This window comes from Pelodiscus sinensis, chromosome 24 (genome assembly GCF_052426305.1).
Source record: "Pelodiscus sinensis isolate ZL-2025 chromosome 24, ASM5242630v1, whole genome shotgun sequence".
Classification (NCBI taxonomy): domain Eukaryota; kingdom Metazoa; phylum Chordata; order Testudines; family Trionychidae; genus Pelodiscus; species Pelodiscus sinensis.
This window is the reverse complement of record NC_143075.1, coordinates 14,438,519-14,545,104: the sequence shown is the minus strand read 5'-3', so window position 1 is coordinate 14,545,104 and position 106,586 is coordinate 14,438,519. Positions and strand designations below refer to the sequence as shown.

The 106,586-nt window shown below is 46.4% G+C and overlaps 2 long non-coding RNA genes across 3 annotated transcripts; one reads left to right on the top strand and one right to left on the bottom strand.

The window, feature by feature from the left end:
- The first annotated feature begins 11,653 nt into the window (after nucleotides 1-11,653).
- On the top strand, nucleotides 11,654-92,226 carry LOC142819441 (uncharacterized). Of its 2 annotated transcripts, none has more exons than XR_016347791.1 (4): nucleotides 11,654-12,432; nucleotides 13,247-13,370; nucleotides 66,570-66,622; nucleotides 92,114-92,226. It is a non-coding gene; the product is annotated as an uncharacterized LOC142819441 (long non-coding RNA). The 2 variants fall into 2 exon arrangements; XR_016347790.1 differs by lacking the exon at nucleotides 92,114-92,226 and adding an exon at nucleotides 68,705-69,519.
- Nucleotides 92,227-92,373: 147 nt separating this feature from the next.
- Nucleotides 92,374-102,719, bottom strand: LOC106732289 (uncharacterized). The gene is made up of 3 exons (XR_012897346.2): nucleotides 101,985-102,719; nucleotides 95,862-96,076; nucleotides 92,374-92,972 (listed from the first exon to the last, which is right to left on the bottom strand). It is a non-coding gene; the product is annotated as an uncharacterized LOC106732289 (long non-coding RNA).
- Nucleotides 102,720-106,586: the final 3,867 nt, after the last annotated feature.

Here is a 106,586-nt window from a genome sequence, read left to right as displayed (position 1 = left end):
CGTTGAACGGCTAAGGGAGCGTTGCGTGCCCGCTGCTTCAGTCGAAGCTCCTTGTGGAAGAGGCATTCATCATAACTGCCTAGTTCTTTCATGGGGCTGTTGATTCTACTGTATTTGCATAGTTGTTAGGTTCCTCCTGCGCTGACAGTATTTAAAATAATGAACACACGTCTCTTGGTTCTCTTACGGTGTTAAGTTTGTTACAGGTAAAACCCAATTCTGTGAAAATATAAAGGCAATTTGAAGTCCAACTACTAGGGATCTTCCATCATGCAGCGCTTTCCATTCAGGGCTCAACTAAATGATGTGCCACAGGTAGGGGCTGCTCCTGTCAGGCCAGGCACCAGTTAACTGGTTACTCTGGTAAGCATGCAGATAAGGCAATGCTTACCAGGTAACCGGTTAACTCTTTACATCCCTACTCGAGGTTCCTTTCAGTTCTAGGATTCTAGGCAGGCAGGATCTCAGAACATATGAAGGGGCAGGAAAGGTGAGTTAAATGCATCAAAGGAGACAAGGGTGAATGAAGCCTTTTGCTTGGATTGCAATGAAGAATCAAGTAAACAAGTTATGCAGCTTTCAAAACTCTTTTGCCGAGCGTTTTGTGGAGGGATTTTTTTTTTGGATGACTGAAATAACTGTAAAGCTATTAGACAAAGTGTTAATATATGTATGAGATAAGTGTGACAACAGTTTCCTGCTTAAAGATAGGTTGTACTTTGAGACAGGAGCTCAGAGCTCAGTTTGGTCTGAGTCTTTCTAGAGAGCCAAAGCTACTCACGTGGATACTGTCTAAATGCATATTGCATTTCATCTCATTCCAGCCCAGAAAAAGAAAGGTCCCACATGTTAGATTGACATCATAATTCTTACACAATGGTTGACAGATTTGAGTCTAGGGTTGATAAATGGCACTGCATAATCTGTATTTCTAAAATAAAAATTGGTTTACTTGTAGCTCATTTCATTCTCAAGGTGAATGCAATAGTTACTGGTATTGTGATGACTGCACAGGCAAACCTGCTAATCATTGTTTGCTCAGCAATGACTCTCAGACAGATATGCACATTCAATACTGTTTTATGAGAGGGGAAATGTAGGTAGGGCATGTCTCCTTTATTTAAATAATATGGTGTGGGATTTTCCATTATCACTTTAGTTTGATATCTTGTCCGAAAACTAGTACTTCTAATAGCCTTGTCATGCAGTCTGATCCCAGGCAAGAATCCCCATTGTTTTATGCTGAGCAAGATCTACTTCTCTTAACCCTTTGAGATACACCTAACATGCTGTATGCAGGCATTTATTTGAACAGCACCTTCTGTAATGTTATACAGTAATGTTAGTGGCACTAATTTTGAAACCTCAGGCACCTTGTTATTCATATGCCCTCCTTTTGTATCTTGTGAGGATTTTTCTCATTCTCTGTTTTTACTGTGGCCCTTCCCTCTTGATTTTAAAAAGAATTGGCTAAACTAGACCAAAATCTGGACAGGTTAATGTGCAGATGAGTTCTTCATGGAATCATCAGCTTGTGGTTCCCTGGAGCTTTGCATAGGTTGGGAGGTAAACTGTTCTATTTCTGAGTAAGAAGGAATCTCATTTGAGCGCTGAATTCCCATTCACCGATACGTCTTTCTCATTTCCTCACTGCTACGTTGTGGGGAAAGTGGTAAGGAGAGGCTAGAACTGTAGCTGCTAGTAGTGTAGAACTCTTCAGATGTTGTCGTTCTTTCTACAAGAGGTTGTGAGGTTCTGCTTCATGAATTTCTTTGTGGCAAAAGATGTTTGTATTGACTCTTATAGAGAAGACACAAGACTCACTAGCAATGCACATAGAAGGGATTCTGTATTGAGACTACTGGATGCCTATGATCAGATTATAGGACAGTCTGCACCTCTGTCCCTTTTCTGGTCTCTCTCACATGTTAGATCTTTTGCCTTTACCTTGCTGGGATGGAATTTAGAGAGGGTCCCTTTTGATTCTGACAGTTCTTTTGTTTGTCCTGTGTTTGTGGGTCTTATCCTGTCCTGGTAAGAACCATTTGGGTAGATTGGCTGGAGAGGAGGCAAAATCACCAAAGCTAATAATAGTTCTTGCATTGTCCCATAATAGGTCTTCAGTGTTTGCTGAGAGGTGGCTATCTCGACCTATTCTTTTCCTTCTGACATGTTTTCCCAGAGAGCCTCCTGTTGAGTTAAACTCTTAGACTGTCAACACAGCGACATTATTTTTGAATAACTAACGTTATTCCAAAATAACATGGTTCACGTTCTACACAGCAAGCAGTTATTTCTACATAATGTTGAAAGACCTATAATGTCAAGTTGTAGGACTTTTTACTCTGACTCCTGTAACCCTCATTTTACGAAGAATAAGGGAAGTCAGAGGAAGAATGCTTTAACTTGAACTTCCTGCTGTGTAGACAGCGCCAAAAGCTGAAATAAGCTATTTTGACTTGAGCTATGTAATTGATGTAGCTCCAGTTGCATAGCTTATTTTGGCTTTAGCCCTGCTGTGTAGATGTTCCCATACAGGTCAACAGAAAACACCCCACTGCTCAGGTCTTACGCATAGTGTTGATAAATCATGACAGAGAAACTACACATTTATCACATATATGGTACCTGTAGTTCTCCCTTGTTAACACAGCCTGTGCTGCCTATCCTAACTGTTCAGGATCACTCTAATTCTTGCAGTCATTTAAGGGACTGCTGACTGCATGACAACATTGAATGGTGTGTTGTTTTTTTTCCATCCCCATTATACAACTCTGGATTTCCAAGAAGCACACGAAGAGGGAGAAGCAATTATTGTTAAAAATGTTCCCATTCCCACCTGCTATGGCTCCATTAAGGACAGCAATCTTCTGTTTCCTATAGGGTAGCCCTCCAGACCCATTAAACACTCACATTTTATACTTTGCACTGATACTACAACACATTAATAGCTTTTACACATTTTAATCGCTTTTTATGTGCCTGGATAATTGCCCTTCCACATTTCTGTACATTATTATTAAAAGATCAGAATAAAATGATAAACTCAATAATTAGTCCATCAGTCTTATAAAACAGTTACCCTAGCTGCAAATCATATGCCAGACATCTGTAATGCAATCATTTTTCATTTCAAATGTATACGAACAGGAAGCCATATAATGCAGTCATTTGGGAGGTTTGTAAGAAGGACTCTAAATAGGTCTGGCTGTTGTCTTCTTTACAAGACAAGTGGAGAGAAAACTTTCAATGCATCTTCCCCATGCAACTCTCTGTGTAACTTAAAACGGATGGCTGTACCATCCTATTCTGGGGAGAAAGTACAGTTCCATTTCAATATTCAGTTGTGCTTTTGGTAAAATAGGGCTGGAAGGTGCATTGAGAAGTCATCATGTTCAGCCACCTGCACGCTGGTAGGACCAAGTAGACCATCCTTGGTCTATCCTCCAATGATGGGTATTCCACAATGTAATTACCTTTAGAGTAGCAAGTTTTTCCAAATATCTAAGCTGTAGATTAAGTTAATTGCTTCTTGTCCTATCTTCCGTGAACACAGAAAACAATTGATCACCGTCCTCTTTATAAGAGCCCTTGACATATTGAAACAATTATTAGATCCCTCTTTAGTCTTTTTTTTTCTCAAGATTGAACATGCCCAGTTTTCTCACTGGTCAGGTTTTCTAAACTTCTTATTTTCATTGCTCTCATTTGCATTCTCTTCAGTTTATCCACATCTTCCCTGAAGCATAGCAGCCAAAATTGGACACAGTACTACAACTGAGACCTCACCCATGCTGAGTAAAGGGAGACAGTTACCTCCATACAACACTCCTGTTAATATACCCCAGAATATTAGCCTTTTTCATTGCTGCATCAGGTTGACTCATTTGTGAAGCATTATAATCCCCAAATCTTTTCAGCAATACTACTATTACCTAGCCTAGCTAGTTATTCCCCATATTGTAGTTGTGCATTTTCCATCCTAAGTGAAGAGCTTTGAACTTATCTTTATTGAATTTTATCTTGTTGATTTCAGAGCAGTTCTCCAATTTGTCAAGGTAATTTTCAGTACCAGTCTTGGCCTCCAAAGTACTTGCAGCCCCTCACAGGTTGGTGCCATTTGCAAAGTTTATAAGCATACTCCCCACTCCCTTATCCAATTCATTAGTGAAAATACTGAATAGTGCCTGGTCCAGAACTGACACCTTAGGGATCCCACTAGATACACTCTCCTAGTTTGACAGTGAACAACTCATAAATGCTCTGTGAGTATGGTCTTTCAATCAGTTGTGTGTGTGTATCTTATAACAATCTAGACCAGCAGTGTGCAGCCTGTGGATGTCTCCTGTCTTCCTGGGGGGTCACAGCACTGGGCCGGCCGCCATTTTGTTTTCCCAGTTTGGCACCCGACGTATGCACAGCAGGGGCAGGAGGAGTGACGGGAGCGGACCGGTGCTTTAAATTAAAGGGGCCACAACAAACATTTTTTTTCCTCAACCAAAATTTTTCCAGCACTGGGGGGGGGTGTGTGTGTGTGTGTGTGTGTGTGTGTGTGTGTGTGTGTGTTGCGAATTAAAAAAGGTTGAGCACCACTGATCTAAACCAGGGGTTTCCCTTGGCTGAAGCAACTGCACAATCTATCCCAGGAGACCCGGAGGTAGGGGAGCCTGTTCATTACCATTCCCTAAGTCCCACCATCATCCCACCCTCTTGCCCCCAGGGCACCCTGTCTCCCAAGGATGTGGTTTCGGGGATCTCCGGGAGGGGGGTTTGGTGTGGGATGGCAGCAGCAGTCGGCAGCACCTGTACTCTCTGAGTGGAGCGCATTCACTCAACTTCCCTGAGGCTCCTGCCACCACAGGGAATGCAGAGGGGGGCCAGCTGCTGTTGTATGTGATGAGGTGCCATTGGTGGAAAGGGGAAAGGCTTGGGGGATGGTAATGGACAAGACTCGCACCCCCAGCCCACTGGGACTCCTGATCCGGATTGTGCAATTGCTCTGGCGGCGGATGGCCCACAGACCAGGAGTTTGAGACACCTGGTCTAGACCATATGTTTCCCGTTTGCTTATGAGAATGTCATGTGGGACTATGTCAAAAGCCTTGCAAAAAATGAAGGGTTCCCTACACTTGCACCCAAGCTAGCCTCACTTGAAGGCAGAGGGGATTCAGTTTCTAATGCCAATCAGACTGGAGCTAAACCAACACTGGATCTCAGCTCTGGAAGCATCACTTCCTTGAGGGAATAGTGGATTCTGTCTCTTGGCCTGATTTTTTAGAGGTTCTGAGCACTCTTGGTTCCCACTGAAATCAATAGGAACTATGGGTTCTCATCACCTCTGAAAACCAAGCCATCTATATTGATTTAACATTAGAGTCAGCCATTTCAAAGTTTATTAGCATATCCTGGCACTGAAGTGAAAGGACCGTGTTTTGTATAGTTAGCTTAAAGGACTGAATTTGCTTTCCAGGTAGCCATTATACCAAGAGTCCACATTTTCTATCCATGCTCAATGTGCATCCTAAATCCTGTTTTGACGTCGCCAAGCTGGCATTGAGTCAATCAGTGTTGTTTGTACATGCTGTAAGTACTGGGCTGTGATTGCAGGCTGTCAGCATTACCAGTCTGCACCATGTCAAGTGAAATGTATAGGTTAGCAGTCAGACTATTTCAAGAGGTTTCCATGGCATTTAGCCAAAGTGACCTCTTGCTAACAAAGCATCTGGTGATAACTTCACTAATGAGCAGAGTAAGCACCAACTGTGGGCTAGATTTCACACAGGTAAGCAGCTTGGAGAGAGTGGTGAGTGAACTATCTGATTCAGAGTCTTGAGCAGTAAAATAGTCAGAAAAAGGGCAGTTATTCCCCAAAGCTGGTTCCTTAGTTCTGGCAACATACAAGCTTAGAATTGACCATTTTCAAATTCATCTATGAATTTTTCAGTGACAATAGTGATTTTCATAGCACTTTCCTTGCTGTACTTTGAACTTATATTAAGTTTCAGGTAAGACAATTAGTAGTAGCATTTGCTAACTGCACCAGTGGGCATGCAGATATTTAATTCACTGGTTCCTCCACACCAGCAGTTCAGCGTTCCCATCAGTGTAGACAGACAAAGGCAATGCAGTGATAGTAGCCATCATGTGTGTTCAGTTAAGTGTGCCCACTGGCCCAGAACATAATCCAATACAATAACTGTTTGTTGCCCTGGGCTAAGTGTACCCAGGGGCATGCCCAAACTCAGTATAATGATTAGCCACTGGCCCTCTCAACGAGTGCCCACCAGTGCAAAGGAACATCTGTGGCATCTAAATATAACCTTGTGCTAAAGAACTTAGCTCTGGACACTTCAAAAACACAGACCATTGTAGCCTGTTTCTGATTACAGGCCAGTATAAAGCAGGAAGATTCAGTGGAATGACATTGGTGTAGTTGGTATCAGAAGTAAGACTGATGTCTGTAAATACTTCATGAACCACCCCGCACAAAGTACTGTAGCTTCTTTTATCCTGCTTTAGTCATCTTCTCACACTAAATAGCCAACTCATTTTGGCTCTATGAAGGGTAGCCATATTTTAGACTCTGCAGAACAGCCTGTAGGGGGCATCCTAGAAGCACTAAGCTGCGGCCCATTACAAATAATTGTAAGAGGAATAATAAGGCATTCATTAGTGTAGAGCCATTGGGACTGCATCAGGAAGCAGCCTACATCGCAAGTGAAATTGCCAAGTTTTTGCTCACTCTTATATGCATCAGCACAACCTTCCTTTGCCCCATGCCTTGAGTACAGCACATGCTGAGTGTTACTAGTTAAGGGGACAAGCAGCTGCCTGGAGGCAGTTCAGTTATTCCTTTCTGTTGTTTATGGAATCAAACTGTTATGTGGAGAGATTGGAGCCTTTGGAGCCATGGCTTTGAAAGGGAGGTGCTATTCCTTGGAGAGATGAGATCATCAGCGCTTCTTAGCTATTGGTTGAAGTTGAAAAATACATGTTCAAAAATATGGTCAATGTTTTTTTTGTTACCATTTTCTTACCTTCCCGTTAGAAGAGCTTCTTATAGCCAAAGAAAGGAGAAGAGATCAAGATTCCATGAAGCCCACTAGAGATTCGCTCCTGAGCTCCCTTGCACAGACACACAAGTCCAAATCCTGCAGCTATTTGTCTTCTCAGGCTGGTGGCCAAGGAATTAGCAGGCAGAAAGGGGCTGACTCTCCGTCACAATCCCAATTTTGGGTCAGTTCTGCTCTGTGATGACCCTTCTGTAGTCTGGGTAGCAAGGTGATATAATCCCACTGTAGGCTAATATAATTAACCAGGGAGACCCTCTGATACCACCAGGATGGGGGGTTAATATGAAACTCTAAAATAGATACAATTAAGGGTGTTATAAATTATTGCCTGAATTTTTTTATTTTACATTTTGGAGAGTTCAGTTTCTCATCAGCACCCAGGTACAGCACGGAAGTAAGTAGGATAACCTACGTTGTTCAGTGCAGTTTGGCTCTCGGTGCTTTATTCTGTAAATTAATGATAGAGCAGTAAAGCACACTTGGCTGCTTGGGAATAAATGATACAGGAAACTGAAATCTATTTGGTCAAACTCTATCCAGGCAATGTACCTGAGAAGCCAAAATTGTCTCTTTGCACCTATATTTACACCCTCTTAATTCCCTCTCTTGGGATAGCTTACAGTATTTTGTTATGGACAAAATTCAGTAGTCACTGAGGTCTTATCTTTGCTTAAAGCTGTTTCCCTGTAGCATTTCAGTGAAGACATGACCTATTGATAGGAGGGATTCACCTCCCTGAAAAGAAGTAGCTCTGACAATGGGAGAATGCAAGTGCTGTCTACCCTTGGTTAGATCAGTTTAACAGTGTCAGTCAGGGATATTGTTTTCCTTGTTGTCACGTTACTGGAATTTGAGGGAAGCAGCTGGATCATGGCTGCACCCATAGGTGGGGGTGCTGGCCCCAACAATGGTATAGAAGGGGGCCATGTGGGGTATTGAATGGGAGCTTGTTGTTTGCTGATGCTGTGTACGCTATTTATGTGAGTGTATAATGTCTGTGTGTGTAGGTAGGAATCTGTAATCTGTGTGGAAGCTGAATATTTCTCTGAATGTGGTTGAGCATTGCTATGGACAGGCTGATTAGTGAGGCCCTGTGGGACAATGGCACTCGATGGGCCAAGGACACACCTAAAGCATGAGGGCGGAGACCTAAGAGCTGCCAGCAGAGAGAGGCTGAGGGCCAGGTGACCGGCTGCATACAAGAAGAGGCCAGGAAGGAGGTATAAAGAGGCCATGTGGTCGATGCCATTTTGTCTTCAGCTCAGCACTTCATCCCAGAGGCAGCATTGCAGGGATTGAAGAGCCCGAAAGACCTGTGCACCCATCCTGATCTTAGGATGCGCAATAAGAATTTTTAAACCAGCAGCTGTAACATCTCTGCTAGAGCCTGCATCGAGAACTGGGAGATTCGGTGCATGTAACGTACTATACTTTAATAACCTTACTCTCATACTTTTCTTTCTTGTGTTAATAAACCTTTAGTTGTTAGATGCTAAAGGATTGGCCCAGCATGATTTGTGGGTAAGGTCCAAAGGGTAAATTGACCAGAGATCTGTGGCTGGTTTCCTGGAACCGGACAGAACTTGTTCGGGGTAGGTGGGATTGGGTGCTAGGACCCCCCACCTGTGTATGAGGTCTGGGGCCATCTGGGGCATGGATATTGCTGGGGTGTTGGAGGGGTTTTGCTCATGAGGCTTCAGGCAGGCTGCTGAAGCACTCTGTGGGACTGGTTTGTGGCCTGTTTGGAGAGGTCACCAGTCTGGGGGCTGTAAGGAGCCCCAGATTTGAGCAATTCGCCCTGAGCGGACGCCCTCAGCGGTGCCTGGACACGGCCCGGTCTGTCACAGTTGTGTAGACCAGGCCTGATTTTTTAGGCAAAACTAGGCTGGTCTATGCTAGAAACTTAAATAGGTATACCTATACATCTCGGGGGTGAGAAATTCACACCCCTAACAGATTGGACATATCCACACAGCAGGGCTACACTTGAAATAAGCTGTGCAACTTGAGCTACGCTAATTGTATAGCTTAAGTTGAAATAGCTGATTTTGAATTTGGGCACATCTACACAGCACTTATTTTGAAATAGAGCACTCTTCCTCTGACTTCCCTTACTCCTCATACAATGAGGTTTACAGAAGTTGGAGTAAGATGCCTGTTATTTCAAATTTATTTTGAAATAATGGGCTTGCTGTGTAGACACGCAATACATTATTTCAGAATAACGTCTGTTGTTCTGAAATATCGCAGCTCTGTAGACATGCCCCAAATGACTACATGCTTATTTTGGTATAACTATGTTGCTCGGGGTTTGAAAAATCCACATCCAAGAGCAAAATAGTTATATTAATCTTAACCATCTGTGCAGACAGTGTTATGTCAGTGAGAGAGCTTCTCCTGCTGATTTAGCTATCTCCTGTTGCAGAGATGAAGTAACTAAACCTATGGGAGAGCTCTCTCCCATCTTACAGCATCTTCATCAAAATGCTAGAGTGGCAGAGCTGCATCCAGGCAACTGTGCCAATGCAGTGTTAGTAATTTAGACCGGTCACTAACTATGCTGACCTAACCCCCCACGTAGATAGTGCTAGAATTCTTCCATCACCCTAGCTACAACTTGTCTGGGAGGTGGATTAGTTCTTGGGGAGAAGGCTAATTGGCCACTTCACCTTGCATGTTCCCTTGACATTTGTGTTAACTACTTAAACAACCTGTTCTACCTTGTATCTAGCTGTGAAACTCTGAGTACCTTTCCCAGACCTGAAGAAGAGCTCTGTGTAAGCTTGAAGGCTTATTTCTCCCACCAACAGAACCTATTCTGACAAAAGGTATTAGTTCACCCACCTTGTCGGTCTAGTATCAGAGAGAAACAAGGAAGAGAGACAGTGGATTATATAAGAGCAGGGCTGATGTGGCTACATTTCTTTGTATAAGTGAGTTCAGCCACCCATAGACCTGAAATGCTTACTACAGTCATCCATCTGACCATAACCCTGCCACAATCCACAGGGCTACTGGGCAGGAAGCTGTCAGGAATTAAAACAATATTGTGGCAATTGGAAAACTAATGTGAAATGCAGGGTCTCTTCTGATTCAGAAGCAATGTTCTGAGCTCCAGGAACTCCTGACCTCCACAGCTGCTGCTTGCAGTTGGACTTCACAACCTCCATCTTTGTTTGTGTGCTGTACATAAGCCTTGGGGAATGCAGGAGAGACCCATGACAGCAGAGTGAGAGACATTTCCTGGTGTCTCTCACACTGCAAGTCCCCAAATGCAAATGACTTTCTTATGTTAATGACCAGAGAGCAGCACTGAAGCAGTTCTGTTCTAGTTGCCTGCTGGGGTAACTGCTGGCTCTGGAACATGTAGGCAGAATTAACTATGCAATGGGACAGGGTTGCCAGGTGTCCAGTTTTGAACCGGACAGTCCAGTATTTGCACTTTTCTGTTCGGGAAACAAATTGAGAAAATATAAATGTCCGGTATTTTCTAAATAAGATGTAATGTAGATTGTGATGTAATGTCAAGTGTGTCCAGTATTTTTGTTGAAACCATCTGGCAACCGTATCTAGAGAAATATTTCCCTCCCAACTAGTGGCCTATGCTCTGGAAAAATGCCAATAAAAATGTGGGTGTGGTATTAACATTTAGCAGGACTCCTGGACATTATATAATATCTCCCACTTCCTGAGGCCTACAATCTTAGTAGCAGGAAGGTTGCACATTTGCAAGATTTAAACTAGTAAGTTTGTCTCTGTGTCTCTCTTCATCTATTAGCCTTGTTTATAGGAGGTGGCAACCAGGAGGCAAGCAATGGGCAATCTTGGCTAGTGAGTGGGCCTCATGAGTGGCCCTCCATCTCAGTGAGCCGTCAGATTGTTGTAACCAAGACGGACTCCCAGGATAGAGTAGTTTTGCTAACTGAACTTATGTAGTTAGAATTAGTGGGGGTGCCGATTGAACTGTACTAGTCAGGGCCGGTCTGCCCAGCTTGCCTGTAGGGTTATCAGATGGTTTCAAAAATTTGTCAAGCAAAAAAACCACCACAACAACAAAAACTGCCAGGGAAAATTTGTCGAGGAGAAAAAAAAAAAAAAAGGGTCGGGGAGTAACCAGGGGAGGATTTGGGAGGTGGCCCCTTGAAAATGGTGGCCCCGGGCGACTGTCCGGCTTGCCCACCCTTAAGACTGGCTCTGGTAATAGTGTTTTGGATTCAGAGGGAGTTCACGGCTCTCACAGTCAATGTTGTGTGCAATCAGCACACACCTCACTTCATGTGTCCCTTGCTTTACATGCATGTAGCTTTAGTAATACCTGTAGGGAAAAAAAACAACTATGCGGACAGAAACTAGTAGAATCTGACAACCTTGCAAGTGGGCAACGTCAAACAAAATGTCTCACGGGCTACACACAGAATCCTGATTGGCTGCATGTGGCTCTTGGGCTGCAGCTTGCCTACCACTGATGTAGGCTCTGAGATCTCTACTGCTTGTTTGAGAGAGAGCAAAGCAACTGTCAAATGCTGGTGTCTTGCACAAGGAAAGCACATGGATCACATTCATCCCATTTTGTTTTGCAGGGTCATCCTGAATTGCTCATAAGCCATCTCCTCAGAACTGCAGAGCCATCCAGAGCAGGGACTGGGAAGAACCATTGCTATGGTTGTGTTCATCTTGTCCATTCCCAGAGTTGAATTCTTGTTTGGAGGGTGACATGGAATTCCCGGTGGAACTTGCTGCCTCTCACAGTGCATTGGAGCAGGGGTCAGAGGCCTTCTTGTGAGATTATACCACAGCTCCCACCATGGAGTTGTGGACTAAATCCATGAACTGGGATCAGTAGCAGGAAGCTATCTTCAGACCCCTCAGTCTGCCCAGGCCACAATATGAGACACAGTGTGTGACAAAGATCCCACATGAGGGGGACACTCAAATTAATAATGCTGGAGACTTTAAAAGTTGTGGGTTCCTTTATCCTACTGAGAATAACCCCTTCTGTAGCCTCTGTTTCTCATGTGAATAATGTTCAACAATGAAAGCAAGATGCCATCATTTGCCATGGAATATAGGTTGCTTTAGAATGAGTAGCAAGCATGGAAAAATGAAACAATGGATCAGTCCCAGAGAGGGGGCACATAACATACACTGAATAGTATAAAATGCACCAATGAGTATTTAGATTGTGGATGATCTCATAGGAAACAGGATAAGCCAGCATCACAATGATGAAGTTTACACTACATCAAGACAGAAGTCAGGAGAAATGGATGACTCAGGGTATTGCTAATGGGCCTCCTCACCCTCAACATCTATGCCAATGCCCCTTGATTTTGAACTGCACTCTGCCAGTCCTGTTCAGGTAAAGTCCTTGATCCTGACCTCGGACCAGGTTAGACAATGTAGTGATAAAAATGCTTGAGCCTGCAACATGCCTTGTCTCCATTTCAGCCTCCAATGAAGCTGCACTGGTTGGAAAAGCCAACTGAGAAGACTGCTAATGCAGTGCAGAGTTAAGTGCGAAAGTGCAGAGGAAGAGAGTGGAGCTTTTAGTGGTTGGGGATTAAGGCCAAAGAAAGAAGAACAGGCACATCAATTACATCCTAAATAAAGAAAACTTAAGTGAAAGTCCTGATTCTAAATTGTTTCTGGCCTGGCAGCTCTGCCTGTCGTTCTCTTGGCAGATGTAGCCTGAAGAAGGCTAATGGGCTCCTTTAGTTTTCCCTTTACACAATGGCATTGAGAATTTTCGGATGGGGCAAAGGGGTATATGTTATTTCAGTTTCTTTCTTGCAGTCAGATTACAGAGTTCATGTAACATTTTAAGGGCTCTGAAAATTGCTCCTTGAGGATCTGCATTATTCTGAACATTGAGTGAGACACCTTCCCCCAGTGTTGGCTGCCAGGAGGAAATTGCATGTGAAGTGCAAGGCTGACACCTGGAGGGGAACTGCAGAGATGTAGCTAACTAGGTCTTAATGAGAAAGCCAGAAACTCCATGCAAGATGCAAACTCAGCTTGGGGAAATGTTGCAAGGAAAAGAAAAAGACCAGCTTCTTGGATTCCCCCCCCCCCTTTTTCTAATAAAGGTTTCAGTAGCACTAATTATTTCCCCTCTTTTCCATCATTAAGGAAACCAACCTTTTCACTCCAGTTTTCCCACCTCTGTTTCTCAGGAGTGGAGATGAGTCTGAGATGAGGCAAACTCTCCATCCAGTCTGGATCTGCGCTTCTTCACAGCCCAGGTGTGTTTGGATTCAGGACCCATCCCTACCTACCAGTTGTTTCATAACATCTAAGGTTAGTTTCTCTCTCTCTTTTGTAGTATGATGCTTTTGAATAGCTAGATCTCAGATTTCTCCCTATGTATCAGCTTCTTACAGCTGCTTGTTTATTACCTGGGTAATCTTGGCCTGTGACTTGCTGAGAAAAGGGTTTGCTGGAGGCTGCCTTTTGGAGAACTAACATTCAGCAAGGGCCGTATTAGGTAGAAATTCTCCTCCTCATTCCTGACTCTCCCAAGAGCCACTGGCAAGCTACTCCTGAAGTCGTTCATGATCAGGGACACAGGGCAGGTTCAGAGACATAGTCTGCATTATTTTGCATGTTCAACCCCTACCCTGGCAATATCCCACTTTATACCTTTCCACCAATCACTCAAGCTTTCAGGATCATTTTTACATCAACCAAGGAATTGTCCCTATGATTATGAATGTTATTTTTGTTTTATTTAAGTTGGGAGTGTGTTAATAACTAAGTGATTTACTGTGCTGGTGTTACAGTATACACTTTCTCAGGAACCCAAAGATTATATTAATATTATATGCCCTTTAATTCCATGCATTACATGCAACTTGATACTGCTACTGTGATTCATGTCTCTCTAACCTCTTCTTAGCTGTAATCTGTCATTTTTACAACACTGAGAAAATGTTAGAATTGGCTAAAGCAGGAGTATCGTATACTGTTCTACCAATGCACCTATTGTATCCCTTGCTATTCCTGTCTTTGACCTCCATATCGCTTTTCTGATTGATCTCAATCTTGACCCAAAGCACCCCCTGATTTTCTAGGCCTCTGAAATCCCTACCAATACACCTCTGTCCTTATCAGTAGTACCCCCCGTTCCATCTTTACTTCACCCCACCCTATAGTTCTGCTTATCCCACATTACCTTGACTTGCTGCAGTCCCTTGTTGCTGGTAGCCTTTCTTTATTATGGATTGCTTATTGTATTGAATTATGCCTGATCACATGGTCCTTTAGCGTTGTAGACAAATATCCACCAAGGACTAAGGTGTGACTCTGGCCACTAAACTGTCTTCACTTGTGACTCACTCCAGACTTGAAATCTGAATTTGTAGTGGTGCTTTAATCCAATTTGTCAGCCTCCTAATCTCCATTATTTCAGCCCTAGTAGATTATTTTCCTTGAAAATAGTGCTATAGATTGTTTCCATGTGAATCCTAAATTGATTCCAGGTGCCTTAGATTCTAGAGGGAGCTGTACACGTCAGACGCCTATACTGCCCAAGTAGCTTGTGTCCTGGATGCTTTTGGCATTTGCTCTGAATAAATAATTTCTAAGAGTCCAATCCTGCAAGGTACTGAGCAGTCTGGCCCTGATTCAGGAAAGAACTCAAGCAGGTACATAACTTTAAGCATGTGAGTAGTTCCCTGGAGATTCATGAAGCTATTCACATGCTTTTAGTTAAACATGAGCTTGCATGCTTTATTGGTTGGGACTCCATAAGAACATAAGAACGGCCATACTGAGTCAGACCAAAGGTCCATCTATCCCAGTATCCTGTCTGCTGATTATAGCCAATGTCAGATGCCCCAGAGGGAGTGAACTCAACTGGTAATCATCACATGATCCCTCTCCTGTCACCTATTTCCAGTCAAACAGAGGCTAAGGACGCCATTCTTAACTATCCTGGCTAATAGCCATTGATGGACCTAACCTCCATGAATTTATCTAGCTCTTTTTTGAAACCTGTTAAAGTCCTACTCTTCACCACATCCTCTGGCAAGGAGTCCCACAGGTTGACTGTGCGCTGGGTGAAGAAAAACTTCCTTTTGTTTTTTAAAATCTGCTACCTATTAATTTGGTGACCCCCTAGTCCTCATATTATGGGAACAAGTAAATAACTTTTCCTTATTCACTTTTTCCACACCAGTCATGATTTTTATAGACCTCTTTCATATCACCTTTAATCTCCTCTTTTCTAAACTGAAAAGTCCAAGTCTTTTTAATCTCTCATCATATGGGACCTGTTCCAAAACCCTAATCATTTTTGTTGCCCTTCTCTGAACCAGTACTGAAAATCTTGGAAGACTGAGTCCATAGAACTAAATTCTTGCTTCCAAATCTTTGCATTTATTCCCCAAAACAAAGCTCCCAAGTTGAGACCCAGCCTACTGCTTTCTGGCGTGTTCGTCATTTCCAGCTGCAGACTCAAGGAGAGAAATCCAGGAAGCATCAATAAATGCACTTTGACAGTGGATAAAGAGCTGTGAAAGAAGTAACATGTCAGGTTGATGTGGCTTTATTTCTCAGAGAAAGATCCATTTTATGGGGTAGAATAAAAATGCCAGCCAAGTCAAATGCCAGGAAGTATCGTACTCAATTGACTGCCAGTAGGAATTTAAAAAAAACAGAGCAGGGGGAGACGCATGACATTTAGGAAAAGCAAATACTAACATACACTGAAGCCCTGCACACCTGCTACCTGAATGTGACAAAGATATGTATTCTTCCATTAGCATTAATTTGCTTTACATGTCCCTGTTTGTTCAGACAAAGCCAGGATTACTTGTGAGTGGCTTTCAAGACCTGGTGGGATTCACACTTTGGACATGAGGGGGCAGTGTAATCTGCTGTTTGTTGGCAGTGAAACTCATTTAGCTGTGTAATATAGAGGATGGTTCATTACAGTCCACTTCTACCTCCCAAGTTGCAGTGACAAAATCTGGAGTGCTGCCCCTTTCCAACCAGTGGATGCAGGCTTTGCAAACCTCGTTGTTCAAATTGGGGACACTGGCTCTTTAAAAGATCACAGCCCTGTCTGCCCAAATGGGGAACAAAGCCCAGCCCAACAATTATTAAACCCTTTTTTTTTTTTTGAGCATGCAGCTTTTAGGGGCTGCTGCCGCACTCTGAGGTTAATAATTAGTTTTAATATTCACTTAGGGGGCTGTAAAAAAGAATGAAAATTTACTAATTTGAAAATGGACTTGATTGGCAGCTTTATTATCTCTGTAAGGTGCACAGCATTCCACACAATCAAGTCATTTTTAAAAATAATCTTGCTGCTTAAGTCGTATGCGCCACTAATTGCATTTTAATAAGTCTCTTTAAAATCTTTCCATATTTTTTAATATCCTAATATTAGATAAGTGATTGCTGGGGACACTGGAGGGCACTGAAGTTTATAGAAAGAGGAACACCGTAATGAAGCTTTATTGGGATGGCATCACCAAACAATTGCTGTGATAGCAACGCTCCCAAGCTTGAAGAAATGCCAGATACTCCCCCCCTGGAACTGACTCAGACTCTAGCCTTTGGGACTTAGGACTGACTTGGAAAATGGATGCTTCTGGCTCATAAAATGGCCTCTATCTGGGATGGAAATGATTCAGAAACTGCCCTCTTTTGGCTTTGGACGCTGGCATCTATGGGAATGTCTATGCTGCATTTTAAAACCCATGACTGTGTTTCTTAGTCTGGGGCTACAGGTTTGGGCTTGTACGATGATGCTAAAATCGGTGGCATAGAGATTTAGGCTCAGGGTCTGAAACTCCGTGAGAGAAGGATGGGCTTCAGCATATGAGCTCCAGCCAGCACCAGGTCTACACTGCTATTTTTAGCACTTTAGACCCAGACTCAGACTTGCTGCCATGGGTTTTAAAACACAGCCTAGACCTGGGCTACTCAACTTTGGAAGCCCCCGGGGGCCATAGTGATACTCGCAGCACATGCCGAGGGCCAAAACTAAGTGTGGTTGCATATACAGGCAGTCCCCGAGTTACGCAGATCCGACTTATGTCGGATCCGCAGTTACGAACGGGGTTTGCTGCCCATCTCCCTGGTCTGCTGAGACGGGGAGACCAGCAGACCAGGGAGACGGGGAGCAAAGCCGCGGAGGACCCGGGCGGCGCGACCGCGGTGTGTCTCGGTCCGCCGCCCGCGTCTCCCTGGTCTGCTGGGGGAGGGGGGGGGACGCAGCTAGTACGAAATGGATGATAGGGGAGGGATCACATGAGAATTACCTGTTATGTTCACTCCCTCTATGGCATCTGGTATTGTCCACTGTTGGCAGACAGGATACTGGCTGGATGGACCTTTGCTTTGACCCAGTATGGCTGTTCTTATGTTTTTATAGTATATGCATGTGGATGTGAGTATGTTTTAATAAATCTCTAGGAACAAAGAATGTAGGCTAGATTTGCATTAAGAAAGATGTTGATAAATTAGAGAGGGTTCAGAGAAGAGCCATAAGAATGATTAAAAGATTAGAAAACATGCCCTATGCTTGCCCAGCTCAATCTATCTTAACAAAGAGAAGGCTAAGGGATGACTTGATTATAATCTTTGAAGTATCTACAGATCACTGACAATCTTTAAATCAAGATGGGATATTTTTCTAAAGATCTGCTCTATGAATTATTTTGGGGAAGTTCTATTGCCTATGTTATACAGGAGGCCACACTAGAAGATCACAGCAGTATCTTCTGGCCTTATAATCTATGAATCTGCAGACTTCTGAATGTGTGGAGTTGATGTTATTGCTATTAAAAGGATTCTTTGAACTGGTTTGTTGGAAAGAGCTGCTTTCTGACTGCCTAAAGAAGAACAATTATGTAATCTATCTATCCTCATGTGCATTATCATAAAATCTTTGGACCTGCTCCTGCCTTTCATAATATCTCTGGGCCTAATCCTGGTCCCACTGAAATCAATGTGCCTCTAAGGACAGCAAGACCAGCTTTAGTGCATATAGGGACAGTTTATCCATTATTTGCCAAAGGTTACTCCTATCAGTGTAAATTCATCAGGCTTCTAAGAAGTTTGTGATTTGAAAGTTAAACCCTTAAAATTAGCCAAGAACTAAAAAAGAGTTAGCTTCTAAACTTTCTTTTTTCCTTCCTTTCTTTCTTGAAACAAAAGAGAAGTTCCTGAAGGTCTTACTTCTTACTGAAAGGCTGGAAGGCACATGTTCAGCGAACTTTTGAACAGGAAGTAAATATCCAGGTCATATTTAGCCCTTTTCATGTGGTTCTTTTAATCCCCCAGATTGGGTTTCAGAGAAGTTTTACAGTTTCAGTTTTACAAAGCAAACCTTCCTTTAATGTTGGCGTTTTAAAGAAAAAGCTTCAGTCAAAACATGTGTGTTTTACATCAGCCAGATGTGATGTGCGGGGGAATGGGCCACAATGTGGCAGCCAGCTCTTGCTGCGGGAGTTGGATGTATTGGTGCAGTTGGAATAATTGGACTGGAGGTGGAGGCTGGAGGTCTGATTGGAGGGATCCATACATGGACTCTCTCCTCATGAGGTTTTCTCTCCCATCTCCCTGAACTTATACCTGCGGTCCCAAGCGAGAGCTATTGTTTGCATTACAGTAGCAGCTAGAGGCCTCAGTTGAGATCATAGCCCTATTGTGCTATGTGTACATACAAACAGCAAGAGACAGTTCCTCCCTGAAAAGATGTAAGTGTAACTAGACAAGATATACAAAGGATGTGATGGGAAACAGTGGGGAAGTGAGTTTCCCAGGGTCACCCAGCAAACCAGTGGCAGAGTTAGGAATAAAAGTGAGGTCTCCTGACTCCCAGGCCAGTGCTCTATCCACTAGACTATACTGTCTCAATTCCTGCTTTACTGTTGGATCATCCTTGTCCCTGTAAAATATCTTATATATTAATAATACTTTGCCTCTCTACAACACTTTTTCTCCAGGCCTTTTGCAAATCTAATTGCATTCAGCTTCATAGCACCTTCCAAAGGCAGGTGAGGTTTGATCTTTAACTTTCTTCTCTGTCCATCAATTGGGCTGAATGACACTGACTTCATCAGGAATCTTTCCTGTGCAGGACAAAAACAATGAGGAAAGGGCTAATGCAGGTTTTTAACTGGTATAGATATTCCAAACCATATTTTTAAAGCTCCCCTCATTGGTGTGAATGACCTTTATTTCCATCCAACATCATGGCCTTTCCATTGCACATTCTCCTCACTAGCCTGCATGCAGCTGTCTGATTCAGGAGATTAACCCACATTCAAGTTGAGAGCTTCCTTGTAGGACTGCCTTTCAGAGGCATCCTTTGAAGAATCCTCTCCAAGTTCCTCACCAGGAATCTGGAACCACCAAAGAAGAGACTATTTCCAGAAACTCCCTCCCAGGTTTATGCTAAACCCAGTGCATGCTGGGACAGGACTTTGGGAGCTTGGTCAGTGGAATGAGTATAGTTATGCTATGTAGACATGCTCCACAAACTGGCTAGTGCTGCATCTCCTTATGGAGTCGGTGTGCCTTGATATCTGAATCACCTGGGGCAGAAAGGAGTAAGTGCCTATAATGGTTCTCTTCCCCTTTTCCTAATTATGTGTCCACATTTATGCTCTCTTACCTAGGTCAATAAGCTGTAGGATTGATCATGGAAACCACTGTAAAAATAACACGTTGAATTCAGAATTAGTTTTTCCTTTAACTTTTTATTGTATTTTTGTCACTCTGAGGCGGTGTCTAGACGGGAATGATTTTGCGGAAATACTTTTAACAGATAAGTTTTTCCGTTAAAAGTATTTCCGCAAAAGAGCGTCTAGATTGGCACGGATGCTTTTGCACAAAAAGTGCTTTTGCGCAAAAGCATCCATGCCCAGTATAGACGCACTTTTGCGCAAGAGAGCTCTGTTGGCCATTTTAGCCATCGGGATTTCTTGTGCAAAAAATGAAGGTGCCTGTCTACACTGGCCCTCTTGCGCAAGTATTCTTGTGCAAGAGGGCTTATCCCTGAGCGGGAGCATCAAAGTATTTGCGCAAGAAGCACTGAATTCTTACATTAGAACATCAGTGCTCTTGCGCAAATTCAAGCAGCCAGCGTAGACAGCTAGCAAGTTTTTGCACAAAAACAGTCGCTTTTGCGCAAAATCTTGCAAGTCTAAATGCACCCTGAGTGTTCTAACATTTGGCTCTGGGCTCCCCAGTGATCTTCTTGAAGTGACATGAATAAGACTGCACTGGATTGATGCTTTGCCCTGACTGACATTGCAAGTAGGTTTCCTCTCTGCTCAGACTGTACATTACGGCTTGATCACATGAGGTATTGTGGTGCTCTTATTGAGTGTCTGTGGGGTTGGGAGGAAATGAGTAGTCTCTTTGTAATACACTAGGCCAGGGATGGCCAACCCGTTACAGATGAAGAGCCACAATAGCAGTGGAGACAGTGTGAAGAGCTGGGGCAAAGTTGTTGAGCCTAAAAAAATAAAAAAATAAAGGCAGGGCTGCAAACATCCCAGCAGGGAGGGGGACTGCCACACTGGGGAAAAATAGGTGTGCTGGTACACCATTCCATGGCTGTTTTTTTTTTTTTTTTTTTTTTTTTTTCTCAACAACTTTGCCCGGCTCTTCATGCTGTCTCTCCTGCTATGGTGGCTCACAAAAAAAGCACTGGGAAGGGGTGACAGGTGCAAGCTCAGGGAGGGAATTTGGGTGCAAGAAGAAGTAGAGAAGAGGATGCTGGCTCAGGGAGGAGGTTGCAGGCTGGAGAGTGTTGGGGTGGAGGGTTGAGGTGCTGAGCAAGCCGTAGGCTTGGGGCTGTGAGGATGCAGGAGTTTGGGCTGGGGAGCATGAGGGACTCAAGGCAGGGAGGCTGGGAATATGATGGGTTCAGGACACAGATTTGCAGTGTGGGGATGGTGCAAGAGTGTTTTGGCAGAAGACTGGGGATGTAAGGGTGCAGGACTTTGGGGATGTGAGAGGCTCAGGACAGGGGGTTCCAGTGTATGATAGGCTCAGGTTTGAGATCTAGGGAGTGCAGGAGTGTTATGATGCTGCGGCCAGACGGGGGCTTGGCGCCAATTGGGGGTTGTTGGCCAGGCTTCATTTTTAAATAAAATATGTCAAACACAAAATGTTTCAGCATTGTCTTTATTTATGAGAGGGGCGGGGAATTTGTTTTGAGTCAGGGGTCACTGACCCACAGAAAAGTCAGCCGGGACCACACAAGTGAGATGCAAAAAAACAACCCCTCCAAAGTCCCCCAAGCCTCATTAATCTGGCCCCAACTGTGCTGGTGGGGGCAGCGGACAGGGTTCTGGTGGGTGCTGGGGCAGGGTACTCGTGGCGGGGGAGTCTGGCCAGAGTGAGGGGGCAGAGACAGCTGGGGCCAGTACCTGGGGATCCTGGGTCTCAGGAAGTGTGTGGGCTGCTCTTCCCCTCCCCTAAAGAGCTGGTGCACCTCCTGAAATGCCTGGTCTGTCGCTCCCCCAGGGACTTCCTTCCCCCCTGCTGCCTGCCTGTACAGGGTGTGTGTGCGTAGGAGTCACAGGACTGCATGCCAGCTCCAACTTCTCAGGAAATGCTCACTCTTCCTCTGCTCCCCACGACAGCTGTGTGCTTCCTGAAAAGTTGGAGGTAGCATGCAGTCTCAGGATTCCTAGTAGTCTAGACATGGTTCTTTCAAAAAGGGAAGACTTTTTCGAAAGATCCTGTAAACCTCATATTTTGAGATTTACAGGGTCTTTCAAAAAAGGCTTCTGTTTTCAAAAGAACCACGTCTAGACTGAGGTTTCAATTTCAAAATAGCGCTTTTTCAAAAGAGCTTCATGCCGCGGTGATGCAAATGAAGCATGGGAAATTCAAATCCCAGCTTCATTTGCAATTTCAAAGTGTCTAATTTATATCCTTTTGTCGAAAGAGGGAAGTAGTCTAGACCCTCCCTAGGAGATTATTTCGAATTTACTCAGTTTGTCTTTTGGGCACCCAATATACAAATTCAAAGTTCTGTGTCCTCACTATGGGGAAGAATCGAATGCAGTCCGAGGCAGGCTCTTAATGTGGATGTGCTACCTCAGCCACAGAGCCCCAAGAAGTACTCTGGGGAGCTGTGGGAGACCTTCCGGAGGTCAATTACTTTGAATTAGCAGCACCGGAGCGTCAACACTAATGTTATTTCAGACTTACAAGTTCGGGAATAGCATTTTTCCTCATGAAAAGCAGGACTATAGAGTTTGAATTCCATGGCCCCTTAATCTGGAATAATGGGCTTGGTACTGTGGACGTATCGCTTACAAAATTGACCTTGGGGAGCTAATTTCAGACGAAGATCCTAGTGTAGACCCAGGCCCAAGAGGATGGGATGGCTTATCTCTTTATAGAAGGCTGGTTTGGATGGGATGTAAGTAGAGGAGCAGGGATAGAACTGACTTTGGATTGGTTAGGATGGATTGCTAGTGGGGCTGGGTCAGCTGATGGTCTCTCTGCACTGGAGAGATAAAGGTAAGAGGCTGGAATGTGCTGCATGAATCAGAGAGAGGCTGGGAAAGTTGTCTCATTAGACTGTCTGCCGTAGGGCTGGATTAGATCATATTGGGCTGGGGTTGCCATTTTAGTGGGTATTTTCTTTGGTGCAACTGGATATTCTCAGGAGGAAATGGATTTGAATTTTCATCATGTGATCATTCCCTCTACCCCACTGGACCTTTCTCTCTGGCTGGTGAGCATCCTAGCAAATTGTTCAAAGGCAGAACTACCACAAAAGCAGTATTTATCTTAGTAGATGGGCATTGTGATCCTGAGCGTGACTCATCTATACAGAATTTTCCTTTCATCCTTACTCTCTGGTGACACAACTCATAATACCATTCTCAGCAAAAGGTTGTTGTCTTACTTGTGTTTTAATTGCAGTGGTAGAAGGTGAGCTGTGTTCCCTGTAAGCTGGGCACTTGTGTGGCTGCTCAGCAGAGTATCCACAGCTAGGTCTTCAGTTCATATAAAAATGATTCCACACATGGATGGAGAAAATCAACACCTGAATGGAAAAGATTAGAGGCAACATTGCTTAGGACTGTTTCTGCTTAAATGGGAGTGGGGGCTTCTTGAAGGATTATGGGACTCTCTCAAAGATGCTGAGCATCTGACGCTTCCATTGACATCAGCTGGTCAGTACTTCTGAAAATCAGTCCCAATGTAGGGAGCAGGGGATAAGTTAATTCCTGGTGTCACGTCAGTGAAGCCATATCAAGGATCATTGTGACTTATCCGCTGATCAGACTTCTGACTAAAAATTACTCTGTCGGGTCCACAGAGAAAACAGAGGCTTTGGCCCAGATTTTAACCAGATTTTGGATTCTCATAGATACCAAAAAGATGCTCCCTTTTGAGACCAACTCAAACAACGTTCTTCTGTCTGTATCAGGAGAAGAGGCATAATCTGAGGCTACGTCTAGACTGGCATGATTTTCCGGAAATGCTTTTAAAGGAAAAGTTTTCCGTTAAAAGCATTTTCGGAAAAGAGCACCTAGATTGGCACGGATGCTTTTCCGCAAAAGCACTTTTTGCGGAAAAGCGTCCGTGCCAGTCTAGATGCGCTTTTCCGCAAAAAAGCCCCAATCGCCATTTTCGCCATCGGGGCTTTTTTGCGGAAAACAAATCTGGGCTGTTTACACTGGCTCTTTTGCGCAAAAGGACTTTTGCCCGTACGGGAGCAGCACAGTATTTCCGCAAGAACACTGACAATCTTACATGAGATTGTCAGTGCTTTTGCGGAAATTCAAGCAGCCAATGTAGACAGCTGGCAAGTTTTTCCGGAAAAGTGGCTGATTTTCTGGAAAAACTGGCCAGTCTAGACACAGCCTGAGTGTTTGTATTAGAAAGATTGAGTGACGTACAGAAGGCAGGATGGCTCCCTGGAGCACTGCTTGTCTGCAAGCCCAGTTAGGGCACGTCTCCATAGCAGGGCTAAAGCCAAACTAAGCTACGCAACTTGAGCTATGTCAATTGCATAGCTTAAGTTGAAATAGCTTATTTCGGCTTTTGGTGCTGTCTGCACAGTAGGAAGTCTGAGAGCACTCCTCCTTCGACTTCCCTTACTCCTCGTAAAATGGGGGTTACATGAGTCGGAGTAAGAAGTGTTATATGAGTTCGGAATAACACTGCTGTGTAGACGTACCCTTAGGCTATGTCTGCACAACAAGGTTTTTGTGCAAAAACCGCTATAGCGTCCACACCTCAAGCACGTTTTTGTGCAAGAAAATCTACAGTCAATCGGCAAAACAGAGGGCTTTTTGTGGTGTAGGTATACCTCCTTCTACGAGGCACAGCTCCTTTTTGCGCAAGAATTCTTGCACAAAAAGGTGTGTGTGGATGCTCAGCAGGGGTTTTGTGTGCAAGAAGAGCCTATCACAAAAAGCACAGGTGCTCTGATGGCCATTCAGAGAATGGCCATCAGAACTTTCTTGCGCAAGAGCGTCCATGCAGTGTGGATGCTCTCCTGCGCAAAAGCACATCGCTTTTGCGATGTGCTTTTGAAGTGTGGATGTGCTTTTGCACAAGAAGTTTTTGCAGAAGATCTCTTCTGCAAAAAGCTTCTTGCGCAAAAATCCTGCAGTGTAGACAAAGCCTTAGTGAGGAAGGAGGGATAGTCTAGATAGGATATTAGACTGGAACTGAAGAGATACAGGAGTAGAAACTGGCTTTGCCACTGATTCCTCATGTGATCTTGGCCAAACCACTTAATCTACCTTCTGCTTTAGTGTCCTGTTATTCCTGCTATGCAATAGGGAAATCTGTAGTAATAATGAAATCTATTTGTTGCTGCAGTGATGAAGGCCCTATAAGTAACTAGAAAGCAGGTAGTCTTTTGATGACAACATTTTACAAGGCTATTGCACCATATGTCAAAGGCTCATGAAGCACTTCACCAACTTTGCTTATGCTTTCCTTTGCCCCTTGGAAGTAGTATTTTTACAAGCCCCATTTACAGATGTGCAAACTGACTTTGCCCCAAGTGCCAGGGTGGCAGATCTGGGGACAGAACTCTGGATTTGCAGGCCCCTGCTCTAACCATTAGATGCTTGCCTCACCATGACAGCTCTGTGCAATCCCAGGACTCATTTATTTTCCCTATTAAAACAGAAGTAAACAATTATTTTCTTTCCAAGGCCCATTGGGACTGGAGAAAAAAATGGAAGTTAAATTAAAAATAAAATGACATAAGTCCCTCTTGGCCTAGGGTTGTCCAGTCTCCTTTATATTCACACTTCTCTTTGTTATGTTTCCTTGAAGTTGAACCTCCCTGGAGAAGGGAACCTCAGAGTTTCTGGTGCTGTGGAAGAAATGCTTCAAGAAAAAGAAAAATAATCGCAGCTGCAATGTTAAAAATAAGAAGCTAATCAAAGGCAGCCCATGTGGGCGCCACTTTCATCTCTCATCTTCAAAGAGGTGCAAACAAACATTGTCGGCTTGCCAAACAGCAGCCTCAGCGGCTGACAATCCCATTACTCCTCCAGCGTCCACCCTCCCCTTCCATGCTGCCGAGCCTGTAGGCACAGGAGCTCAGGGTTGGTGCCAAGGTGGGAACCTATAGCCAGTAGGGGGAAGCCACATATGGGATTCCTCTGTGGATCCAAATAATTTCATAACAAACATACTTGTGCCCTGTAGGGGAGGGTCCACTTCTTGTTCTGTTGCCTTTAGACCCCGTCTAATAATAATAATAACACTACTCATTCCCTGCACTACTAAAAAGCCAGAAGGTTTTTCTCCCCCAAAGGGTTACTTATTTTTCTGCTAATATTCAGGTCCTGATGAAATCCATATGTAGCTAGTGCAGTTTGAGAGTGTGGACTAGTAGTCAGAGCACGGAACTTGGGAATTTGGACTCTTGGGTGCTTCTCCTACAGACCTGCTCTGGGCAAGTCAATGCAACCGACTTCTTTTGTGCCTCTGTTTACACACTGAGGTGTTGCTGATTGTTGTAAAATTGTTCTGAATGCCTCAAAGATACAGTTGAAGAGCAAAGTATTAATAGTGGGACTGAATCCTGATGTTTTTCTCTAGCTATAAGTTAGACAAGAGTGTGTCTCTATAGAACCCTGTAGGAACTAGTGCTGTAAATGCCACAAAATAATGGAACTAGCCATGGTCTTGGATTTAGATAGGAAGCGGTATGTGGGATAGTTTCCCCATATAGAGAATACAAATTGGGGAACAACCTAAGCAACTGCTGAGTAATGCCTCTTCTTTCTGCAGACATGAGGAAAAAGGAGATTTTTCTAGCTCTGTTCAGGGCTGGCCTTACCATGAGGCGAACTGAGGCGGCTGCCTCAGATGCCAGACTGTGGGGGAGCACCACTAGGAGCCAGAGTGTAGAAAATTGTGTCTTCTGCTGGTGCATATGTATTCTCTAGATGCACAGAGATGGTGGAGTGCTGTGCTGGAGGAAGGAGGGCACAAGAGACATAACATGCAGGGAGGAGAAAAGGGAGCACGGGGGCGCCATTTGAGCTCCCTGCCTCAGGTGCCAAAATGTTGAGGGCCGGCCCTGGCTCTGTTGCCAGGAAGGGGCAGATCTGAGTTTAGTCATTACATAATGTAGTCTGAAGTCTGGATGCTAGCACCTGGCTGTAAAGCACTGAGCTGTATGAAATGCAGCAGCCTCTGCCATGGGTGGAGTCTAAGACAAGTTGCTTTATATTTTTTCCACTAGAAACTCTCCTGACAGACTACATCTAAGTCTCTGGGATTTGGTGGAGGAGTATTATGCTTGGATGGATATTTCCTACCTTGCCTCTTGCTGGATGTATTGATAATTAACATTTCAACAGCAGTTTGTAAAGAAAACAACCCCCCGTCTCCCCTGAAGAGTCCTGGCAGAGTGAGCCCATGCATGAGACCTGGTGCTGAATCTGCCTAGAATTCTCAACATTGGCAACTGCACATATCCATCAATATAAATATTCAGACATCCGTGGTCCTTTGTAACTCCCTAGTGGAGCTGAGGTGAGATATCTGTGAGTGGACTGCAGCTCTGAGTGGCAGCTGTCAGCTGTGTTCCAGGCCTGACTCAGCTTCACCCCTGGAGCTCTGCCTTTAATTCCAATGAGAGTCCCATAGATCTCTCCTTATAAAGAAGAGGAAAGAAAACATGGCAACAACAATGCCCCTGCCGGAATGATCTGCCACACATGGTGGCTGCTAAGTGGCCAGTGTGAAGTTTCTGGATCTCAATTTCGCCCCACGTGTGACACTGTAGAGACCAATGGTTGAATAGACTCTGGAGAAATGACACCTTTCTGGTCTAGAGGGTGTCATAGCACCATGCTGGGCTGTAATAAAGGAGCTTGCACTGCTCATACTGTCCTGTGGAAGCTGGCATGCAGGACGATCAGTGCAGGGACTCATTGGATTGGGTTTGATTCCTGGCATTGCCAGTGGTCTACTGGGTGAGCTTGGGCAAGTCACTTCATCACTCTGCCTCAGTTTTATATCTGCATAAAAAGGGGTAAGGGCACTGTGACCTCCTTTCTGAAGTGTGGTAAGATCTGTAGAGTAAAGGTGTTGAGTACTGTAATTCAGAGTTTAATTGCATCTTGGTGCTTGCCAGAATTTTGACTGAGAACACTCTTCTGCTGCCCTGTACCTGTCTGGGGCCTCCCTGTTCCCAGAAGCTGTGGGAGCAGTTCACTGGTGAGGTCACCTACCCGCAGGAGCCTCTTGGGGCCTACACTGAGTTCATAAAGTGTGTGGGGGGGGGGGGGGAGAAGAGCAGAGGGCGGGAAGCAGGATTGGATCCATGTGCTAACTCCTCATTAATGAGGAAAACCTGTTCCAGCCAGGGAAGGATTTAATTAAGAGGCCAGAGGAACCCCAATGAAGGGGGGAAGGGCACTGGGATGTCTAAGGCTGCTGTTCCTGGCAGGAATAAAGGTGTATAGTGTAAACACAGACTACAGCCATAAAGGAAGAAACATTGACTCCCAAGTAGCCCATATTTCGCCTTCCCCCATATAGCATGCAACAAGGTACAGATTAGACCATTACACCCAGGGGAAGCCACAGAGCTGTGCTCTCTTTTTATGGACAGTAGCAGGAAATCAGCAGATTGGAACCAAATGGGAGGCACAACTTGAACCAGATGTGACCCTAGGGGAATGAGAAACTCGGATGCTTTCACTGTGACATACTCATTGGTGTTAGGGGGGGAAGGTGGCAGCAGCCTGTCAGACACTGCTGGATTATTTCATCCCAATGGTGGCAGAGTTGCTGGATGTCACAACTGGATTGCAGTGAAGCAACAGTAGGGTTTCCCATTGGAAATAATAGGCTGCCTTCCAACGTTTTAAGTGCATGTCATGGGTCATCAGCAGGGTTTGAACCTGAGACACTACCCCAGCACATATCTCTCTGGTTTGAGCTAAAAGAATGGCTCTACCAGCTAGTTGCAGTAGTAGACTGTTATATCTTGGCTGGACTTGCCTTTCTACTCATTGCTAGCCCACAATACCATCTACTTCTGTGGTATCCAACATACTAGCCACATGTGGCTATTTGGTTGGTTGAGTGTGGCTAGTTTGGACACTGGTTGGACACTATGGCTCTACTTCCATGCAGCCCGCCCCATAGAATAGCTTGGGACTCAGTCTGGAGAGAAGGTAGGAAGGAAATAACACAAAATACAAAAAGATAATACAGTAAACTTCCGATAATCCGGCACCTTAAGGACCCAGGGGGTACTGGATTATCAGATATGCCAGACTATTGGAAGGAGGGGCTATGAGGGATCTGGGGTGGGGGAGATGACACCCCAGACCCCTCATAGCCCCCCCTTCCGATAATCCGGCTCTGCCCCAGGCATCCCCGCTTCAGCTGCTGCTGGTCAGTTTCAGCAGCGGCTGAATTGGGGATGCCTGCGGCAGAGCAGCTAGGGTGCTGCCGGGTTGATCCGGTAGCGCCACCCCTCAGCGCTGCGAGACCAACTCAGCAGCACCCCAGATGCTCTTGGGGACACCTGGGACAGAGCAGCTGGGTTGCTTCCATGTTGGTCCTGCAGTGCCGTTGGGCGGCGCTACAGGACCAACCCGGCAGCACCCCAGCTGCTCTGCCCCAGGGGTCCCCAAGTCAGCCGCTGCTGAAACTGATCAATGGCTGACTCCAGGAAGAGCAGAGCTGCTCTTCGGGGCAGAGGAAGCCCCTCGGCACTGCAGGACCAACCCAGCAGCACCCCAACTGCTCTGCCCCCGGCTTCCCCAATTCAGCTGCTGGTCACTTTCAGCAGCGGCTGAATTGGGGAAGCCGGGCGCAGAGCAGCTCCAATTGTCCGGCTGCCCGGAGGACTTCCGGGTTCCCAATGGTGCTAGACCATCAGGAGTGCCGGAGCATTGGATGCTGGACCAATGGTGTTTTACTGTACAATGGCTCCTGTTGTGGACCTAATCCCCCTGCTCAAACCTTGGGCTCTGCGGAGCTAAGATTTTGGTTCGAGCCTACCCACCTTTTCCTACTAATAATCCAGTTTCACACACTGGGGAAAGGGCGAGGAAAAATGCAATTAAAATGTGGTGTAGCCCACTCATTATTTTTCTTAAAGCCACAGCTTGTGGAGTCAAGTGGTCATGTGACCCTAAAGGGTTAAGTATCAGAAGGTCACTATAAGAATTCAGTATTTATTCATGTTTGTGTCACGATTTGTAAGCCAACCTCAAGATTGTTTGGGGCTTGATTAATTAATTTTGTCCATTTAGGGTTGACCATACTGAAATGAAGTACAGGCAGTCCCCGGGTTACGTACAAGATAGGGACTGTAGGTTTGTTCTTAAGTTGAATCTGTATGTAAGTCGGAACTGGCATCCAGATTCAGCCGCTGCTGAAACTGACCAGCGGCTGACTACAGGAAGCCCGAGGCAGAGTTGCTCTGCCCCGGGCTTCCTGGAATCAGCCGCTGATCAGTTTCAACAGGCTGAATCTGGATACCAGTTCTTACATACAGATTCAACTTAAGAACCTCAGGCGTCCCCAAGTCAGCTGCTGCGGAAACTGATCAGCGGCTAATTCCAGGAAGCCCGGGGCAGAGCAACTCTGCCTTGGGCTTCCTGTAGTCAGCACTGGTCAGTTTCAGCAGCGGCTGACTTGGGGACGCCTGGGGCAGAGCAGCTAGGGTGCTGCTGGGTTGGTCCAGTAGCGCCCAGAGCGGCGCTACGGGACCAACCGGCAGCGCCATAGCTGCTCTACCACAGGTGTCCGGAGAAAAGCCTGGTCTTCGGGGGGGGGGGGGGGGGCGCACTAGCTGCGCCCCCCCCCCCCCCCGAGCAGACCAGGGAGAAGCGGAGCAAAGCCGTGGAGCACGCGGGCAGCGGGACAGCCCAGACATGCCGCGGCTGTCCCGCTGCCCGTGTGTTCCGCGGCTTTGCTCCCCGTCTCCCTGGTCTGCTGGAGACCAGGGAGACGGGGAGCAAAGCCGCGGAGCACGTGGGCAGCTGGACAGCCATGACGCGTCTGGGCAGTCCCGCTGCCTGCGTGCTCCGCGGCTTTACTCCGTGTCTCCCTGGTCTGCTGGAGGGGGCTACCCCTCCCCCCAGCAGACCAGGGAGACGGAGCAGCTTTTCTCGCCCTGGAGGACGCGGACAGTGGGACCGCGGCGCATCTGGGCGTCCCGCCGCTCCCATCCTCCGGGGCGAGAAAAACCCCGTTCATAACTGCGGATCCAACATAAGTCGGATCCATGTAACTCGGGGACTGCCTGTACCTAGAGGCCAACCCCTCCTCTTTTTCTCTCTCCCTTCACCCTTTCCTAATCTAACCAATGATTCCAGAACCATAACCAGTTAAACTTTTTAGAGCCCATTTAAGAACTCAGCACCCTCTATCTTCTATGTCCTTGGCCCTGAGCCAGGCCCAGACCCACCCAGCTTTTGACATCCTTGTTGCTGTCCCAGGACTGTTTGCTAATGAATTATTCCAAATGAGGAGCAGTGGGTGGGGTCCCTTTACCCACCTAGCAGAGAATCTAATAGCTGTGAGGACTTTCATGGCTGGAGTTGCTGCTTTTCCACTATTTGCAAGAGCTTGATCCTTAAGCCCACTGATGCTGATTGTCTTTCCATTGAGTGAGTTAGGCTTTGGATCAGACCAGTAACTCAGACGGTGGCAGGCTAGCAATTAACCCGTCAGCAGGGTATTGTCTAGCTTGGGAAGACATTCCCCACTTCCTGTACCTGCACAGTTACCTGAGTAGGCTGATAATTCAGAAACAGATGAAGGGAAGCAGCAGGAAGGAGATCTGATTCTTCCCTGCCTTGTGCCATTTACAATCTATGCACTGGCAAGCATGAAATCTGCACCATTCGGATCAAGAAGCATTTTCTGCTTTCTAGGATGGGTGCAAATGACACGTGAGGTGCAAAGCAGGGGAGAATCAGGCCCAGTGGTTAATAGTGATAATGTGAAGATGGGGAAGAAGGTGGGGTCTGGATTGAGAATGAAGCCAGTCGCCATAATGGAAGAGAACGGAATGTGATGAATATGGGCCTAATGATACAACTGGAGCCTGTTGCCTGAGACCCTGTCAGCACGCTAACATTTTACAACCCGTATCTGAACCTTCCCCGGGGGAGGGGAGGAGCGATTAGTCTCCAACATGGTTTTGATTAAATCCATTGAAATGTGGTGTTGACAGGGCTCTCCAAGGTTTGCTGTGCAGCTTTGTTAGCTGGCTCTCCCAGGTGGTCCCGCAGTGCGTGGGAGGTGTTTCCCAAATGGCTAGGGGGTAAGACAGGTCAGGACTGGGATTGGACTAGCCACTGCTACCAGAGCTGCGGCCTAGGGGGGTGCTTGGCTCTTATACTGTCCTGCAGTGCTGATACAGGTGTGGAAGGATGAGCTGGATTCTACCTGGCCTTGTGCATTGCTGTTCAGTGCTGTGAGAGCAGAATCTTTATTTTCTGGTGGTGATGCAAGGGGCAGAAAGAACCCAGTGAAGTGTTCAGATCCCAGGTGAGGTTTGTGATGATGACAGTCAGAGGAACCATCCCATGGATTTATAGAGCCACAGGATACCTGCCTTATTTTTTTGTGGATGCGGATCTAGATAGCCACAGCTCTTTTTTGTAGATACAAACTTTCTATCTGTGCAGGGCTCTATGGATTTGCAACTGGAATGATTATCCTGTTGAGTTAGTGAGAGAATAAACAGGGAATCCCACTGTGATTTCCTCTTATGCAGAGTCACCTAGACCACAAGTCCACAACCCCGCTGAGGGATGGGTTGGGAAGGCTCTCTGAAAACACATGGAAGCCTGTACATTGGCGCTGCATTCTAGCCTCCCACCAGGTTATTTCCAGATAAATTCCCTAAACTTAGCTGAGCTTCTCAGGGTTCAGTGAAACCTGAATCTGTCTTTCAGGTTGACATTAGTGGTGTGACAGACAGGAGGAGTCTGACTTCTGTGACCCATGCCTCCGACCCTTTTGCCTCTGTTACTAAGCTGCACAAGCAGCCTGCTAGTTGCTAAAGGGACCTGGGGCTACACAAGCAGTGTTGGACCTGTGACAGCTTCTGACAGATCCATCACATCTTCAGGGTGCAAGGCTAAAAGGACATTAGATTGGGGCTTTTAGCTATTCTGCAAAGGCCACATCAGAGAGCACATTAAATGGAGAGAAGCCACACTGCTTTCTTGGAGAAAATGCAAGTAGGCTTGTCAGCAAGGAACTTTCAAACCACCACACTAAGCTTCTTCATGGAAACTAAACAGAATTGATCAAGTTGTGATTTATGGCCATTTCCCTCTGTGTTTGTTTCAATCTGTTTGCACCATTGTCATGGCAGCAAAGGAACTATTTACTCATCCCGCTACCTTGCCACATCCTGGTCTTCTGTCTGAGACAAAGCCCAGCTCGATATGAAAAAGCAAGAGGAGCCACTTAGTGCTGGCAGCTTTCAGGTCACAGGTTACTATGTCTCTGGCTCACTTCCCTTCCAGAGATTGTCTGATTGGACTGAGGGGGAAAAGCCTCACTAAATAATCCTTCACACTTACATGGTTGCTTCATCTAAGTGCTTGGAGTGCTTTATATTCATCAAAAGGAGACAAAAGGAGCTACACCAGCACTTGATTTGGTCCTGTCCCTGGGAAATAACATTGTCACTTCCATTTTACAGGCAATGAAACTGAGGCACAGAGCAGTATAAGTGACTTGTTCAAAATGCCAATGACAAAACTAGGAATGGAACCCAGCTAGCCTGCCATCCAGACCCCTCGTCTAATCCCTGTTCCCAGGTATATGCTTTAGGGCCAGACTCACCATTGTCTTGCTACTCATGCAAATATTGACACTAACACAATGGTAGTGTTTCACCCCCATTTTGTATCTTTTGCACAAGGTGCACGGCAATAGTGAATTGAACTCTCAATGTTTAAACAGTCATGACTAGAATCCAGGTCTGCTGGCTCTGAATAGTCAGTGCTAGTGAGTAGGCCCCACTGCTGTGTTTCAATGCACAGTGGTGTGAAAACCTTTCTGTCTGCATGCCATCCAAGTAGGCAAAATGGATCCTTAGCCTCAACCACCAGAGACCAACTCTTCATAAGAATTCAGTGTGTTGAGTGCTGGGCACTGATGAAAATCTGGTTCCATAAAAGTTCTCCCTTCCTCATCCTCTCCCGGTGACCCCCTTACACAAGATTATATTTTTCTGGTTTGTCTGTTGGTTTGCCCCGTGAGGATTTGGAAAGGAGGCAGCGAAGGTGTTCGGGACCTCAAACCCATGCAATAAACTTACAGGAAGGTGTGGTAGGTGACCCAGCACATACTTATTCAGTTGTTGTCTTTTATGTACTTTGAAATCTTGACATAAAATGTTCAGTGTAAGTGTCAGTGTTACCATATGTGTGGCTTGTGAGATTGCTTTCACATTGGGCTATCCTGCCTTGTGATGTGCACTGAGTGAAGCAATGATTGTACAAAAACAAGTGTTATGGGTGCAAGAGAACCGTCATGGGTTGAATTTTCAGATGTGGGCAACTATATTTTACCCATGAAATGAATGAAATTTGCAGCTGCAAATAGGCTTTTGCTTGCACACTTGAGTGACTGTGCCCATTTGCTTGCACTATCACTTGTTTTGTATGTGTGCAAATGCAGGTTCTAAGGTAGTTAGGACAATGGAAGCTGGTTTGGATGTGCTTTGCACAGTGTTAGATTGCAGTGTTGTGTTATATTGCAATGCAGCAACTAACCTTGTTACAACTAATATTAGAGGCACCTGTGTCTAATAAGTACAAAGGCTTCTCTCTGTTTAATGCAAGCTAAGCATCTTGTTAAAGGGCTCCATGTGGGTGCTTTGTGATGCTTCAATACATAATAAAAACTGGCCCCGGAAGTCAGCAGAGATGTGAGTGAATCTAATGGAGCCCATGTTTACACACATTTGTAAGATAAGTACGTTTGTCAGTGAACCCAGCAGGAGTGGCACAAAATCTCTCTCAGTCCTTCTCCTCACTTCCCTCTAGTTCTGTTGCTAGAACTATAGGTGGGCTGTTGCAAGCTCCAGTACTGGATTATGTCCTGCATTATGTACTGGTTAAGGGAGCAGGAAGCAATAGCTGGATCTTCTCCCCAGGCCTCTGGTTAGCAGGACCCTTGGACCTGCCTTTCGGAGTGGGAGATTTTTCACCCACCTCTTGCTCAGAGCTGAACAGAGTCCCATCTTTTTCATATCTCGCCACAAAGCTGTGGTGAAAGTTCCTGGGGTTGCTTTGCCCTGTGTGGTCTCAGTGTGATGGATTTTCTGTTTACTCACAGCCAGTCACTGTTAAATGAGCAGTGCAAACCAAAGAGAGTGAAAGGGCTTGAGAAGGGGGAGCTAGTTTTCAAGGGGTGGGAGGGAGGATTTGTGTGAGGTGGAGCATGATAGCTCTCTAAAGACCCTGCTTTCTCTTTCTTCTGAGCTGGGATGTAGGGAAGACACTGGAGGTCAGGAAATGCTAATGTTTAATAGGTCTGATATACCAAAGTGATTTTGCTTTGCACAGGCAAAATGTGAGGTTAACATGGGATTTATATGTCAGAAAGGGTGTAGGCATAATTTGGGGATGCATCTATCTTTCAAAATGTATCCCTCTAAGATGTGAACTCACTTACGGTTTGGCTAGACTACAAATTTTTGTCGGGAAAAAGGTACTCAAAATACGCTCCGCATTTTGCGTACCTTTTTCCGATTCTTTTGTTGGAAGAGGCTTTTCCATCTAGACTGAGCCAAATGTCGGAAAAACCTCCTCTTTCATAAGCCCCCTTCTTCCTCGTAGAACGAGGAAAACAGGGGCTTCCAAAAGAGTGTATTTGCTCTTCCACAAAAGAAAGCGGAAGAGCAAACGCATTCCCTGGACACGGCAGAGTTTTTTCGGGATATCTTTGGTATCCCGAACCCCACCCCCCTCGCAGTCTAGACATACCCTTAATGGGGGGGGGGGGGAAAGGGGGTGTCTCACTCCCTGATCTTTTGGGGCTAGATTTTTACCTCGATGCAGTAGATTTACACATGTGGCAGGTGTCTGGTTATGGCAAATGACACTCCTGGTTGTGATTGTGAAAGCCCTGTAAATCAGATTAAGGCTGGCCTCACTGTCAGTGAAGTTGGAGGTAGTGAAGATAGATAGCAGGCCCTGAGTTGTTCTGGTGTGTTGCCACTGGGATTTTAGTGTCTCCATTCAGTGTGGCGGTGATCTGTGAAAACAGTCGCTTTGCTATAAGAGGATGCTGCTTGCTGTGACATGCGTGTTCCCTGTGGAGCTGATAGTCTCAGTCGCAGCTATTGGACATTTCTCATAGCTGACTAAGAACATAAGAATGGCTGTACTGGGTCAGACCAAAGGTCCATCTAGCCCAGTAGCCTGTCTGCCGATAGTTGCCAGCACCAGGTGCCCCAGAGAGGGTGGACTGAAGACAGTGATCAAGTGATTTGTCTCCTGCCATCCTTCTCCAGCCTCTGACAAACAGAGGCTAGGGACACCATTTCTATCCTCCGGCTAGTAGCCTTTTATGGACCTAACCTCCATGAAATTATCTAGCTTCTCTTTAAACTCTGTTATAGTCCTAGCCTTCACAGCCTCCTCTGGCAAGGAGTTCCACAGGTTGACTACACGCTGTGTGAAGAAGAACTTTCTTTTATTAGTTTTAAACTTGCTACCCATTAATTTCATTTGGTGTCCTCTAGTTCTTCTATTATGGAAACTAATAAATAACTTTTCTTTATCCGCCCTCTCCACACCACTCATAATTTTATATACCTCTATCATATCCCCCCCAGTCTCCTCTTTTCTAAACTGAAAAGTCCCAGTCGCTTTAACTTCTCTTCATATGGGACCCGTTCCAAACCCCTAATCATTTTAGTTGCCCTTTTCTGAACCCTTTCCAAGGCCAAAATATCTTTTTTGAGGTGAGGAGACCACATCTGTACACAGTATTCAAGATGTGGGCGAACCATAGTTTTATACAGGGGCAGTAAGATATTCTGTGTCTTATTTTCTATCCCTTTCTTAATAATTCCTAGCATCCTATTTGCCTTTTTGACCGCCACTGCACACTGTGTGGAAGTTTTCAGAGAACTATCCATGATAACTCCAAGATCTCTTTCCTGATTTGTCATAGCCAAATTAGCCCCCATCGTATAGTTGGGGTTATTTTTCCCGATGTGCATTACTTTACACTTATCCACATTAAATTTCATTTGCCATTTTGTTGCCCAATCAGTCAGTTTGGTGAGATCTTTTTGGAGTCCCTCACAGTCCACTTCTGTCTTGACTATCCTAAACAGTTTGGTATCATCCGCAAACTTTACCACCTCACTGCTTACCCCTTTCTCCAGATCATTTATTAATAAGTTGAAAAGGATTGGTCCCAGAACTGACCCTTGGGGGACACCACTAGTTACCCCTCTGCATTCTGAAAATGTACCATTTATTCCTACCCTTTGTTTCCTGTCTTTTAACCAGTTCTCAGTCCAAGAAAGGACCTTCCCTCTTATCCCATGGCAATGTAATTTACACAAGAGCCTTTGGTAAGGGACCTTGTGAAAGGCTTTCTGAAAATCTAAGTATACTATATCTACTGGATCCCCCTTGTCCGCATGTTTGTTAATCCCTTCAAAGAACTCTAATAGATTAGAAAACAGGATTTCTCTTTACAGAAACCATGCTGACTTTTGTCCAACAAATTATGTTCTTCTACATGCCTCACAATTGTATTCTTTACTATTATTTCGACTAATTTGCCCAGTACTGAAGTTAGACTTACTGGTCTGTAATTGCCAGGATCGCTTCTAGAGCCCTTTTTAAATATTGGTGTCACATTGGCTACCTTCCAGTCATTAGGTACGGAAGCTGATTTAAAGGTTAGGTTACAAACCACAGATAATAGTTCAGCAATTTCCCATTTGAGTTCTTTTAGAACTCTTGGGTGAATGCCATCCAGCCCTGGAGATTTGTTAACATTAAGTTTTTCTGTTTCTTCCAAAACCTCCTCTAATGACACTTCAATCCGGGACAGATCCTCAGATTCATCACCCACAAAGGACGGTGCAGATTTGGGAATCTCCCTAACGTCCTCAGCCGTGAAGACTGAAGCAAAGAAATCATTTAGTTTATCCACAATGGCTTTATCGTCCTTGATTGCTCCTTTTATATCTCGATCGTCTAGGGGACCCACAGGTTTTTTAGCAGGCTTCCTGCTTCTAATGTACTTAAAAAATATTTGGTTACTTCTTTTTGAGTTTTTGGCTAGCTGTTCCTCAAAATCTTTTTTTGCTTTTCTTATTACATTTTTTCACTTGATTTGACAGTGTTTATGTTTCTTTCTATTTATCTCATTAGGATTGGACTTCCACTTCTTAAAAGATGCCTTTTTGTCCCTCACTGCTTCTTTTACATGGTGGTTAATCCACGGTGACTCTTTTTTAGGTCTCTTGATATGTTTTTTAATTTGGGGTATACATTAAAGTTGGGCCTCTATTATTGTGTCTTTAAAAAGTTTTCGTGCAGCTTGCAGGGATTTGGCTCTAGTCATTGTGCCTTTTAATTTCCGTTTAACTAACCTCCTCATTTTTGTGTAATTCCCCTTTTTGAAATTAAATGCCAGGGTGCTGGACTGCTGAGGTGTTCTTCCCATCACAGGAATGTTAAATGTTATTATATTATGGTCACTATTTCCAAGCGGTCCTGTAATGGTTATCTCCTGAACCTGATCCTGCGCGACACTCAGGACTAAATTGAGAATTGCCTCTCCCCTTTTGGGGGATCCTGTACCAGCTGCTCCAAGGAGCAGTCATTTAAGCCATTGAGAAATTTTATCTCTGCTTCTCTTCCTGAGGTGACATGTATCCAGTCAATATGAGGATAATTAAAATCCCCCATTATTATAGAGTTCTTTATTTTGGTAGCCTCTCTAATCTCCCTCAGCATTTCAATGTCAGTATCGCTGTCCTGGTCAGGTGGTCGATAATATATCCCTACTGCTAATTTCTTATTATTGGAGCATGGAATTACTATCCATAGCGATTCTATTGAACATGTTGATTCATTTAATATTTTTATTTCATTTGATTCTACATTATCTTTCACGTACAGGGCCACTCGGCCACCCACCCGGCCAGCTCTATCCTTCCGATATATTTTATATCCCGGTATAATTGTGTCCCACAGATTTTCCTCATTCCACCAAGTTTCAGTGATGCCTATTATATCAATCTCCTCCTTTAATACGAGGTACTCTAATTCACCTATCTTATTAGTCAGACTCCTAGCATTTGTGTAGAAGCACTTTAAAAATTTGCCACTGCTTATTTGTCTGCCCTTCCCTGATGCATTGGATTCCTTTATATGTGGTTGTTTATCTGCTCTGGCCCATGGGTTGCCCTCTCCTCTCCTCTCTGTCTGACTACAGCTTAGAGAATCTCTACCAATGGATTCTCCTCTAAGAGAAGTCTCCATCTGATTTACGTGCATCTCCGCACCAATCGGCTTTCCCCCATCTCTTAGTTTAAAAACTGCTCTACGGCCTTTTTAATGTTTAGTGCCAGCAGGGACTAGGTGCACCATTTATTTAAGAAGTAGCAATAGGACTGGGACCAGTCATATAGGTGGTGAGAACTCTTTGCATTTCAATAATGCCTTCCCTTTGAAGTGCCAGACCAATAGTCATTGAATCTTTTTCAGTTTTCCAGATGAAGAATCTCAGGTACAGAGAGGTTAAGAAATGGGCCCAGGGTCATATAGTGTCTGTGTTTTGAACTCTGAATTGAATCCAGCTGTTTTGACCTCCAATCCTGCATTTTAACTTCCTGGCACCTCTACTGGTTGTGCACTATTTAGCAAATATTGGCTGCACTGTTGGCTGGCACTGGAAGCATTACAGAGGTCTCAGTGACTGGGAGAAGAAGGCCTTTAAATTGCTCATGAGCAGCACCTTTGGGCTGACCCATGAACTCCTTTGACAGGCTGCTAAGGAGGTAAGAGCCAGGATAATGCAGTGACAATACCATGACTAATGACACCCCTCCTCCACATATGCTTGGGGAACTTTACAAACCTTCTCACACATGTGGGGCAAAAGGCAGACATGTCTCAATGTGTCTGAGTTCTGCTCATTTCCTCCAGGATGTGATGGTTCCCAGGGATGTAATCCTTCAATCCTTAGCAGTCTAAGCAACACGTGCTCATTTCAGAATGGCCTGGGTTAACTCAGGGGGTTCTGTACTGTCCCGGTTAGGTCGCCCTCTGGGACAGTGCTGTCAGAAAACATGGAAGTCTAGAATGCTGTGTGAAACAGGCAGGCCCAGCACCTGTGGGGAAGAGCTGCTGGGGAAGGGGGGTTTGTATGTGAGTGGGGGAGGGGGGTCGTGGTGGTTGGGTCAGACAATTCACCTTCCATGTTACTTCATCTCTTTGGGCCAAATCCCAAGTCCATTAAAATGTTCATTGAATACACTTGGGCCAGAGGTAAAAATCCATTTATTCTAATACATAATTGTACTGCATGACTCATTGATGCAAATCCATTTGGCTCTCTCCAAAGAGGCTGTACAGGGAAGGTGTGTATGTGTGGGGTGTGGGGGTGTCTAGAGTCCAGGTTAGCAGCCAAGAATGAGATTCTGTTCTTAGTTATGCTCTCATGATCCTGTTGGACTTCAGAAGAGGACCCAGATATTGTCTCTAGTGCACCCTCGGCTCTTTGGCAGACCTGACCTGAGTTCTCACCAAGACAACGTAATTGGGACATAAGTGAATTCTAGTCAGTTCAGGAAACACATCCTTTCAGTTCCTGAAAACATGCTATTATTAATTAAAGAGCGCAAATACTAAGGGGGCCGCACGCCTTTCGTTGGCTGGTCTCAGACTTGTGCCTCTCCGTTCGTCTCTTCTTGCTAAATTTTTCAGTGTTTTTAACATCAGACTGATGTTACGTATAATTACCAACTTTGCACCAAAATTATATTTGACATGGCTTGTGTGGGAAATTAGAGCATTTCAGAGACTACAAATTCACCTGGGAAGATGAGCCAGGCAAGACAAGGCAGCGTGGAGTGGAAGTAATTTGAATATTACATGTGCCCTCCTGAAAATGCCAAAATCATTTAAATTGCTAGAAAGGATATTTTCCCTAATTAACTGTGTGTGCTGGAGGGTTCATAACTACTTTGGAGATGGAAGCCAGGCCAGAAGAGCAGAGGGCTGCTTTTGTACCACAGGGGGCAATAAAGAACTGACAGTGGGGAGGGAAAAGGACCCCCCCTTGTGAAATCATGGCATGTTAATTACTATCCCTGCAGCTGTTTGCTTTTAAAGAGAGATGCTTGCCACGTCCCACCCCTGTCCCTCCAGTGATACCCAAAGGGGAGGGTCGTGGACAGTGATAGTCCTTGCTCCCAATCCACACCCTGCACTAACTTCTTGTTCAGGAGTCTGGAACAGCATCCATTTGGAGCATCTTCAAGGTCATCTCTCCTTCAGTTCTTGGCCTTGCCATGCTTCCCCTGGGCACTTTCTAGGGTCTCACGCTCTCCTTCCAGCCCTCCTTCTAGCCCTCTTCCAGATCTCACTGGGCCCAGCTGGAGCACTTTTATTTCCCTTCATGTGTACGACAAGCAGCCAAGCCAAGTCTGTCTTTTTTTCTCTAAATTACTCTGATTGTTGTTGACATTTGCTCCTCATTGTATATGAGGGGGTAGAGAAAGATGGACACACATGTGCGCACACTCACAGAGAGGGAGGTGCGCGCATACACACACACACAGCGCTGCCGGCACGGACACACGTGGATTGTCTCTCTGCCTGCGCATCGATTGTTTAAGCACTAAGCCATCTGCTTACTCTTGTGACTCTAAACGACATGGTGGTTTTTCGAGGTTTTCCTCCCCACAGCTGTGGAAACCGCACTGGCTCAGTGGTCCCTCTAATGAGAGGGCTTCCTCCTGCGATTGGGGAGCGAGGACTGGCACACACTCCATCTCCTGCTTTACCATCACCACGCCTGTGGTTTCTGCTTCGTTACATATTCATTTTTATAATGCAATTATTATCTTGTGGGGAGAAAAGAAAAAAAAAGATGCCCTAATTAGCTGCTTAAAGTGCTTGAAAGGCTGTTGGTAACTGGTTTCAGCAAGACTGGTTGGACAAGCAGGATGGAGGCGATCTCTGTGCATCCATGTCTTCATAGGAAAGAGAGAGGACCAGGATAAGAGACTGAGCACTGCCTGCACTAGGGGCACTCTGCTTTCTCAGCACCGTAAAGTTTATGCCCTTATATCCCCTGTCAGAGACAGCCAAGAGCAGTGATTGTCAGCACAGCATTCGGGCCTGGTTCCCCATTGCCGCCTCGCCCCATGCAAAGGGTGTGAAGCACTCTCTCCAGTGTGAGTGCGCGGAGAGTTCAGACTTTTCAGCCCTGTATTGCACAGGGGTCAATGATGGTGCAAGTTGTGAGGCAGAGGAGAACCAGGCCCCCAGTCTCACCCATAGCAACCATAGCCCTGGAAAATGGCACCCCACTCTCTCATAGCACGTTCACACCTGCAGTCATCATCTTCATGGTACATCCCAGAGGGACATAGCCTTGCAGATCCAACACCAGTCTGAGCGATCCCTAGCTGTGTTCTCCCCACAGCAAGGCGGGTAAATGCCAGGCAAGGACAACAAGGCACACGTTTGCTCTTTGGAGAATTGCTATGGCATCTTCAATGTCCATAGCATGATCAGGGCCTGTTATAGTCTCCTACACAAGCCCCTCTGCTCCCCACAGCAAACATTGATCCACTCTTCAATTGAGTCCAACTGGGGAAAGCTCTGGCTCAGAAGGTCTATGTGTTCTAAACCTCTAGTCAATGACCAAAGCCCAACAACCTGTCCCAGGTGATGAATGTGTGGGAGCTGTTTATATCAGGGTTCAGCAATGTCATGGTTCTGTGTAACTTGTTGCAATTGTCCATCCCACATCCTGGCCTGAGGGAAGGACGTTGCACCTGAGCAGGAAGAGGTGGAACCTGAGGAAAATCTGAAAATCCAGAAGAGTTATTTACACGCTGCTTGCATCAGGTAGCTCAAGTAGCTGCTCACTCATCTCCGCTGACCAGGAGCGGAAGGGGGTGGATAAATAATGCGCCCTGCTATATAACTTTTCCCTTGTTTTGAGGTGATAATTACCCCTTCTGGCGTGCTTATGCCACCCCCCTTCTGCACAATACACCTCCTCACTATTCCCTCTGTTCTTCCCTGCCCCCTTAGTGCAGCACCTGTGCTGGGGAAACACGTGCATATTGCTGGACAGACCCAGTTCACCCTACTCCTTATCCGATCAATCATTTTATTTCCATGTCACCTGTGAATGCGGATCCGTGTATTTTGTATCCGTGCAAGGCTCTATGGATAAGGCAGTTGATCGATTTCCCACCCCCCTCCTTCCTACTGCTTGATGCCAAAAGGGTTGAAGAACATGCCTTATCTCAGTCTTCCTAATATTGCAGCATGAGACTGCCTTGTTCCCATTCCCCACTGTCACCTCCACCAGACTCCCTCTTGCCTAGCCTGCCAATCATGGAGTTCTCTTCAATCCCTTAGTCCTTTGTACACTGAGGCTCTGGTCAAATCCTGCCTCTTCTTCCTTTAGTATCCCTCACGCCCATCCTTTCTTTCTTCCTACTGGTTCCTCCTTTGGTTCTCTCACCCTGTAATGACTGTCCGTATCCTCCCTCCCCATTGATGTGCCCAAAACAATATGGCTAAAATACTCATCCTCTCCTGCTGTTCTTACCATGTTGCCCTACTTAGTCTGAGCAGTGACAGAAAGACCATGTCTCTTCCACACTCATTTCATCCCGCTCCCCCTCTCCTTCTCCCACCAGTAATGTTATCTTCTTTGTTTTCCCTTCATGCTGCCATTGTGGCGGAAAGAACCTTCTTTGATCTAGGGGTCAGACAAGCTCACTTGCCACTGAGGAACGTGGCAAACTTGCAGGCTGGCTGTATAAACCATGGAAGCAGTCAGTGGAGGAGACTCCTTGTGCTGGATGGAGCTGAGAACTGTGGAAGGAATCTGCAGCATAGGAAGTAGTATGCCCAGCCCCACTGGAGCTGACAGCACCACCAAAGAAAGCAGGCTTAGGTGCCATTATCTCTTCCCAATGGGATGCCCCCGACCCGTGAGACCATTACAGGGGAGTAGCCATCCTACGAGCACCATGGGAAAAGCCACCCATGCACTGCAGGGCCTCCCTGCTGTTCTGGAGGAGCTGCCAGTTCCACCTGCACAGAAGATTTGTTCTAATTTCTCACTCCCCTTTCTCCCACTGACAGCGACGCTGCAGTCTCCTCTCTTGGCACTAGATGGTGCCAAGAACCCTCGTGCAGTTGCAGTGAGCACTGGGCCCCTGCTCACTCAGTACCAGACTGAGACGATACCTCTGCCTTCACATAGAGGCTTTTCAGGAACTGTTCTTCCACAGGTCCACAAGGGGCTGTTTCCCAGATCTGCCTCGCAGGGACTGGACTCGCAGGTCTCTGTGTACCCAGCCATCAAGGCGGAGATTTATGAAGTGGAAAGATGTCACAGATACTATTTGGTGTGTGGGGTGGGAGGTTTATCTTCTGGTCTATGGCTTCAGGATAGATATTCGCAGGGTATTTGGCTCATCTCTCTGATTTTTGTTCTTTAGATCTGAGCTGAATGTGGCACAAATGAAAGTGAGGGGCTGCAAGGACTATCCAGAGCCAGCCAGGCACAGCATGGGCAGGGGCAAGAGCCCTGTACTCGACCCTGCCAGTGCTTCTCTCTCCTGGTCTGCAACAGCTCTTGCTCTTCCAGTACTGCTACTTACCTAGCTCTAGCAGTGCATCTCAGCCCTGACTTGCCATCCCTGATCCTCTCCTGAACAGAGGCTTCCAGTGCATAGGTGTTTCATGGCATAGACAAAGCACATGCAAAAGCAAGGGTGAGACCAGCAAACTCGTTCCACTTAGTTCATCACTTTCATTTGAACAGACTCCTGCAGAGCCCCAAGTAACAGTGCCCCCTAACACTTCCAGATCATATCTCCTTCAGAACTCCCACACTTACCATCTGCAGAGCCCTGCAGGTTGACACTGGGGCTGCCCTCTCCTCAATATCTAATACCAGTTTCTTGCATTTATATAGTACTTCCAATTCAAGGATTTTGTGGCTCTTTGTGAGCATTAGCTAAACATCACCCTACCTCTGTGTGAAATGTGATGGGTAAATTCAGGCCATGAGAAGTGAAATGACTTGCCTGAGGTCACACAGCCAATCAGTAGCAAAGCTGGGGGTGGAAGCCTATTTCCTGAGTCAACAGTCCTTCTTCCTCTCCATGCAGCAATACCCCCCGATTTGCAGAGCATCACACATCACTACAGGAATTGGTGACATGCCATCTGAACCTTGGGCGACACCCCAGCTATGGAGTAAGGATGTTAAATATCAGTTAATTGACTAGTCGAGTAGTTGATGGAATTTCCATCGACTACTCAACTAGTCAATAGGCACTTCCACATTCCTCCTTTGAAATGTACAAGAGCCCCCAGTGGAGGCTCTTGTACATTTCAAAGGAGGAATGCAGAACTCCATGTGCAGCCCAGGACCAGCGGGAAGTCCTGCTCACTCCAGGCTGAATGCGGGCATGCCTGCTTTGAAATGCAAAGGCATTTCAAAGCCATGGAGCCCGGGGTCATTGGGGGACTCAGAGTCCCCTGCTGACCTTGGGCTCCAAGCTGCACTGCATGCCATGCGGAGCCCAGGTTCAGCTGGGGACTCTCCAGCTGGTCCCGGGTTCTGCGGAAATGCTTCATGGAGCCCGGGATCAACTGGGGAGTCTCCAGCTGACACCGGGCTCCACGGAGTTGCCCCTTTGAAACACCGAGGTGGCGTTTCAAAGGGGCAGCTGATGCACAGCTGATCTCCAGCTCAACTGTGTGGTGCTGCTGCTTTGAAGTACCCCTTCCTATCTAATAGAGGCAGCAACGGGGGGGAGGAAGGGGAATCGACTAGTCCTTAACATCCTTACTATGGAGGAGAACAGATCTGACCTTCAGATCCCAAACTTTCAGTTTCCCAAATTGGTCCAGGTCAAGGCTCAGCAAGCCTAATTCAGTCCCTACTCTATGCCTTGTAACCCAAGATGCAGGGCAGCTGAGAATCAGCCCATTGTGTTCCCATCTCAGGGTTCTTGGCCCCTTATTATGTCTTGTTCCATTCCCAAAGCTGCTTAATTCTTGGTTTATTTTTCCCCACACCATTTCAGTGACCCCTGTTCCACCTTCTGGGCCTCCCTCCACTCGCAGTGAGTGCCTGTTCAGTGTACCAGCTGTCATAGCCTCTTGACAGTGCTCCTATCAGGTCACCGGTTATGCTGCATCACCATGCATGATACAACGTGACAAAGCTGGTGTGACCATAGAGGGAAATCGGGAGTGGGGGAAGGACCTTGGAGGCCAGCTGAGAGTCCACAGCATGAGTGGTGGGTGAAGCTGTTGCTTGGGGGGACAAGCTCCCAGCCTATGGCCCCACCCATACTCCACCCCTACTCTGGCCCCACCCCCTTCACACTGTCTCCCCCTTCTGTCTGTTTACCCATGCTAGCCAAATCCCTGAACCCAAATGTAGCAAATGACATTTTGGAAAAAAGCACTCTTCTAAAATTTCTTTCTAAAGAAAATGGAGCATGTTTTCCAGTGCATGCCAGATTGTAGAAGAATGGACGTGCATAAGGTACCTAATTAAAAGCACTAAATTTGGGAATAAAAAATGTCAATCACCATTTTTTTTATATACCCTGAAGTTGGTAATAGATTTATTTGCAAAAACTTTGTAGTATGGGCAAGTCAGTTGTCCTGCTGAATACATTAAATATTATAATAATAGAAATGTAGCCGTGTTAGTCTGGTCTAGCTGAAACAAAAATTTTTGTTTCATTAAATATTATGGAATACATTATGCAGCCCTTCTCTATTTTACATTTTCTTCATCAGTATTTCTAAACTGATTTTATATTTTAAATATACTCTTAAACCTTCATAAAGTAATCATTCCAGATTACCACATATTTAAACTCACTGAAACAAAGACATTATTTTAAATTAATCAGTCAAAGCAGTTTAGTCTGTTCATAACAAACTTCATTGCTTTTAGAAAAAGGGAATCCTATTTTTGTGTGTGTGATTTTTCATTACAAGAAATGTTTATGAAATTTCACTGTATATTTATGTTAAAAATATGTTTGCAAAGATTTTAGGCATAACAAAGGATTTTATATCTTATTAAGCTACTGATTTTGGTAGAGGGTTCTCTTAAAACTAGTTAATCAAACAGGCAGAAGAAGAAGGAAAACTCCTTTGTCCAGCTGTCTGGAAGAAAAGAAATGTCTCTTTGGACATGTCTAGGAAATTATTTTAAAATACTAAATTTGAAATAATAACTCCCAAAATAACAAAATTGAAATAGTGTGTCCCCACTACGGGGAACCTCGAAATTAATCTGTCAGGCTCTGTTAATGTGGATGCGTTACCTCAGCTTAGAGCCCCAGGAAGCACTGGGGAGTAATTACTTCAAATTACTCTGGGGGTAGCTATTTTGAAATAGCAGTAGTAGAGTGTCCACACGAATGCTATTTCAAAATAAATATTTTGGAATAAGCATTATTCCCCGAGGAAAGTAGGAATACAGATTTCAAAATAATCAGCCTCTTATTTTTAAGTAATGGGCTTGGTAGTGTGGACGCTTATTTTGAAATAAAGGCAGTCCCCGGGTTACGTGGATCCGACTTACATCGGATCCCTACTTACAAACGGGGTGAGGCAACCCCGCACTAGCTGCGCCCCCCCAGCAGACTAGGGAGACATGAAGCTAGCGCTCCCCCCCAGCAGACCAGGGAGACGTGGAGCGGCTTTTCTCAGCAGACATCTCTGCTTGAGAATAAAGGACTGAGGGAAGTGAGGTGTGGGAGAATAAAACTGAGCTCTGGAGAAATGTTTGGCTAGAGTTTCCCCTACAATATGTAACAGTTCTGACTTACATACAAATTCAACTTAAGAGCAAACCTACAGTCCCTATCTTGTACGTAACCCGGGGACTGTCTGTAAGGGAGGTTATTTCAAAATAACTCCCTGTGTAGACCAGAGCTTGAAGGGCTCTCTTCAACAGGGGGTGAAAGGAGAGTAGATGGATAGAAAGGATAGGAAGACTTTGGAAGCACGTTTTGTACAATAGTAATTAAAATGTGTATTTTAAATAAGGGTGGTCTTTTGATGAATTTATTTTAAAAGCTATGTGTGAAATTCCAAGCACTTAAGGCTAAAGCTGAATTCTTAGATTGTGCATCTACATATTTATGCAAGGATTTTTAGAGATGTGATTTTACAATTTTCAGCAACAAACTAATGAAATATTTAAAGCAAATTTTAAACGAAGGTCCCGTAGACATAGTAATGCACAACTGTTTTTGTCAGTAAATTCAGGGTTGGCACATGCCTGTTAAATGGTTCCATTACTACTTAATGGCTCTTTCATAGGTTCAATGTTATGCTGATAAGACTGGCAAACTGGAAAACTTTTCACTTTTAAGTTAACAAATCCACTTTGTGGGAAGAGTCATCAGTCTGTAAGCTGCAGCATCCTGCTGTGGGAGCCTTCGGGAATGGTCAGAATAGGGATAGGAAGAGGGGGAGAGGTTGAGCATTAAGATGTAGAGAAGGCATTGCCTCCCCTTGCCTCTTATCCCTGTAGCCCATGGTACACAAGGAATAAAATGGAAAAGGTGCTTCTTCTGGGTTGGGGTGCTCAGATGTATATGATCTGAGAGGAATTGGGTCCAGCTTTTCGATGGAATATTTAAAATCTACGTTCTCTATATACAAAAAGGAAATGTGCTGGCATGGCCAGGCTGCTATGTGGTGTCTCTTCTCCCTGTCATTACCTACATTACCTGTGTTACTGATTTTTCACTTGGCAAATCCCCAGTTTCTCGGCTTTGGAAAGTGGCTCTAGACCAGTGTTTCTTAAACTTTTAAGACCGTGGAACACCAAACAATATTTTTTTTTTAATGTGGAACATCAGGGAAAGTTGTTGAGGAAAAAAAAACAAAAAAAGTGTGTGTTGTCCCAACTGAGCTTCCGTCTCTGCCGGGGGGGGGGGGAAGAGGCCGCAGTACACCTCCAACTGTTTTGCGACACACTGTTGTGCCACGGCACACAGTTTAAGAAACACTGCTCTAGATCCATCTCAAGATATCCCCCAGAATCTCAGGGTATGTCTACACTACCCCGCTAGTTCGAACTAGCGGGGTAATGTAGGCATACCGCAATTGCAAATGAAGCCCGGGATTTGAATTTCCCGGGCTTCATTTGCATAAGCGGGGCGCCGCCATTTTTAAATCCCCGCTCGTTCGAACCCCGTGCCGCGCGGCTACACGTGGCACGAACTAGGTATTCCATGAGGAGTAACGGTAGTTCGAACTAGGAAGCCTAGTTCGAACTACCTAGTTCGTGCCGCGTGTAACCGCGCGGTACGGGGGTTCGAACGAGCGGGGATTTAAAAATGGCGGTGCCCCGCTTATGCAAATGAAGCCCGGGAAATTCAAATCCCGGGCTTCATTTGCAATTGCGTATGCCTACATTACCCCGCTAGTTCGAACTAGCGGGGTAGTGTAGACATACCCTCACTCTAGCATGAAGGAGGTGTGCTGGCAATTGACTGAGCTGGGTAAGTGAGTACATCCACAGATGGATTCATGAAGACCCAAAGATGCTAGACAGACGACTGTCTAGAGAGACTGCTGCATTTTTAGCCAGCATGCAGTGGTGAATCATCCATGTTTAGGGAATCTGGTTTCCATGCTGCCTGCTCACCTACCTAATCAACTGGGCCTGAAAGGTGCTCCCTTGGTTTAGCTAAGTCTGGTCTGGAAGCCAGATAATACGGGTTGTCTGAGGGAGAGAGGGCTCTACAGCCCATACTTGCACTTCAGGAGACACAAATTTTCTCTTTTTTCTTGGTGATGTTCTCTGAAAAGGAGTGGAACATGTCTTGTCCTGTTTCTCAGCACAAGCCCACGCATCCCTCCAGGGAGTCATTTTCTTTGGCTGCGCCTCTTCCCTTCCCTGTTTCTGTTGGAATTTTTTCAGGGTTCTGGCCTTAATTCTCTCCTTGTCTCCTCTGCACATGATACTTGATTGATTTTGTCCATGCACATGGGTTCAGGTGCCATCTCTGTGTTCATGACCCTCCAATCTGCCTTTCTACAGCTGATCGGTGTCCTTTTGCAAGGTGCCACGTCAGTCTCTCCTGTGTGGCTTGCTGGCAACTCCAGATCAACTGGACCAAAATTAAGATGCTTCTTGTCCCTCTAAAACATGTTCAGCCTCCTCTTTCCTCCACCACTGTTATCTTCTCTACCACTCAGGCCTAAAACATGTGTTCCCTTTGATCCTGGCTCTTTCCTTCCCTACAAAGCCAGCCTATTGCAACGTCTTGCTGCTCCTTCCTGCAGAGCATTGCAAAAATTGATTCTTCCTATCCATCCCAGGGTCTAAAACTGGTTGAGGGACTCGTCTACTTTGAGGACTGCAACCTCCTTCTCTCTGGGGGTGTCTGATGTGCTGTGCATCCCTCCCCTTCACTTCAGCCACACTGCTGCTGTGAAGATTATTTCCCTCTCCTGTTGCTTATGAGTTCCCCACTCCTCACCCGAGGCTGCCCTTTAGCTGCCATATCCATTTCAGACTTATCCAAGACATCAGATGCTGCCATCCAGGTCTAACTTCAGATCTTATTTCTTTTGTTTTCCACTTATTTTGCCCCAGACACATTCACTGCATTCTCCCCTTCCATTCAGGGTTCGCTTCTGCCCCGTTCATACATGCTAACCCATGCTGGTCGGGGGCCTTCTCTGCCCCCAGTATGAAACAAAAGGGGAAGCTGTCAGGAAAGGGGGCAGTTTGAAGGGAAACTGCAGCACCCTGAAGACATGCACATAACAAACCTGTACCCTCACGGGGCCATGGTGTGTGAATGTGGCAGGTGGTGTGGCTGGTAATGGGAGTCTGTCCCCAAAACTGATGCAATGTGTTGGGAGACAGGGGTGGAAAATGGAGTACGTTAACAGACGTCTCTGCAGAAAACTGTGTGGAGGTGATCAAATGTGTGAGAGATGTTGGTGTGGGATAGCAAGAGCTGCAATGGGTTTGACTGGCAGGGTAGGATCTGTGGACAATACAAGGATGGAGGTGGGGTCTGTGCGAGATGCTGAGGCAGGATGGTGGAGCAGGCTATACAAGTTCAGGGACATCTTAAGTGTGATGGAGGAGGATATGGACAGGAGGGTGGTCAGTGGTGGAATGGAAGGGGATGGATCTGTGTGTTGTGATGGGATTTAAGGGGGAGTAGGGTAGGTGGATTTTGAAGGGGCTGACAGTATCTGCATTAGAACTGAGAAGCTAAATGGGTGGGATGGCCCTTGCTGTGCAATTTAGTGTTGTGGCAAAAGGTGGGTGCTGACAGGGCTGAATGAAGGAGCTGAGGATGGAGAAGGGATAAGGCAATGGTTCATGGATCAGAGGTAGAACTTGGCTGATGGGAGGCTGGTGTGGAGGGAGAGTCCTCAATGGATGATGAAGATGCAAGGGAGGCTCTGGGAATCCTGTGAGGTCTGTGAAGGAAGTACTGGAATTGAGTGGCTGGATGGAAAACACAAGTCTTAGCAGGTGGATTTGGGGGGTGGGTAAGGTTTCCCCCATCCTTGCTCAGTTTTAGATCCTATAGCTCTGCCTTAAAAAAGAAAAAAAAAGACGGTGCATGCAGCATTTCAACTCCCCTGACTCTGCAGGTTCAGATGGCTACTCTAATTTATTTGTTTTATGGTAGTGCTGCAGTTAGGAAGTGGAGCCCATGGAGGTAGGTCTTGTACTGACAGGGTAAAAGCCAGTCCCCCAAAATACTGAGATTCTTGAAGAGGCAGAACTAGACAAAAAGCACTAGACTCTAGAGCTCATGGAAAAATGTTAATAACCTGTTTTTTCAGATGTTGACACTCCTCCCCCCAAAATGGGTCAAAATGGTCACCAAACCGTGGACTTGTTTTCTATTCTCATTGATTCACGTTGATGCCACATCTCCAAAGGACAATGCTCGTTAATTACACTTGCCCTGCAAAGCCCCTTTCTGCGGAGCTCTTAGCTCCCCTTTTCCCTCCTAGAAAATTCCCCCAGTGGTTCCTTTAAACCACCTCTCTCTCACCTCCCCATCTCGGTGATGCAGAGCAAAGAGAAGAGTAGCACTAAATTGCTGAGGAGTCCTTTGCAATCTCCCTTTCCATCATTTGCTCTAATACCTTTTTGATTATCTTGGTGGACACAGATATAAATGGTGCGCCTCACTCATGAGCCATCTCCATATTATTATTATTTTTTTTGCATTTTCTTTTTAAAATAAAAATGACTGCTGATGTTTATGCCCCTGTAATACATTATGTATTATTTTGTTTTAAGCGCTGCCTTTTGCATCCTGACAGTAACAATAAAATGTGAGTATGGGATTCCTAATACAGACAGACTAATGTTTCCACTGCTAGCCTTCCCTATCTCTTCTTTTTTTTCTTTCTGCTCTCTAAGCACTTTTGAAAAGGCTCCTTTTATATTCCTAATAAAATTAGAGCAAAATACATCGATTTACTGGAAAAGAGGGTTTGTTTGGTTTTTTTTCCACTTAATGATGGCCCCTTTTTTTTCCCCTGCCTCGACCTTAAAAACACTGGTGAATATTCCAGTTCAAAGTGCTCTAAATTTGTCCTGACCTTTGATCAATTCTACCCCTGTTCTACAGCAGTTGATTGGTGCCCCCAGTCTGGGGTCATTCTTTTATGGGCGTCTGGGGGCATAATTCCCTCTCCTCCCATTCAAGTGTTTATTTGAGGAACCCTGGTAATGGCCAGCTCTCCTGCAATGGCTGGGAGCTGAACTGGGAGAAGGGGGGGGGGGGGACTCAGCAATCCTGCTCCATCTCTAGATTCTCCAATCCAGATTCTGATCGCACTTATACTGGTTTTTGCCTTGCGATTTGCAATCCTCCATTGCCCTGATCCTTGTGTTGCCTCTTACCCCAGGCCCAGGGGACTGTAGAATGCTACCAAAACAGAGCAGCTGGGGATTGTCACTTGCTTTACGTTTCTGTCAATGCCCGTAGAAAGTGCAAGGCAAAGGGGAATTGGGCCCATTGAGTTTAGTGGTGTTACACTTGATTTGTATCACAAGGAGGTCAGAATCAAGCTCTCTGCCTCTGGGTGGATTCCTTTCTTGTGGAGGTCTTTTGGAGGCAGCCTGGTAGTAGTTGCTGGAAGAAGAGAGGTTTGGCACCTCTTGACTGGGACGCTTTTGGAATCTGTCATTGTGCTTTGGTGATTTTAAATTTGTAGAATATTCATTTAACAGAGGAACAGACTAAAATCTGCTATGCTGATTTAATGAGATTAGGGAGGAGACGCCTACCCCCCACTCCCAATTTTTCTTGTATCAGTTGTGTTTAAATATTGATACAGACATATAATGGAAAAACGTAACTAGTAGGTTTTTAAAATAATCCCCAGGCTAAGATATCCTTGCAAGCAGAGTTGCCAAGACAGGGCATCTTTGCTGAGCACCAATTCATCCATTCAGGAGAACCAGGCTATAGACAAGGTGGACTAGATTTTTGGAGATGCTGAGCACCTACAACTTCCACTGAAACTATCAGAAACTGCTGGTGATCAGCTCTTCTGCAAACAAGACCTCACGACAACTCTGATCTCTGCTGCAATATTGTTGTGTAACCATGGCCAAGTCACTCACCTTCTCTCTGCTTGAGTTCTGCATATATAAAATAGGAGTGTAATCTTTCTCCTGCCTCGTGCTTGCCTTGTCTATGTAAATTGTCAGCTCTTTGGAGCAGGGACTGTCTCTTACCATGTGTTTGTACTGTGCCTGGTACAATGAGGTCCCACTCACAGTGGGGCACCACAGTTCTGACATCCAGTGGCAATAGTTCCTTAGACTTTTTCTTGGAGTTCAGGTCTCAGAGGCTCTGGTATGATCCCACTGAGATGGCGCGTTGGGGTTTCCCCGTCTCCTGCACCTCCGTAATGGCACAGACAGACTCCACCAGCCAGTAGAATAGAGAGAGTTTATTGCTTCTTCAGGATACAGCACAGCACAGATGTAATCTGGTTACAGGGCAGGCCTAGGATGCCTCAGCCTCCCTTGAGATGGGGGAGCCTGGACCCCTAAATCCCAGCCCATTGCCTAGGCTGCTTCCTCCATGATACCAGCCAGAAAACCAACTCACTCACTTCCAGCCCTGCCCCCAGCCAGGGCTCCACTCCCCTTCTTCCCATTGTTCCGCTCCCTGGGAGATAACTGGTCAGACAGGTTCGAAGTCCCCTTGTATAATGACTCATCCCCTGCCCTGCTGGGCCGTGCTGCAGACAGCAGCCAGTGGAGGTCACTCAGAACCCAAGCCTAGCAACCAGCAAAGTACCCACACTACGTCACACCCACATTCTTCTCTCTGGGGTTAGATGATGGCTGGGATTCTCCATCTTTCCGGGGGCTTGGGCTTCAGCTGTGACTTCTGCCCATTGCAGCAAGGGGTTGCACACTTTCCAGTCCCTGTCCATTCTCCTTGTGCAGACAACAAATTAAGCCAAACTGGGTATGCTGGTAGCTGTCAATGCATATATCTGAGGGGACACAGCCCAGATGACTGAATCCAAGCACTCCTTTAAAGATGAAAATGAGAAAGGAATTAATTTTAATGAGTGATGTTTTTGCTTCTGCTTGCCCTGCCATGTGTTCCCTCTCTCCCCACTGCAACTGTGCTGCAGCGTTCCGTGATCCAACTCCTTCCATGAGGGGATACCTTACAAGGGTTTCTGTGTCAATTCCAGTCCCCAAAGAACTTCGTCAGTCCATTAAGAGCCCAGCAGACTGTACAGGGAAATGCCAGAATGAGAGGGGAGGAGAGATGCGAGCTAGAGAATAAGAAGGCGGGAAAGAAAGGAAAAAAGATTAGTTTGAGCAGAAATTCAGCATGAGAAAAATGGGCTTTTGGGGGGAGGGGTCTTCAGCATCCTCTTTGCTATTGAGGTGAAGAGAGCTGCAGAAAATTGCTCAGCTTGCTGCAAGACTCAGGCAAAGAGAACCTTTGGAGAGCAGAAGTTCTACCTATTTTAATGGTGCCTGGTTCGCTCTGCATCTCTGAATCTTGGCTCCTAGGGCACGTTTCTCAAGGAAACTCAGCACAGCGAGGATGCTGGGCTGTTTTGCAAATCAGGATCAATTCGGATGACAAAGAGGGAGCTGAGCCCTCTTGAAAATCTGGCCCTGACTGTAGGTACTGAGCACCTGAAAATGTGGCTCTCGGAGCATGATCCAGTGCCTAATGAAGTCAATGGGAGCCCTTCTGTTGACTTCAGTGAACATTGGATTGTGCCCCAATGAGGAAGGAAGACAAAAGAGACTCAGAACAAACATGGCATGCATGAGACACAGAGAAAGCCTCTCTCTCTCTCTCTCTCACACACACACACGCACGTGCGCGCGCGCAAACCAGACTTGTTTTGTTGCTGCATTAGCCTCTCCTGAAAGCAAGGAGCAGAGAAGGGTGGTTAAGCCATAGTGCCTATCATTGACCCTTATGGTGTTTACTCTCATAGGCAGGGATAGCATGTCTTTTTGAGAATGATGTCAGGATGGATCTGGTTCCAACACTGGCCAATGAGAGCAGGGTGAGTGATTGGCTGCCTTTGGCACACAGGCAAGAAGACAGAGTCTGGATGGCTGTGGGGTAGTCCATGTAGCAGACTCAGTCTAGCTTCCTGCAGGGTACTACCCCTTTCCCCAAAGCCTCTCTACACATGGCACTAATCTGACCCCTTTTTGGCTGCCTCAGCATGCAGGCCAAGGTGTGGCTGGGCACCAGAGGCTCAGTTAATCCCTCACATTTAAGTGTGGTCCCCACAAGTCAATGGGGACAAAGTTCAGGGAGTCTGCCCTATTCTGTGCCATAAGTGAGAATTCCAGGGTGAAGGAGGCCCAGCAACTCTCACTCCAGGCTGTGCAGATGAAAAAGTAGGCACGTGTCCTCAAAACAGTCTGTTGGGTCCAGTCTGAGCAGGACTTTAGTCGAGACCTCCCCCCTGCACCCAAACAGAAAAATTCAAGCTCTCACTAAGAATAGCCCTGATCACGTGTAATCGCAGTATGGTACGAACCCTGGCAAGGACCCACACGGGACTCACCAGCAGGAGCTCTACCAGAATGGCATTGTCTAGTGATCAGAGACAATGGGAGCAGACAGGCAAGCTGAGTTCTAAGCCTAACTCCTACTGGAGGACCTTGGGCAAGCCACCAAGGCACCAGATTTCAAAAGAAGCCTCTAATTTTGGGGGCCTCCATTGCTGGGTGCCCAACATGAAATGCCAAAGCTTGAAAATGAAGACATCCAAACTCAATGGAGGCGTTTGGAAAAAAATGAGATTTCAGAGATTTCACTACTTTCTGACTCAGTTTCCGCACTTATAAAAGTCCCCCACCTTTGCTTAGTGCTTGGAGAGCCATAGATAAAGGCTTCAAGCTATTATTATTTTTCACATATTCCAGAGCCTGTTATAAATCTGATCCTGTTCCCATGGCCTGTCCAATGTTACAAGTGATGCCTGAGCGGAGGGCATCCTGCTCACTCTGCCTCCACCATTCAGCACAAAATTCCCAATCTAACCCTCTTTATCTGTGAGATTTCCCACTGGTAGAATCTCCTCTCTAGGATACCAGCACAGTTGAACCCCAGCAAAAACAGGTGGAAAGGGTGGATGCTTGTCATGGATTTATATATCTTTGGTTCCCTTCCGACAGGGATCCTAGGCACACCCTGTGCCAGGCCACGCCGCTGACTGAGCTCCTTTCACCAGCACTCTGTGGTGCCCCCCAAAACCACATGCCCAGAGAACTCCATTCAGATTCAGCTGTCTCCAAATACTAGCTCCCCTGGTCCTCGGAGCAGATTTTGAGAGCAATCAAAGCTGCTGCACTGCCATTTCCGACCTGAGAATTTCCTTCCTATTTGTGTGTGCGTGCGTGTGTGTATTTACGTGTTTAAAAAAAAACATTTTGGTTTTGTGCACTAAGCACTTTTGAGGACGATATGGGGCCCCGTAATATGGAGGTTTATAACCTCCTCGGCTAATGCTCTCTGACACTCTGTTTTGATATCATTACTACATTATACTCACAATTTTTGAGTGAAAAAATACAGTACTTAGAAAGTCGAAATTCATAAATAAATTCATGTCAAACCGCACTTAATATTGATTTTGTTAGTGTTCAGATTCAATAATAAGGTACTGCGTGCATGAATATTTAAATATAATCATCATTTCTGCATCTCCTAATGGCCTCTGCTCTTCTACACTCAATTTAAACACAATTTAAAAACTATAATGTATTGAAAAATACTAGGATTTAGCAATAAATCACCATTGGGATACTCCAAGCCTTTTATAGGATGGCTCAATATCTGCTTCTCAAGGGACAGCACAATTAGATTCATGTTTTTAAACTTCTCAATTATCCATATACCATAATTTTATGTGAAAGTTTGTTTCCCTTCCTCCCCCCACCTCGGTTCTCCCCCCTCACCCCCCAGATCCTCTCCCAGTAGGAAGCGGAGAAATCGCTAAGTGTTCTCTTAGCTGGGTTAGTATAGTAAAAAGGAGTCAAAGGTTGCAGTCCTCAAACTGAATTAAATCCAGAGACTGCCAGGGAAAGCAGAATGCTGACTCACTTAATCACATTATTTGGGGAAAAATCTAAGGAGGGGGAGAGATAAAATGACTCAAAATGAACTCGCCAGGGAGGAAGCAGAGTTTTTATATTTATTTAAAAAGCAATATTCATCTTTATCAAATAGAGGCAGGGTGGTTCGATGAGGATGGAACTGGCTGGACTTCTGCGCAGTTGCAAGCAGAAGGGCACCTCTGGCGGTTAGTGTTATGCCTGGCAAGTTTGGCACAGGGATGAGAGAAGGGGGGAGATCACTGTGACTGCTGGTCCCATCTCTTTTTATCCATAGGCAGTTTCTGTGGTGCTCGTTGCTGTTAAATCTGAATGAAGCATGCTGTGAGGTCAATATTCTTATCTGCCTTTTGTGGATGGGGAAACTGAGGCACGGAGGGGCAAAGCGACTTGCCTGCAAGTGGTGGCAGAGCTGGGAGCAGAACTTATGCCCTTTAGCACCACCCTTTTTTTTCTTGGCATCCTGGCAACAAGAGGCTGGGAAGGGGCTCAAATGCAGCCAATGGTGCCAAGGTAGCAGCGGCTGATGGCACCCTGGTATTGTTGGCTATACTGGCATCGGATGCAGATGGTGTGTATGACGCAAGTGGCACACCAGTATGATTGGATAGGGACAGCAATCATATGTGACGCACATAGCACTTAGTATTGCTAGATGACACATGGGAAGCAATAGATGCAGAGGTTGCAGTGGCAGTGCTATATGCAGACAGGCGGCATCACAGGTTTCCAATCAGTCACTGGCATGGACAGAGAGTGACATGAATAAATGGTGTACACTGCGCTGGTAGAGAAAACCTGATGGGGTGGGGGGATGACACAGACATTGCATTGGCGTGAGCATGGGCTCTGTGTCTTTGCACGCGTGTGCTATTGCAAACGAATGGCGGTGAATCCATTAGACCACATCACATCCACCTGGCCTATGCATATGCCACGTATTTTGCTGAAAAACTAAATTAGGAATGTGTGTAATGTTGCAACCAGGACAATTTTTTTTCCTTCTGCAAAGCATGGCTGCCTTGGGCCATTTGTCCAATTACACAGACCTCTAGGGGAGGAGGAAATGATGATTAGTTTGGGGCAGCCAGGCTAACCATGATCTCAGGGAGCTAGTCTGCATACAGAGCCCTGTTGGTTGGAAGATCTGCTAGCTCAGCTGTCTATAAGGGCAAGAACCAGCTTCCTTATACCCTGGGATGGGGAAAGGATTCTCAGAAGTTCTCCCTTGAAGATGAGGCTCCCACTTTAAGTCTTCATACTTTGCAGAAAAACATGTGTCCAGTTCTGGGCGCCACATTTCAAGAAAGATGTGGAGAAATTGGAAAGGGTACAGAGAAGAGCGACAAGAATGATTAAAGGTTTAGAGAACATGACCTATGAAGCCAGGCTTCATGAACTGGGCTTGTTTAGTTTGGAAAAAAGAAGATTAAGGGGGGACATGATAGCGGTTTTCAAATATCTAAAAGGGTGTCACAAGGAGGAAGGAGAAAATTTGTTCCTCTTGGTTTCTGAGGACAGGACAAGGAGTAATGGGCTTAAAGTGCAGCAGGGGAGGTTTAGATTGGACATTAGGAAAAAATTCCTAACTGTCAGGGTGGTCAAATATTGGAATAAATTGCCAAGGGAGGTGGTGGAATCTCCCTCTCTGGAGATATTTAAGAACAGGTTAGATAGACATCTGTCAGGGATGGTGTAGACGGAGCTTGATCCTGCCTTGAGGGCGGGGGGCTGGACTCGATGACCTCTCGAGGTCCCTTCCAGTCCTATTATTCTATGATTCTATGATTCTATGTCAGAAACCCTGTGATTGATCCAGAAGATGGTTACTGCCCGTTTGCCATGTACCAATTGGCTGTTTGTGCCAACCCTCTGAGGCCCCCTTCTCTCCTCCGCCCTTACTGTCTTTTCACCTCACCTTCTCGCCACACTTGCCTGTCTTACTCTCATCTCCCATGCTCCGTCCTCCTGTCCCACTCCCCTCCCTTTTATTTCTCTCCTGACTAATCTCCCACTCACTCCCAATATTGCCAATTGCAAGTGGCAATAACGTGACATTTTCTGCTTTCCCCACTCTGGGTCCATTTGGTCTATTGAGATCAAAAGTTCTCTGGGGCAGAGACTGGCTACTCTTCTCTGTTTGTGCACAACAAGGGTGCACTCTGGGTCAGCCCTGAGGTGTTACCATAACTAGTCATGTGAATAGTTAACTAGTAAGCATTACTCTTTCTGGGTGATGGTTATATCGTTAACTGGTAGGGGCTGAAGCAGACACCTACTCGCCACGGGCAGGGGGCTGCTCCAACCTGGCTGCGATGGGTGAAGGGGTGCTCCTGCCCATTCACCCTCGTTTAAGTGGTTAACTAGTTAAACATAACATTTAACTGGTTAAATGGGATGTTACAACCCTAACCATAACACACATGATTAATGGTCAGATGCTTTGGCAGTGGGATGGGTTTGCAAGCTGCTCAGAGGCATGGAAAGGTAGAAGCAAACCTAGCTGAGAAGGATGAATGGGGAGAGTGCAGGTAAGGAAATCGAAGTGCATAACACTTTCTGTTTCCCAGCAATTTATTGCATGTGGCTCCACCCTCAGATGGGTGGAATCAATATGGAAAATGCGTGGACATTGATAGACTCTGACGGATTACTAGCATTGATAGGTGACATATTAGCACTGGTGGATGCAGATGATGCACTAGCAATGACAGAAACAGGTGTCACCTTGGCATTGATAGATACTAGAGTGGCAGCAAAAGATGCAGGTGGCAGACACCAATAGAAGTTTTCTGATATTTAGAGATGGAGATGGCAGATTGATAAATAGTTCCCTGGAATTGATAGATTCAGGTGAACTGGATACAAAACAGCAGTGTTATTTTCCTATGCTCCGCCCTCAAACCCAGTTTCACCCATGCAAGATACTGCAAAGAGATTACACTCTCAGTAGACTGGGCAACTCCTCATAATATGATTGTCTGTCTCTTTTGTGTGTGTGTTTTGGTCAGCAATGGAACAGTTAATAGTACTGACATGTAAATGAACTTCATTAGGTTTCAGAGTCAACCTTTTGTTGCGATGACATGGGGGAACAGTTCTAACCTCTACCAGTTAGACCAATTGTCCCAGGCAGTCTTCAGAATTAGTCACACATTACTACATCAGTTATACTCCATTCAGATTGTGAAGATTATCATCACAACTAGGAGGGATAGAAGTTTAATTTTTAAAAATGATGGTGTAGAATGAGTAATTCAAAAAGGGCAGACTAAAAAAATAAAAAATGGAATGGACTGACTGGCAGAGCCAATGCAAAGTGACCCAGTTCACACCCTGCAGATGGCACTGTTGGGTTGTGAAGACAGACCCCATCCAGAGGTTGAAAGGGCAGGACTTAAGCCTCTTCCTCGAAGCATCCCAACTTGCCTGTCCTAAGTGCAGGAGTTTGCAGTGCATTAAGCCTGTACCAGAGAATTAGCTAATTTTCCCACCCAAGACATTTTAATGGGTGAGGTGGTTTTGGGGAGGTGTGGGTGGCGCTCTGGCACTCAGGGTGCTCATCAGATATTGTTTATAATAGGCAGTGATGGTGAACCATCACTGACAGCTGCGGGTTGCAATGATAAATGTGACTAGCAAATAGGTATTGATAGATGCTGTCGGTGCTTTGGAGCTGCTGGATGATGCAGTTGACGTATTGCTATTGGTAAATAAATGCAGATGGCACCTTGGTACTGAGAGATGTGTGAGATATAGTGGCATTGATGGCTGAAGACGCACACTGTTGATAATTTGTTTTGCTGTCCCCCAGCTCTTTGAATACCTCCATTGGTTCCCTCTCTCCTGTGAATCACACTGAAGCACCTTTATCCTCTTTTGCGAGCCTCTACATAATCTTCCACCTCCTCAGCTTCCTACTCCCTCTGTTGGTCCCAGTCCTTTAGTCCTGTTTCTCTCTACTTCTCCACTCTCCACTGGGTCGTGTCTCACATTTTTGGGCTTTGTCTCATACTGCCTGGTCAGCCTGAAGTAGGAATCCTGTCCTTCATCAGGGATCCTCTTCTTCATCGCTCTCAGCACTTGCTCAGCATCTTCCCCTATTAGTAGGGGGTTTTGTCAAGACTAGGGAAGTCTTTTTTGCGGGCTGTTGAAGGAAGGGAGTACGGGTTGTGTTGGGACTGAGGACAAAAACATGGATCCCTTTGGCTGTTTATCTGACCGGAGCCTTAGTTCCAATCTCCGTGACATTCACTAATCACTACCCAGAAGACTGGATTTTTTTTAACTTTATCAGTTTGTTGCTTTAGCCTTTGGAAATAGGAGACCAGGACATCTGGCATCTGCATAGAATCATAGAACTGGAAGGGACCTCAAGAGGTCAGTCCAGTTCTCTGCCCTCATAGCAGGACCAATCCCCCTCTAGATCATCCCCGACAGGTGTTTGTCTAACCTGCTCTTAAATATCTCCAGTGATGAAGATTCTACAACCCCCCTAGACAACAATTTATTCCTGTGTTTAACACTCTGACAGGAAGTTTTTCCTAATGTGCAACCTAAACCTCCCTTGCTGCAATTTAAGCCCATTGCTTTTGGTCCTATCCTCAGAGGCCAAGAAGAACTTTTAGATACTTGAAAACCACGTTCATGTCCCCTCTGAGTCTTCTCTTTTCTAAACTAAACAAGCCCAGTTCTTTCAGTCTTTCCTCGTAGCTTATGTTTTCTAAACCTTTAATCATTTTTGCTGCTCTTCTCTGACCTTCTCAATTTTTTTGAAAATTTTTTTTTTGAAAAAGTGGTGCTCAGAATTGGACACAGTTCTCCAACTGAGGCCTGATCAGCTCAGAGTAGAGCAGAAGAATGACTTCTCGTATCTTGCTCACAACTGTCCTGTTGATGCATCCCAGAATCATGTTTGCTTTTTTTGCAACAGTGTCACACTGTTGACTCATGTTTAACTTGTCATCCACTGTGACCTCTAAATCCCTTTCAGCAGTACACCTTCCTAGACAATCACTGATTGTTCCTTCCTAAGTGGGGTACCTTTCTGGTGGGGCTATGAAATCTGAGCTGAGACAGACAAGCTGGCTGTTACATGCTCTTGCCCCTTCATTCTGGTGACCTGTAGTGAAATGAACCCTCAGTATGAGCTCTTCCTTGAAGGTGGAGGTTACATGGTCTTAGGGTTGCCAGATGGTTTAACCAAAAATACCGAAATCCTCCCCCCCCCCCAAAAAAAAAAATCACCAGGGGAAAAATTCTGTTGGGGGGAGGGAAGGGGAAACCAGATTTGTTGAGCAAAAAAATTTAAAAAAACAAGCATAGCCCCTTGAAGTAATGCTTTTGAGGCTTTTTGGCCCTAACAGGCTGCTGGCAGCCATCCGCCATCTGATCTTCCTGCTCTGGACCAGACAGCTCTCCTGTAGAACCAGGTAAGCACCCAGGATTTTCGCCTCCTGCCAGAAAAAATCAGAAAATCCTGGACATTTTAGGTGTCTGGTATTTTCTGAATTTTTTTACCGGACAGGAGGTGAAAATACTGAACTGTCTAGGTCAATACCAGACACCTGGCAACCCTACATGGTCTAGAACAGGGGTGGGCAAATGGGCCTCAGCCCGCGGAGGCCCCACCCCCAGGCCAATTAGGGCCTGGGGCAGGAGGAAGTGCATGAAGTTTCCTTCACCCTGGCAGGAGTGTGTGGCTCCTGGCAGGGTGGGAGGAGACTTTGCTCTCCCACCCCAAGACCTGTTTGCCCTGGAGGCAGAAGAGGAAGTGTGCAAAGTCTCCTTCCACCACCAGGGTCATTCAGCCCAGCAGTTGAATCTCAAGGTGATGTCACACATGGCGACTTTCCCAATTGAATCAAGGTGCATTGGAGGGTCCGGGGAAGCTTGGCCAAAGGAGTAACCTGGAGTGGACAGGTGAAGACCTTCAATCTCTCAGCTACTCCAGTTTCCTTCCCATGTAGATTTTGGGTTGAAATGGTCGGTGTCACCAAGAGCCCCTGGCAAAGTCCAATGCTTAGCCATGTTGCAAGAGGTCCTTTCCCTATAGTGATATGGGCAGATCGCTCCGGACCTAAGTTGTCTTGCTTGGGGACTGTTCCCCAACTTCCTGCAGCAGTACTGAATGGAGTTCAGTAGCACAAAGGGCGCTTCAGACTGCTCCTCCAGCAGCATTAGCCTCTTCGAAGAGAGCAGGGAGGGGCTGTGGCCCTGATGCTCCTTATCAGCCCTTGGTACTGGTCCAGCACAGAGAAAAGCAGGTGCTATAGCCTGTAGAAGACATATCTGGTGCTACTCTGGCCTGCGCTCTTCCCCTGTGCTTGGATCCTCCACCTGAACTGAGCTCTGCTGGAGAAATGAATTAAGGACGGAAGGGAATGAGCAGAGAGTGGAGAGGGGCTGGAAATTGTGTTTTTATCCCTGTTCTGTGAATTTCCCTTTCATTTGGTCCAAAAGCAATCACCTGTGATTTCTGCCCTGGCTGCCACTGCCCTTGTCATCACAATTCCCAGACTGCAGGAAATAACTTGACTCTGCATCTGAGCCGAGAGGACAGCAGGTAAAACCACAGGCCAAGGCATGGTTGGAGCAAGTCTGTTTGCAGGGAAAAATATCCAGGCTGTTGTACAAGCTGCAGCTGCATTTGCCCTAAAAGCTTCTGTTTTTTTTTTTTTTTTTTTTTAATTCACACTCCCCAAACCTCCCTCAAAACAACTCTGAGGACACTGATTCTTTGAAAGCTGCTGAACTTCGAACAGGTGCAAGCAGAGACAGCTGCCTGGGCCCTGTGTGCCGATATTCCTGCTAATGCTTTCTTAGAACTTAATCTCTGAAACCATCTGCTTATGGCAAGCACATTTCCCTGAGGGTGAAACAAACCCAGCAAACCCCTGCTTTTCTTTGCCGCAACCAAAGCAAGGATTTTTAACAGGAAAAACAAACCAACAAAAAGCATGTGGGAGGTGTCAAGAATATGACAAGGGGTTGACTCTGGTGTCACTCCACTGACGTTAGGTTGGTTGCTCTGGCTTCACTGAGCTCAAGATCTGTCCCCAGGCTATAGGGGCAGTGGTCAAGCCAGGGTTTGGAACTGCTGTAAGTCAAGAGGAAGATCACAGACCCTGGAAACAAATGGGGCCAAATCTTCTTAGTCAAGAGTTTAACTTGGTCCTTACTAAGCCAACACTTCAATGGGGCCCAGCTAAGGATATAACAGAATAACCATTTAAATGGTTAACTGATAAACATGAGCTTATCGGTTACCCTAACCATTGCATGCTGGCTCCTGGCCCCATTCCTAGGGAGCTGGCAGGTGGCAGCTGGCTTCCTGGGAGCAGGGCCGGAAGCCAGCATGTGTCGGGGGCCAGCTGTGCACCGGCTCCCAGGGAGCCGGCTGCCACCCCATGCTGATGCCTCTGTGTCAGAAACAGCCACATGGGGCAGCAGCTGGCTCCCTGGGAGAGGAGCTGCATGCTGGAGCTGGCTGCTGCCGTGTGCTGTAGGCTCTGCAGTATAGACAGGGATCAGCAGCCGGGAGCCGGCTCCTGGTGCACACTGTCTGCTGGCTTTTTTCTCGGGGAGCTGTACTGGAGGCTCTGCAGTATAAGCTTTATACTGCAGAGCCTGCAGAGTGTAACCACTAAGATTTTCAGCTGTTACATGGTAACTTAATTAACCACTTTTTAACATCCTCAGGCCAAACCCTGAAGCTCCTCCCACATTGGAGGGCTTGACTGCCCAAAGCACTCAGGCTGTGATGCTAGGGAACCACTCCAGTGAGATAGAACTTGCTGCACCTTTATCCAGGAACTAAATAAAGCAGAGTAGCAATTCAAAAGACTGTCTGGTCTCACCCTTGGCGCCCTGCACTGGGACTGGGGAAACCTGGGTTCTGTGCCTGGCTCTGCTGTTGGCCTTGTGCAAGTCCCTTTCCTTCTCACTCTCCTTGTCTGCTAGATGCTGAGTAATTTGGGCCAGGCCCACCCTCTCACAAGGAGGCCCTTTTCTTGATTGGGGCTCATAGACACTGCCTTCTTAATCATTCAGAACAAGCTAAAGAAGACCTACATTAGTTCAGACCTACCCATTGCCATCAGCCATTCTGTTCACTCATGACCTGTGGAAATTCAGGAGCAGAGGCCAAATCACTATCACCCAACCCACTGCTGCTGCCGCCTGAACTATTGAGCTGCTAATGAAAAGCCAGTCTGTCAATTTCAGGCAAAAAAAAATGGGCGGGGGGGGGGAGCTATTAGCCATTGCTGCCCTGTGACTGCCAGAGGCACTGCGGTGACAGGAATGGGTCACACTTCAGCGTGTGACTAAAGGGTCCCTAGCTACAGAGAGACACTTAGGGACTTCCCCCTGCATTTGGTGCTGGCCATAAAAAATTGATCATCCTTTGTTATAGCTTCACTTCTGTCACTTTCCATCCTGGAGTCTGTTTTTTACAGAAAACAAGCTACATTCATCAAAAATGACAGAACACAGACTTAATGTAATCATGTATGGGAACATGAATTGCAAATGCAGAACACAAGCACTAAAATGTATTTTCCATTACCGCCACAAAATGAAATAATCATGAACATTTTCCCCAAGAATGAGAACACATGTAGAGTACACCGACACCTCAAGAAACGGCACCATGCCCTGGCTGCAGGTGGAGGTGAGCACGGGGCATGTTTATGGCACAAGGCAGCACTCCATGCTTTGCCATCACTGGCAGAGATGGCTGCATCTGTGGGTCCCCACAGAGATGCCTGTGCTGGTTATAAGCCACTGCTGCTTCATTGCTATCCTTTTGGATGAGACTTAAAGTCCTGGCCGTTTGTGCTTGTTAAAGATCCCCTGGAACTTTTTACTAGAGTAGAGGTGCTAGATTGAGAGACTGTACTGTCCAGCACTTAAAGCAGAAACTAGGGAGTCCAGGAGACCTATGATCTGTCCCCAAATGTCTTGTTGATTTGTGTGTGACCCTGGGCAAGTCACTTTAAGCTTTCTGTACCTCAGTTTACTCAAGTATGGTAATAAAATTAATAATGAGAGTTGGACAAATATGGCTATTTTTGTCTCTGCAAATTATAACATGGCTAATTGCTTTCTGCCTTCCCCCTCTAGATTCACTGGGCTGTGGCATTTCTGTGTTCTGTTAAACAGCTGCTGTTTCACAGGTAGGTGAAATTATATGAATCCATTCGTAAAGTAATTTGGTGCAAGGTGCTATATAAATGTAAGTGAGTGGATTGTATCTGCTATTCAGGATCTCAAGAAGGAAGGCAAGTAATATTGGGGAATTATCTAACACACTTGTAGATGGAAGAGGATCCAGTTCATGTTAGTTATTTAGACTATACGCTGCATCCCCAATTCTTATCTAGCCTGTATGAACATTTACCATATATTGAAACTACAAAGCAGCTTATAGACTTATTGAAGTTTGCCTTGCAGGAGAACAGTCAGATGTCCACCATGATGTTCAGCAGAGAAGCTACTGGCTTTCTCAAAGCATTGCACTCAGACAATGCTGAGTGTTAAGTGGAATGAGATAGAAGGAATAAGGCAGAGAGGCTGGTCCCAGCCAGCAGAAGGCGCTGTAGGGAGTGGGTTACAACCAAGTGCTATATATTATTGATCTCCATTTTGGCTGCAGGCCATTGATTAAATGAAGGGATACATGCTGGATAGACCAGTGTCTGCTTCAGTGAACAAGAGGAGGGAAGAAGAGAAGGGGAGGATCAAGATGTGTAATGGTTAGAGCAGTATGTGCTTCAGGCAGGATGGGGCACAGCAGAAAATGGAACAGTGTGAGAGATTTTATTCTCTGATTTAAAACAGTGTCTTTTGCCTAAGAGCAGTTAGAGTATAAAAAATACATAAAACAAATAGGCCCCGCAGCTGTAAAATCAGAAAGAAAATCTGTGGATCTGGATAAGATTTTATCCTTTTTTGTACCGTAATAGTAAGGAAGAAACATGTGCTAACATGCTTCCTCCCAGCTGTTTATGCATTTCATGCTGTCAGACATGTCTGCTCATCCACCTTTGTGTGCATACCCCTATGGACATATATATACACACACTCATATAGCCATGTATATGTGTTGCATGCTTCACATTAACATACACAAGTTCACACAATTCTTGTATACACCCACCCAGCTTCCTATATGACTTAACATGGATTCACATGCATGTATGCCATTGCATTTCCATGTATAAGTATGCACCTGTGTCCACACATCTGAATATGCATCTGAATATACAAGAGGTGAACAAAATATTCACAATGGAGCACAAAGGTACTTTGCCATTTTCTATTTCATTCCCCCATTTTACTTCAAAGGCAGAAGTGTTGTGGGGAGCCCAGGATGAGCTGGGGACTCCCCTATCCCAGGCTTCAAGAGGGGCTGCTGCTTTGAAACGCTACGTGCAGCCTAGGGACACCCCAGCTGGCCCCAGCTACATGCGGCATTTCAAAGCGGCAGCGCCACATGGAGCCCAGGGTCTGGCCCCAGGCTTCAAGTGGCGCTGCTGCTTTGAAGTACCCCCTCTTCTCCCCTCCCCCTTCCTTGCCTCTATCTGATAAAGGCAGCAGGGGAGGGGGGAAGCGACTAGTCAACTGTTCTGTAGACTGTCTGATAAGCATTTGCTTATTGGATAGTTGGATAGTCCTTCACTTGCCTAGTAGCATTCCCACATGAGTGTAGATGTCTACTCACACTGCTTGCATAGATGAGTGCATCTACAGATTTCCATGTAGCCACGTGTTTGTACACATTTAAGTCATGTGCCCATATGTTCTCCCAGGCATTCATGTACAGGAGGTGTACATAATAAATATGCATGTGTAATGCATCTATAAAATGTGCACTATATATGTATTTGTTTTTATGGTGAGAAAGATGAAAGTACATACATTTGTGGTACACGCATAATCAGTATGTTTGTTTATGCTCCCAGTATAAATACCTTCCAGAAGAGGGCACCTATCTCCCAGCCCAGACAACCTTTGTTAACCCATGGCCTACAGCCTCTTACACCTGGGCACTTAAATCTTTCTTGCCAACTAGAGGTTAATAATGCCAGCATACAGTGAAATATTAAGGTAGGCACTTGAAATTCAAAGTGTTTCTTTTAATTAATGGGTGGATGCCACAGGATGATCCAATCCAACTCTTAAATTAATCTTAATTACATGGATTTTGTAACTTTGGCATTAGCCAGCCTAACAAAATATGTATTTCATAATCCTAGAAATGGCTGAAAAAGACTGTAGTTGAGAAGTCAGCTGATGATTTTATCAGCCGCCGCGGCTGTGGGTGTAAGTGTCATCAAGGGAGTGTCTGCGATCTTATCTGAAAGCCCAAATTAATTCAATTCTGCAAATATCAAAACAAGCTTTTTTGGCTGGCATGCGGAGAATATGCGAGACTAATTTCCAAGCAATTACATCTTGGAGATTCTATGCTGTCCAATGCTGTTGGAATAGGGAATCAGGGTGGGCAGGTGGCAAGGGAAAGAAACCTGTCATGCATCCTGTGAGACAATGCAAAATAACAAAACATTAAAAACCTCTGTTGGTCACAGTGTGTTTTACTGATTGGTTTATGGTTTGGATACAGGACAGAGTCAGGAGACATGTGTTCTACTCTCAGCTCTGCCACAGAACTGCTGTGTGGTTTTATGTGCCTTTTTTTCCTCTCCCATCCTTGCTCTGCCTTGTGTGTTTAAATTGCTGTCTGTTTGTACAGTGCCTAGCACAGTGGGGCTTTGAATGCAGTGGGCTTCTCTAGATGCTCCTGTAACATTAATAATAATTGGTGGATAGTATTGTCCTGGGAGACTTGATATTGGGACTCTGCATAAAGGATGCACCTATGAGGTCTCTTTAAGTGTTTGCAGTGCCAACTAGGACTGTAAAATCCCAGTTAATCAGTTAACTAGTTAAACATTAAACCAGTTCAACCTAACGTTCAGCCAATTAACTGACTATGCAGGATGTCACTGCTCTAGCACCTCAGCCTGCAGGGCTCCCGCTCCCAGCCCCACACTGTGGCTGGTTGCCAGCTCCTAGCCTAAGCCACCATCTGCACAGGGCTAGCTGCTGGGGCTGGTCCCCAGCCCCAGCTGCCAACCGCACAGGGCTGGCTGTGGGGCTGGAACAGCCCTCCACCCATAGCAGGCTGTGGGAAGGGAGCTTCTGCTGAGGAACTGGTTAACCACTTACCTGATCACATCCCTAGTGCCAACCTTAAATAGACAACAGAGCCTGGGCTCGCTCGCTTGTGGTGTTCGTCAGACATACATACCCACCGAAGCAGCCACCACACATCATCTGAACAGGAAGCAGGGCCTTTGGCAGTCACAGGGAATATCTTACCTGGTTCTCACAAATGAAAATGGAAAGATGATTGATCTGCCTGGAAGTGAGCGCCATTGGGAGCCACTGTTTGACTCCTTTTTCCAAATGCAAACCAGAGGGACACTACAACAGTGGGGAGTTTGCCTGTGTCCAGGAGCAACCAAATACAGTCAATGGTGTGTCACCACTCCCCTATTAGTTAGGCAGTGTGCACCCAGCTGTGAGAGGGAGCTGCCTGCATGCATACCCCAGAGCATAGACTTTCCAATATGCACAGGCATGGCCTTCCATTCACACCTCACATTTGAGTCACATTGCCTCGCTCTCCAAATCTCCCTAAACATCCTTCTATCATTAATCTACAGCATAACAGAAGGCTCACAAATGGTTGTAGACTTAGCACAGGGAACCCTTTTTGGGTCAGGGGCTGCTGATACACAGAAAAGTCAGTCGAGGGCCACACACCAGTGAGAAGCAAAAAAACCCAAACCCTCTTGGAGGTGGCTCTGACTGAGAAGGAAAAAGAAACCCCCCACATTCTCCTTGTGTACTCCAGCCCCATGGGGGGGATGGCAGGGAGGGGGCTGAAGTACCAGCACAGGCTCCCCAATTCTGTGGGGAAGCCCTGAGCCTCGGGAGCTGGATCCAGGTAAGCTGGGGGCCACATCCAGCCCCTGGGCCTTAAGTTCCCCACCCCGGTATAGCAGTTTTGCTCCAGCTTTGACACAGGGAGGCTACCTGAGAGTTTCTACATCTGGATAGGTTTGCCCTCAGTGAGTGGTGGTTTGGATGTCATAGCAGACTGTCCACAGATGAATTCTCCAGCATGCCTGTGAGCTGTTCTGTATATTCTGGTCCCTATTAGTTGATCAGAATCTTTTTGCAGTTGGCTGATCTTCTGTTACTCAAGTTTTCTCTTTTCCTTATTAACAATGTTTACCTGTAGAAGATTTTTTCAGAGAGTATTTTTTTCTGGGCATTTTGTTTGTATCAATTGGGGGAGGGGGGTTGCTTTTACAGCAGTTTTGCAGGCATAATTGGAAACAATGTTAAATCTGATGTTAATTTGCCTAATTGATGTGAAAACTTGATTTAGGCTAGGAAGGGATGGATATCCCCATCTTGGTCTTATGAATAAACTGCTTCTCTGGAAAGAGAAGTAAAATCCAGCAGATACAAGCAATCAGTAGGGTTATATCTGCAAGCCAGGATTTTAAAAGGCATCAGGTGCTCACCTCACATTGAAAGTCAGTGGGATTTGGTGCCTAACTCCCTCAGGTTACTTTGAAATGCCAAGCCATGGCACATATGTTGGCATTGACTGGTACTGTGAGCTGAAGTAGGGCACTGTTGTCCCATGTGTTGGAGAAGAAGAGAAAATGTTCAAAAGTGGGATCTAATGGTGAGTGGCAGGGTGGGAGTGTCCAGTGGCTGATAACGCAGGTGGGAGTGCAAGGCTTGTGGTCGGGCAAAGCTGCAACAGGCAGGGCTGGCTGCTCCCCCGGCTGGTCCATGAGTGCAGTCCCTGCTGGGGGTTGGCTCATGGCTTGCAGGCTCTCACCCCATTCCCCGCCCCCTATTTCCAGCCCACACTGGCTGCTTGCTGTGGTGGCTGATGAGTGTGGGCTGGCCATGACCAGTTACATGTCATATTTGCTTGCCACCCACCCATTACCCCTTTACATGCTTCCCCTCTCATCATCCTCTCCCTGCTTTGCCAATTCACCCCCACCCCAAGACCTGCTGGTCTTCCACATCCCTCCCACCGGTGGGTTGTGGCCCACTCCTGGCACTGTGTGGAGAACCTAACCCCTGGTTGGCTCATTCAGCTCACCAACGGCCTGACTGGCAGGTTCCTTCCTTCCCGCACTGCCTCTGGCTGGGCTGGCACCCAGGGAAAGCACAAGACCCTACTACAACCAAGGACACTGACCAGCAGGAGGAGCCAAGCCCTGCATGTGTCAAAGCCCCGCACACCGCTGGCATGGGGAAGCTTCTCTGATTCTCATTTAAGCTGTGGAATGGCAGGGAGCAAGCTATTTCCACCTTGTTTGTGCCCCAACCCTGCAGCTCCACAGCAGCCTTTGCACACTGCCCCAGGTCCTGCCCCCAGAGCATGTGGGGATGCTCTGTCCACTAGGCACCATCCCCTGCTGTGTCACCTCTCTGGCTGGGTTCGCTGAAGCCCCTGCAGAGCCATCGTGCACAATGCATCCTTAGAGATTAACCCCTTCCTGCCTGCACTGGTGGGTTTTATCAGTGGCCCACAGCAGCTTGGAGGTGTTAGCTGTCTTTTGACACTGTGCAGGCAGGAAGGGACAAGCTGCTTCCAGGCACAGAGGAGCCGGTAGGTTGAAGGGCAGGAGGGAAGAAATGACCCCTCCAATACACGGGCCAGGTCATGCCCATTTTCTATCTCCACCCTCCTGTGGCTAGAAGTAGGGATGTTAAATATGGGATAATTGAATAGTCAGGTAACCTCATGAATTCTTATTGGTTAGTCGACTATTCTGTAGTCACTGGGGGTGGGGCCGGCAGCCAGTGCACTCCGGCCTCACTCCCAAGAAGCCTCCTGCCAATCTACACTGCTGCCTCTGTTTCAGAGGCAGCAACACAGGGTGTCAGGCAGGAGCTGGTCTGTGAGGGGAGCCAGTTTAAAAACCAGCTCACCTGGCAGACTGGCTGTCTGTCACGAACCCGGGGCAAGCCAAAACTGAGCCAAGCTGCCTGCCCACCTGGCTCCTAATACACTTTAAATGCAGAGCTACAGCAGGGGTAGGTCCTGGACCTGTTGCAAGTTAGGACTGAGCCGGGTTGCTGGCCAGCCTGCTAAAAAATTTACTGGCAAGGAGTGAGGGGGAAATGCGTGTAGTCTATAGCATTAACCTATAAGCTTTTGCTTATCTGTTAGTCAACTACACTATTACATCCCTAGCTGGAAGTAGCTCACATCCCTTTTCTCCCACACAGTGCTGAGAGGCTGCTGCTGACCACACTCTGGTGTGAACCCTGACAGAAATCAGGGAGGGAGTCTGTGACCCCATGTCCCTCCTCTCTCCCCGTATATGTTGCCTTGAGAAGACCAAGTGCCAGGAGAAGTAGGTCCATCCTGGGCATCCAACCAGGCATGGAGGGTGGAGAGCACTGGGCAGGGAGAGTTGGATTAGGTTGGTCAGTCATCCCTATCTCCATGTGAGAGGTGTATGGGAGTGTGAGTGTGTCAGTTCTCTCCACGCACGCCTGAAAGATGAGAAGGTAAATAAAAAGACACCAGCTCTGTGGTATGTCTTTTTAACAAGAACTCAGTCAACTTGATGTTAATTGGCACATTTGTACTGCACAGTTCTGATTGATTGCCCTTAAACTCATTTAAATATAAGTTATTTTACTAGGTGTCCCATATTCAGCACAGGGAAATATGGTCACCCTAGTCACAAGGCCCTTTCCTAGATAGAAGCTGCCCAACACTGGAGTTGAGTCCTGTTGTAAGATGCTGTTACTTGCAGTAGGCAGGTTCTTCTAGCTGACGGGGACTACCAGGGGACAGTTTTACTTAGAAAAGCAGTACCCAATAGCAGAGCAAGACAATTTAACGTACGGACAAGTTCATCAGGGTCTTCACTGGTAACCTTAATGCCCTTCTCTAAGGAGTTGAATAAATCCTCCAGCCCTGAAGCATTTCCCCAGATGACATATTGTTCCTGACGGTGAGCAAATTCTCTGCCGGCTTTTCCAAGGTTCCTCCAAAACACAAGACTCTCAGGATATTGGCATAACTTTGAAGGTGTCCTCGCACTAACTGTACTAACTTCTGGAGTGAGAGTGAATCTTCTCCTTTCCCTTTCTGATTTTCCATGTACAGCACTGGTCCTGAAATTCCACAACTAGGCAGACCTGTCTAATTGTCAGAGTGATGCTCCAGCACTCCTTAGGAGGCCTCCTACTGATGGGTGTGCCCTCTTTGACCTCCCAGATCAATAAGTGTTCAGCCAAGTTTGTGTATTTCAGGACCGCTCACTAAATACGCCCAGCGCTACCCCCTGTGGACTTCTCTGACATTCATATTGAGGGAGGCACTATGGTGGTTAATGTCTTCAGGAGTATGTAATGGAGAGAGGCAGAGTATAACCCTCCCCAGGTATTTGGTACTTCGATTGTTTAGAGTCTCCCATTTGCAATGAATATGTGGAATACATTAAGAGGGAGTCTGAGATCCTCCAGCTACTCCGTTTTAGCTCCTGTCTTTTTATCTTTGCTTGTATTCTGTCTGTCTCTGCCCACAGTGAGGCCCAAGCTCACAAATATTCAATTGCAAAAATGATTGAATGCAAAAATTATTTTCATTGCATGGTGCGTCCTTGGCATAGGGCTCAGAGGGGCACCAGGCCTATTATCTGTGGCACTGATGCCCAGCTTCTGACCTATTTCTCTGGCATATGCATGTATGATCCTGTAGATTTATGGGGTGAGAGCCTCCCCTCCACCGCCTGCATCTTATGGGAAGATCTATTGATGGTGGCCTCCCACAGACTGAACATGGCATCTCAACTCCTTACTCTCACACAAGGAGATTGACCCCTGTCATGTGGACCATTGGAGGACCTAGGATTAAATTAAATTTCACCAGAGTCTGCTTCTCCAGCTGATTGCAATGGGAGATGGCATCCTTATTTGTGTCCATCGATGAAGCAGTGGTAGGCCATAGGGATGTAAAATCCCGTTTAATCAGTTAACTAATTAAAAGTTAGAGATCTCAGGCAGGGGACCGCTCCAGCTCGGCCGGAGCAGCCCCCAGACTTCAGGACTGCTGGTTCCCGACCTCTCAGGGTTCCTGACCCCTGCATGGAGCTGCCAGATCCGCAAGACTGCAGCTTCCAGCCCCACACAGGGCTCTTGGCTCCTGGCCCCCAGCCTAATGTGGGGCTAGAGCAGCCCTCCGCCCATGGCAGGCCATGGGCGGGGCTGCTCCTGGGCACTGGTAAACCAATTACCTGGTAAGCATCACCCAGTAAGGGTGATGCTTATTGGGTACCGGTTACCTGTTCATATCCCTGCTAGGCTATTACTATTTATTAACATTAGTACCTAAGGACAAGCTAAGTCAGGGTCCCATTGTACAAGGCTTTCTATTGTGGCTGAACAGGGACACTCAGATTTCTCTCTTCTTCAATAGCAGAGTCCTACTCCATGGCTAGGGCTCCCAGGCGTTACAGTAATACAAATAGCTAATAATAATAGGCAAACCACTACCTGCAAGTTAGGCTGGGCTTTGTCGGAGGAAGAGTTTGTAGAATGAAGTGAAATTCTCTGGGCCTGATTCCTGTTTGCACCAGGGTTTGGGCTTTGTAAAGAGGCCATGAAGCAGGGGGAAATGGTACCATGTCAAGTTCCGTCTCCTCCAGCTCTAGAGAGGTCTGGGATATGGTGGTAGCCCTAGAAGGTCATTGTCTAGTCCTCTGGCATGGCGTCTGTCTCTCTGCTCCTGCTATAGCACTTGAGGGCACCAAGGGCTGAATAATCACACAGGGCCAGGTCCCCAGCTGGCATTAATCAGCATGGCTCCCTGGATGTGAGCGGATGAGTTCCTACTGACGGCAGCAAAAGAGCTGGCCCTGAGAATGCATTACTCTCTCACTACCCCCTTTGTAAGTCAGACAAGTCCTTCGAGTGTCTTGTCCCATTGCAATGTTAGAGAAGGTCACCCCCTCCCCTCCATAGGTTGTCCCTTCTCCTCGGGATAAGCAGCATCTCCCCCCCTTGCATTCCCAGTCCCTCACGCTTCACCAGAATTAAATTCATCATTCATTTTTTATGGTTTATACATAGCAGTAATTTATGTTTTCAAATATATTGAGGTCACACTTTAGCAGAAAAAGAGTGTTTCACATTTAAATTGAAGGCATGTTCGTTCCATTAAAGGGAGATGTTTTGGACAATTTTAAAAGGCTAAAAGTAGTAGAAAGTAACATTAAAATAAAATTTGAGAGATGTAATTACACCTAATTGTACCATAAAATAATCAATACCGCATTACATTATTTCTGACTTCCCTGGTTATAGCCTTTTTTTTGTTAAGCTTTTGAATATTGATGAGGTGAAAGAGGTCGAAGTCTACTCTCGGAGGTCTAATGGAGGTGGAATTAAGGTGATGTCCTCTCCTATTATATCTGCGTGGAGGGGCGAGCGCTTGCCTGGCTCGAGCCAGGGAGATAACATGGCATCAGAAGCCAATACCTCGGCAACATTTCTCCGGCCAAGATTAGGCTGTCAGTAACTGCTGACTGGGAAGCTGGGAGCAGCCGCGTGCTCTCCCCTTCACAGACCCACTCAATTAGCCACGGCAGAACGCAGAGGAAATGATGTTCATGTCAGCCAAGATCATTAGCAGCTGGAGACCAGGGGGAACCAGTTCCTTCCAGTTCAACCAGCACTTTTTGCTTTGTTTCCTCTTTTCAGAAGTTTGAGGAGGCTTTTTAGGGTGTGTTTATATTTGTGGATGTTCCTTCTCTCCCTCCCCTTCCCCAGACTTGTGCACTGAATGCACTTTCTCTGTTAAAATGATAGCCCCATTTAGTCTAGTGACATTCACCCTCCAGCCTCTTACACACACACAGGACGTGCACACAAACATAGCAAGGAAGGTTGCTGCAGATGTTGTCGTTCGCTGCAGGTGCTCAGGCTGGGAGCTCACCTCCATCTGCATTTCGTCCCAGTGAGTACAGATCTGGATGAGTATTCCTTTATCACCCCAGAGTTCCCATGACTGTTCAGGCGCCTGGAAAGTGACATTCTTCACCTGGTGCAGCATCTCTGTTCCTGTTTAAACTCCAGAGCTCCTCCAGGTCTGTGACAGGAAGGGGCCACTTGCCAGGAGGGGACTGGTAAGACCGTGCAGTTTTCTCCTGAGCTGGAGATGAGGCTGGCTGTCTTTTTCCTGCCCTAGGCTGGAAAGGTCTCTGCATTTTTCTAGCAGTTTTGTCTTAGTAAAAGCTGAATAAGGACACCAGGATTGGATCCTTAACTTCTGTGCTTCCAGTTTAGGATGAGGATAACAGCCATCTGAGTCCAGGCCTGGGAGATCAGATTCCAGGTGCTATTGGGGTAAACTATGAACCCATTGAATCAATGTCAGAACTCGCACTGACTCAGTAGTGACAAATTAAACCATGCATAAGAGCAACAAAGTATTATTACTGTTATTATTTGATTTTCGTGGGATCTCTCTCTCTCTCTCTCGCTGCCCTAATACACACCCATCTGTCTTGTCTCTGTCTCTCTCTCTCTTTATATTCATTTATTTATTAAAACAGAACCAAATCCAGCACTGCTGCTGTATTATCCATTTCACATTGCACAGCATCATCTGATTACAGCGTTCCTTAGAAAAGAAAAGATAATGAGCAGGCTCAGATCATTACCATTAATAATAAAAAACAATATAATGTATTTTTAAAACTTTTCTTAATGCAACACCAGCCCATCCTGTCTTCCAAAATTAAACAAATAAATGAATGAAAGTAGTGGGAGGGTGATATGGAAAGAACAGCTCCAATCCTGGGATCTCACTGTTCCCAGGTGGTGGTATCTTTGCCGGGGTGGGGGTCGGGGGTTGTTCTCCTCCACACAACAAACATCACTGCATTCTGGAAAAGTACCTTCCTCAGGGTGCCCTGCAGATTAGTCCTCTTACCTCTGCCCCTGTGCACTTCTGCTGATTCCCCTTGAATCACTTGTGCGCCTGAAAGCAATCTGCCTGTACCACTCACTCTGAACTCCAAGTTATTCCTCACACTGACTTCTGCTGTGTAACCCAAATTATTCTTTCTCTTATATTGCCCCAGCTATCCCCAAATTATTCCTTTTTGTGTCTTCCTGGGCACCTGAAACTTGTTCCCCTTCTCTCCAGGGGGCACCTTCCCCTCGTCCCCATCCAAGCTGGTCCCATTGTGTTTGCTTCTGCAGGTCAAACGTTTCCTGTTTTATTAGACCCACTGGACAGTTTATTTGCACAAAACAGAGTGGCAGCCCCCCTGCTGGACTCCGGACTCTGCACCCATGAGCAGATTGCATTTGTTTCAATTGAGTAACAGAACAAGCAGCAGCTTCTTTTTTTTTTTTTTTTGCTAATTTGGAAATGGAAGGGACCGTATTAGGAAATTTACATTTGCGAATATGATATTTAATTAGCAATATTAATAAATTAATAGAAGTAAAGAGCCTTGTTGAGACTCCAGATTAATAAAACATGCTCTAGCCGAGTAAATGAGGTGAGATGGAGATGTGATGCCCATAGAGAATTGAGGGTGAGTCTCATTCCCCAAATACCGCTTTAACCTATGAATGAGGGGCAGTCCTTGAGATGGTCAGGGGCAGTTATGCAGTTGGTCACTTTCAGAATGGAACTGCAGAGGGCTGGATGTTGCCACTTTTACTCACATAAGTATCCTCATCATGGAGTCAATGGGGCCTCTTGTGTGGGGAGTCCACACTCCCCCCATGAGGAGAGGGTGTGTGCAGTCTGTCCCCGGGCATGTAGCTCTTCATCTGGAAATGAAGACCCTGATCCTGCAGGCTCTGCTGTGACAACAGGGCCTCCTCAGGCACCTGTGGATTCCCAGCAGTGTCGCTGATGCTCTGCACAGGTGGAGGGACCCCCTCTCACAGATCAGCTGGCAGGACTGCATGTTTATAGACCATCACCTGGGTATTCTGGGAGCACTGGAGTTAGGGGTGGCGAGGGAACCAAATCACCCCCTGCAGTCTGAATTTCTTTGGAGAAACTTGGATCCAGATTGAGCTACCTTGTTTCTATAGTGTCCATTAGAAGAAAAGCAAACTCCTGAACACCATTGGGAACATCCCCATGCAAACCTGAGTCATTGGGAAGCACTCAGCTGCTAGGGTGAGACGTGCTCTACAAATCCCAGGACAAACCGAGAGGTAGATGACCAACCATCATGGCTCAGGCTTTTTCTCTAAGATGGAGCCAAACACACATCACTCTCCAATCCAGTTCTGAACCTAGTGGCCCTCCCCATCTCTAGTTATGAATGAAGTGGCTTTTTCACCCTCAGCCCTTGTACTCAGTCCGTGGCAGATGCTTAGGGTGGCTTCATCCTAACTTCAAGGTAGTCAGTTACCTTGCGCTTTCAGCTGGCTCAGAGGCAGCTCCGAATCCATCTTGCCCTGCTGTTGTCATCATTTTTGGCTGTTCTTGGCTGCTTTATATTTTTGGGGGGATGTAGGAGGATTAGAGAATATCCTTTTGAGATGAAACTCCTCTTGCTCCTTTCTATCTGTTAGTGTTTAATTTATATCATGCACATTTACTTATTTAAAACCCCCATCCTCACCACAAAAAATGTACATGTTGTTTGGAGGCTTATTGTATTAGTACTATTATAGGAAAGAAAATGGAATGACTTGGCTATAGTGAGGCAGTGGCAGAGATGTAAATAGAATGTGATGTCTTGGGGCCTAGAAGACCAGGAGACCAAAGGGGAAAATTCTTTGAAATGTTTAAACAGATCCACGGGCGGTCGATGAAGGTTTGCAGCCCCCAGCCCCACCTTTTCTGCCGAGGCCCAGAGCAGGACAGCAGCCCCAGCAGCCCTGGCCCTGGAAAATGCCTCTGGCCACCCATAGATTTTTAAAACCCGAAGGGACCATTATGGTCTGATCTATGCACCCCAGGTGTAGAATTCCACCCAGAGGTGGCTGCATCCAGCTCAGTAGCTTGTGGTTGGTGTAGAGTTTGTCTTTTGGAAAGGCAAGGGTGTAAACCGTGCTGAGTGCGGTCTGCCCTACTGTGCACTTGCAGCTAACCCTTGTACTGCACCAGTTCCGCTACCCCTGCCTGGTGGATTTAAAAACTCCAAGTGATGGAGGATTCACTACGTCCCTTCATAATCTGTTCCCCTGACTCACTACGCACCCTGTTAAGTGTGCTAGTTCTACTGTGAATGGCTGCTTTTGCATTGTCCAGGTGTGCACGTACACATGGTTTGGGGGCTTATTATATTAGTCTGGGTGGAGATGGGGAAAAGGGTGAAGAGGAGCAGTGGGATGTGAACTACACACCGAAAATCTTTTAAGACCATTCTCCTGAGATTAGCTCACTGGTGAATGCTGCGGCACAGTGGAAAGAGGAAAGGGCCAACGGTCGAGACTGAGGGGACCTGATTTCCAAACTCAGCTCTGCCACTCACTTCTGTGTGGCCTTGTATGAGTCATTTGGGGCTTGCCTATGCAGTGAGCCGGCATGTGGCAAACCAGGGAGTGACTCCACAGGCTGCGGCACGGCGACTCGCTGGGTGCAGGCCGCGGCACGGCGACTCGCTGGGTGCAGGCCGTGGCGCGGCCCTGCCATTTGAAGCGCATGGGCTCAGGAACTGGGCCCGTGTGTTCATTTAGTGTGCTGTAGACGGGTGGGGAACCTCAGGCCTGGGGGCCGGATGCAGCCCCTGGTTTGCCTGGATCTGGCTCCCGAGGCTCAGGGCTCCCCCCAGCATTGGGGAGCCCATGCTGGTGCCCCATTCCTCCATTGCCCCACCGTGGGAGTGGAGCACACAAAATCTACTAGCCTGGACCCCCTAGGCTCTGGTGTGCAAGGGGAATGTGAAGAGAGTCTCTTCTTTTCGGTTCTCATTTCTCACTTGTGTGCGGCCCCTGAGTGATTTTTCTGTGGGTCAGCAGCCCCTGACTCCAAAAAGGTTCCCCACCCCTAATTTACACCCTTTCTGGCCATGCTCTACCACGCCACATAGAAAAGCTGTAAGCCTGTGGTGCCTCAGTTTTCCCATCTATATAACGGAGATTATGACATTTACCCTCCTTTGTCAAGCACCCTGAGATCTGCAGCCTGTTGCTGCCAGAATTACCTTGCTTGCATGGGGCATCCTGCTCTCCCTTCCTTTACAGAGTCCTTTTCATTTCAAGTCCAGTCTGTGCTGTGAGGAATTATAATGGATGCCAGGTACAGGCTATGAGCGGCACTGAATGTGGTTTGCCCTTCTCTGCACTTGCAGCTAACCCTTGTTCTGCTGCCCCTGCCTGCTGTCAGCCAAGGGGCGATTCCTGTAGGGCAGACAAGACCCTGGAGCAGGAACTTTTTCTAACTAGTGGATCTGATTCTGCCACCTCATTCCAGCCAAGCAGCACTCCCATGAACTCTGGGGGGTGGGGGAAGACTCAGTTTGTCTGGAGCAGGGCATTGGAGCTGGGGTAGTGGAGCTGTGGCGGAAACAGGACTTGTGGGTGTTATGGTAACAACTTAATGTGCTGTAAACATGTGCTGAGCTGTTTAAAAAGGGTTTCCCTTTTTAACACCTGCCTAAGGCATGGCCACAGGTGGGAGGCCTCCAGCAAGCTAAGTGGCTCTGCCATCCTCTGGAAGGTTTGCCCCAGGGAGAACAAGGGTCTGAGCACGTCTTCAGATGGCTCCAGCCAAAAAGGCAGCTCTTCCAAGGCAGAGCCAGCAGGGGAGACGGCAAAGCAGTGTCAGCGCAGGCTGAGCGGAGAAGAATGGACGCATTAAGCAAAGGTCTGACACAGCAGGAGATAAACTACTGCGAGGTTCCCAGAGGCCAAGTGCAGCTAGGTGTCCCAGTTTAAATACAGATCTGTCTCGCAGCTCGGGGCAAGGGTGCCAATCCAGCCTACAGGCTTTTGTAAGAGGAACATGCTGTCTGCTGCAGGCCATTCTGCTGCTGTTCCGAGCTCCAACCCTCCCCACACCCAGTCAGCAAAGCACTCAAGCAGCTGCTTCACAGTAACTTCGTGCTTCGATGCTTTGCTGAATCGGGGCCAGGGCATGTGGGGTTCATGCGCATGGAACAACACTGGATCTCTTCAGAGCAAAGGGAGAGTTGGTTTCATTTCAGGCCCTGGCCTCCCTCCAACTATGCTGCATTGCATTGTCCTTTACAGGTGGCCTGGCTTCCATTCTGAGGCAGGCTGCCGAGTTGCTGTGAAATGCAGTAAAATGGGATTTTTGAGGGGTAATAGTTGTATGATTCCTAGGTGGAGCTCAGTTTCCTCCTACACCTCACATGGCTACCCGGAGGTGAGGGAATGGCCAAGTCCCTGTGAGGGCACAACAAGAGATATAGGTAGGCATGAGTCATCCAGCTGTCTAGAGCAGGCTGAAATTGACCCAGTTTGACAGAGGATCCTGAAAGATAGAGACACCTCAGTAACTGACCAATCCACACTGAACAGCAGGAAACCCAGCAGGCAGGACCTGTGAGCTGAGCTGGAGAACAAAGGGGGAAAGGTGACAGGGAGAAGGGCTACCCCTGGGAGGGATTCTAGTCCTAGCCCTGACCTGGGTGAACAAAGAGAGCAGAGAGGGAGACCGAGATGGAGCGTGGCTGGCTTGTAGGAGTGCTGGTTTGATTAGGATAGACAGTGACTTAACTTCCTGCAGGAGTCTGGCTGGGCTGGACTTGGGAGCCAGAGATAGGGAACATGGTGCCAAAGGCAGAATGAGGCTGGCTCTCAAGTCTGCCTGAACACAGCCCATGCAACAAATTGCTGTCAGAAGAACTCAAGCTTAATGGAACCTGTCTGGCCTGCTCAGCACCCCCACACCCAGGTGCAGTAACATGGTGAAGGCTCTCACCTGCCCACCTGGCTCAGGAGGGGAATAGAGGGAAGAGCACAGGGCCCCTCAGGAACAGAGCTTGTGGTAAAGGCATCAGCTCTCCCAGGGCCTGTGTGACATCCCTGCGCATTGTTCTGGGGTCACGCTCTCCTGCAGAGCCTGGATGGAGCAACTCTTTGTCAGTGGACAGAGCTCTGGTCCCATGCAGCCCTGCAGGGTGAGAGCCAAGGCTAAGGATCACTCAAAGGCTATAAACCCATGGAACTCAACCTGCAAGGAGGAGGCATCTGCAGCATGGATTGACATGCCAAGTGAACATCCGCTGGAGGGGCAGCTCTCCACCAGAGCAGGCAGGAGGCTATTGACAAGAGGCGGAGATCTCTCGGCTGTTTCCCAAATCCTCAGTACGCATGCAGCGTCTTGTTCTGGAGATGTGGACTAGGCACCAGGGACCATGTTTCCCCATGTGTTATATGAGACCCTAGGACTTCTAAATTCTAATTTCAACTCTGCCTCTAGCTGTCTCTGGGCAAAGCTCCTTGCCTCAGTTTCCCCATTGACAGTCACAGATGATGGGGCTGTTTCTGAGGCTTGATTTGCTCCATGCTCCTGCGTGTGAAATGCAACTGACTCAGAACCCTCCACTCATTCTGGGTAGCACTTTGTACTAGTGTAAATGCTGACACTAGGAGCCAAGCAAAAGGAGGATAAATAGGTGCCTGTGATTATCTTTCTCTCACCCGTGCCCCCATGCTGGCCCACCTGCTCATCTTCTTGAGCAGCGTTTGACCCCAGCATGTGGCTCCCTGTACTGAGTTCATGCTGGCCGTGCCCAAATCCTTTGTTAGCTTTGGTACACCAGGCCAAGTGCCAAGTCGGGACATGGCCAAAGAGAGCCCTGTGCCCACAAGCAATGCCTCTCACATTTTCTGATGGGAAATGGGATGTGCTAGAGAGCCAGGGAACATGACAGCATGAGGCTCTTCCTCTTCAGTAAGCTGGGCAGTACTGGCTGAGTACATAGCTTCACTCAGCCTCCTGGACATCTCCATCTCTCTGACCCTCTCACAGCCCACACTCTGTCTCTCCTTGGCTCTGCTCCCACATGTGCCTTTCTACATGCCACTCTGAATCCTCCAATAGCCTCTGTCTTGCTGGGCCCCAAGCAAGGAAAACTTCCCTTCCTATCAAAACGCATTTCTTTCAGCAACTATGTACCACTGCTCCGCACTATATCACTGCTCCCCAATTGCGCTGCACGTCACTGCTCCCCATCAATTTTCTATGCATTGCATCCCTGCTCCCCGCTTTCCTACTGCTCTGCACAGCATCGCTGCTCCCTGCATCACTCCTTCTCTGCTGGCCTACACTGGATCATTGATCTCCTCTGAGCCACTCCTCCTTTCTGCTGTGGACCTTTGCTTTCCCGTGCAGCACTGATTTCTCATGTTTCACTCTGGATTGCTCCACAGTGCATCACCCATCTACACAGAGCCAACTTTTGTCTTTGTTGTGCAATGCCCTGTTACCTCCTTGCTCCATCTCTGTCTGCTCTCACACTTGAGATAATTTTAAAATATCAAGCAAGTAATATAGAGACAGCACGTGTCCCCTGAGCTCTCCTATGCTCTCTCATGTTGTCATCTCTCTCCCTTTCTTTCCCACATACTGCTGCCTCTCTTGTCTCGTGGTCTCTTTGTGAGTTCCTTGGGGCAGCAGCCTCTGTTTATTCAGCAGTGCTGCCTGTGCACACTCAGGCTGCCAACTAGATGAATAGCAGTCAAGGCTACGGCGTATACTGCAGTAGTGAAAATATACAACAGACGGCGTGTCTAATGCACAGAGCGGAGAATCCAAGGATTGGCCATTCCTTGTGTGCCCCCAAGTCCCACTGGCTTCAGAGGGAGCCTGGAGATCGCAGAGCCCAAGAGAGGCTCACCATGAAGTGTTGGTAGCACAGGTAGCTGTGGGTGCAATGGCATGCACCAGTGATGGGCAACCCAGGCTCATGAGGGGGCTGCATGAGTGGCCCTTCTTCATCTCAGTGGGCCATGAGATTGTCGTAACCAAGATGGTCTCCCGGGAGAGTGTAGTTTTGCTCACTGCGCTTGTGTACCTGGCATTTGTAGGTGGTGCCAACTGAACAATAGCAGTGCTTTGATTGGATGTAGAGGAACACATGGCTCTTGCAGTCCTGTTGTGTGCAATCAGCATGCCCCTTGCTTCATGTGCCCTTGCTTTATGTTCATGTCATTTTAGTGATACCAGTAGGGGGAAAAAACCCTATGTGGACAGAAACCAGCCGAATCTGGCAACTCTGTTCATGGACAATAGTAAACAAAATGTCTCATGGGCCACGCATAGAACTTGAGTGGGCTGCATGTGGGCCACAGGTTACCCACCACCGGCATGCATGCGGCTTCTGCGTCATGTGGGGTTTCTACGGGAGATCTGAAGGAGGACAGAAGGTTACTAGGAGAATATGGATTGTGATCCCATTCATGACCTAAGGGCCCACTTGGAAACGGGAGTAAGGGAAGGAGAAAGAGGAGAGGTGTGAGCTTGGGCGGAGTGCAGGATGTAGAAAGCGATGAGCTCATCGAGGCAGGTAGGAATGGAGCTCTGCAGTATCAGGATGTAGAATATGCATGGGCATCATCCAGGGATAAATAAAAAGCCGTGGTGTAATCTCCAAGGCGTGGGCCAGGATGGTATGTTCTGTCTTTGATGACAGTAGCACATGCACAGGCTCTGGGGCCGGCACACCCATAAGGGGAGGGCAGCTGTATTGGAATCTTTTGGTGACACTGCTGCCAGGACCATGCTAGGCAGTGAACGCCTATTGGGCCTTAGCTGGACTAGGACTTTAAGCAGCCAGGCTGCCTTGCTTAAGGGCTGAAAGGTGAGCTGCCTGCTGCCCAGCTGCGGCTCATATGTTGGAGACCACAATGCCAAAGGCAGCATTGTCGAGTAATGCCGGTCCTTCCAAGAAGCTGGCGGCAGGTGCCTGGTACTGGGGCTGTTATGTGCTGCTGACTCACTGCCCTCTGGTACTGTGCTGTGCCCACTGGGCCTTTTCTTTGTCTGAGAGGTGTGAAGGGTGCTCACGATGGGTACTCACACGCTGTTCCTCTGCCTCCTTTGATGGAATGCCACAGCTTTGCACATTCAGATGCTGCAGAAAACCCAGTTCCTCTGCATCTGTCCTTACATGTCTCGTGGGCCCCCTTGGCCACCAGGAGTCAAGGATAGTATCTAGATTTCACTGGAGCTGGGCTACTAGTGGAATTCTACTGTTCATGTGCAGAAATGTCTGGCCAAGACCCAGTTGTTTGTTCTCTCAGCCCCACAAGCAACTCCCCAAGTTCCTGGGAAAAGCCCCTGGCAAATATAGCATGGCAAAAGGAACACCAAATGATCTCCAGGTGAAATGCTCTGGGCCTGGGAGGAGTCTGAATCCTGGAATCCACATTTAAGGCCCATTTCTGGGGTATGCACAATCCCTAGAGAGAAAGAGCAGCCTCCCGCTGACAGCACTGGACATTAGTCTGCATCTCATAACGCATGAGCCTGTCGCAGCTGGCAAACGTCATGCAAGCTCCTGGAGACACCCTGCTGCATTGCACTGCCTCCTTCCTGACCCGCCCTGCCAGTCCTGGCTCTCTAAGCTGAGGCTGCCAGTCGGGTCAGACTTGGGCACTAATGTCCTGAAGAGGAGAGATCAAGGAGAAACCTTATCCAGCAGGGACTCGAACCGTCATTGGATGCCAGTCCCCAAGGTGAAAGGCCAGGGTGTTCACCCTCTCTGCTCCTACTGGAGCACAGTCCTTGGAAGCCTTTTGGCTGCATCCTCGGCTCTGCCCCCGTTACTTGGATCGGAACTTTGTAAGAGACAGATGAGAGAGGGTCAGGGAGCAATGGGATACAGACCAGAGGGGGAGTAGAGCCTGACTCCTGAAAACATGGCCCAAGATCTCAGGCCTGTTCTTGCCTCTGCATGGGCTCTGGGAGCACTGCACTGCCCTTGCGGCCATGCTGCTGATGACACCGATGTAACCCCAAGCAGAAGGGACCAGGGCCAGCTTCATAATATGCAAGTCCTCAAGTAAAGGGAGATCCCAGGTTGCCAAGAGCTGGAGCCAGAACTGGCTTGTGAATTTTCCACACTGGCTCCCACAGAAGGCATCATGCTCCATCCCGAAGACCTGGGAAAGCTGAATGCCTGGAAAAGGGAGACTTGTTCCTCATCCCTCTGGCAACACAGCTGGATGAGCAGGAGTCTGGCAGGGGCTGGGTTCCTGTCCCCTTGTGTCCAGCTGAAGGGCACAAGGAGTACCTTTCTGGCCCTGTGGGAAAATGGAATGGAGAATAAAGGCTGCAACCTCCCAGGGCACAAGGCATCCCCTCGCTTTATCTGGGCTGTAGCCCAGCTCTGCAAAGGGGTCAAAGCCCAGGATCACACTGGCATTTCTACCTGAGCTGTGTGTCAGGGGATTTCTGGCTCCCCTTCTTTGCTCTGACCCTAAAACACGGTATCTGGAGTTGATCAGCTCATCACTTTATGAAATGTGGCAAGGGTCCAGCGTCTGTGCCTGGGAGGGCAGGAGGAATCTGATTCCAGTGCATAGCTCTCCCAGCAGTGCGCTCCACCGCCCTCAGGCTAATGCCAAGATTCACACTGCCAGCCCCACACAAGGATAAGAGCCTCACACTAATGCGCCAACACCTGGATTCAGCTATCAAGAATGACATGAACCCACCACTCGATGAACTGGTGCTAAGAGTCACACTCCCAGCTACTGAGCACAGCATGGAGCAATCTGCCGGCTTTATTTTCACCCTTTAGAGCACCTACCTACCTTGCTTCCTGTGAAGATCCAAAGCATCTTCTGTAGTAGGTTGTGTTCTCTGAATGCCAGAAAATCGATTTCCGAAGCAGGTCATGTTCTCACAACTGACCCATGGCCCACGGACAAGGGGTGGGCAAAAAAGGGGCTTTGAAAACACCCTCAAAGCCAACACAAAGGAGTGCTATCTTGACATAAACTCATGGGAAACCCAAGTCCTCGACCCACCAAAATGGAAAAGCATCTTGTGGCAAGGATCCCAGTATTTCGAGATCCAATGGAGATAACAGGAATCGGAAAAATGAGAAAGGCGTAAAGAAGATGCTGTAGCCCAGCCTACCAATCCAGATCTGCCCCTTCCCTTGGGAAGTGTCTGCCCTAATTACGATAAGAACTATGTAGCACAGATCAGTCTCATTACCCACTTGTGCATCCACCAGCGATCATTGACAATCATTTTTTGGAAGATAATCATCCTTGAACTCCAAGGGATCACCAACGATCGGTAGAACGAGAACTAGAGCTACCATCAGAGGGCACTCAGAACTATGCATGCATAGAACCACCATTACACAGCCTGGGGTGGATCCAGACAATCCAGGCTGGACTCATTCATTGCGTCCCAGAGGCATTACAGGCCTGAACTCAGGAATTTCTGGGGAAGGTATGTGTGCTTTTTTTTGTAAATGTGGACCACAAGGGTGTGAATGCACCTCCATGTTCCCCCAAGTAAGTGGGGAAATCAGCCCCAGCCTTCCCCTGGCTGGTATGAGCATGGGGGAGGGAGGCTCCTGCCTTCCCCTGGCCAGCCAGAGCATGCTTACTTGAGAGGACCATGGGGGTGCTTTTGCACCCTTCCCACCCCCCTGCATATAGGCCTGCATTACCCCCTAAAAGAAATTTTCCAAAAGCACTTGGGTTTTGTGATGGAGTGTATCGAGCACAGAAGTTGAGTGGGAAGGGGTTATTCTCTCTCTTTCACACCTCCACCACCACAGAGGAAGCAGCACAGTTCACTTCCCTGGACACACAATTTGCAAGGTAGCAGGCTTAGGCTGGCTGTGGGGGAATTGATTTTTCCCACTCAGGACACTCCCCAGGAGCTGAGTCTGGCAGAGAGACTCCTGTGGGGATGGGGGCATGATTCAAGTAACCATATTTCTCTGTGCTGAATATGGGACACCTGGTAAATTACTCGTATTGAAGCAAGTTCAGTGGCGATCAATCAAAACTATGCAGTACAAACATTCAAATTAATATAAGTTGACTGAGCCTGTATTAAAAAGAAATACCACGTAGCTGGAGACACACACATACACACATGTGAGTGACTGGCTGACCGGATCCAACCTCCCCACCCAGTGCTTTCCACCCTCCATGCCTGGCTGGGCTCCTGGGATGTACCCACTTCTCCGGGTACCTGGCGTCTTCTCAAGGCAACAGATGGAGGGCATGCAGGGTCACACCCACCCTCCTCAGATTTCTGTCTGGGTTCATACCAGAGCATGGCCAGCAGCAGCCTTTCAGCACTGTGTGGGAGGGAAGGGATGGGAGCTGCTACCAGCTGCAGAGGGGTGGGGGTGTGCAGGTAGGGATGATTTGGATTGTGTATTCGAAAAGTAATCTCTTTCCTTGCATCCTCCACCCCGCTCCCCTGTGGCTGGAAGCAGCTTGTCCCTTCCTGCCTGCACAGTGCTGAAAGGCTGCTAATACCTCCAAACTGCTGCTGGCCACTGACATAACCCAGCCACCTATTGTACCCTGGCTACAGCGCGGGCAGGAAGGGGTTAAGCCCTTAGGATGCATTGTGCACCGTGGCTGAAAGAATCTGTCTGCAGGGGCTTCAGCGAACCCAGCCAGAGAGGTGACTCAGCAGGGAAGGGTGCAGCCCCACATGCCTTGGGGGCAGGACCTAGGGGCAGTGTGCAAAGAGGGTGCTCTGCTCTTCCCTGAGGGGCTGCTGCGGAGCCTGCAGGGTTGGGGCACAAACAGGGTGGAAATAGCTTCCTTCTTGCCACTCCAAAGCTTAGGAGAGGGGGGAAGAAGCTTCCCCATGCCAGCGGTGTGCGGGGCTTTGACACATGCAGGGCTTGGCTCCTTCTGCTGGTCAGTGTCCTTGGCCATAGTAGAGTCTTGTGCTTTCCCTGGGCACCAGCCCAGACAGGGACAGTGCAGGAAGGAAGGAGCCTGCCAGTCAGCTTGTTGGTGGGCTGAATGAGCCGACCGGGGGTTAGTTCTCCACACAGTGCCATGATTGGGACACAACTTGCCAGCGGGAGGGATGTTGAGGAGCAGCATAAAGTGGGGGCTGAATAAGCAAAGCAGGGAGAGGACAGCGAGAGGGGAAGCATGTAAAGGGGCCGACGGGTGGGCAGCAAATGTGACACGTAACTGGTCATGGCCAGCCCACGCTCACCAGCCATCACAGCAAGCAGCCAGTGCTGGCTGGAAATGGTGGTGGTGGTGTGGAGTGAGAGTCTGTAGGCCAAGAGGGACTGCACTCATGGACCGGCTGGGAGAGCAGCCAGCCCTGCCTGCTGCAGCTTTGCCCGACCCCAAGCCTTGCACTCCCACCTGCATCATCAGCCACTGGGCCCTTCCCCCGCCCACCACTGGTGGGTGGGCAGCTGGCCAGCACGGATACAGCCAGCAGTAGGACCCACCAGTACTGATGGGAAGGGAGAGACAGAAAATATAGGACAGATGGCCCATTTTTAAAAAAAAGCCAGGACACCCGCAGGAAGGCTTAAATACAGGATTGTCCCTTTAAAAATGGGACATCTGGTCACCCTACTGAACCAGAATCCTGCTGGGTTGACTTTGGTGATCTGAGCTAAGCCCGTCCCAGATTCTATTTCAGGTTCAACCAGAAGGACATTTCCTAAAGCTTTCATGTTGGAATCCAATCTCCAAGGAACTTAGGGCTTCAAAAATCCTGGGCTATATTCAGACCTGATCTGAGCCCATAGGTGTCCCTTAGGGTGTATGTGGTTCTTTCGTTTTAAAGTCTGACCATTTCCTAACACATGCATCATTCTATAATGCCCCACTTCAGTGCTTCTAGTTACTACCAGTGATATATAGCCTGCAAGCGCAGTTTGTCCAAAGTCCTTTAACTAGGCTTGGAAAAATTCAGTTATTTTTAAAAAAATTGTCAGACATTTATCTATGTTGATTTTAAGCATTTTTTCCTGATTTTTATCAATTTAAATTTTCCCAGTTTCAAGAAATTATGGAATGCTCAAACAGTGGGGGAGGTGGCCTTTGATGATAATTATTTAATGACCATATACACCGAGATTCAAAAAGTTCAAATTTTATAACCATTACAACTTAAATTGTCAACATTACACGTCAAAATATGCAAAGTCAATATCCTTAAATCAAACTCTAATAAGTTCTCAGGCGGCATTTTTCTTACTTTGCCTGTCTGTACATTTTGATTGCTATTGATGGAAATATCTTTTCTTAGTTTGCGGGTGTATGGTAAAATCGAAATTCACCATCATTTACCTATAAACATCTTCCTTTAACTGTGACTGATTCCTTGTCACCTAAGCAGATCTGCAGGCATATGGAAAGATCTCCCCCCAATTCCATCTTGAATGGAGGCAGTAAGATATGGATATATAGAGAGAAACATCCTTTGGGGACTTGTTCAGAAGTACCTAATATGAGACCTTCTGTGGTTTTGTGTTGCAACTTTGAGGTTTGTAACTCTGCTAAGGATCCTGGTAGTCAGTAGGGGGCGCCTTGGTTATGCATTATTCATTGCTAGGCAGTCCAAAGTCTCTCATTCATCTGAAAGAACAGTCTGCCAAGGAGATCTGGTACAAGCCATCAAAATATTTTGGCAGCTCTGCAAAGTGACAGTTTAAGTGAACACAGAGGGTGTTTAACCATTTAAGGGCTGAATAATGAGACAAGCACAAAGAAAGGATTTGTCGTTTGCCAGACTCCATCAGCTCAGTGCAGTTATTAGACCAAATGTCATCGTGCCACATCGGAGCTGTGACCTTCTATCCAAGTGCCAGCACCACCCCTATTCTTTGTAGAGCCCCAGAATTCCACACCAGCTGCCCCCCATCATGCTGCAGGTATAGGAGTGGTATCTTCCTACACACCGGGCTTCTGCAAAGCCCAGTTATCTAAGGTTCAGTTACCATACTTGCCTCTTTTTGTCATGTTTTGTAGCTAAAGATCTCAAAGTGCTTTCCAAGCACTAAGCCTCATCATGGTTTAGTGTAGGAGGGTTTGTTACACGTTTGTTTTGTTTAACAGGTGGGGCAAAACTGAGGCACAGGGAAAATGATTTGCCCAAGATCACACAGCAAATCAGTGGCAGAGCCAGGAACAGAATCCAGGCATCTTCTTGGCTTATTCTTTTCTTTTATTGCTAGGTCGTGGTACCCTCCCTAAGAAACAGCTGTGCATGGAGTCTGCTGGGATATAGTGATCAAATTGGCTGTTGTGTTGATCCAGAATAAGGGATGAACCCAGTGATGTGCATGTTCGTGGCAGAGCAGGCTCTTATGGAGAGATGTTTGCCAGTCCCTATTCAGACAATGCTCAAGCAAGCCTGCCCGCTGCCAGAGCTGGTTTCTCTTTATTTATTTTTATGAAATGCAGGCGTGAAAGGAACAGGTCCTTAGCTCCAAGCCTCAGCATCCAAGTCTGGGGGAGCCAGTTTGGCTGCACCATGTTCACATTTTGGAAAGTACCATGCTCCAGCACCTCCTTCTCCTTCCCCCTTCTCCCCATTACCCCTATGAAAGGTCAAGGAAATGAATGGGACAGTGAGACGTGCAATCCTAGAAATATTTAGCAAGCCGTTGGTTTATATATTGCAGATTTCACTCCATGTGCACGACTGTTAATATCAACGAGACGTTAGCGCCGAAAAGCACCCGTCACACTAAAAGGGCTCCATCAAACCGGCTTGCAGTGAATTACGGGGCTCAAGCTTCATTTATTAGCCAGCTATTTGTACAGGAGGAAAATCAACCTCAAGCACCCAGCAAAGCCCTATATCAAAAAAAGAACTTTACCTCCTAACAGCTGGTGGTAGTCCAGAATCTGGGCTAGTGGGGAAGTAAGATAGTAGGGAAGCATCTGTCTTGAGAGACCACCCCAAAGTCACCCTATTCTGCTCCCCCTGTATTATAATTCCTATCTCCACCAAGCACAATTTTTTGTCATTCCTGGAACTGTCATTTAGGACCAATTACTATATTTAGGTAGATTTTTGTCTTAGGAAAGGGATTGTCTGTGAATGTGCTGGTGGGGGCAACTGAATCGCCAGATCCCAGCAAGTCTGCGGTTATGTGTTGGACTCAGGGTCACAATTTGACTCAGATTTCGTTTCATTTGCACAAAGACTCGTTGACGCCCGGGCCTAATGAACATCAATATTCTTAATGACAAGGAAAAGATCTGTTTTATGGAACTCCAGACAGGCAGCGTGTCTCCGTGCTCCTATTTTCCTGCAGAATTGCAGGAAAATAGCCCCTGTTTCACACATGTCCAGGCTTCCGCTCTGTCAAATTTTGAATCCTGAGCCTCACAGGAGGCTCCCCGAAAGAGAGCCCCTCTGTCAAAGTTTTGCAGGCTTTCTGCTTTGCTGTCCTCTCAGTCGTGCTTTTGTGTTTCCAATAAGCAAATCCAATCACACATTCTTCCTTTATAGTGTAGATGAAGCTGCTGATTTTCCTGCCATAATATTAATAAAATCCTGGTTAAATTTGGGTGTATTTTTAGCTGTTTTTCTTATTTACCAAAAGCTAAAAATGCAAAGAGAAGTGAGATTTTAAAAAAATTTGTAGCAACCAAAATTTGATTCTAGGGGCTGTGTGTGTCAATTTCACTTGGACTTTTTGGTTTGTTTTGGGTTTGGGTTATTTATTTATTTATTTATAAATTTTCCATATAATTTTGCATTTCTACCCTCAGCCTTTTGCATCTTTGGCTACCAGATGTGTCCCACACTGAAGAATTATTTCTCCTCCCTAGAGTGAAATAAATGCAATCAATATGAGTATTGCTCTCAGGGCCTTGAAATATTACATTAATGTTCCATGTGGTGACATTTTAGCTGGAATTTTCAAATACATTATGATGGTTCAAATTAATATTTATCAGATCAGCTTTTATATTTTGCAAAAGAGAGAGAGGGAGAGAGAGAGAGAGAGAGTAAGCATTATTAAAATACAAAATGCAGATGAATTCCAAAATCGATGGTCCATTTTACCAGCACTTTCAAGGGGCTGTGTTTTGCTTTCTGGTTTTGTTTTTAAATTTATTAGTTTTACAGGCAAATCTATTTATCTTCCCTCATTTTTGTTCACCCTTTCAGTTTTTTCCAGTTATTTCTTTATTCCACCCTTCTTTATTATCCCAAAATGTAAATTATGATGTTAGCTGAAGTTTTTAAATATTTTTTTCTTTTCAATGATTAAATCTGCTACATGACATCTTTGTCCTTTCTATAAATTAAATCATCTTTGCTTTCCACCTTTAGCCACTGCCAGCAGCAATACTCTGATTGCCAGCAATAAAAGTCCTCACTTTACGGTCTTTATTTCCTACACAAAGCAACCCCCTCGCCCCCCCCCCGCCCCCATTTAGGGTGCCTTTTTTGCTAAGGGGGTGGTGGGACTTACTCCTGTTTTTAATGTTTCTCCATAAACATGGAGTTTTCAGAGAGAGCTTTTGGGGGCAAAGGGAGGGGGGCGATGTCCAAAACCACATTCCACTTTATTTCAGGCATTCTTAAATAGATTGTTCTGTGAGGTGGAAAATCCAGGCAGATTAATTGTTTCATTGCCTTTTTAAATTTTTTCTGTTTTTTTTCTTTTTGGGTTTGATAAAAATGTGTGAAGATACCTTTTTAGACTAAATGCAGTTTTAAATATTTGTGGATTACCAGCAGATTGGCTGAATTTCTTTGTGAAACAATGCTACTTGCAAAATAACCCTTCCCTCCCCCTCACACACACACAAAATTAGGAACTAAGATTTTACAGCATTCTCTTGAAAGCCTGTGCAATTCTTAGATGAAAAATGTTGGAAGGGTTAATATTCCACGTTAGAGCCAAATGCCACTTCCAAACTTTTCCAGCTTTTTTCTCCCTTTATGATAGTTTAGCTACAAAAATATTTCATTGTTTGGTATGTATTCGCATGGAAAAAAAAATATATACACTCTCGGACACATGCGTTCTCTGGGTGTATAGCTAGCTATACATACACAAAGCTGCCCTTCCTATTTTCCTTCAATGCTGATCTGGGCAAAAGAACGACAGGAAACTTAAAAAAGAAAAGGAGGAGGAATCGATTGTTCGACCCGCACTTGAACTCTCCTGAAAGAGATAAAGCAGAATTTTCAATAGGTCCCCTGCCCTTTTCACCAGGAGGGAAAGAGGAGAAGAAAAACAAGAGATATTTATATGACAGCAGCTGCTGAAAATAGCATTTCAGAGCAATAAAAAAAAGGCAAAAGAGAGTCAGTGGTAAAAAAAGAAAAAGCTGAGAAACTCTTTTTTTTTAATGCTCCCCAACTGGTGCATGAGTGGCTCATCCTGGAAATGCACGCATGCTTCCTATAGATCTGTTTGGAATTATAGTTGTCATTGAGAGTGAATTTATGCTTCTATTGATCTGCAAAAGGAAAATATTAAATGGTTTGATTTTGATCTTTACCTGACCTCAGGGTCAAGGGTAGCCTAAGATTAGTATTCATAGAATTCATCACCAAATTGTAGTCTGCATCCAGTTTATGCAAACATAGGAAAAACATCCAAAGATAAATACAAAGCAAAATGACAAACAGTTCCCTCCCCACCTCCTTCACCCAAAACTCCAGACAATCAAAGCAAGGAGACATATATACACATGCACAAAACCAGAGAATCATTTACAACATGCAAAGGGGAAAAAGAAAATAGCTAGAGAAAAACACACACCCAGTGAAATATACCAACACACAGAAAAAAGACAGAATCCAGAACAAATACTAAGTACCGTAAAACATGCTCACACAACCACTTCACCAGAAGTGCAAAGAAACATAGAGAGAAACACAAATATAAAGAGACATATATACAAGTACCCTGTATAGTGAAACACAAAGAAATAATGTATCCACCAAATGTTACACAAAGAAGAAAAACTGCAAGCCCAAATAAGGTGAAACAGATGCCAAATATTGTGAAACCCACTAATAGTGTAAAACTTGCTTTTCAAACATAGTGGTATCCAAAGTTAGTGAAACATATAGGTTTACAGAAACATGCTCATGTACTAGTGAAGTACATGTATATAGTTGTGAAACTCATTCATAAAACGAAGCCCATTCATTTCCAAATACCTGGAGACATGCTCCGAAGCATAACAGAATGCATTAAGAAATCCCTCTGACATAGTGAAACCAACTTCCAAAGATACTGAAGTCCACCCACAAACTTGAATGTTCAGGGCCACAGTGAAAACATTCTGCCTCTTCACAAGCAAACACATGACCATGTACATGCCAACAAGTCCACCAAAGGATGTATGCACCAACCCCAAGGGAGATGCAAGAAATACACGCTGAGGACTCACCATTCAAACCCATCTCTCTCCCTAATGGCAGGAGTGTTCGGTTGGTAATGCTCACTTGCTAAAAATAAACGCTGATGGCCTGAATACATGGGGAGGCACCTGTGACCCACAGAGACTTCGATGGAATGTGGCCCATGTTACAGAGTTGGTGAGGGTGATCGAGACAGACTTCCAAGACCTGCATCCCTGGTGTCAACAAACTCATGCACAAGGCCCTTAGAAATGAGCAAAAAATGAATTGTGTAAACCAAACGGTACGTAGGTGTTATAGATATTGGGACCACAGTGAAAGTGGGTAGAAACATTTCTTAATAGAAGAACTTTTTTGTCCAGCTTGTTTTATGGAATGTTTTCATTTCGGCTGAAATTCTCTGTTTTGTTTTGGTTGGAAAGTGAAGACTCTTCATAGGAAAATTATTATTTGTTATCTTTAATAATCATTGATATTTTTGACCAACTCTAAGCTTTACCTGTGCTTTGTTTCTATTGAATAGTCTCTGCTATAATTGTTGATTGTATCACAATATACAGGCTGCAACAGGATCCGGGACTCATTGTGCCATGCCCAATATGAACACATTGTAAGAGGCAGTCCTTTAGCTAGACCAGACAGAGAAAGGGAGCATTGTTATCTCCAGTGTACAGAAGGGAAACTGAGGCACAGATAGATGAAATGACTTGCCTAAGGTAGTCTAAGGGGTTCATGGCAAATTGAACCCACATCTCCCAAGTCCCTTTCCTGGGCTTTACTCACCATATCATTTTTCCTTTCCAGTTAAATATTCTCTGGCATGGATTTATATTGGTGATCATTTGTACAAGACACAAAGAACATAGCTCTGTTTCTGAGCACTTCACAATCTAAGACAATGGACATAGTAAACCAAACCTATATGCACTGGGGCACTCAGCTGAAGGCTCTGTATTAGGCCTTGTCTACACTAGAATGAGATGGATGTTATACTCCACTACCTTCTAGTGGAGATGGATGTTATACTGGCAAAGCGTGCTTTTTCCAGTGGCATTTATATCAGTGCCCTGAATGAAATAAGCTATACTGGCAAAAGCTCATTTTTTGCTTGTATAGCTTACTACCCTAGAGCTTTTGGCAGTATAGCTACATTGTTTAAGGAGTGGGGAAAAGAATCATATCTTGGATCAATGTAGCTATTCTGGCAAGTTTCAAGTGTAGACTAGGCATCAGAACCTCTTTGTATGGACCTGCACCAGCACAGCAGTTGGTGAGAGAGGATGGTGATATGGGGTTGCTGGGTGATTAAACAGCAAGGGAGACAATCCGAGAGCTGGAAGGAGTTGTGAAGATGGGAGTATGAGATGGAGATGGAAGGAGAGGGCAGTGACATTTATTACTGCAGTGGAGAGGGGAAGGAATGAGTGCAGAGATGTAAACACTATTTAAAATGGGGCTGATTCTGCGGAGATTGTTCAAACTGCATTCTTCAAACCACCTGGAGTCACTGGAGCAGTGGGAGTTGAAGGCATGCGTAGGACAGGTCGGTACAAAAGGAGAGATCTGTCAGGTCCTCCAGTTCGCTCCTTCCCCAACACGATTTCATCAGTGTTGGCTTAGAGATGCTGCTTCTGTTCAGTGGGACACCACGGGGGCTGGAAGGCAGACGGGGAGATTGAGAGAAGCCTGGACTTGGCGCTTTTAACTCACCTTGTGCTGGCAGGAGCCTGGTGTTCCTGTTAGTCTCATTTTCTCTCTTCAGGCTTCTGTCAGGTCCATGGGACAGGGAGATCCCTTAGGACCAATGTTCCCTCTAATCTTTTCCACAAGTGTGCAGAATAATTTAATGTGCATTGAGGGACGTGCACATGTACACCTCCAGTAGAAACAAAAAAACCTAGCTGTCGGTGCTCTGCTAATCAGTTGGCCGGCTTCTAAGTCTCTCCTGGGTGGCTGTACAAGAGCTCAGGTTACAGGGAACACTGCTTACAACCTGATCCACACTGTTGAAGCAAGGATGAAAATTTCCACTGGTTTTAGTGGGCTTTGGATCAGCCTCCTACTAAGCAGAATTAAGTGCAGATGTGCAAGAACAGAAAGCCTGTAATACACAAGAGACAGGGATCAGAAACCAGCCAATGAGTTGCACCATGGATTCAGTTCTAATGCAGCCAGGTACTTTTGAACTAAGCTGTTTGGTGGAGCTCTCTGAAGCCTGCATTCATGGTGAGCATGGTGGCATCTGACTTGATCCAGGTGTGCTCTCTTGCTGTGTATATTTAACTGGTCTGGCTTCCTCTGGCACGTCTTTACATCGGCTCTTAACAGGTCTCACCTAGGGAGATGTTCAGGTCTGTGTGGGATAGGGTCAGGGAGGATTTCCCTCTTCTGTGCTAAGCAGCCACATCAGCTGACTTCTTGAAGTAGTTGAGCATGCACAGATCCCTGCCTGCCGCTCGAGGATTTGACTGTGGTGGTGAAGTACAAATAATATTCACGTGCCACCCAGTGTGCTCAGGCTGCTACGGCCCAAAGGGAGAGGGGAAGGATAGGGAAGGGCAGTGAATTCCAAGAGACTGGTACATGGTCATGGCACGCTAACACCAGTGATACACTGAATTGCCAGTGCTATCTCTGGAAGGCAGGAGATGGTAAGGGAGGAGGTTCAGGGACGAAGAAAGGGTCTGTCTGTTGTTATGGAGGACAGTATTCCACCCATTTGGTTTCTGCCAGCGGGTTCACTGCCTGCCAGCCTGTTCAAAACCAGGGTGACTGCAGGGCTGAGCAGCCTAGTTAGAGATGGAAAAGACCTACTGGGTCACTGAGTCTTGTCCCCTGCCAGGGTAGGACACCAGCCTCCTGATAGGATGGACTTCATATGTAACGGGTGTTTGCAAGAGTCCAAGGAGCAACAACACAAGGTGCTGGCTTCTGACTCGTTGTTGGAGCTGCTGGCTCACTGTATAGGGGCTGAGCAAGACCCTCGGCTTTTTTGCACCTGTTGGAGAAGTTAGGAAACAGGCGGAAATCTCAGTGGGTGGGCCCTCTGGGAGCTGAGATTTGCTGTGGGGTAGCCCTTGTCTTGTTGGGACTGGCTTTGGCATGTTTGAAGGTGTGGGCTTCAGTGATAGCCCGGGACACGGCTGCCTCGGTTCAGCACACATCACTGGCACAGGGACAGGGGTGTGTGGCAATATTAGGATGCTAATAGGATTAGTCTGGATTGAGTCGCTCACTACTATATTGAAAGAAGTCTCTCACCTGCTGTGTTGAAAGAAAGCAGTGTGGCCCACCGCTCATACTTCCCTGTCTGTGACAGACCTAGGAATCTAGTCACACTGGAGGAGAGGATATAGGCAAGTGTGAAAAGGGGAATTAAGAAGCAAGGCAGGCAGGCAGGGGCAGGGGGAGGTTGCAGGAAAGGCCTGCTGCTGTGGTTCCCGGTTCCCTGCGTACCGGCTATGACTCTTCGTAGACCTTTTAACTCTGCATTTTGGCAAGAGCAGGGTACAGCACATGCACCCTGTGGATGTCTGGGGGCTGTGGGGATTTGGCAGCACAGGTTAGCTAATCTGGAGAAGAGCTGGATCTCCTCCTACCTCTCCCTTTTCACAGGGTTTGAAGCTTCAGCAATTCGGTTGAAACAACCTTCAGGGTCTGAAATATGTCTCTGTGTGAGTCTTTCCTTCATTCACCAGCCCCCCATCATGTTCATCTGGCTCCTTCATCGCTGACCCATCTGTCTCCCAATCCACACCCTAACCAGCTACTGAACTACTGCCCATCCATCCACACCTCACCAATCCCCCACGCTCACGTCCATCTCTGTCAACAGCACTGAAAGAGCTATAGGGGCTTCACTTTCTCCACTCAGTCAGTGCTTAACTCTTCCTCCACCAGGATGGTGGGGTTGCTGTGCCATGGGAGTGCCTGTCTTTCAAATGGCAAATTATGGTCAATTTGTGATCATTAACATCCAAGGCTTTCTGCCTCAAGAGTCCCTGTGCACATCTGGACCAGTGTTCTCTCTAATTTTTTCATCCTTGTGCAGAATAAATTTTGTTACAGACACCAAGGTATGTGTGGATGTGCACTACAGTAGAAACACATGCTACCAACTGTGGGCATGGTGAGACCTTTGCTAATCAACCGGGCAGCATTTAAACCTCTCCTGGGTGGCTGCCCAAGCCCTCAGTTTACAGGGAACACTGGTGTGGACCGACTTCCAAATGGGTGATGTTCTGCTGATCAGAAAGTCCCTTGCAGTTTCAGCTGGGTATGGAGTTCTCCACTTCCTGTCCTAAATGGCTGTGTAGTGTCATTGTGCACTTTTAAATAGCTGCTGTGGCTGGCTGAAGTGATTTTTGTATTTATAATGGTTTGTAAAGCACTTAAGGCTATCTCTGGATGGAAAGCACTATATAAATGTTCAGTAAGATGATGTTATTTATCCATGTAATCACCCATCACTTCCACCCAACCCTTGTCCCTCCCCATCCCATCCAATCTGCCATATTATGTACTCATGCATCCAGCCATGCACTCATCAATCCACCTTTATCCATATACACAAGCACTCAGGTACTAGGAGGGTGAGGACTAGATAGATTAGATTAGATAAATGCTTCCAATCCACCCACCAACTCTATTCATCTAACCCCATCCAGTCCCTATAAAGATGTGGTAAGGGTTTCAAAAATACCAGCATGATTTAGGATCCTGAGCTCCATTTTTAAAAGCGACTCAGGCACTTTGAAGCCTAAATTTAAAAGTTAGCAGCACTCAGGCTGTCAAAGGTAACATTTTCAAAAGCGCCTAGGGAGCAAGTTTCCAAAGGTATGTGAGTACATGTAGGTACAGATAGGTGCCTTGTGGTATTTTTAGAAGTGCCTAAATGGGTTTGCTACCTAAGTCCCATTGATTTTAGTGGGACAATGAACTTTTGAAAATCTTATCTGCAGCCTTAGGCACCTGTCTTTGAAAATTGAGCTCCAAGTAGCTAAATCCCTTTTGAAAATGGGACTTAGGCATTTGAGGTGGTTTTGGAAATTGTATCCCTTGCCAACATCTGAAGAATGAGATCTCCCATTTTCTTAAAACTAAGTGGAGAAATAGCAACAAGCTGGAAGTACAATCTCCAGCTGAAATGGGTGGAGACAGCACTGGCACTCTGAAGCATGAGGCCTATTGACATGAACCCCATTGACCAGTCAGTTAGGGTATTTTGAAAATGCCTCCTGTGCGGCAGATACCTCAGATACATGGCAAAATGAGGTTAACGGCTGATCCCTTCTCAGTGATCAGTCTCCTGATGGAGCGAGAAACGGAGCAGGGCTTTAGCAGTCAGGACTCCCTAGGCAAGTCCAGATCTTAGTAACTCAACGTACAAATCTCTCTCTCTCTCTCTCTCATAAGTAACCCCTGATATCTGAGCACTCAATTTCCTTTACAAGGAGAATCCTGATGCTTCATTAGTGTGGTAAAGTATTGGCAGATCCCTAGATGATGTAAGTGCATGGCATTAGTATTAGAATCTCTCATTGGCTGGGACAAGAAAGCAGCTGTAGTGGGTTTCTGCAGTTCTTGAGCTGCGCATGTGTCTCTTGAAATCTTTAAGCATCACCAACATACCCTCATCCTTGGCAGTAAACCAGTGCCCTGCCTTAGCATGCCGATGTGGGAGCCAATTCAGTGTCAGGCACTGTTGACTGGAGCAGCCCTTCTTGCCAACATCTGAGCACCCTGGATTTCTGCTTGAGTGAATGGAGAGTGGCAGGGGCAGGATGAGGTTGGGGAGCCCTGTGTTTTATACTGGCCTCAAAAAATATACAGCCCCATCTGCTGCAATCATCAAGGGACATTATAGCCAGAGGTGGCTTTGGACTCAGCAGCAGCAGTCCCTGGCTGGAAATGTTCCTAAGAAGGATCCTGGAAAGCGCTGGCCAAACAAAAATAAAGGAGTTGGGGGGCTTTGGTGGACCTGATCTTTGAACAAGCCCAATACGTTCAGTGAAATAAGCGCCCTGGTTCTGGGACATAAGCCATGGTATAGCAGCACTCCACCAATGAACCACATCTAAGTCCCAGGAGAAAAATAAACTCCCCACAAAAGATTAAGGAGAAATCCTGCCCCTGTTATAAATTATACTCACCGAGGCCGAGCGAGCAAAGAAGCCTTGAACAGTAAAGTTTGTTCCATTTCATGGCTAGCAGCTCTCAAGAGATGGGCTCTGTTCTTTTCCCCCTCCTAATGATGTTTTGTTGGCTGGGGGAGCGGGGGGCGGCAACACAAGGGGCGTGGGCAGATTCTCCATGAATTTATTTGGCTGGAAGAGGCAAGAATCTGTCAGCAGAAAAAAGGGCTGTCAGCAGGAGAAAGTGAGCTGCAAATTGTCCATTTCTAAACGGCTTGTTCATATGACACTTGTAAATTCAGAAGCCACCTGTTCAGCCATCAGTCACGAAGTGAAAATGAAGCTTTCCTGAAATCAAGATTCTGACAGATACAGAAAACTTAAAAAAAAAAAGAAACAAAAAGACAGCCTTGAAAAAGAAAAAGAAGAAGAAAGAAGAAAAGTCCTCGTGTTTTCTCTAGAGTAAAATGAGAATTAGGACTGGGTGGATCTTTCCTGAAGCCCCAGGGAAATAGCTTTATTTCCCCACTCCCCTCCAAAAAATATATGTGCACTTTTCACAAAAAATCCAAACCTTTGCAAAAAAATAAAAATAAAATACAATAAAAATCATCAACAGACACTTTTGCAAAAGTCCAGGAGTGTTTCTGGGGAAACAGGTTGCTAAAGCAAAAAAATGACGATAGATTTGGGGAATGGATTTATTCCTGCTAAAAGATCATTCTGGGTGGGAATGAGTGGCATGTCCCTTTGAAGTTGTGAAACTAAAGAGTGGATTAGCTATGATACCAAGCACTGTATTGGCTTTCCCTTTTCCATGGAAGGTCAAATTAAGATTGGACAAGCCAGAGACCCAAAAGTGAGCTATATAAAGCAGATGATTATTTTTCGCCTCTTAGGGTGTAATGTGCTTGTTTCTCCTAGGGAGAATTGCCGGGCAGCAGCCAGCAGAGTAGATCTTACGTGCTAGGTTTTTCTGGCTGGCTACTGAGCACATAGCCCGATGCGCCTGATCAAATAGCTTGTTAATTTCATCATTTCAGACTTTTATGGTTTTTCCAGTTGCTGCTGCTTTTATAAACAAGCATTTCGGTGACCTTCCCCTCCGGACATCAGCACATTCAGCTCTGCAAGAATCCCAAGCTCTGAAAGTTTATAAATAAGCCTTCTATCAAGTTCCACAACAGGTGTGACCTCCCCCCCTGTCCTAAAACTGAACAGTTTCAACAAGCAAATAAAGACTTCACAGTCCTGTCTTAAAGGGGAAGCACTCCAGAGAGAAAAACCCACAGGCCCTCAGACTGCTAACACAATGCCTGACCCATCTGCAGGGAGGGCTTGTGCGGTCATGGTTATGGGAATCTCAGCCCGACTGGATGGATAGTGTATGCGAGAATGAGAAGAGAAGACAAGGGTGGCGTAGCTTTGCCCCTCCATATTCTATATGAGCACCAGAGTCAAAAGGCACTGGGTTAGTGGTACTGTGAACTGTGTTCAGCCAGTGACTAGGAGTGTGATCCTGGGAGGTGCAATGCACTGTATCTGCTGATATTCAAGGTTATGGGATTTCCCTGACTCATAAGATGTCTCCTAAAATCTAGGACTGTTGACAGGACCAGTGCCAGTGGCATGGATGGTACAACAATGATGTTGGATGGAGGAGAAGAGGGATAGAAGGAAAGGTCCTGCTGTGGGTTGCAAAGTATTAAATCATGTGGTTGTCTTAAGTCTCTTAAATGCTGCAGGTTGTGGATTGTTTTCCTGATTCCTAATAATTACACTTCGTTCACATCAGGTGCTTTTCCAAAAGAGAGAAACAATGGGACTTGGGGTATGGATTGGGGACATCCATCTCGGGGAAATCCCAGCCTTTGCAGTTCCTCATTCGAGGGTAGGTACCTTTCACTTCAACTGAAGTCAATGTGAGTTGAGAACACTCAGACCCCAGCACCTGGCTGATCAGCAGGACAGAGGATAGAGTCAGAATGGCTTTGCCACTTGTGATTTCAGAAGATGTTGCTGGCATGATGATGGACTGAATGGGTCACTCCAAAGAAGAGATTGTCTATCTCTTAGGTACCTCTGTGTACCCACCACTGTAGTATGTGAGCATCTCACAATCTGTGAGACGGGAGAGCTATTTATCCCCAAGTTACAAATGGGGAAACAAGGCTCAGAGAGGCTAAGAAACTCACTTAAGGTCACACAGGAAGTCTGTGGCAGAGTAGTGGAAAGTCCTAGACCCTAACCACTGGACCTTCCTTCCTTCATTGAGGTTGCCTAGTAATAGCATCTTAGTTGTGAAGCAGACTGGATGGTCATGCAATGGCCAGGCAGGTACAGTGTGGGAGATGTCTCCAAGGCACTCTGACAGAGCAGAAAGCCTCTTATACCGGGTGTGCATAAGTTAGGACATCACAAAGGTGGGTAGCATGCTTATAAGCAGGGATATGCCCTATACCGTAAAGTGAAACTTTTCATCCAGTTGGACACATTCAAGGATCACAGATTTGGAATCAACAGGTTAATTTCCTCCACTAGCTTCCATGGAGTTTATCAGGGACAACTGTGGTCACAACCTTCTTTAGGTCTTTATGGATATGGATCCCTGATTACATCAACCCAAGCACAGGCCAATCTGAAATCATCCATCCCAGCTGTGGCCACTGAGACACATTCTGCTCTGAATTACACCAGTTAAATTTGGAGTAACTCCGGGGCCAGATTATCCATTAGGCACAATAGGCACAGTGCCTAAGGCCTATGAAAAATTTAGGCCCTAGAAAAAATTTATAATTGACTCAAAAATAATAAAAGAAAACTGCCAATCATACTTCATAATCTGCTATTTTTTATTAGAATACATATGCAAATGTTGGAGATCAATTAAATGTAGGTATATTAAATCTTTAGTCAACGAACAACATTCAGGTATAACAAAATATTTACTTTGCAACTCTTTTTGTTAGGAAAATCACAGATTACATCATCAAATGTCATTTTTCTAAAAAGCTCACTCTCAGTTGAAAGTAGTGCATGGGAAGATAGTCGTGTCTGTCCTATGGCAGACCGAAGACAGTTCTTTATTTTGGAAAAGAGCTCTCCCCTTCACAGTTTGTTCCCAAGATGGTGAGATACATTCTGAAAGCAATGTTGACAGTTGGAAACTTGTCACCAACTTGTTTGCTGCTTGTGCACTGTGATCATTGCTGACATAGATTTCTTCTCTGTATACATATGTGAGAACAATAGAAATGCATGTTCAAGATCTGATGGATAGATATCTACTAATGCCCTTGCTTTAGAGGCGACTTCAGCACTGGAAATTGATCTGTCCATAAGAAAATGGAACCTTTCATTCAGTGTGGCATATGCTGCTCATTGACTGACCATCTCAACAATAAGTTTATCCATGATAGGGTAGAAGCACTGTGTGTGAAATTTGTCCCTGGCACTCAAATCTGAGACAGTATTATCCATACAAACTTCATCAAAAATTGCTTTCTCGGTCATTTGCGTTGTGTGGTCTCATTGTAGTTGGATGGTATGAGACCTTTCACAGTTGGACATATGCCTGGAGATGTTAGCCTGAACTAAAAATTAGTTTGTTTGGAGAGAGACAGATCCACAGCAGACAAATAAAGATGGCAGAGAGATTCTACATTAGCAGATCTTAATGCAGGATCTGACTTCACTTGTATTGGTGTTTTTCTATTGTAAAGCAGTTAGGTTGCTTTTATAGATAAGGATTATATGGACAGGCCTAGCTTATGACATTTGCATAATTACATTTCAAAGAAAGTTTACATAGGTGTTAATGGCTTAAGGTATGGAAAGAAAAATATTCTTTTAACAGATTTTTTGCAGTGTTGTAGATATCTGAAGACTCTGATCTTTATTTTTTTAAATACCTGTGTTACTAATTAATACATGGTAAATTGTTAAAACTGAAAGAATACCATGAAACCTGTTTATTTGTTTGACCTTTCAATTAGAGTTGGATTCCAGATAAGTGATTTCCATTAAATTTTAGAATTTGTTTGGGGAGGGGCATTAAGGCCAGATCTTTTCTGTGTGGTAGAATTCTGGCTCTTATAAGTCAACTAGCCAATTAGCCCGTCATAAGACGGGATTTTCAGGTCTCTCCTCCACGTCGGTCTTGTCTCCTGAGCCTCTGGTCTCGTGCTCTGTCTCTCTCTCTCTCTCTCTCTCTCTCCTCCTCCTTCTGCCTCCCTCCCCCCCTCAGCTCTCCTCCACCTCCTGCCTCTCTTTCTGTCTCTCTCTTTCTCTTCTCCTCCTGCCTCTCACTTGGGGGACTGCGGAGCCCAAATTACCATTTGGGCTACTCACTCCCCGTGCTCTATGAGGGGGTGCGGAGCCCAAACGGTCGCTTGTGCCGCTTGCTCCCCCGCGGCAGCCAGGCTGAGCAGTGCAGAAATCAGCCGAGCGCTACGACGGAAGGCGAAGGGGGGCAGTGACGTTCATGGCCAGGGTGCAGGACCTGGAGCTGCTGTCACACTGCACGTCACCGCCTCGCCCCTGTTCGCCTCCCACCGTGGTGCTCGGCTGACTTCTGCGCCGCTCAGCCAGGCCGCTGCAGGGCAGCAAGCCGCCGTTTGG